General features: G+C 39.9%; 1 protein-coding gene across 1 annotated transcript; it reads right to left on the bottom strand.

Annotated features, from left to right (window-relative positions):
• Positions 1 to 109,153: 109,153 nt before the first annotated feature.
• Positions 109,154 to 109,984, bottom strand: LOC129720493 (uncharacterized). The gene has a single exon (XM_055671974.1). The coding sequence runs from the start codon at positions 109,982 to 109,984 to the stop codon at positions 109,154 to 109,156; it is 831 nt and encodes a 276-aa protein (XP_055527949.1).
• Between the last annotated feature and the right edge of the window lie 34,195 nt (positions 109,985 to 144,179).

Genomic DNA, 144,179 nt, shown 5'->3' with positions numbered 1-144,179 from the left:
CTCCCATGGTTGCATTCCGTCCCGTTTCACGTTAAACTCGCTGTGCCCTAATTAAACAGTTGTTTGGTTAAAATCATCTCTTAGTTGAAAAGCATTCCTTCCAACTAATAAAAATAATAAAAATTAGATAAGCAAAGTGATTACTAAATTCTTCATGGAATTCATTCAAAAATTGTACATTGTTACTAGTCAAGCTTCATTATTATTGATTTATCTTTTAGCACTGAGCAAAATAATAGAACAATAAATTTTATACTCGACTTTACTCAACCAGTATTTGACCTATTTTAAATAAATTTAATCCTCGCTATTACCCAAACAGTATATCCAGTGTATATGATGATCAATTAAGTTAATTTATTATATTGTTACTACTTTCAGCACTTCAAGGACCAACTGAACTCGACTTAGCCCCGATGACAACTCCGTTGCTCATCTCTGCCATGCTTCCCAGAATCGGAGAAAACCAGAAAGACTTGCTCGCCCGAATGGGCGATGAAATGTGCGCCGGTTGTCACTGCTGCTGCTGCTGCAGTTGATTGCGAATTGCCATTATCGGTGTGCGATCTATCGGGTGGAATGAGTCCGGCAGAAGAGTGCGAGTACATTTACGAGTTATTCGCGCTGCGACCAGCAGCGATAAAATCTAGGATCGCAGTCAGGTGTTATGGCTGCATAAAAGCGTACTATTAGTTATCACCGAATTCATTCCGACTGTTCCATTGACTGCAACATTGTATCGGGGTTGATATATGGCAATTGCTACTGCCTTTATTGGACATTGAATCTCCGGGCGCTGGTCGTCGCGATCAGCGGGCGCGGTTTGTTTACACTGTTTATTGCCGACATCAATCGAAGTCAGTTGCGGGTGTTGTTTTTTATCGCTCAGTCCTGGCTCGGTTTTGCGTGAGAATGTGGAGTCATGTTATTAACAGAGCCACTAATTGCTCGGAGCGAAGAAGAGGAGAAGCATAGCACAAGAGCCCTGTTCGAATTGAAGGGTGCTCAGCGGAAGTTGATGCGATAACATGGAACGAAGGCGAAGTTAATAAAAAAAAAAGGTCAAATTCACGCTCCCTGAGCAAGTGCTACGTTTCTCATTCAACCGGTTTGAACTCGAAATTATTAAAGGGAATCGAAAGGGAAATTAAAAACAAAAACACAGCTTGCACAAGTGCCTAGCCTTTTCCTGGCTTGGTAGAAAGCAGGAGGTGGTTTTGATAGCCTAGTCTCGACTAGTTGAGCTGGAAGGGAGATTGTCGAGTGACTGTTAGACAGATACTACGGCGTGGAGAGCGTGGGCTGTTCAGGTGTTCATAGAACCGCGAGTCCGTGCCGCGCTGGCAAGCAGGAAGTTTTCCTCATTGTGCTGATATTGCCACATATACCGTAATAAAGGCGTGCATAAAATGTCAGATAATTTGTGGCTGATACGCCTCGCTCTATTAATCGAGGCCTTAGCTCTGATTCAATGGCTTCGATTAATGTTGCAGTGGGGATTAAATGACTAGTTTTGAAATTGGCTGTTTACAGTTCATGTATGGAAAGGTAGCAATGAATCGGCAAGGACTTGTTTGCTTATGTTCAGCCGGACAAAAGAGGAAATCGCTCAATTCGTTGCTTATCCAATTAATATGCCACCAACGACCAGCCGAGCCATGCGACATTCCAATCAGTAAGCGACTTGTTTAAAAATAAATAAGTACAGTAATTTAAATTCACTCCCGACGCTAATATCACTTGATTAACCTTCTCCGTTCGTGCGAAAGCATTCGGTTGCATCAGTCACTCCATTCATGACTGCATACCTTCAGCTACATTTATTAAACTCGTCTCACCCTCTTCGTAACATCATTCCATTTTTTTCGTTTTCTTTTTCATGCTTAATCGAAACTTCTCTCAACCTTTTTTCCCTCGCTATTCCACCTTGTAGGGCACACAATTGACTACTTGACAATACCACGCTCACCTGAGAGTCGAGTCTAATTTAAACAAAAAAGCTTTTTTCGCTCATCGAATGTGAACTTCACTGCACGCTCACCGCTCACTTAACGCACACACAAACCACAACGCGGGTTCTTTCGTTTTTCGTGGCCCGCTCGAAACGCGCACTGCACGTGTCTGGCGCACGCAGAGAGCAAATCGTGACTTACGTGACTGTTCCAGAGCAACAGATTGCTGCTGCCGTGTTTCATCATAATTTCATAAATAATTCACTATTTGCGTTTTTACACGCGAATAATGTCTTAATTTAATGCATTTTCCTTCGGTTGACCGTGTCGACATGATCGCGCTGACAGCCAAGCAGTGGCATGACGGTGGTGGACACTGGATACGGCGACAATGCCGGCAACGCTCAAAGTGTTTCTCTTTTTTGTTTTGATTTTATCAATTTGCTACAGCAATCGGTTGAATTAGTTAGTTCGGTCGATTGGCTGAACCGAATCCGAAACCAAGCCGATCTGAGTGGGCAGCGGTATCACTTGGCGTGGAGAAAATTACCCCAATCACCAGCGGCTTTCTCTTGTAGTTTTTCCTTGGGAACGCTCCGTCCGAGATCGCGCGGAAAGTTCAGTTCCTGCCGCAAGGCTAACTCTTTTGTTGTGATTGTTGAATGAAAGAAGAAAACCGATAACCGATTGAGTTGAGAATAATTGGAAAATTGTGTACGAGTTTGTATGGCCTCACCTAACGCAAGACCGCCAGTTAATTTCTATATTATAGAAGTAAATATTGCTAATGGTATCAATATGATTAGTCTGGTTCTGGTGATTGATTATAAGACCTTGAAGCTAGAAGTATATCAGCATGTTATACATAAGGCGTATAGTGCACGGAATATTTAAGGAACAACCGAAACGATGTTATAAATTGTAATAATAGCTGTCAACCAAGTTTATATTACGACACTTCGAATATTAAGCCTTGGAGTCGGCCGTGAGGCTACGATGTATAATGCAAAGATTCTAAAGACTAAAAAACTCTTTGTCTGTATCTTTGACATTATCTTTGACCCTATCCAATAGCTTTTATGGGAAGTTTCGTTGGCAAAGTTAATAAATTCTTAATTTTCCATTAATGTTATTATCACAGTTGTGCTAGCTAAACAACAAGTTTCTTGATTTGATTGATATATTTTAATGTTCGCCTAATGAGTTCATTAGGCAGACAGTATGTGAAGTAGAGAAAGAACGAAAAATAAGCGAACTGGAAATATATAACCGATTTGGAAAAATATACAGCATTCCGACGGGACTTGAACCCGTAAAATTAAGCCGAGGAATGGGATGAATTTGACCAGTGGGTTAAAATTGATTACTTAAAATTTTGGAATACAAAGTATTGATCAAAAGATACTGATTTTACAACATTTACGATAATCATGTACCTGTTAAACTTAACTTTGGAGTCCTCGAGGTAGTTTTAAACATGTTTTAAAATTTCTCCAACTTTCTCAAAACACAATGAAACTTGTTTAAACAAATCAGGGATTCACGATTCAGGGTAAATCACGTTAAATTTTGAGAACTAAGCAAAGTTTGATGATAATAGTGCAAGTACCTACTTTCTGATCTTATTCTTGACCTCATGCAACAAACTGAATTGGAATCGGTCGAACGATGATAAAATGAGAGCAGAATTAGTAAATGTTCATTCGTGAGCCCCTATGAACTTTTTTTGTTTCAGTTTTAAAAAGGCTTGTGATTGATAGTTTTCAGTTCAAAAATCAACATTAACTATGTACGTATCGTACAATAGCACATTTCCAATAAAATGCATAGATTTCAAGAGTGATCAATTTCATCCCGATTGATTTCGTTGGAACTTAGAGAATTCTCGGATTTGTTTAATAAAGTAAACTAAAGAAATTTCACCCATAGCACTATCGGTTTCAAAGGCACATACCAGAGCTAATTTTAAATATTTTTGTTCCTCGGAAAAAATGACATAAACCAAGTTATTCCGAAAATATTTGCAAAAGTAATCAACTTCAATCAACTGAGTCGAGTGATATACGACATTTGGCGCTCTGGGGCACTTTTATACCTCTAGTTTTTGCAGTGAATTCTATGCCGTTTTACATTGAAATAAATTCACTTTTTTTAAATTTTCAGTTATTTTGAACAAATTTCAATATACTTTCCGGTTAGTTTCCTAACCCACTACTACAGGTACTAAAAGTATAGTCGCATTTTATTTTTCGCACTTTTTGACTCTTTTGGGCACAATCTTTCTTATGACACTCATAAAAAACTCTGACATTTTTGACGTGAGACTACGTCTGTGTTTTCTATACTGGTATGCATTCTGTAAAATTGGAAATCGATAAAAAGTGTCAAGGACAAATTTACACGGTCAATGAACCAATCACATGCGAGCATTCCTACCACAGACGACATGAATAGACACCAACTATTTCCTGTGATATTCTCTGTATCAATATCCAAAAAAAAAAAATGACAGAGTCTCCCCGTCCCAATAGGTCAATTCATTTTTGTTTCCTAGACCAATTTGATGTCTCGAAGGTAAAGCATTTTCGAAAAGTTTGAAACAACCCTTTTTTTTGAACAATTACTAAATGTTGTTTGAACAAAAAAAAACACCACTGGCACAACATCACCATCGTTTAAAATCTGTCAACGTGGTATGTGGATGGCCCCTATTCTATTCAACATAATTGACTTTTTTTGACATATTTTGACTTTCTGACATATTTTGACATACTCCTTGACATACATTTCTGACATTTTATGACATTTTACATGTTTTGACACTTTCTGGCATTTTAAATATTTGACAGTTTTGAATACTTGTTGACATTTTTACCCCTTATTATTGTTGACATTTTCATGACACTTTTTGACCCTTCTAGACATTGTTAGCACTTTTAGACATTTTTTCGTCCTGACATTTATGACATCCACTAAAGTTTCTGTCTTTTTAGATTCTTTTTGACATATTTAACTATTTGACATTTTGATATATCTACACTCTTTTTGACATTTTATATGCTTTTTGACATTTTTGACTTTGCTTGACAAATATGTCAATGATAAATACTTTCTGACATTTTTTTAATATTTTTGACAGTTTATGACATTTTCTAACACTTCTTAACATAGTTTACATTCTATAATTTTTTACACTTTTTCAACTTTTTGTAATTTTTACACTTTTTGATATTTTTTGTTACTGTTTTAAGGTGTAACCTCATTGAATCCAAAAATGGCCGACTTCGAGTTACCACTTCGAATTTTCGAAAGCACAAGACTCGGAAATAGTTAATGCATTCCCTGTGGAAATGCTGTTTTATGTTTGCTGTGGTGAAGCAAACATAAAATAGAATTTTCATAGGGAACGCAATGAGTATTTCCGAGTCTTGTGCTTTTGAAAATTCGAAGTGGTGACTCGAAGTCGGCCATTTTTGGATTCATTTTGAGGTTTCACCTTAACACTATTTCAAAGTTTTGGACTCCTTTGGATACTTTTGAATTCCTTTTTTGGCGCTTTTCAATATATTTTGACACTTTATAGCACATTTTGAATTTCATTATACTTATTAACATTTCTTGCATTTTTATACTGTTGTTTTCTTTTTCTGTTTTTTTGGGCACTTTGGATATTTTTAACATTTTATGACATGTTTTGACACTTCTTAACAATCTTTGACACTTTTTGACATTGCTTATATTATTGACATATTTGCCATTTTTTATGCTTTCTAACATTTTCCTACCCCTCTTTGACAGTTTTTGACACTTTTTGTCATAATTTAACACTCCTTGATATACATACATATCTTTTACGCATTTTGACACTTCCTGACATTTTTTCATTTTTTTTGACAATTTTTGAAACTTTTTTGATGCATTGACCATTTTTGACAATTCTGACATTATTGACATATTTCAACCCTTCTTGACACTTTTCGTCAGTTTTAACACTTCTTGACATTCATCAACATTTTTGACATCTGGTACATTTTTGACATTTCTACTTTTTAAACATTTTGACACTCTGAATTTTTTTACACTTTGTGGCAATTTTTGACATTTCTCACACATATGACATTTTGGACTTTTTTGACATTTTTCACACTTTTTTAAACTTTTTGGCACTTTTTGACATTTTTGACTCTTCTTGAACCTTTTTGGGTTGTTTTGACTTTTACGACACTCTTTCTGATTGATGGACGGCACTTTTCAGACGTTACAGACGTGAGGTCGTTCAGAGGACCGAACGTTAACTCGGATCACTATCTCGTAGTAGCCAAAATCCGCACCCGGCTGTCCAACGTGTTGAAATCCAAGGCAACGATGAGGATGCAGTTGAACATCCAGCGGCTATCAACTGAAGGAGTGGCTGCAGAGTACTCGCAGAAGGTTGATGGACGGATTGAGGAAAGAGTTGAAGGGAACCTGAATGAACAGTGGAGGCACATCCACAGTTCGATCAGCACTACAGCGCGAGAAGTGTTGGGTACAACTGCGGCAGCTGCATCCAATGAGTGGTTTGACGCTTAGTGCCAGCGAGTGACGGAGGAGAAGAACCGCACCAGGGGTCACATGTTGGCCACGGCTGTGACTCGTCAGAGCATGGGTAAATATCGAGTTTTTTTTTTGTATGCCTGAAGGGCATTGGGTAGAAAGCGCCACTGCGACAGGAATGTTTGTCTTTTGTGGCTGGTCCCGATTACTTTACACAGATTACAAGATGCTCGAACTCATTGATGGAGTTGAGCTAGTTGGTTGTAAGCCTGTGCCCCAATCCGGAACTACATGGTTGATGAAACCTGTGACCGTTTTGGGATTGGTGCTCCATACCTGGTATGGAGTTGAGAGGTAACTTCCAAAGAAGTTAAACCTCGATGAAGCAAGAGCCCCGCAAAAGCAAAGCAAATGCGCTGAGCTCTCATGCTCAGCGTTGCAAAAGCGACAATAGTCGGTTAGGACTTTGCCGATTTTCTTTAAATGATAAAGAGCAGGACAGTGTCCAGTGAGAAGTCCCGTGATGATGCGTAGTTCACTACGAGTTAAACTAAGTAGCCGTTTGGTAACCGTAGGGTTAGGGTAGATAAACTGTTTAGCTTGCCTGCAACCCTGCGCATGTTGCCATTGAGATGCTATCTTTAGCTTTTCCCATGTACTTAGTTCGCCATTAATGGCGGATGTGGAAGTACCCAAAGACGGTTCCGGTCCAATGAATTGCTGAGCAGATCCTTGTCTTGCGAGGCTGTCGGCATGTTCATTTCCCTCGATTCCGCAGTGACCGGGTACCCAAAGTAGCATAACTTTGTTGAGGCGGGAGAGTTGCCTGAGTGTTGCGATGCACTCCCAGACTAGTCTGGAGACACATGTAGCAGACTTTAATGTCTTTAGTGCCGCCTGACTATCCGAAAAGATTCCGATTTTCGCATGTCTATATTTGCGGTGTAGACATGTTATAGCACAGATATATATTGCAGCCTTAGTGCGCCAAGCTCTGCTTCCTTCTTCACATGGAGATGTAGAGGAAGTAAGCAAAGCAAGGGCTCCAAGGCTGCTGTCAGTGTTGTGCGCAGGGCACTGGTAACTGAGAGACAGGCCAATCATTGGACTTTGGTAAGTTTCGCCTGAGCTGTCTTTTCATTTACTTTAGGCCACCATGCGAGAGCTGCGTAGGTTATGCGTGGCCGAGCAATGGTGATGTAGGACCAGAGCGCTAATTGTGGTTTTAGCCCCCAGGTCTTGCCAAACAGTGTACTGCAAGCCCAGATGGCTGAAGTTGCCTTCTTGATAGCGTAGTCTAGGTGGGCAGTCCAGTTCAGCTTCTTATCCAGAATGATTCCAAGATATTTGGTCTCATTGCTGAAACATAGTCTTACCCCATTCAGTAGCGGAGGAATGATTGTGTGCATTCTTCGCTTGGTAAATGGTATAATGACCGTTTTTGCGGGGTTAATGTTCAGCCCTTCTTCTGAGCACCACTGAGAGGTGGTGTTAAGTGCCGTTTGCATACGACTAAATAGAGTTGCATCACATTTTCCCCGAACAATAAGGACTATATCATCAGCATATCCAATGACTTCGAAGCCCAGCTGTGATAGCTTGGTTAGGAGAACGTCTACCACCAGTGACCATAGCAGTGGAGAGAGAACTCCTCCTTGAGGACACCCTTTCACTGCCCCTACTGTGACAGACGTATCCCCCAATGCAGCTGTGATCTTCCTGCTCGAAAGCATTGCTTGGATCCAGCTCATTGTAGTATCGTCGACTCTTTTTTTTTGTAGAGCCGTGTAAATTGATGCAAAGGACGTGTTAGCGAAAGCTCCCTCAATATCAAGAAAAGCGCAGACCGCTGTCTCTTTGTATTTCAAGGACTTCTCGATCTTCGTCACTAGGCAATGCAAAGCGGTTTCAGTAGATTTACCCTGTTGATAAGCATATTGATGCTTGTGTAAGGGTAACTCCTTCAGAAACTCACTGCGGATGTAGTTGTCCGAAATTTTCTCCATCAACTTGAGAAGAGTTGACGTCAGACTTATAGGTCTGAAAGCTTTGGGCAATGTTTTGTCTTTTTTGCCCGGCTTTGGTATAAACACCACCTTAACGTTCCGCCAGTTGACCGGGATATGTCCCATAGTAAAGCCGGCTCGAAAGAGACTGATGAGTTCGGACATAACGACTCCGTCCGATTTTTGTAGAAAGATTGGTAGAATGCCATCCGGTCCTGGTGACTTCATAGGCTCAAAAGAGCTTAGTGCCCAGTTGATAGAAGTCTCCGTGAAAATTCTACGAGCGAGCGCTGCGGAGTCACGTGACGTTATGCGTCTGGATTCGAGGCTCTGTAACTCTTCGACGTTCGAACCGGAGATTGCTGTCGATCCAGGAAAGTGAATGTTCATAAGAACATCCAGCGTTTCCTTGGTGGTGACAGTCAGACTACCATCTTCTTTTTTCAACTGCCCAAGACCATTCGTGTGATCTTTGGACATCGCTTTTTGCAGTCGCGTTGCCTCAGGTAGAGTCTGAATGTCTTCACAGAATCGAATTCTAGATCTCCTTTTGGCTTTGCTTAGCTCAGCGTTGTATTTTGTAAGGGATGCTCTATAGGCTTCCCAGTTGGACGTGATTTTAGCCCTGTTGAACAAGCGTCTAGCTTCCCGACGAAGGTTGCTGAGAGTTTCATTCCACCAGGGCACATCACGGCAGACTGTTCGATTTGTTAACGGACAGTTTGACATTAAAGCTTCCGTGATCCTGTGCTGTAGGTCACTTGCTGCGATGTCCAGTTCACCTGGAGTTCGAATATTTTGGTGGCAGGATGTTCTCGAATTGACCAAATGTTCCTTAAAAGAGTTCCAGTTGGTTTTCTTAGGATTCCTGAAATGTTCTCTTCTCAGAGGAGTAGCCTCGACGTCAAATCTGATGTGTCTATGGTCTGATAAACTGGGTTCATCAGAGACATGCCAGTTCTTGACTTTCTCCGTTATCGAGGCGCTACATAGAGTGAGATCTAGGACCTCTTGTCTAATTGCATTACTGAAAGTTGGCTCGTTTCCCACATTGCATACATTACCATTGTTAGAAGTAAGGTATTCAAGTAGGTACTCACCTCGAGTGTTGACATCCGAGCTGCCCCAGACTGTGTGATGCGCGTTGGCATCGCAGCCGACGATAAGTGGCTTGTTGATGCTTCGGCAGTATCGCACATATGCTGCGACTTCGGATGGCGGTATATCGTCCTCGTCCCCCGGGAAGTAAGCGGAGGCAACAACCACTTCTTGAGTGCCGTTGGTTGTCGGGACTTCCACCGCAATGGCAACCAAATCCCGTTGGATGAACTCTGTAATGGGAACAAATTTAATGTTTCTGTTCAGCAGAATTGCAGTCCTGGGATTTGACTGTTGATTATAATAGACCAACTTACTGTTTGTGTTGGCTAAGCCAAGGATCCTGGTGTCGTGGACCCATGGTTCCTGGATCAGCGCCACAGATAGCTGATCCTTGGTGAACCTCCGGCAAAGAACACCAGAGGCGCCCTTTGCGTGATGGAGGTTCACCTGAACGCAGCGTATGCTGCTCATTTTGTTGGCAGCGCGTCCTTCGTCGGATCTGGTTGAGATCCGATTGGCGGACGGTTGCCATCAGCGGTGACGCTGGGATGGGTAGTCTGCATACCCTCAGCAACAGGCTCCCGTTGCAGCAGACAGTAGGCGACAGAAGTGCTACTCTCACGTTTAGGCGGCGGAATTTGGCCCTGAGGGTCGCGACTGTTCAGATGCTCACGCTTACTCCTCTTTCGATTTTTCGGCGGAACCTTCTTCGCTATCGCGGGAGTGCGTCGAGCAGGTGGTAGCGGTACACTCCCTGAGGGAGTCTCCGAACGTACCGTTCCTGCCTTCGCACCAGAACCTTTCGCGCCTGTGTTTGAGGACTTTCTGCCAACCTGCCGCATGCGTGCTTTGCCGTACTTGTAGTTCAGCAGGAAACTCTGTGCCGCTATGAGGTTAGCAGACTGTTGGTCCAGCTCCACCATCAATTCGACAGTCTTTCCAGTAACGTTGCGATGACATACTCGCCATGCACGTGTGGAGAAACCGTCGTTCTGATTTTGGAGAAGACGGAGAATTCTCTCATTTGTGGTGTCCACACTGTCCTGGAAGTACCCTACAAATTTTAGGGCCTTCGGCAGGTCCTTCGTGCGAAAGACACTAAGGTGTGCTCCCTCCCACGGTATGAGAGAAGACGCCGTGGTCTCCAGCCATCTAACTGTGTCGTTGTCGGCACAGTCAAGTTGTAGGGTACCGTTTTCTAGGCGGCAGCTCTTAAACTTGGGCCTGATGGCCGGTGACTCCTGGTCCGCAATGCAGTCCAGAATGGCATCTCGAACAGTTTTTAACTGTTCAGGGGTAAGTAGGGAGGCTGGATAGTCTATCGTTGTGATAGACAGGCTCGTGGCCTCCAGCATCTCCCTATATGTTACCCCTGACGTTTGTCCCGTTGACGTTGTCAATCGGCTGTGTCTCCGGATCGGGAAGACTGTCCGTCGGGCTCTCTTCTTTCCCGCTTGGCGAACCGAGGATTAGTGATGAAACTGAAGGTCCTCCGTCCAGCGATTCGCTGTCGTGGTTGAAATCCATCTCCAGTTCCATCTCCTCAGTTCTGCCTGTAGCGTGCAGCCTTGTGGGGCTGCACGCCATGGAGTGTGTTGGCTCCATTTGTTCCGACAGGTTGAGGTTGCCGGGGCCCTTTTTTGAAAATTTGTTAAACTCCAGTTTTTAGTCCCACGAGTTTGCCACGAAAGAAGGGGTCATCTGCGTGTCACGATAGCCTAACGCAGAAGGCTAGGTTACTGTGGAAGGGCGCCAGGTATTCCACAGGCTCCGTTAGCGGCTGGGAATTTATTAACTTATGGACGCACCATCTGTTCATAGACTTCAGGGCAGCGCACGATTCAGTTAAGAGAAATGAGTTATGACGGATTGTGATCGAACATGGCTTCCCAACAAAGTTGATTAGGCTGATACGTGCCACCCTTGAAGGTTCTACATCAAGCGTCAGGATAGCCGGTGAGATATCGGACTCGTTCGTGACGTTGGATGGTTTGAAGCAGGGTGACGGGCTGTCGAACTTATTGTTCAACATCGCATTGGAAGGTGCTATACGGAGGGCTGGTGTGCAGAGTAGCGGCACCATCATTATGAAGTCGCACATGCTTCTCGGTTTTGCGGACGATATCGACATCATTGGTATCAACCGTAGAGCTGTGGAAGAAGCCTTCGGACCTCTCAGGAGGAAAGCTGCGAGATTAGGGCTTGTCATAAACTCTGCCAAAACGAAATACATGGTGGCTGGCAGAGTGCGTGGTAGTCCGTCGGAGGTTGGTGCTGCGGTGGTGCTAGATGTGGAAACATTTGAAGTAGTCGACGAATTTATTTACCTGGGAGCATTAGTGACATGTAACAACGAGGTTAGGGGCGAGATAAAGAGGCGGATAGCAGCCGCAAACAGGGCCTTCTACGGACTACGTAACCAGCTAAGGTCCCGCAGTCTGCAAACCGTACTGAACTTGCACTCTATAAAACACTGATTCTTCCGGTGGCTCTCTACGGCCATGAATCATGGACGCTGAAAGAGGCTGATCGGCGAGCTCTTGGTGTTTTTGAGCGTAGGATTTTGCGTTCAATACTTGGCGGCAAACTAGAAAATGGTGTTTGGCGCAGACGCATGAACCATGAAGTGTACCAGGCATACAAATCGGCAGATATAGTCAAGCGAATAAAACACGGCAGGCTTCAGTGGGCTGGGCATGTAGCGAGAATGCCGGATGAGCGTCAAGCGAAGGCTATATTTAGCAGGAATCCCGTTAGAGGTTATCGACTTCGAGGTAGACCCCGCACTCGTTGGATATGTGCTGTCGACGAGAATGAACGCGAAATAGGTGTTAGGGGCGATTGGAGGATAACAGCCCAAGACCGAGGGACATGGCGACATATTCTGGATTCGGCACGATATCGGATCGATAATCGGTCTGTCGCCTTAAAAGTAAAGTAAGTAAGATATATATGACATTTTCGACAGTTTTTGACCAGAGCTGCGAATTTTCACTGTCAGCAACAGAATATCAGATGAAATTGAAGGCTGTGAATATCGATGTCAGCACGAAAGATCTAGAAATGAAATTACTTTTAGATTCAATCGGTTGACAGTGGTAATACTGACTACTGCGATTTCGCACGCGCTGTGTTGTTTCAGCGATGTTCATTAGGCTGGGACACGGTTATATGGGAAAAAAGCGATGGTGTTATTTTTTCGCTCCCATGCACTTTTCGTGCTCCTTATGGATCCTATAACTACTGTGTAATTTTTCAGATCGATCGGTGAAACGCCCGATTTGCGGCCGATTTTTAAAGTATCCATACGATTTTATATGGGAAAATTCACTTTTTCAAAACCTATTCTCTATAAATTCCCAGTTGGGTCCTAAAAATATATCGATACATGATAATTGTAGGAAATTTTCCTAGGAAAAACTCTTCTGAAGACCGTAAGGCGCTACGATGCTTGTAGAAACAGCTATTCACCCCAAACTGATTGAATGTCTGACGGACGGCTCACCATTGAATTTTACTAGCAATACTGCTGCAGCATGCTGGAGCATTCTATGCGCAGTTGGAGAGTGAAATGACCGCTGCCCAAAACATGATGTCAAGATCATCATCGGTGATTACAACGCTCAGGTTGGCCAGGAGGAGGAGTACAGACCGGTGATTGGACGATTCAGTGCACACCAGCTGACGAATGAAAATGGCCTCAGACTAATCGACTTCGCCACCTCCAAGAACATGGCCATACGTAGCACCTTCTTTCAGCATAGCCTCCACCATAGACTCACCTGGAGATCACCGAATAGAACAGAAGAACAAATCGACCACGTTTTGATAGATGGTCGGCACTTCTCGGACATTATCGATGTCAGATCACATCGAAGCGCTAACATCGATTCGGATCACTACCTAGTGATGGTTAAGATACGCCAAAAACTATCCGTTGTGAATAACATACGGTACCGTCGCCCGCCACGGTATAATCTCGAGCGACTGAAGCAACACGACATCGCAACACAGTACGCGTCATCGCTCGAAGCTGCACTGCCAAAAGAGGGAGAGCTTGAAGAAGCCCCTCTAGGGGATCGCTGGAATGCCGTGAAAACAGCTATCAGCAGTGCTGCGGAGGAAGTCCTGGGACACGTGCAACCGAATCGACGTAACGAGTGGTTTGACGAAGAATGTCGGCAGATTTTGGACGAGAAGAACGCAGCGCGGACAATAATGCTGCGTAGAGCCACCCGTCAGAGTGTGGAGCGATATAGACTGAAACGGAGGCAGCAAATCCAACTCTTCGAGCAAAAAAAGCGTCGCCAGGAAGAGGAGGAATGTGAAGAAATCGAGCAGCTGCACCGCACACACGAAACACGAAAGTTCTACCAAAAACTCAACGGATCTCGCGGAGGCTTTGTCCCACGAGCCGAAATGTGTAGGGATAAGAATGGAGGCATTTTGACGGATGATCGTGAGGTGATCGAGAGGTGGAAGCAGCACTACGATGAACACCTGAATGGCGTGCAAGCAGGAGACGACAACAGGAGCGGAGAAGACGTGGTCGGTGCAACGAACGACGAAGATGTGCCACCCCCCACAATAAGCGAAGTTAAGGATGCGATCCGGCAGCTCAAGAACAACAAAGCGGCCGGTAAAGACGGCATCGGAGCTGAGCTTATTAAGATGGGCCCCGACAAACTGGCTAGCTCGCTGCATCGGCTGATCGTCGAGATCTGGGAAACAGAACAGCTACCGGAGGAGTGGAAAGAAGGGGTTATCTGCCCCATATACAAAAAGGGCAACAAACTAGACTGCGAGAACTATCGAGCGATCACAGTCCTGAATGCCGCCTACAAAGTGTTTTCCCAGGTCATCTTCCAACGCCTGTCACCATTAGCCAGCAAGTTTGTAGGAAGCTATCAGGCCGGCTTCATGGAAGGACGGTCTACAACTGACCAAATCTTTACACTGCGGCAGATCCTCCAAAAGTGCCGTGAGTTTAGAGTCCCTACACACCATCTTTTCGTCGATTTTAAAGCCACATACGATTCAATAAACCGACAAGAGCTATGGAAAATTCTAGACGAAAACGGCTTCCCGGGGAAGCTGACAAGACTGATTGAGGCTACGATGGAGGATGTGAAGTGTTGTGTGAGAATTTCGGGTGGAACGTCGGACCCATTCGAGTCTCACAGGGGGCTCCGACAAGGTGATGGTCTCTCCTGCTTATTAACGTCGCGCTAGAGGGTGTTATGAGACGAGCGGGGTTTGACATGCGTGGCACGATTTTCAACAGATCAGGTCAATTTATTTGCTTTGCGGATGACGTGGATATTGTCGGCAGAAAATTTGAGACGGTGGCAGACCAGCATACCCGACTGAAACGTGAAGCACATAGGATCGGACTGAAAATTAATACGTCAAAAACTAAGTATATGCTTGCAGGTGGGTCCGAGCACGACAGGGCACGCCTAGGCAATACGGTAACAATCGACGGGGATGAGTTCGAGGCGGTCGACGAGTTTGTGTACCTCGGCTCTCTGGTAACTGAGAACTGTTCGCACCAAGTGTATCCTGTACAAAACGCTAATAAGACCGGTCGTTCTCTACGGGCATGAGACGTGGACAATGCTCGAGGAGGACTTTCGAGCACTCGGAGTTTTTGAACGTCGGGTGCTAAGAACCATCTTTGGCGGTGTGCAGGAGAACGGAGTGTGGAGTCGTAGCATAAACCACGGGCATGCGCGCCTCTACGGTGAACCCAGTATTCAGAAAGCGGCTAAAGCTGGAAGGATACGCTAGGCAGGGCATGTAGCTAGAATGCCGGATAGCTACCCTGCAAAATTGGTGTTCGCTTCAAATCCGGCGGGAACGAGAAGGCGAGGGGCGCAACGAGCGAGATGGGTGGACCAGATGGAGCACGATCTGCAAAGTACCGGGTGCCCGCGGAACTGGAGGCAGGCAGCCATGGACCGAGTGAATTGGCGGAACCACGTTATGCAGGCCATGTCTTAGGACGTACGGCCATCTAAGTAAGTAAGTAAGTAAGCATTTTGAAACTTTTAGATTTTTTTACAGTTTAGGGCACTTGTTGACACTCTATGACGCTTTTCAACCCTTTTAATATATCTGACATTTTATATTCTTTTTGACATATTTGATATTTTTTGACACCCTCTGACACTTTTGGACATATGTTATATTGTTGCCATGTTTGACATTTTTGACACTTTTTCAACCAGGCTTGGTATTCTTTTCGATATGTGAAATCAGCAAAGTTAATATTCACCGTTTACCTCTTGTCCAGTATGAGCGCTGCGTGTAACAATTTTTTGCACTACACTTATCTCGGTTTTGTGCTGTGTTTCTGCTGCTCGCAGATAAACTAACAGACTTGTTGCTACCACCACAGCTGAGTGAATCAAGAGTGGTGAATCACTCTAGTGTAATCCTGAAACATATTCGATGTCACACCTGACGGGCAGCTGGATTTATTTTGTTCAGTTCCGAGATGCAAAGGAAACAACGCAATTTACTGTCCTACCTAGGTGCTTCCCTCATTTGATATTGCTTAAGAGACACTCAGTAAAAGCACTGCAGTGAGCTCTGTTGTGTAGTTATCGAGCGTATTGTCCTTTCGTGAGAGAATGATACCAGTTTATTATATCTCTGGAGAGGCATGTCAAATTCTCTTGCGGTGTTTTTTTTGCATGTTCCTCATGTCGTTTTCGTTTTCGCGGTGTAGCTACACTTTTTCCGTGCTATACTTTGCAGCTTCGATTAAAACATTTTCAGTGTCATTGCATTGGTATACGTAATAATGGGATAGCTGTCAATTCGTTTTGTTTTGGTCATTATCGCATTCATCATTTTGTCTCGTTTCCATTTCATATGTGCATCTCGCAAATGTGCTGAGAAAAAATTACCTGACACTTTACCACGTGAAACGAAAACCAATACAAACCAGTTTTGACACATACGTGTGAATGTGTTGGTGACTTCCTACAGTACACTCTGCTTTTTTCGGGTGTCGTCAGGGACAGAAAAAGTGTAGGGAGAGACAGAAAAAGGGTAGTCCGAAAAGTCAAATGGAACATTTTCGGTGTCAAACATGTCGTTAGAGTGTAGCTACACCGCGAAAACGAAAACGACATCAGATACGCAACATTCGCTGCTCTCTTCAAGCAAGTGAATTCTCTGTAGTAGAGATGTTACGCACCCGCTAATGCGGAGCATCCGCATGAAAATTGACATCCGCATTCGCATCCGCATCCGCATCATATTATGCAGATTTTGAAAAAAAAAAAAAACAAATATCGTTTTAAAAATTTTCCTTGGTGCATTTACTGCTCGCTTAAATAACTTTTGCACTGGGGAGGGAGTCCCAAAAAAATCGATGTTGAAAAAGTCATAGTGCTCAGCCCTAAATTGAAAGATAATGTTATTTATAGCATTTTTGTAGAAAATTTCGACTTTATAAAATGTCGTTTTCAGGTTGCCCAAACGTGATTTATGAAAAAATGGCTTTTTCAAGCAATTATGTTGCAATTATTTGACTCACAGAGTCCATTGAACATCGTAAAAAAGTTATTTTTTCTCATTATTTTCAGATTTAAAACACATATAAAAAAAATTTTTGATCAAGAACTGAAGTTTTTACTGCTAAGCGGGATTCAAGACGAAAATTCACATATTAAAAGATCCTTGATATCTTATCGGGGGGCTGAGATATTGGCGTTTTTACATGTGATGGAAAACTATGCATTTTGTCAAAATACCACTATTTCCATTGCAGAGTGTTTTATTTTGCCGTTTGTGCGTATAATTTCCTAAATAGTGACTCAAATGTTGATTATAGCCATGAGGTATATTTGGAGAAGTTTCAGGATATTCAAAAATGCATCTTTTAATGTAGAAAGATGGGTGATCAATCCACCAATGAGTGAGATAGAAAAATTTACTTTTAATCAAAATGAGATAGAAGCAAGGTGTTTTCGACAAAGTTTTAGGTTATCTCAAAACAATAAACTTTATCGAAGACATTATGTTTCTATCTCCTACATATTACGAGCGACATTGAATTTCAAATAGCAACACTACAGAGATCAGTTGTCTTAAAATAATGAACACACGTCGTTGGAGTAGCCTTTTTTTTTTTGAAATACAAAATAAAAAGTTATGGTCTAATGGCTCAGATTTTTGTACAGATTTTTTTTTTCGGGAATAGTACAGATGAAAATGACTGATGAATCATAGGAGGTTCATACTTCATGTATTACTTTTGGTACGCAAATAAAATCAACATTTTGTCTGTTTCATTTGTACATAGTTCGAATACTGGTTTATGAGGTTCGCTTATTCTATTTAACATAACTTTTGACAGAAAATGATGATGAGGCAGATGAGAATACAATTTTTTTATATAAAAATAACAAAAAGGCAAAATATAATTTGCATTTCATCAATTTCATTCACCAATTTTGTTTACTTTCATGTTTTCAAGTTAAATTCAACACTATTCATCCATTCTATTACCAGCTAATTCATTTTAGAAAGCATTACTTACACTTTTATAAGAAAACAATCAAACAATCTATTTCGGTTGTGCTCTGCTTCCCTCCGATACTTGGCAAACCCTTCACCAAATCGATCCAGTACGGGTTTCACACGAAACTGCTGCGGCTGCTCGACGAACTCCCTGCTACTCCTCATTTCCTCACTTTTCTCCAGCTCAGTTCATTCCCTAAACCACACCTGCGCCATTCTACCCGTCGAGCTGCGCACTGTTATTTATATTCGGCATGAAGCGTACAAATTCCGCTCGTTATGCTCGAATTATCAAAATGTAATTGTTGCAGCAGTTGGAAAGGCAACCAACAACAGAAGCGATCAAAATGGAACAATCCACTCTTGGAGGCGCAAAATAGAGCAGTCAGACGGCCAGACGGCGTCCATAGCGCACCACACGGACGCACGGAGAAACCCGGGCGGAAAGCACCGGTGCATAATAATGGCCGCAGCGCAGTTGAGTGAAGTTTTCTTAGCATAGATCTTTGCGGTGGCCGGTCGATGGTGGCCGTAGTCGGTGTTCCGTGAGACAGACTTTGCGGGCACCGAGCGCGTGGGTAACCAAGCAAATCGCCGCTGCACGCTGCCGGTCGTTTCGTCCCGAAAGACAGCATTTTCGACCGGAAACAAAATAAATAAACTTTAATTGAGAAAAAAAAGCCAATGTCACGAGCGGTTTGCTCGTTTCGACTTCCGAAATACCCTAGCAATAATCGGTGACAAACTGAGGCGAGAACTCTGAACGCAAGACGGACGGAAGACCTCGAGCGGGGGTAATAAAAAAGGTAAACATATTCGATGACGTGTTCCTGCAATGAGTCATTCTGTCATGGATTGCAAACGAGTTCAAACGGCGTGGAACAAACGAAAATATGTCATACGGAGAAAAAGAGGAGAGAAAAGTAGCCTGCGTAGATGGATTAGTCCTACATGACTCAGGAAATTAAATCGTGGAATATTTTAAATTAACAGAATCCAGGTAGTCCAGTGCCATGCGCAGAACGTGCTTTGCGATTGTAAATTCCTACCTTCTCAATTATTTTGAGCACCAATTTCGACCGTGCGCCTAGTTAAATCGTTATCCATGTAAAATTGCCCCAACAGGAAGCGGTAATTTCCGGACCCTCGTCGAAACGTATTGTTTTAAGCAATTTGGCGCGTATTGCGCAGTCTGTCTGTTTTTTGGTTTCGTTCACCTTTAAACCTTTCCTCCTGGATCGGTAAGTCACCCTCAAGCGGCAGCCAATTCGGTGAGAATTAGCAATCGCTTTTTTGAATAAATTCGGCGAGAGATTAGCCGGACGCCGTGCCGAGCACAAAATTGCGATTGGTTTTGCGCGGTTGGCCTCTGACCGGTTGCCACATCCGTCGTTTGTCGTGCATCGTTTCATCTGATCCGTTGTCTGATGATGATGCCGTTTCGCATCGGTCGTATAGAGAGAGATTGTGGTGTGTTAATCGTTCGGAAGGTGAGTTCATTGATTTTAACTGTATCTTCTCTGATCCGGTAGATGTGGATTCGGAAGAAGTTTGCCAGATCTGCTATTGGTCGAGTGTCACAAAAGGGAGAAGAAGAATGTGGCGAGCAGAAAAGAAACTGTCGCTTTTCCCATACTCTTTTTTATGATCATTCAAGACAGGCTGCTGGTGCCAACAATGATGTTCCAACATAGAGCATTCAGATTGGCAATAACATCGGCGAAGGCGCTGGTAGTGGGGACAGTCGACATACACTCGTTTGCAATTATTCAAATCCATCTATGAAAGTACTTTCTTCTTCTGCCGGACCGGTCTCTGGCGGTCCAAATCGAGGTGCGGTACAAGCCAAGTTCGGTCACAGACGGAGCTTTTTATGGGACTTGACAAGCCGGTAAAGTGAATGTCAACGACTCGACTGCCCGGAGTGCGCCTCACAGTCACAACACGAGGTTGACGATGATGCTGATGATGATGGTATTGATGATTATGATGGCAGAGATGACGTAGCCATTTCGTGTCTGCCAGTTATGGGCGCTCGCTCCCTGGAGGTTATGAAATTTGTTATGGGATCTGGTCTGAGTGTGACGCGTTTAATGGTTTGAAAATTCACAAGGCTTCCGGTTCACAGAGAGAGCAGGCATGCGGATTGAACTATTTCACGAGTGAAATAAACGCTAGACAGCAAGAGGGGTGTTTACAAGATGTAGACACAGTTTACTGGATTATTACTGCGTTCATGTTTAAAAGCAAGATAGAATCATAAAAATAACTTGGGTTCAACGCATTTGTTATATTTGCTGTTTGTTATTTTTTATGAATTTGTACTATTCATGCTGTATTTGAAATACCAAAAATATCACCTGCAAATTTCACAGCGACAAAATTTTTTATCAAATTGAGGATGTGCACTTTACCACTGCGGGATTTTCATTTCAGTTGAGTGTACATCTTAAATATATCTTTTTCATAACGGTTTGATCATCTTTGAGAACAAACTACTAAAATACAGCAAAGCAAGACATTCTAATGATATTAACATGAAAAGTTAAAATCACTTTAGGGAAGAAAGTGCATTCAAGAAACTGAAAGTTGAATAACTCTGAGTAGATAAGCGTTGGGGCATATGCGTAGAAGAATTGTTTTCATCGAATGTAGCATCAATTTTTCAGATTCTTGAATGTCTTCCTTAAACTGGCGCTAACTTTACATGTTAACACTTAGAGCAATTCTATTGGTTTCATTTGAAAGCTTAATTCAGCGTTATCGGCTTCTCTCAACCAAGTTTTTTAATGTTCGTTTTACATAACATACTTTGGAACTTCTGAAGCAGTGAAAAGCTTGGTTCATCTTTTTTTTTCTTGATAAGAACAAAACATACCCACGTCATGGAAATCACGTTGGAGAAAAATCAGGATCTAAGTCCGGTCCATAATGGATTAAGGAATGTATTCCATAGTTTTGGGCGAAGAAAATTTGCTCGCCTAGCAGTCCTGACCTTAATGCACTGGACTATTTCTTGAGGGGCGTAGTTGAACATCACGAACAGGAACAGCCGACTGCCTACCTTCGGCCTGCAGGGAAGCTATTAATTTAGACCTGGCGTCACGGTGTACAGGGCATGACCAAACAACCTGCTCTATGTCGTGATAACCTTCACCACAGGCACAGATACCACTTTCCCCGAGCTCAACACGACGGAGATGCGCGTCAAATCTATAGTGATTGGACATAAGCCGGGACATCACGCAAATGAAATCTCGACCTACATCCAACCCTTTGAACCACAGGTTCGTCGATACTTTGGGGATTATGGAATGTAACCACCTTCCCAATTCCCCTCTGGTCCAAGCATTTTGCCAACTGATGATCGTATTCTGACGTACAAATGCGAAAAATTCATTAAAGGCAATTGGTCTTTCATAAATATCACCGTTTGTTGCGCCCACCTTAGCCAAAAAGTCCGCTTTCTCATTGCCCGGTATCGAGCAGTGAGAAGGGACCCACGCTAAGGTAATCTGAGTAGATTTTTCGGATAAAGCACTCAGATGTTCCCGTATTTTCCCCAGGAAATACGGAGAGTGCTTAACATCTTTCATCGATCGGAGAGCCTCAATGGAACTGAGACTGTCCGTAAAGATGAAATAATGGTCCGTGGGCATTTTTTCGATAATCCCTAGGGTGTACTGAATTGCAGCTAACTCTGCGACGTAAACAGAAGCAGGATTATCGAGCTTATGGGAGACGGTTAAATTGTTATTGAAGATACCGAAGCCAGTGGACCCATCAAGAAGTGATCCGTCAGTGCAGAACATATTGTTGCAGTTGATGTTTCGATATTTATTGGAAAAAATTTTGGGGATCTGCTGCACGCGTAAATGATCCGGGATTCCACGAGTTTCTTCTATCATGGATGTATCGAAAAACACAGTAGAATCAGAAGTATTTGATAAGTCGACACGATTTGGAGTATTCGAAGAAGGGTTAATATTTTGGGACATGTGATGGAAATACAATGTCATAAAACGGGTTTGAGAATTAAGTTCGATTAACCTTTCAAAATTTTCAATCACGGGACGGTTCAAGACCTCACATTTGATAAGAATACGAGAAGACAGGCTCCAGAAGCGGTTTTTCAATGGTAGTACTCCAGCTAAGACCTCCAAACTTATCGTATGGGTCGACTGCATGCAACCCAAGGCGATACGCAAACAACGATATTGTATTCGCTCCAGTTTGATCAAATGTGTGTTTGCTGCGGAGCGGAAGCAGAAACACCCGTATTCAATAACAGACAATATCGTTGTTTGGTAAAGCCTTATAAGGTCTCCTGGATGGGCTCCCCACCATTGTCCGGTTATTGTACGAAGAAAATTCACTCTTTGTTGACATTTTTTCATCAGATACCTAACGTGACAACCCCAGGTGCCTTTAGAGTCGAACCAGATACCAAGGTATTTGTGTACCAAAACCTGAGAAATCGTTTTACCCATTAATTGTGTTTGAAGCTGAGCAGGTTCATGCTTCCTAGAAAAAACTACTATCTCAGTCTTCTCCGGAGAGAATTCGATACCTAGCTGTAAAGCCCAAGCAGACAAATTGTCCAAGGTATCTTGCAATGGTCCTTGCAAATCGGCAGCTTTGGCTCCTGTAACAGAGATTACACTGTCGTCTGCAAGTTGTCTTATCGTGCATGAATTCGCCAGACATTCGTCGATGTCATTTACATAAAAGTTGTAAAGAAGGGGGCTTAAACATGAGCCCTGGGGAAGACCCATGTAGCTAATGCGAAAAGTTGCCAAATCGCCGTGCGTAAAATGCATGTGCTTTTCGGACAACAAATTGTGCAAAAAATTGTTTAAAATTGGAGAAAATCCTTGTCGGTGAAGTTTACCCGAAAGAATGTCAATAGAAACGGAATCAAAAGCCCCCTTAATGTCCAAGAACGCAGACGCCATTTGTTCTTTGCGAGCATACGCCAGCTGAATATCTGTTGAAAGCAACGCAAGACAATCATTCGTCCCTTTGGCACGGCGGAAGCCAAATTGAGTATCTGATAGTAGACCATTTGATTCGACCCAATGGTCTAAACGACGGAGTATCATTTTTTCCATCAATTTCCGGATACAGGATAGCATTGCAATCGGCCTATAAGAGTTGTGATCAGAAGCTGGTTTCCCTGGTTTTTGGATGGCGATCACCTTCACTTGCCTCCAATCCTGCGGTACAATGTTTTGCTCCAGGAACTTATTGAACAAGTTCAACAAGCGCCTCTTGGCATTGCCGGGTAGATTCTTCAACAAGTTGAATTTGATTCTATCTAACCCAGGCGCGTTATTGTTACAGGACAGGAGGGCAACTGAAAATTCTGCCATCGTAAGAGGTGATTCTATCGCGTCGTGGCCCGGAGACGCATCGCGAACAATATTTTGCTCAGGAACAGAGTCCGGACATACTTTCCTGGCAAAATCAAATATCCACCTACTTGAAGACTCCTCGCTTTCGTTGACCGTTACGCGATTCCGCATTCTTCGGGCTGTGTTCCAAAGAGTGCTCATCGATGTCTCCCTCGACGTCTCGTTCACGAACCGACGCCAATATCCGCGCTTCTTTGCTTTAGCCAGGCTTTCAAGCATGGTATTAAGCTCCGAATACTGTGTATAGTCGTCGGGTATACCTCCCTTCAGGAAGGCCAAAAACGCGTCGGATCTTTGCGTGTAGACATCGGAGCACTCTTTGTCCCACCACGGAGTTGGAGGCCGCTCTTTGATCGTTACGCCGGGATATTTCTTCGTTTGGGCTTGCAACGCGGCGTCGAGAATCAAGCCCGCGAGGAGGTTGTATTCTTCAAGTGGTGGGTGATGTTGAATTGACTCGACCGCTTTTGAAATCATTTCCTCGTATAACTTCCAATCGACATTCCGTGTGAGGTCATACGGAATGTCAATTGGTCGCATGCGAGTTGAACCGTTAGTAATTGAAATAAGAATAGGCAGATGGTCGCTACCGTGAGGATCGAGGATTACCTTCCATGTGCAATCCAACCGTAGCGACGTCGAACATAAGGATAGATCCAAAGCGCTTGGGCGCGCTGGAGGTTTCGGGATACGTGTCATTTCACCGTTGTTCAAAATAGTCATGTCGAAGTCATCGCAAAGGTTATAGATTAAAGAGGAGCGGTTATCATTGTAAGGGGAACCCCAAGCCACACCATGAGAGTTGACGTCTCCCAAAATCAAACGTGGCGAGGGAAGAAGTTCTATTAAATCAAAGAGCAGCCGTTGCCCAATCTGTGCTCTGGGAGGAATATATATTGAGGCAATACAAAGCTCTTTACCTTGTATTGTCATTTGACATGCGACAACTTCGTTGCCTGGAATCGAGGGGAGGTTAATACGATAGAAAGAATAGCACTTTTTAATCCCTAAAAGTACTCCTCCATATGGGGTGTCTCGATCAAGGCGAATAATATTAAAATCATGGAAGTTGAGATCAATATTTGAAGTAAGCCAAGTTTCACAAAGGGAAAATGCATCGCATTTGTTTCTATTTATTAAAACTTTAAATGAATCCATTTTTGGTAAAATACTTCTACAATTCCACTGTAAGACAGAGATAGAATCCTTCGTATACGCAGTTGAATTAGGCATCGAAGGATACAATCGCTGCAAGGAGGGGCCATTGGGCAGTCAACTGCTTCAAAAATGATCTAACTGTTGGGAGGAATGCTGTAAGAAAAATTTTAATTGGATCGGGTACATTGAAAGTTTCAAAAATCCAGTCCACAATGTCAGAAAATTTCACTAATCCAGAGTTTGTTTCATCAACTGGGAGTGCAAAAGGAACAACTGGGGTTTTAGATGTTCCTGGCAGAGCTGGGAACTCCTTTTGGGACTTTAAATTTGCAAGCCCAGGAGGAGTTTGCTTCGGTTTTTCCGCAGCACTGTTTGGTTTGTTTGTAACTTTCATTTCACTCTGGGAAATCTTAGGACCTTTTCGGGGAAGTTTAGGAGAGGAAATATTTTTCCTCTTTCTAGACGCCCCAGGATTGGCATAAGTTGTTCCCGCTGGTGAATCGTCAGAATCGGTTTCATCAGAGGACAACAGATCAAAGGAGTTCGATGTTATGGTAGAAGTGGTCACGGTCTTCTTCAGCATCTCAGCGTAAGATCGCTTTGAACGCTCCTTAAGTGACCGCTTGATTTTATCTCTGCGCTGCATGTACACCGGGCATGTGGAGAGCTCATGCTGATTTTCCCCGCAGTGAATACATTTTTCAGCATTTACACTGCAAGAATCGTCCGCATGAGTTTCTCCACACTTGCTACATCGTGCCTTATTGCAGCAGTAGGCGGCTGTGTGGCCTAGCTGCTTGCAATTGGTGCAATTCATAACACGGGGTACATACAATCGCACAGGCAGACGAACCCGATCGATCGAGACGTGACTAGGGAGAGCAGATCCGGCAAACGTAACACGAAACGAGTCTGACGGAGTGTACACTTTTGTGCCGTTGACAAGAGACACAGACCGCAATTGCTTGCAATCTATGCTTTTTACTTTTACGTCGTGACACAAAGCATTTTTGAAGCAGCCAAAACCGCTTGCCAAGATACACTCGACCGACAGACTCGAATCGGTTATGACACCGTCGATCTCTACGTCTCGTGCGGGTATATAAACGCGACACTCGCGTGTGAAAAGCTCGGAGCGAGCAATAGCGTTGGCCTGTTCCAGGTCGCTGACCACGACACGGAGCTTGTTGGTTCTGACCTTGGAGATTTCAGTCACGGCCTTGTACCCCTCCGTCAGGTCTTTCGAAATCTGCAGGATGTTTAACGGTTTCGATTTCGGTCCTGCTTTTGGCCGAAAGAAAACAGTAAAGCTGCCCTGAGATCCGTCCGGGTAAAGCCTGGGGCGAGGGGGGACTGGAGAATTAACAGAGGAAGAGTTGGCAGGAGGGACAGGGTCGGAGGGGTTCGGGGATGGTGGCACGGGAGGCGAGGGATCTACATCCATCGCGCTAAATCTAGCGCACTAGCGCCGACAGAACACGTACCTCTTTACTTCTCCTTTCAGCAGGGTTGGTTGTCCGAACGGTCGAAGCTGCAGCCGTTACAGCCAGCAGCACCAATACAGCAGCTCCAAACAGCCACCAGCAGCGAGCCGGGTGTGTGATCACTCAGCACAGCGACACAACTCGCTGTCAACTGTTGGCTTCTTCTTTTTCCTCCTTTGTGTTGAGATTCTCGTCCACTGCTGTAGCACAAATCACTTAGCAGCCCAATCGGCTTACGCACCAGCAAACAGCCACGATGCGAAACAGTTGCACAAAGGCGGGCGACCTTGAACCTTCACTCGACCAGGCAAACAATGCCAACACTTGCTCGCGCGTCTTTTGTTTTATATTCTATCGGAGCGATCACCAAACACGTCCGATACTGATGCGTGTTCGGCACAGAATGAGTTTATTATCTTCTCGGGTTTCAATTGAAATCCATTGAAACCCGAAAAGATTAGATTTACAGTTATTCGAACCCGGAGAACAACAGTATATAAATAGAGCTCTCCACACAACAATCACTTAACTAGACCGCGACATGCCCGGAAAATCCACACTCACCCTGTAAAAAGGAACTGAATTAAGTTAAACAGAATGATAAAATCAAATTGAATTATACTAAATAAAACTAAACTGCTTTAAACCGAGTAAAAAAATGAATCCAATTAAATTAAACGAAGTTGAAAACCATGAAATATCTGAAAAAAAATCAATAATATATTGATGTTTTCTTGTTCTCTTTGTTTTAATTATCAAACGAATAAATCAAATTGAATTGCACCAAATTGAATCAAATCTTATTGTAAAGTTTATATAGATAGAGACAAATATTTTTTTGAAGATTTAGATTCAAATTTAAATTTGATTCATTTTCGATGTGAAAATCAGGCATTTTCATTGAAAATAAAAATTTATTCTTTCGTCTGAATTGAAATCAATATCTTGCCTAATACAAGCGAAATCAAGACAAAAAAAAACTATAATAAAGGTTTTATTCATGAAAGTGTTGTAAAAATTTGCTTAATAAAGTGGAATTGAAAAAATTAATATTGGTAAGAAAAATTTAGAAAAAAAAATTTGTTGGCAGTTTCATATCTTTCGAAGCATAAGGCACCAACACCAGAAAATTTAATCGTATACCCGTAAGCATGTCCTTTAAGATAGAAGAACGATGTTATTTTTGAAAATGCTCGAGAAAAAAGAGCAAAGTTCGGAATTTTTTTAAGCGTGAAGCACCTTTTTTATTGCATAAAAAAAGTAATTCTCTGAAAGTTCAGTTATTCAACAACATCAAAACAAGTTTGTTCATAAGAAATACCAATTATTTGGGGAGTAATGGCCGTTTGTCCCAAAACGCTTTTTCTGGCAGAGGCTTGTGGTGTTTACGATAGCGACGCAGCAGATCAACTGAAATCAAAAAACTCATTTTATTTCATTAGTTCAGAAGTTTGCCGGATATCTAAACGATCGTTTTTATAAATACATATTTTATTTTCAGTGCGAAGGAAATGTTTTTCCCAGAAAAAAAACATGTTATGAGCGCTGAAAATTGCATTGAAAATTTTTTTCCGGCAAAGTTAAACTTCGTGTATCAAAAATCGATCGTCAAACAATCGGAGAATTTAATAACGAACATTAAAAAAAAAGATGAAGAAAATCAGTCCAGTAGTTTCACAGCAATCGCAAACACGGCAAAGTCATTTTTTGAAAAACACCATTCCGAAATAATCGCGTACCACAGAATGAAAGAATGGTGATGTTCGTCAAATCCCTCACGGAAGCGGCAATAAATAGTTATAATAAAAGCAATAACTTGCTAGAAGGACCAAAACAGTCTGACGTTTCACCACTGATCAGTGACATCTTAAGGGTAAACTGTAGGGATTATTTAATGCTAATCGTTTTGTGCATATTAAAATGGCTAACAACTACGGGAAGTCTAGCTAGTATGTCTTCGGAGACTTCAAAAAAGTCTCTCTTTAGGCAGACGAAGAAACAACGAGCCCGGCGAACAATTACTTTGCCGCCCTTTGATGGACTTCCGAAGCGGCTAGAGACACTGAAATTCACAGGAATGGTTGAGAAGCGATGAATTTTCATTTTTAACCTGTTGAACTCTAAGGTAATTTTTTTTCAGCTTTTATCGACCAGAGTAGTCCAATTATATCGCATCATCATATTAACGGACTCGTTCCAGCGCCTTCTAGTTGAGTAGTTATATAAAAACTGTTCTAATTTTATTATTTCTTTTTTAATGTCATTTTGTATTTGGCTGAAACTTCGCACTGAGCTAAAAATGTCATTTTGAGCTATTAGTCATTTTTTTTAATCACTACTAATTGGTGAAAAGGGTTGATGTAAAAATGGTATAGGTGATCACACATATTTTTTGCGCCAGAACGGGTTGTTTAATCAGTGTGACGTTTTTTTTTTTTTTTTTTCAGGGGGGGATTTGTTAGTAGCTTAAGTATTTATGATAAATATTAGTAAATAATGAGTATGTGTGTCCAATCACAAATGGTGACTTCTCAACACTGTTAGAAATTTGTAATTTTAATTGTTAGGATCTGTTTGCTTTCGCAATTAGGACTTATCATTCGTAGGGATTTAAACCTACTTGTCAGAAAAAGGGAAGTAAACTTATAACTAACTTAATTGCTAACTTATTGGCTATAAAGAGAGCTTATCGTAGCAATTGAGGATTGCAACGATTTTTGTCGAAAATTGTTAATAATTTTATTTGACATAGCTTCTAATGGTTCAACACCAGTAAGTCTATGTAATTCGAGTGTACCAAACCAAGGAGGACGCTTCAAAATCATTTTCAGAATTTTATTCTGAATCCTTTGGAGCGTTTTCATCCTTGTTGAACAGCAACTTGACCAGATCGGTACAGCATAAAGCATTGCTGGTCTAAAAATTTGTTTGTAAATCAAAAGTTTGTTCTTTAAACAAAGTTTAGAATTCCTGTTAATGAGAGGATATAAACATCTCGTATATTTGATGCACTTGGCTTGTATACTCTCAATGTGCTCTTTGAAAATAAGTTTTTTATCATAAATTAGTCCCAAGTACTTAACCTTGTCGGACCAACTTAAAATAACCCCATTCATCTTGACAACGTGATTATTGTTTGGCTTGAGGAAAGAAGCCCTAGGCTTATGCGGAAAAATTATCATTTGAGTTTTAGAAGCATTGGGAGAGATTTTCCACTTTTGCAAGTAGGAAGAAAAAATATCTAAACTTTTCTGCAATCGACTGCATATGACACGAAGACTTTTTCCTTTTACGGAAATGCTTGTGTCATCGCAGAACAATGACTTTGTGCATCCTGGAGGCAAATCAGGAAGATCTGAAGTGAATATGTTGTACAGGACTGGACCCAAGACTGAACCTTGAGGCACACCTGCTCTGACAGGAAATCTATCAGATTTTGAATTCTGATAGACAACCTGCAGAGTTCGATCAGTAAGATAATTTTTTAAAATTTTGATTAGGAAAATTGGAAAATTAAAAGTTTGCAATTTCGCAATCAAACCTTTATGCCAAACACTGTCGAATGCTTTTTCTATGTCTAAAAGAGCAGCTCCAGTGGAATAACCTTCAGATTTGTTAGCTCGTATCATATTAGTAACTCTGAGCAATTGATGAGTTGTGGAATGCCCATGGCGAAATCCAAACTGTTCATTTGCAAAAATTGAATTTTCGTTGATGTGTGACATCATTCTGTTAAGAATAACTCTCTCGAACAGTTTACTCATTGAAGAAAGCAAACTGATTGGTCGATAACTTGAAACATCAGCTGGGTTCTTATCCGGTTTTAAAATGGGAGTAATTTTTGCATTTTCCATAATTTGGGAAAATATGCAATTTTGAAGCAGCAATTGAAAATTTTCACTAAAAATTCCATTGTGCTCTCAGGGAGATGTTTGATTAGTATATTAAAGATTCCATCGTCACCAGGTGCTTTCATATTTTTGAAATTTTTAATAATTGATTTAATCTCATTCAAGTTAGTTTCAATTATTTCTGCAGGTAAAAAATTCTGGGAAGAAATTAAATCAAATTGACGTGTGACTTCATTTTCAATTGGACTCACAAAATTCAAATTTGAGTTATGAACACTCTCAAACTGCTGAGCAAGTCTTTGAGCCTTTTGTTCATTGGATACAAGAAAACGTTCACCATCTTTTAAAACTGGAATAGGCTTTGAAGGTTTCTTAAGAATCTTCGACAGCTTCCAAAATGGTTTTGAATATGGTTTCAATTTTTCAACTTTAGTCTCAAAATTTTGATTTCTCAGAAGAGTAAATCTATGTTTAATCTCTTTCTGTAAATCTTTATAAATAGTTTTGAAAACAGGGTCACGAGAACGTTGATATTGACGTCTGCGGACATTTTTCAAACGAATTAGTAGTTGAAGATTTTCGTCAATTATTGGTGAATCAAATTTCACTTGAGCCTTTGGAACAGAATAATTCCTGGCATCAACAATTGCACATTTTAATGCTTCCAAAGCGGAATCAATATTCACTTCGTTTTGCAAATCAAGCTCATTATTGAAATTTCTCTCAATATAATTTTTGTATCTTTCCCAATTAGCTTTGTTATCATTAAAAACAGAGCTCATAGGGTTTAAAACTGAATCATGTGATAAAGAAAAAGTTATTGGAAGATGGTCAGAATCAAAGTCAGCATGTGTGATCAAATCACTACATACATGACTTTGATCTGTCAGCAACAAATCAATTGTTGAAGGGTTTCTTACAGAAGAAAAGCATGTAGACTATTCGGAGACAAAATAGAATAGTATCCTGAAGAACAATCATTGAATAAAATTTTGCCATTGGAATTACTTTGAGAATTATTCCATGAACGATGTTCAGCGTTAAAATCGCCGATTATGAAAAATTTCGAACGATTTCTGATGAGTTTTTGTAAATCACCTTTAAAATAATTTTTGAGCTCGCGTGTGCATTGAAATGGTAAATATGCTGCGGCAATAAATAAAATCCCAAGTTCAGTTTGAACTTCAATTCCCAAAGTTTCAATAACTTTCGTCTCAAGATGGGGAAGAGCACGATGTTTGATTCGGCGATGAATAACAATTGCAACTCCACCGCCGGAACCCTGAATCCTATCATATCTATGAACCACGTAATTGGGATCATATTTTAATTTTATGTTAGGTTTCAAAAATGTTTCAGTAATAATTGCAATATGCACATTATTTACTGTTAAAAAATTAAAAAGCTCATTCTCATTGGCCTTCAATGAGCGAGCATTCCAATTTAATATTTTAATTGTTTTATTTAAAATCATTGCTAAATTTTAAATTAGAAACAATTTTAATAGTAAAATTTGTGCCTATTTGAATGGCTTCAAACATTGATTTTGCCTGCAACATGGCGTTCATAAGATCGAACATTGCCTGTTGCAAAAAAGAAAGTTTACCTGCCGTAATAGGCCCGAGGCAGTTGACATTAGAAAAAATATTTTCGGCAGCAATATTAGCTGGAGTAATAGGTGTACAATTATTTTCTAGCGTGTTTTGCTTACCCATATTAACGGTCATTTTCGAACAACCAACACTAGGCGGTATAATGTTCGAACTACCTGTAACCTGTGCATAAGTTAAACGGGTATGCAAAGGAGTAGGTAAACTATGCGTCACTGGTACGCTTGGAGAATTTTGTTTTGAAGTTGGTTTTAATTGAGAAATTGAATTTTGTTTACCTTGCCTTGCCTTAACAATTGCTAAACGGACTGGGCATTGATAAAAATTTGACATATGGTTGCCGTTACAATTCGCACAGCGAAAATTTTTACTCTCTTTCACAGGACATGTGTCCTTTTTGTGAGAAGAGTCTCCACAATTAAGACATTTTTGGTCCATGTTACAGAATTTGGAACCATGGCCATAACGTTGGCAAGTACGGCATTGGGTGATATGCTTTTCACCTCCGCCATACTTCCTATAAATTTCCCACTTTACACGCACATTATACAAAGCATGTGCTTTTTCAAAAAATTTTAAGTTGTTAACCTCATTGCGGTTAAAATGAATTAAATAATTAACAAGGGAAATTCCAGTTCTCTGACTGTTTTCGCCTCGTGATTTTTGTTTCATTAGAATTACTTGGGTAGGGGCTATGCCAAGTAATTCTGTTAAAGTAAGTTTGATCTCATCAACGGTTTGATCGTTGGTGAGACCTTTCAAGACAACCTTGAACGGCTTGGCGTTCTTGGTGTCATATGTAAAAAATTTGTACATCTTGTCAGTTAAATACTGAACAAGACGATCACGACCCTTTACTGAGTCGGCTAATAAGCGGCATTCACCTCTACGGCCAATTTGATAGGTAACTTTAACGTCAGAAACAAACGTTGAAAGTTCCTTTTTGAATATATTAAATTCAGGAGAAATAGTTACCACAATAGGTGGAACTTTCTCCTTTTTTAAAGATTTTATATTTTGTATAGTTTCATTATTGGTAACTTCCATTTCACCAGCTTCTTGCTCAGGCAAAATATCAAAAGGATTGTCACTACAGACACTCGATGTGTCAGAAAGAGATGCCTCTCTTTTCCTCCCCGCAGCGATGCGAGGTTTCTTTTTCCGTCCAGCCATTTCAGGTGATACGAAAAAAGTTAAAACAAATGTTAAATTCAAAAGTAGGTAGTCTAGAGAAAGACTGATGGGAAATAACTTTCAGGTAGTCTTTAAAAGACACACTGACAAAACACAAACTTTGAAGCTATAGGCAGTCAAAGACCAGTCCACAAGCAACCGAAAAAAACGTCTGATCTGTAGGACAGTTCAAGACGCACTCATCAGTGTGACGTTTTCGGCACAGTAGTAGATAATGATGTATGGTAACGTGTAGCGAAAACTATATACAGCGAGAAAAAACTTTTTTTAAAAGAAAAAAAAAGCAATAATTACAATTACAGGTCGGACTCGATTAACCGGAACATAAAAAAAAATTCATTTCGAATAATCGAGTTTTCTGGATAATCGAATCACAGAAAAAGTATGCAAATTTGCGATAAGCGAATATAAAATAGATATTTCTTTTTTTTTCTTTCACTTGTATGATGCAGTGGCGTAACCAGAAATTGATTCTAAGGCGAAAAGGGGTAAAATCTTGAGAAGCAAAAAAAATAAGTTGGACATTGATTATTTTCATTAATGTTCAAACATGCCGAGAGTGACATAAAAGGTCACAAATATGCCAGAAGGGATGGTAAAGGTAAAATTTCGGAATAAAAATCAAGAACTAGCACCAATAAAATAAAATTCCGGTTTATAGAGTCTAAAATTCCGGATAATTGAATTCCGGATAATCGAGTCCGACCTGTATCTCAAAAATATCATATAACATTCATTACAACCGCAGAAGGTTAGCGAAACATTGATGGCTTGATCGACTGATCATAGAGAAATTAAATTTGAACATAACTTTTTTCCGGGATTTTCTACATATTTTATGTCTTCAACAAAGTCATTAGCCATACAGAAATACATAATTATGCCAAACATTTTGCCTCACTTTATTTTAAAGTAACAGTTACTATCAGTTTGTCAATGGTTGATTGGACTTTGTGTTACTCAAGAATACGTAAAAATGCGCGGATAGCTAACTGATGTTTTGAAAAGACATCTAACCTTTAGTCTTCGAGTACTTTAGGACTTTAAGTACAAGTCGAAATACGCGTATCACCGATTTGCAGTGGTGGGCACCATTCCGCTAATTCGCTAATTCGCTAATTAGCGACGCTAAAATTCAGTTAGCGATTTAGCGATTTCGCTAATTTTTGAGCTGGTTAGCGAAACTGTTAGCGTCGCTAAAATTTTGGCCTTCGAAACGCTAATCGCTAATTCGCTAAATTTTGTGGAGAAGCGACAATAGAAATATTTAGAAAAACTGTGAATTGCTGATGGCGTACGTAAATTGCTTCGAAAGAAGAACATACTTGACTGCGAAAGTTACTTTTGTCGGTTTTTTACCCTAGAATGGAGTTCCAGTTATCGTACAAGCCACAGGAGCATTGTGAAGAACAAGCATAAGGTCTAGATTGAATTTTTGGCACACCAAGAACTTTGGTAAATTGCAATGCGCTTGAAATTATGACAACTTTGGTTCTACTTTTTCGATTCAGATAATAATTGAAATTTCATGAAAACATTCCTAAAAGTATCTATTTTCAATACAAGCTAAATAACTTTTGTTATTCTTGTTTTTACAAAATCAAATATGAATACCGTTTCGTGAACCTCTTACTGTAAATAGCTTCAAAAAGTAATTGTTTTCGTTTGTTTAACCAAAACAGATCAAAGTGGTCCAAATCTTACAAAACATGAGCAATAAATATAGCGATATGACTATTTACATATAAAAAGTTAGCGATTAGCGATTAGCGAAAGTTCCGCTAATGTGGGTTTAGCGTTTAGCGTTTAGCGATTATCGAACTAAATTTTCCGGTTAGCGACTTAGCGATTAGCGTCGCTAAATTTTCGGTTAGCGGTGCCCACCACTGCCGATTTGACCAAAATTATTTATTCTACTTCTGAATAATAGCGCTGGTCGCCAGAGCGAAAAAATGTTGTCCTAAAGCTCAAAATAGCTGCTCTAGAAAAATTATAGCGTTTCAACCGTTTCTGTGAAATTTGGTGCCTTTCGCCAGTGTAAAAAACCTAAATTAATCCACTTAGCGGTCAGACGCAGCCTTTCTCATTCAAACTTATTATTTGTAAAAATAGATTTACATGGACGCTTCAATCCAATAAAGAGGTATATTCACTCTTTGGGTTCTAAAAAATTGATGTTGTAATTGAAGTATAAAATATGAAATTTGACATAATGTTAGTGCTTAAGAAATAGCGAAATAAAAGAAATGACTTTTAATTTCGAACAATTTCATCACAAGCGATACCGGGAACGTTTAAATAGTACGAAACCACATTTAAATTGTGTTGAGGCCACATATATTGATCAAAGCAGGTATAGTTTTAAATAGTCTTTGAATTTCGTTTCGTTCCATAACTTTTGAACCACATATCAAGTTATGAAGTTAGTTATTTGTAAGTTTAAGAGATAACTCGTTCGTATGACACTAGTTATGTTCAAATAAGTCGTGCAATACTTGAGATAATAGACTTTCGTTGTTTTAAAAATTTAATACATAACGGTTGCTTAAGTTCGATTATAATCGAATGACATGGGAACGTATAGAGCAGCCGAATTATGAAACCACTTGTTCAACCATAATTCATCAGTTAACCCTTAACTAGCACGTTCATCTGATATCAATATTGTTCAAATCGGTTGTGTAGTTCCTGAGATAATGAAGTTTCGTGATTTTCACATTTCGATACATTACAGACGAAGTTATAGTCCGATTACAGTTAAATTCAATAGGGTGTTATGAGGCAGCTAGACCTCTCTTTAGACACTAATTTGGTGAAAATCGGTTCCACAAAGTCTAAAAAAAATGAGTGAGTCCAAGTAGTCTTGTGAATATTTTACTTTTCATAGCTTGATTTCACATATTTAAACATAACAGGCAAAGTATTAGTCCGATTACAAGACAAATCAATAGGGTCTTATGGGGCAACTAGACCTTCCATTTGACACCGATTTTATGAAAATCGGTTGAGCCATCTCTGAGAAACATGAGTGAGATTGAATAGTCTCTAGAACACGTTTCTTTCCATAACTTTCGAACCACATGTCTAATCTCTATGAAATTCAAAAATTAAGCGACAAGAAGTTCAAAAAGATGCTGAAGAGGAAGACCGAGGGAAAAGTGGCTAAATCGCTGCGTGCACTTGGCCGGGAGGTTGGTGCATGCGGTAAAACAGTGAAGAAGTATCTGGAGAACATGGACATTAGGGTGGGTCAAAAAATAAATATTAGCTCCCATGCACTTTTCGTGTTCCTTATGGGTCCTGTCACAACTGTGTAACTTTTCAGATCGATCGGTGGAACGCCTGATTTGCGCCCGATTTTTAAAGTTTCCATACGATTTTATATGGAGAAATCCACTTTTTCAAAACTTATCCTCTAAAAATTTCCAGTTGGCTCTTAAAAAATATCAATACATGATATTTGTAGGAAATTTTCCTGGGGATAATTCTTCTGAAGACTGTAAGGCGCTATAAAATTTGTAGAAAAAGTTATTCACCTTAAACTGATCGAATGTCTGTTTTTCACTACGTAGGGGTGTTTAGAAAGCTGATTTCTCACTTTTAGGGGTATAAATCACACAACGAATACTATCAAAATAGAGGGATTGATATTCTAAGCATTTTCTCCGAAGATACTATGAGCGAAAAATCACGCTTTCAAGCTTAATTCTACGCGAAACTGTTTCTCATCACGTTGTTGAGTTTGCAACAGCAGCATGCTGCAGCAGTGTTGCTGGAAAAATTCAATGTTGAGCCAGTCGTCAGACGTTCGATCAGTTTAAGGTGAATAACTTTTTCTACAAATTTTGCAGGGCCTTACAGTCTTCAGAAGAATTATTTCCAGGAAAATTTCCTACAAATATCATGTATTGGTATATTTTTAGGAGCCAACTGGAAATTTCTAGAGGATAAGTTTCAAAAAAGTGGATTTTTCCATATGAAATCGTATGGAAACTTTAAAAATCGGGCGCAAATCAGAGGTTCCACCGATCGATCTGAAAAGTTACACAGTTGTTACAGGACCCATAAGGAACACGAAAAGTGCATGGGAGCGAAAAAATTACACCAACGCTTTTTTCCCATACAACTGTGTCCCAGTCTAATGGACATACATGTCAGAAAGCGGCAGTCCAGTCCACTGGTCTCGGAGCTGCAGGAAATGACGCAGCGACAGCGGTTTAATAAGATGGTCAAGTCGATTTTCCCGGCGAATCGCGAAGTGGCAGTGGTGATGGACGACGAGATCTATCTCACCCTGGATAGCAACGACTGGCAGAGTACTTCGTATTTCACTTCTCCCACGAAGGAAGTGAGCTACGAGGTGAAATTTATTTCACACACCAAGTTCCCCAATAAGGTGCTGCTGTGGCTTACAATCAGCGAAAAGGAGATGTCAAAGCCGCTCTCCTTTCGCTCCGGGCAGGCCGTGAACGGGGAAATTTACAGTACGAAGTGTCTGCCAGAAGTAGCGTCGTTCATCAAGAAATATCATAAGAGTGAAGACACGGTGTTCTGGCCAGATTTGACGTCGGCCCACTACTCGAAGCGATCGTTGGAGGTGATGGAGCGGCTGAATATCGATGTGGTACCGAAGTCGGCGAATCCGCTCAACGTCCCCCAGCTGCGTCCCATCAAGAATTTCTGGGCAAACTTGAAGCGCAAGATCTACTCCAACAATTTTTTCGCGAAAACGGAGGAAGAATTAATAAAAAAAATGAAAAAAATAGCTTAAAAACATGCCTACACGCATATTTCGCGCGCTCTCAAGGGCGTAATTTTTTTTTGCAAATAAGATAATATAATAACCATTAATGGGAAATTTATCCAACTCAGTTATCTGTCTGAGTTTTGTTTTCATCACCACCTGAATAAAGTCCATTTTTTACCGCAAACGTTAGTGAGCAATTTAACAGAAATTTCGCGCTTGCTATTATGGTTGTGCCCAGCAATACTATTTATGTACAACAGTTTGTATTATTTTCACTTCACAATTTTTTCGATCGCCTGAAATACACATTTGTACGAGTTGAAATGCCTTATCTGCGACATATTTGTGAGGCAGTTGAAGTTGAAAGTCTCCCGACGTCCGGAGGCCCAGAGTGGCTCCTGATCAGTACCTTCCTCAGTTTCTAGTAAAAAAGTATCAAACCAACACTTCTCGAATCCCTTTCTCAACTGATCTACATTTGGCGTGATAAGCTACCTTATCGAGCTTGAACTTGCGTGAGCTCGACGACCGCACATTTCGTAGTTGCTCCTCCGTGATGGATCTGAACTAGTGAAATCGCACAAAGAACCACATATAAATGGCTATTATGGATTAATTTACCATTTTCAAGGTACAACAATTCAAAAGCTTTTGCTTTTTTTGTAAACATCGATAATGACGCCGGCTACGTCCTTACTCGTTGTTGCCACACACTGAATTTACTGCACTGCACTGCAAAGAAATGAATACTTCTTTACCAAGCCTCGGTAAGTTCTCCAGTCAAATATCGGTAATTATGATTACCAAGAGATGTGCATTCATTCCACTGTGTGTCGGGTCTAACTTTTTATATTTTTTGACGTGGGACACGTCTTTGTTTACTATACTGGGATGCATTCTGTAAAATTGGTAATGAAAAGGGCAAATGTTGAGTCAGATTTCAAACGCTAATAACAGCATAACCACATGATGGATAACAATAACCAATATGTTGTTGGATAGATGAAATGTATAACAATTTTGTAATGTGTTAATTATCACTCTAATTTCATTGCTAAGCGGTAAAATTTCAATAACAAATTTACGCGAATAATGAACCAATTACATGCGAGCATTCCTAGCACAGACGACGTGAATGGACACCATCCGTTCCCTGTGATATTCCCTGTATCAATTTCGAAATAAAAATTGACAGAGTCTCCCCGTCCCAATAGGTCAATTTATTTTTGCTTCCATGAGCTTAGACTAATATGATGTCTCGAAGGTAAAAGTTTTCCTAAAAGTTTGAAACAATACCCATCCTTGAACAATCTCTAAACCTGCGTGTTAGGTACTGTAGAACCTAATAAAAACTGATGTCTTGAAAGAAAACATGCCAGTAAAAGCAACAGTACCAGTGGAGTATAGAACCGCAGGTCTCTCGTCGTCTAAGATTACATTGGTACTCTTCTATTCGTACTGCAGCAGTACTATTCGTATTGCAGTGGTACACTTTTGTTCGTACATTTCTATTCGTATGCAATTGAGGAAAAACTACAATGCTGCTGTTGATGGTGATTGAAAGTTTATTTCATAAATATGATTGCCATGAATTACTCAACAAGAATTGTAAATTTTTGCAACGGATATTTTTTAAATTTTATCTTCGATATTCACTAAATAATCGTGACCGGATAGTATCGAAAGAGTAAATTCCTAAATATATACATTTATAGAAGAGTAAGAACCTGCGAATGCTTGTGATTTTTTAGTTTATTTAGTAAGATTCGTACAGAATCTCTTTTTATATTTCAAAATTGTTAGATGATATATTATTATTCCAAGCTTTACCATAATAAACGTAAGTTAAGGCGCATTTCAAGTCTCTGAAATCATCAACGTTTGCATACTCTATGATGGGGAAAATGTTGATGGCAGCTCTTGTCATATTTTTTCGCTACTCCGTATGCATACATGATATATTATTATTCTAAGCTTTACCATAATAAACGTATATTTCCTGTCTTCGTAATACAGCGAATGTAGTTGCAGGCAAATGAAAAAATTGTCAAGCAAAAAATAAAAATGTAATTGTGGATTTCTACGATTTTTTGCTGGAACTTGTTAGGAATTTTGTTCAAAATATTTTCTTATGTTTTCCAATTGATGAACCTTTGTAAGGGCTTCCATATTATTTTGAAAGTAATATCCATACTATAGATTTGATTTAGTTAGAGTTAAATAAGACAAAACCATTCATTATGATAACGTAAGCATTATTGGATTTGGTTTTTGAGGATATAGAGATAATTCTGACTTTGACGCATTATGAGAAATTCTTGGTGCTTCTTCAACAAGCACGATATGCGTGTGCCTTGTTAAATACATATATTTTTGCACAAAAAAAAAAATACTAAAGGCATAATATCGCCAAATATAAATGATATTTCTTCGAGTGTTGTTGAATATATTCCAAAAATTGATTTCCAGGGGAGGCTGAAAATAAACACATTGATTCTGTCTGCAGACTCTGTATATTTTGTAACAAAAAATCCCCTAATTACAGTGTTCAGTCCCACGTCACCATTTCATACAACCCTAGGGCTGTATACCTTGTAGTATTTAATTAGCATGAGGTAAGGGTTCGCATTGGGTGTATTTGTCACCGCGACCAATTTTTTATCTCATTATTATTAAATATAGTCGTCATAATATTAGTCCAATCCGGTTTAACACTTCACATGAAGCGCACAACTGTACTGGGAATTGTCCTTTAGACTTCAGAGTTGCCCTCCTTCAAAGAACTTATAACGCTTGTCAAAAATTTCCGGAAATCGGCATCACAGTCATAGAATGGTCATAGGCGTCATAGGCGAGTCATAGATATGTCTGGTGTGATGAACCGCTTCAACTGACTATCAATGGAAATGTTTGTCCAGTTGGAGTTCGCTGAAATCTAAGAGAGTGTTGCTGGCAGGGTTAATTATTGTGGAAATTCTCGCATGCAAAAACGGAGTTATTTCCAGTACAGCACTACTTATTATTATTAGAAAGTAAGAATTTACTCTATGCCACATAATAATAAAATATTGGAATAATTTGCTTTTCTCAAGCATTGATATTTAACACAACTATCTTTTCGGAGCCTAAAGTTGGTACTTAAGATATCAAAGTTAACGCTCGCTTAAACCATTGCATAAGCTCTGTCCAGATAGTTATAACATACATGTCTATTTATTAGCATGGCTGATTCACCTCTAAGGAAATGTTCCATACTTTCAGAATATTGGAATCGCATAACATTTTCAGTAATGTGGTAATGTAAAACTAAACGGAGATTTTTCAATATGAAAAATCATACATAAAATAATATATTTTCCTAAATTTGATTTTTGTTTCGTGAAGAACATTTGATTTACAATCCGATTTTGAACTCAGGTTATTGTAAAGCTTCATATGTATGTGTTGATATCACAATTTCAAACCCAAAATTGAGTGTATACAATCTATTGCTGATGCCAAGTTACAAATCCACAATTTTTAGCACAGCGAACTTTGCTCCATACGCCACAGCAGTTAAAACGGCACCAGTTTGTGAACTCACCGATGCGCCGTCAAGCGCAACATTGATATAATCGTAAGAGCATAAAAAGCCAATGAAAACGGTACCTCTTCGTTCACTGCCAGTGTCGGTGGGTGCTGGATCTCTCTCCACCGGCCAATCCACCGCTAGTTCGGCTAGTGTGGGCGTAAAGGATCCGTAGAAGAATGATTTATTTGAAGTTCATTTGCGGCTAGAAGCCCGTTATCTAGTGCGCTCGGTGGGAAGGTTTTCGAGCAGCTTTATTAGGAGCTCGAGCAAAAAAGCGTACTATGAACTCTAAGCGCCGCTTCGACACTATCGCTTCTTTGACAATCGGATGGAGGTGTGAGCAAAATAAAGTAACAACTGCAAAACTAACGACGACAATTGCAGGTGGACTCGAATGAGTCATGCATGCGTCAGGCTCGTGAAGCTTCACGTACGCAGTGAGAGGAACTGTGTGTGGGTGAAGTCTTTCCTCCCAATCCAGCCCAGCCCAAGCACAGATATAGCACCGTTGTGTTGCTTTATGGTTTGTTACCATTGCAAAGAGCGTTCGAACTTCGAAGGCGTCAATTGCAAGAGCTTTATGATCGCCGTCACTGCTGCTCATGGGAAGAAGATTGCTGGCTATTGATTCGGCCGTTTTGCGGTTCATATTTTTTTGGGGTTTTGGTTTTGTTTCGAGAAATTATGGCTATCGAGCCAAAACCGGATGATTTTTTTGAAGTAGAATACTTCTCTCAGGAAGTTCGGCTACATAGGGATGTGAAATGAAAATCTAGAACCGAAAAAAGTAAAAAATATGTCCAATTTCAAATGCTAATAAATCGGTTAGTATTCGATGGATTTCCTTCGTTCTTGCAGCAATAGATTGAAAAAATTTTCTAAGATTCTTCCCAAAAGAAGATAATTGTAATTTCATTATTCACACTATTGTACTATTGAAAATAGTCAAGCCTTGTCAAAACGAAAAATTCAACCTCTGATTGGTCGTTATATGCTTGCTTCCCAAGCACGGTCGACAGGATCATATACCTTGCAATTGAAAACATGCTATTTGGCCTATATAAGAGCCTGTTTCAGCCGGAGCCGCTCATGATCATTCATTCTCTGCTAGCGTGTTGAGCAGTACAGTTGTTTATTTTCGCTTCGTTCACTTTGTACGTTCGTTCGTAAGTTTTTATTTTCGCGTTGGAAACCGACGCTACGGTGAACCCTGACATGGGTAAATCGAAAACCGGTTCTAGTACGGGTAAACGGCCTCGACCTGGAAATGCCCCCGATTCGGCGGCTAAGAAGCTTTTGGCCAACAACAGATTTGCTGTCTTGGAAAACTCCACGGACCCCGAAATAGTGAAAAAAGAGAAAATTCCACCCTTCTATGTGAAAGGATTTCCAGAAGGTCTTCGTGAAGCAATTGTCTTTTACATCGAGAAAGGACTGAAATGCACTATCCGTATGTGCTCTGACGGCTACAAACTGATGGTTCCGTCATTGAATCACTACAAGGCGGTGCAAGTAATACTGCAGCAGCGTAAGGTGGAATATTTCTCCCATGACATTGAAGCAGAAAAACCGCTCAAGGTTGTTCTCCGTGGTCTTCCAGACATGGAAATTGACACTCTGTTAGAGGAACTGAAGGCAAATGGACTCAAGCCAATACAGATCCATAAGATGTCACGCCACAACAAGACTCGGAAGTACCGCGACCAATTGTACCTTATCAACCTGGAGAAAAATTCAACATGTTTGGCGGATTTGCAGTCCATTCGTGCCCTTTTCCACATCATTGTGGCCTGGGAGCGCTACAAACCAGTTCATCGAGATGTGACCCAATGTTCCAATTGCCTGTTGTTTGGACATGGGACTAAAAACTGCCATATGGCCTCCCGCTGCATCAAATGCGGACAAACGCACGCACCCGACGCCTGCCAATTGATGGAAACTGCCGATCCTGTCTGCGCAAATTGTGGAGCTGATCATAAGGCCACCAGTCGTTCCTGCCCAAAGCGGGCGGAGTTCATCGAGATCCGCAAAAGAGCCTCAACCAACAACCAACCCGGTCGGAGAAAAATCCCAGTGCCAGTGAATAACGAACAAAATTTTCCAGCCATCGCATCGCGACGTGCAATCCCAGTGCTTCCACCTCTCCCACTGAATAATCGGCTTACAACCTCATTTGCCGATGTCGCAGCATCGAGCCGTTCCTCGCCTCCCCCGGGGCTCCCAGGGCTTACAACTCCTGCCACTGGAATGAAGTTTACCCGCACAGACGCCGAAGAAAACAACGCAGATTCCCTTCTCACTACAGAAGAGTTCGTGCATCTCCTGGCCGAAGCATTCGTAGCCCTTCGCACCTGTAAAACCAGAGCTGAACAGCTGCAAGCAGCAGTTTCCATCCTCACCAAATATGGCCCGTGAATGCATTAACATCGCTAACTGGAACGCTTGCTCGTTAAAGAGCAAAGCCATCGAATTCGCTGATTTCCTCAACGAGCGGACTATCGACGTAGCTATCATCACCGAGACACATCTAAAACCTGGCGTCAACATCTACCTCCCCGACTTTCGAGTTGTTCGGCTCGATCGTACCCACTCAGCGGGTGGAGGCGTAGCCATCGCGTTGAGGAAGAACATCTGCTGTAAGCTGCTGCCCAGTTTCAACTTAAAAGTCATCGAAGCGGTTGGGGTCGAGGTTTTTACCCCTGTCGGCCCTATTATTATCATAGCCGCCTACTGTCCGTCGCAAGTCAGCTCAAGAAACGATTCATCCTCTAATCTGAAACAAGATCTCGTCAAGCTTACCAGACATCGGCAAAACTTCATCTTGGCTGGTGACCTCAATGCCAAACATCAAGCCTGGGGCAACACTCGAAGCAATCCAAATGGCAAAGTCGTCCACAATGACCTACAAGCATCTTCGTACATCATCCTGAGCCCAGACTCCCCCACCCGGTTGAGTCGCTCCGGTGTCCATTCGACTATCGATTTTTTCATCACCAACATGGCAAACCTTTCAAATCCGATCGTCTACCAGGAACTGAGCTCCGACCACTTTCCAGTGGTGGCCGAAGTGGGCTACTCAGCCAATCGATTTCGTGCTCGTCGTCGCAACTACCATCGTGCTGACTGGCCACGGTTCCAGCAGTTCATCGACGCCAACATCCGCTACAACATCGAGCTTGAATCGACGGACGACATCGATCAGTGCTTGCAGATCATCGACGAGGCTCTATCCTTAGCCCGTGACCAACACATCCCTGCTTCTGACCTGGTGAGTAACACTCTGAATCTAGACAGCCTAACTAAATCTTATATAAGACTTCGTAACACAACTAGGCGCCATTTTCAACGTACTGACCTGCCTCACTTAAAGTCTTACTGCAATCGTCTTAATAAAATCATTAAGGCCCGGTTGGTGGATCTCAGAAACAAAAGCTTTGAAAGTCATCTTCGCTCTCTCCCAGATTGTGCAAACCCCTTCTGGAAATTAACTAAACTTCTGAAAAACAAGCCGAGACCTGTCCCTCCTCTCTCCCATTCTGATCAACAAGCTGGCCAAGTTCAGCTAATAACACCAGCTGAAAAAGCTAATGCACTTGGCCAGCATTTCGTAAATTCTCACAATCTTGGTCGTTCCCTGGTGAGCCCCTTTGAGCCTGATGTGGCAGCTACAATGTCCAGAATCGCTGTGACCCCTCTAGTTGTCCCAGAGGAATCTATAATTTCTGCAGACGAGGTAATGGCAGCCATCAAATCATGTAAAAATATGAAGGCCGCGGGTGTCGATGGGGTGGTCAATCTCGAATTGAAAAATTTGAGCGTTGACTTCTTTCATCACCTCGCAAAGATCTTCAATAAGTGTTTGGAACTTGGCTACTTCCCGTCCCGTTGGAAGCTCGCCAAAGTTATCCCCATCCATAAACCTGGGAAGGATCCCACTGACGCTAAAAGCTACCGGCCCATTAGCCTCCTTTCATCTATTTCGAAATTGTTCGAAAAACTGATTCTGAGACGTATACTAGAGTTTGCTGATCAGAACAACATCTTCCTTAGAGAGCAATTTGGGTTCAGGAAGGGGCACTCCACTGTGCACCAGCTCACCCGGGTAACGAACATTATCAGGCGGAACAAGTCTGTTTCCAAAACAACTGCCATGGCGTTGTTGGACGTTGAGAAAGCGTTTGACAACGTCTGGCACGATGGTCTTGTTTATAAGCTGCATCGATGCAACTTCCCGATCTTCCTTGTGAAAATCATCAAAAATTATCTGTCGGGTAGATCATTTAGGGTCTGCTTGAACAACTCCCAGTCTGATACATTTAATGTTGATGCTGGGGTCCCCCAGGGTAGCCTCTTGGGTCCTATCCTCTTTAACATCTTTACGTCAGACGTTCCTCCCCTTCCGGATGGTGGTGTACTGTCCATGTTCGCGGACGACACTGCCATCATGTACAAAGGGCGAGTGATCCGTTCGCTGACTAGAAAACTTCAAGCAGGCCTGGATGTTCTATCCGGCTACTTCAACAACTGGAAGATTTGCATCAATGCGGCTAAAACACAGGCCATCTTATTTCCCCACTCAAACTCACGTCGACTTGTTCCGCCTGACGACGTCAGGCTAAAAATTAATAATTCACCCATCGAATGGTCGAGAGAGGTGGGATACCTCGGTCTTGTTCTGGACAGCAAGCTTATATTCAGATCACATGTGGAAAAAACATCAATCAAAGGCAACATCCTAATTAAATCTCTATACCCACTGATAAACAGAAAATCCAAACTGTCCCTGAAGAACAAGCTTGCTGTCCATAAAATGATTATCCTGCCAGTATTAGAATACGGTTTGCCAATCTGGGAGAGTTGTGCCAAGTATCACCATGATAAATTACAGGTTATCCAAAATAAGATCCTAAGGATGATCCTTAACAGTCCTCCAAGAACGCGTAATTCTGAGATCCACCAGCTAGCCGGTCTAGATACACTTTTGGTGCGCAAACAGGCAATTCTGTCTAGATTCAGGGATGCTTGCCAGAGGTCAATTCACGAGGAAATTCGATCTTTGTCAATTTAGTTTTAAGATAGTATTAGTTAGGTAGGTTATTCAATTTTATTTAAATTCATAAAATTACCGTGCCATTGAGGCAAAGATGTAAAATTAATCTTCAAGATAATTCAAAAAACCAATCTAAATGCACTACTACGAACAAAGATGACGAGCCTTAAGGGCTAACCAATTATCTTGTCATAAAATTTTCCTCTGTAAACAATATCAAAAATAAAAGACAATTCAGCAGCGGAGCCGCTCATAATAGTTCTAGACAGCGACAACAGCAGTCGTCCTTCCTTAGCAGCAGCCCTAGCCCTGTGGTTGGTCACCACGTCTCAGGAGCAGCGCGGTTTTTCTCAGCGTGTGTCGCCAGACAGCCATTACTTTTGCCGTGTGGGGCAGCATGAAGATTGCCATCAGGAAATCCAATTTCGGAAATCAAAATGCCTTTTTCAAGGCAAATAAACAAGTCATTGAAAGTTAATAATTTTTGTCAATGCAAGCAAGCATTCTGGGTTGCATCCTAGCAATTTAAATTTGTACTCGTCTAATTTACTGAATGTGAAATAGCTTCCACAGTGCATGTTGTCCGTGTATCTTAATTCCCCCAATGTTAGGGCAGCTCAAAGGTTGTAATTAGCAACCGATTTTGAACCGCAACATGCTCTTTTCAAGGTAAATAAAAAAATAATTGAAGGTTAATAATTTTCTGGCGACAACACAAGCAGACATTCTGTGCGGGATGCAATCAAAGTCTGTTGTAGTTGTCTAATTTTCACTTTATTTAGTAAACCCCCCACTGTAGGGGCAGCGCAAAGGCTGCGATCAGCATGACCAACTTTGAATAACAAACAGTTAACGTTTATTCACTAAAAAATCATCCAATTCAAAACAGGTTTTTGTCTAAGTACAATAATTTGCACAAAAAGACATTAAAAATTTTACCGCATTATCAGACGCGTTTCTCCAGTCATGCCTCGTGAACGTGAAGGTTCCCTATCACAGACATAGATTTCGTGCTCCAGCACGTTACAACTCGTGGAAATTGTCTTTTGAAGTAGAATACTTCTTTCAGGAAGTTCGGCTACATAGGGATGTGAAATGAAAATCTAAAAGTGAAAAATATGTCCAATTTTAAATGCTAATAAATCGGTTAATTTTCAATGGATTTCTTTCGTTTTTGCAGCAATCGATTAGAAAATCTTCTAAGATTTCTACCAAATGCAGGGGAAATTGCAATTTTATCATTCGAACTATTGTACTATGGAAAATTGTCAAGCCTTGTTAAAACACAAAATTCGACCACTGATTGGTACGATTGCTTTCCCAAGCACGGTCGACAGAGTTAGAGACCTAGTCAATTGGGAATGCATTATTTGGCCTATTAGAGATGGGCGATACTGACAAAAGTATCCTTACTTTGGTATCGCGGCTCTACTATGAAACTGATATACTCGCGCTATCATTTCGATTCGAACAGTTTCATTTTCACTTGATTCCTTTCGGCTACTGTCAACGAATCACTTGTTTCTTTCTTTACCTCTTTCTTCTTTCGGATCATTTCAAATGATGACTATTTCAATCGACGAAGAGAGTGATAGAGAGAAAGACTCTTTCCTTTCCTTCAGCGTCTCAATTGAAATTGGCACCGCATCGCGTCGTTTGATGGTAGTTTTCAAATACCGCAAGCCGTAGTTAGAACGGCAATGGTATCCAATAAATACGTTACGCAAGTTCCGATCAATATTTCATCCCTCTTTCCTATATATATGCGTGAAGTACTGTATGGGAACCTTCTGTCTCCGTCAGCGCTCATTGTGATTTTCAATTGTGAATAGTCATTTGAGTGATGGTGGTAATCTCCGCTTTCAATTGAAAAGCGTTTATATCAATTTCAAGCCCTTCAGTTGTCAGAATCACAGCAAGAGCTTTCGACTGGGTGTCATGTGACTCACGAAGTGCTCGAAAATGATACAAAAGCTTTTCAATTGAAAGCGACGGGTCAAAGCGTTATTATAACCTGATAATTGTCAATTGAAAATGACTTTGTCAGGCTCTGATCGCGCTACTTCAGTAAACTTCGATACTAGGTATCGGAATATCGGCTGAAGGAGTATCGATATTCAATGCTACGATAGTATCGGTATCAAACCAAGAATTTTTTTCCAAAAAGCGTCGTTTAGAAAGTATCGATACCGGTACTCATCTCTTGCCGTGAGTATCAATGCCAAAATGCTCAATACCGCGACCCCTAGTGTCGAAACCGTTGGTATCGATGCTAGTATCGCCCATCCCTATGGCCTATATAAGAGTCTTCATCAGATATTAAACAGACATTTCATCAGATATTAAATTAAACAACTGAAATTTGAAGAAACACAAATAAATATTTGAAGAGATAATATTTTCTCGTTTTGCGCTATAATCCAAAGTTAATTATCTTCATCTACATGCATACTCTGACTGTTATTACGTGTTTGCGCCGCTTAGTGTTTATCTACGGTTATGCAGTACGGAAGTGACGGTGCGATGCGATTCGGCAAGACGAAATGTGTTGAAATGTATAGCTCTACAGCTCTACTTCGCCGTAAAAAGAGCTGTACATCTCACCACGGTAAGGCGGAACGCATCGCGGCGTCATTCGCGTTCTGCATAACCGTAGCCTTTATTCCGTTCCTGTTTGCTGATGTCGTATTAAATCTGCATATTACAATTCGGTAGTACTTCAACTTCTCATTGGCGCAAAATTTTAAAAATATTTAATAAACTTCATTCGAAATATTAAACAAAGAGAAATTACAATACTGCCAATGAACGGTCAAAGTTTATTTACTAGAAATAATGACTAATACGCAAGCAGCGGGGTTATCTTTCTTGTAAAAGTATTCTACTTCAACCTTGCGGTCGTGGCTTTGCACACAACCCTCCTGTGATTTTTTTTTTTTGCTTAAATATTTTAATTTATCATTGATATTTTTTCTGGTAAAGTTCTCTAGGGAAAATACGATTGCGGTTGATCATTGGCCGCACGACCACAGTTGCGCGCTCCGCGTTCCGGTGATGCGAATTTTGTGATATATTCAAATAAAAAAAACTAACGGCGCTGATTACGTATTTGATTGTTTTTTACGGTCCCTGGATGCAAATTAGACCTAACTGCCACGGTGTTTCGGTATTCATAAACCGTCGTAGCTTGTTTTTTTTTTCATTGCTATTTACTTTTTACGTGCAGCAAAACGGATTGCGAATAAAGCACCTGCAAATGCTTCACTGAAATAACGTAACATGCAGATGATCAGCGGTGCGGAAAAATGCTAACATTTTAGGCCAGCTTTGTCCCGGTAAGTTCATTGTTCTGGGCTTTTACCAACCCGTTTTAGATTGACCAATTGATAAGCGCAAGGGAGGTTTATCAGCACAAAGCGAGTGTGGCGATTGTTTGAATGCATAATGACGATATTTTCGAGTTAATGCAAAAGCTTCATTCAATCAGGCCGGGAGGACATCACCCGTTTATCGTCAATCGTTTATTGTTGTCCGATTGTATGTTGTTCGATTTCAACTCTTGATCATCGTTTCTTGACTCCCAATTATCGCCATTATCATATCTTGATTGTTTGACTGGATATAATATTCCCGTATTTATTTATTTTTTTCATAGTAAAATTCTCAGTCTAGACATACAAATAGATTAATTTCAGTATCCTTATATTATAGTGCAATTTTCAACCTAGGCAAAACACAACATTCTCATAAACGCTTACACACACATTTTCACGCAAAACTTCGACAAGTATTAAATTTGATAATTAAATTGCTGAACTTCCCTTCCGAAGCTACCGCCACACCGCCGTTCTACGTTGGATACCGGAAGCAACCTCAGCACATCAATTTTAAACCGACTCTCGTTTGCGATGTGCTGTTTAGTGCGGTGTGGTTTACCAATTTTCGTTCGTATGTGTGCCCGCGTGTGTGTGTGTGTTTGCGTCTGTATGCAAGTTTCAACGCTACCGTTCGGCACTCGAAAGGGAAAAGATCCCGGTTGCAGGAGCATTATGCACGATTCCGGAAGAAATCAAAGTGCAATCTCTCATGGAGGACTTCTCAATCCGGTTCGGCTGCCTGTTGCTAAGCTGGTTCCATTAGAGCAAGCAAACGTCATAGAGGAAGAAATTAGAGCGATTGAGTGTTCGGATGTTCACTGAATCTTTCTGGTTACGTGGTTTATGGGGCTCGACCCGTGTGCTGAAGTTTTCGAAAGGTTAAAATTAAACCCGCACGGCAATAAATTAAATTGCTCGGGAAAGTTGCAATTTGTTGTAAAGATGCTATTTGTATAACTACATTTTAGTTTCCAAATTAAATTCAATAACGGTTCTTGTGGAAATCTAGCGACCAGAGATTTAAATTCTTAACGTCTATTCGAGCATTTGCTTACCCGTCAGCTATTTTCATTCACCTCGTTTTCATCGATCTAAATTATAATTATTATTATTGCAAAAGTTAAGTTGAATAAAATTTAAAAAAAAAGTAGGAGGGTGGTATCCAAGACACGACCGCAAAGTTGACGTAGGACTGCAATAGCTTTATATTTTCTTTTGAGGCTCTGTTCGATTTGAGCTTGTTTTATTTCTTCACATGTGCCCAATTACATTTTTTAGTTTTCTTGGTTTTTAACCAATTAGAGCTCAACATACTCCAAAAGAATGGCACATATCTTAATGTTGCCGAAGCGGATCGGAATCGGTAAAACGGTTCGCGAGATATAACCGGAACATGTCCCGGTAATATAATGGTCTTGATCAAAGAAGTACTATGCCTCTAACTACTCGGGTGGTAATAACCTAGATACTGGTCGTCAGCCTAAATTCATCAAGCGACACCTCAAACGACTTGGAAGTGAAACTAGTTCATTGGTGGCCATTTCTACTGTTAAGTTCGTGTTTAGCCTCCTAAAAAGTAAAAAAAGCCATGTAAACAAAACCGTTCATTTTTGGTATGGTTCGATTTTGGCAACAGAAAATCTTCTAGCGTGTTGCCAAAATCGCACGGGGACTGTATTTTGATTATTTATTTGCAGCACTCTAGTTTAGAAGAAAATATATTCTCTTCAACATTGATGAATACCTTTCATTCTGATACATGAGCATGAGCATGAGCATGATTGACCGCCCGCGGTTGCTACTCCGTTATTGCCAGATCAGCTGTAATTACACAGAGAACCAACAGATGATGCTCGGGACCAACATGCATCCTCAATGTGTAAAACTGGAGATCTTTATGTAAGGCAATACCAGCGCCAGCCGCATCCGAATGCAGGTCAAAGAAGGAGTTTGTATGGGAATATGTTGACGTGATACTCGCTTTATTGGAAGCCGAGAACACCTCTGCACTTCCACGAGAAATCCCTGGGATGTTGGAGAAAGGGCAGGGTATACAACAGGGTTCGTTTTGGTGAACGATTCACTGATTTCGAGTGTCGGGTTCTTTAGACCAAATGTCGCGCCGAGTCGAGTTCATTACATCTGCCACGAAATTCATAATGTGTTCCGAACTTTTTCAGTTTGATGAAATAACACCGCAATAATGAGCATACGCAAAGATACTGGACTTAATCGAACATCTCCTTGTAAGGTGATCCTCTTTATACCGAAAACTATTGCTCGTTTTTGATTTATCTATAGAATCAAAAGTGTAGATAATACGACCTCATGGTATGTATCGACGCGGAGTCTTTTGTGGTTTGGTTAACCGGACATTTAGTTTTCTACCTTAAAGATCGAGTAGCGACGTCTCTCGTATAGACTTCGTGGGTTCTAAAAGAAAAAACGCTACGATACCGCGAAAAAAACCCACATGAAAAACCTGATGTCACGAATATTTGGTGAAAAAAAAAGGTGGCCAGAGTTAATTAAATGAAGAAAGTATAAATGAGTGGGACAAAGTTTGCCGGATAGCTAGCCTCGAGCTAGCTATATACGATTTCAACACGACGTACCGATATGGAAGCTATCAATCTCGTGAATTCTATGCGCGCCGTACACACGGGTTACAACGAAACGTTATTTTCGCGTAGATTGATGAATGGATAATCCGACAGTTTTTCGTGTAGACAATAGGTTAGTCTGTCAAAAGTTTGTTTCACTGTTAATCATAATCAATATTATCATTCACACTACGCCAACCGGCGTAAGGACAAATAAGAAGTAAAGACGCGATTATAGTTTTCGTAGACGCACGAGAGAATATTCCTATTTAATTTGAAACTTGGCAACACTCATGCATCCAAAGCTCGAAAAATATAAAAAAGCATGTGAGCATAAGTAACAATACTACATTCCTAATAAATTTGCAAAATGCCAATGTTGTCATTATTGGTTTTATGGTTTCGAACCCGTGTCATCTTTCGAAGCTAAAAAAAAATATTCAAAAGCTAAAGAAATCCAAAATAGAAATAAGAGAACGGAGTAACAAATCAAAACAATAGAGAAAATGCAATACAGTCATTAACAATTCTATAGTGAATATTTTCAACTTGTGTGCATACCGTATCTTTCAAAAGCTAAAGAAATCATAAAAAGGGTATAAAAAAGCCATCAAACCAGTCTTCAAAGAAAGTTCTTACCCAAACCCAACAACAATTATGAAATAATGGATATTCGAAAAAAATATTCGAAGTTGAAAATATGGGTCAGCTTAGGCATAAGTCTCTCAATGCACTGCGTCTATCAAAACGCAGAATAGTTGATTCCAAAACGGCCCATTGGGCTACACTGGGTTTATAAATATAGAATATACTTCAGTTTAATTGGTAAATCCATATTTTCATACCGGTGGTAGCCCTCGAATAAAAATAAAATCAAAAGCTGTACAAAATGATACCGTAATGAACAAAATTTGCTTATTTATATAGTTAAAAATTATCATGTCAGGAAAAGTTAGGTTACGTCAATATCGTCGAAGTACACCAATCTATGAAACACTTATACAAAACAACTTCCAAATCGCGTATCTGGTATCCCTGCAGTTGAGTGACTATGTGGTTTTGAGAGAAATACATATTCATGTACCGGCCACACAATTACTCATTGGCGCATTATCGTGTACAATCAATCAGATGAACACAAAGTCTTTGTCTACCAAGCAACTTGATGTAGTGCAGTTCGAAAACCAACACATATGCAAAATCTGTCAAATGGAATTAAAAAAAAACAGTATGTGGTGTAGTCCCGCTGTAGCCCGCTACATAAACGAATTTGACATAATAAAATCCCTCACTAAATGCAGCTTCTCCATTACAGAAACAAAATGGTTTGATTATGGAACTTGCTGTACTCATCTTAACGATTGCAGACCACTATTTTTTTCCACTATCAACATTCACGAATCATTGCATCGCACCATGCCTAGTAAATATACACACGCACACAAATCGAATACGGCTACAGCAAATAATCGGGGCGTAGCGCCTCGCCAATTTTCCACAAAAAGCACGTTGCCGAATACTGTGTGGCATCACTAGAATCACTTTATTACACGATCATCGACATATCTTCCTGTAAACCTTTGCCCTTGAAGAAACTCATTGCAATTCAAGTTAATTTACAAAGGAGTTCACAACATTCATATTTTTACACTACACTGACTTCATTGTACTACGTCGGCAAACAAGATTCCATTGATTTTATTATATATCACGCCTTTTAAGAAATATTCAATGGAGCACACGCGATTAGTGAATTTTACTCCTAACGCCAGCCGCAAACTTTCCTGTTAACTTTTTCAATATTTCAATATTTATAAAAACTGAACGCGGAAAAACGTGGACGCGAGAAAAAAGACGTCTGTTCGCGAAGCATGGTTTGCTTCGATTTTCTACCTTTCATTCTGATACAGTCAATTTTCTTCAATACGCGAAAAGGCAACCTTCAACAGATATAAATTGAGTACGATTTACTAGAAGTTAAGATTCCTTCTATATTTATTTGTCTTTTGAAAGATAGGTAAGTTTAGGCTTCAAATGCGTCAAAACTAACAGACTACTGTTTACAAAACTAAAGGATGTTTCTTAGCATCTCTTAAAGCGAAACGTAATATACCGCATCCCGTGTATTGGTTGCGATAGCTCATACATCGGCATGACCACGCAACAACTGAAAAACCGTCTCTCCGCACACCACTCCCTTATGAAGCGCTACGAAGAGTTTAAAGCTTCAAATACTGAGCGGGACGTGAGAAATGACGAAAAAATCCCACCACTTGACAAAAACCTGTTGTAATTGTTTGTAAGTGTTTAAATACTGAAATAATTTAGGTAACTAATTATTGTGATCGGTACACTGTAAACCGTAGTTTTACCGTGCTTCATCGATACGTCGGATGGAAGAATAGACATACACAGTAACCTTTTTGGGAAATAGAATTTGAAAGAAGACAATTCAAATGCAAACATGCCAGGTTCTTCCATCAGTAAACAAGATATTTTATTAGAGAAAAAAAAAGTTTTCTCATGAGATCAACAGTATTGTTCGAACGCAACAAATCGGAATCTCTTCGTCTGTTAGTACTTTGATGTCTTGAAAGAAAAGCTTTTAATTCTTTGAACAAAAGGGTATCTGATTGAACTTTCACTGAAACGATGACTACCATAAGTAACAGCTCAACAGGAGGTAGGTATGCAAAGATGTTCTAATTTCTAGTACAAAAGTTTCTCAAATTACTAATTTACTAAAGAAATGTCTTCATGACAACATTTTTAACAATTTTTTGTTTTTTACTGATAAAAGAAAGATTTGTGTGGAAAACTTTGTAAAATTACATATTTACTAAAATTTCACTCTCGACTATTTTACACTAAAGTATTTTTAATCGCGGGGGATACGAAGCGTGTAAGAAAACACGTAAACAACCGCAAAAAAAAAATTATACCGTGCTGGATCGAAACCCGTACAGTATCGAAATCTGTACACCTTGATGTTTTTCGTCAGTTTTAGGCATAATATAAATGAAAATTCATATGATAGTTACATGTACAAACATGTAACTATCATATGAATTTTCATTTTTATAATGCTTAAAACTGACGAAAAATATCAAGGTGTACGGATTTCGATGCTGTACGGGTTTCGATCCAGCACGGTAAATCAATTCAATCAATTCAATCTTAACACTGATTGATCGACCCGCTAGATAGGATTCCATCCAGCTCAAAAGACTGCCGCTGAAGCCATAGTATTCCAACTGTGGGACAGTAATGCGATGATGAATTTTATCGTAAGCAACGGAAAGATCGGTGTTCAGTGGCAAGTAATCCACTGGAGAAGACAGAAGAAAATTCGATCGCAAGTGAGTTACAATAGTTGCAATAAGTTATGGATCTGGCGAAAGTGGTCACGTAAATGTAGTGAACAACATTTAGAAAATTTCCTGAATCGGAGTTTTTAGCACTTTTTATCGATGCAACTCCGGGGTTTGCCAAGCTAGTTTATTTGTATGGTTGCGGACCGGTTTTGGGATAAATTGTTCAATTAATCTTGAGATTATGCTGATGGCGTACGTATATTGCTTCGAAAGATGAACATACTTTAATGCGAAAGTTACTATTGTCAGTTTTTTACCCTAGAATGAGTACCAGTTATCGTACAAGCCACAGAAGCATTTTGTAGAACAAGCACAAGGTCTAGATTGAATTTTCGGCACACCAAGAACTTTGGTAAATTGCAATGCGCTTGAAATTATGACAACTTTGGTTCTACTTTTTCGATTCAAATAATAATTGGATTTTTATGAAAACATTCCTAGGAGTATCTATTTTCAATGCAAGCTAAATAACTTTTGTTATTCTTGTTTTTACAAAATCAAATATGAATACCGTTTCGTGAACCTCTTACTGTAAATAGCTTTAAAAAGTAATTGTTTTCGTTTGTTTAACCAAAAGTGGTCCAAATCTTACAAAACACGAGCAACAAATATAGCGATATGACTATTTACATATTAAGAAGTTAGCGATTAGCGATTAACGAAAGCTCCGATAATGTTGGTTTAACGTTTAGCGTTTACGATTATCGAGCTAAAATTTCCGGTTAGCGACTTAGCGATTAGCGTCGCTAAATTTGCGATTAGCGGTGCCCACCACTGGAAATGATACTCCAATCAAAGTTATCAAGAGCTTAAATCATCTCACTGTAATTTGATTTTCGAAAACAGTAGCGGCTTACACAAGATACTTCCTGATATTCACTGCTGAGTTTCAAGAGCGAGAGTCAGGGCCGGATGATGTGGGACAATTTTAACTAGAGGTACTGAGGCGTAGGTTAATAGAACAGCGATGATCGCCTTACTCCTTCTATTTGATGTTCAGAGTTTCGTAGTAAAGGCCCGAATACACACACGGCGTGACAACGCCTTTCTGACGAAAATTGTCAGTACCTTCTTGAAACCTTCTAATGTGCCTTCTAGCATCTGCCACCTTCCACTCGTCTACACGGAAGACGCAATCACGCCGTCTCGAACTCCACCGTGTGCTAACCTTCTTGTTGTCATGCCACCCAATTCATGTTTGCTTATGTTTGTTGGAAGAAAAAATAAGGCAACGCACTTCTAGAATCACCAGCAAATGGAAAATGATACAACACGGCGTTGCCAGTGCAGGGTTGTTACAGAAACCTTAATTTTGAATCCGCAAAATCCGCGCCACGGGTTTTTGGATCCGCGCCGTGAAAACTAAATCCTCGCCGAAAAAAAAAAACTAATAAAAACTTATGATTCAACATGGTAAAATTAATACCATCTTTAAAATGTCATGCTGATTTGTATAACTTGTTTATATTTAGCTTCAAACGCAGGACAGTTGACTTACTGCGGCCATGTTAAGGAATGATGCTGATTAAAAATGTTGTTTGGAAATTCTTATATACAAATGTAAAATGCCCGTAGCACTGATTTTTTCTCTCGCGATTTTCTCTCGTTGAAAAGAGTATAATTATGAGGAGTTACATTCCTGTGAGACATAAAAAGTGAGAATTGAATGATGAGATTTGGAAAGTGATGGATAACCATTTGAACCCGTATATTGTCGGAACATTCAATAAGTAATTAATAATCTACGTGAGCTGCAAACGATAGCAAGTTTTACTTAAATTTGCAAAATATCTTGTTGAAAATAATTCAAAAGGACGAGATAGGTTTTAGCTAGAAAAAAAAGGTTAATAATACGATTAAGTATATGTAACTCACGTATAGCGCCAAACTCGAAAAAGAGAAACAATCGAAAAAGTAGAAAAATCCCTCAACTCAAATTCAGGTCTAACATTCAAACATATGTTGAATGTCATTAAACATGTTTTCGGAAAGTCTGAACAACATCCTCTGTAGAAACATGGAATAGTCTCAAGTAAAAGTTTTTTAATGCAGGTTGAACACTCAAAATCAATTTTAGATTTCCTGCTTTTTCCCGGTTTTCCTGATGATAGGTTTTAAATTTTCTCGGTGCTTGATTTTTAAAAAATATGTGAAAAACGTCAATTTTACATGTTTATATATATCCTTGCGAGAATAATGATAATGAAACTGAAAAATATTTCTCCTTCAAAAATTTCTCTTCCTTCAACTGTTTATCGACTTTAGCGAGTACCTTCACGGAAACCTGAACAATTTGCGCCCTTTTTATCTAAAAATCGTTGACAATCTTCCTTCTGCTTTTACTCTCTGTCAACCTGCACTTGAATGCCAATGGAATGTATGGAAAAAAAATTAAACATCGATCGTTTTAAATTATAGCTTAGAAGTTTTGTCTTCTCATGCAAAATTTGTTCTCAAGCGAACATTGATCGGGAAGAAAAGCCTCAAAGTGACCAATGAAAAATACTACAAGGTATACAGCCCTAGGGTTGTATGAAATGGTGACGTGGGACTAAACAGTGTAATTGGGGGTTTTTTGTTACAAATTATACAGAGTCTGCAGACAGAATCAATGTGTTTATTTTCAGCCTCCCCTGGAAATCAATTTTTGGAATATATTCAACAACACTCGAAGAAATATCATTTATATTTGGCGATATTATGCCTTTAGTATTTTTTTTTTTTTGCAAAAAAATATGTATTTAACAAGGCACAAGCATATCGTGCTTGTTGAAGAAGCACCAAGAATTTCTCATAATGCGTCAAAGTCAGAATTATCGCTATATCCTCAAAAACCAAATCCAATAATGCTTACGTTATCATAATGAATGGTTTTGTCTTATTTAACTCCAACTAAATCAAATCTATAGTATGGATATTACTTTCAAAATAATATGGAAGCCCTTACAAAGGTTCATCAATTGGAAAACATAAGAAAATATTTTGAACAAAATTCCTAACAAGTTCCAGCAATAAATCGTAGAAATTCACAATTACATTTTTATTTTTTGCTTGACAATTTTTTCATTTGCCTGCAACTACATTCGCTGTATTACGAAGACAGGAAATATACGTTTATTATGGTAAAGCTTAGAATAATAATATATCATCTAACAATTCTGAAATATAAAAAGAGATTCTGTACGAATCTTACTAAATAAACTAAAAAATCACAAGCCCTCGCAGGTTCTTACTCTTCTAAAAATGTATTTATTTAGGAATTTACTATTTCGATACTATCCGGTCACGATTATTTAGTGAATATCGAAGATAAAATTTAAAAAATATCCGTTGCAAAAATTTACAATTCTTGTTGAGTAATTCATGGCAATCATATTTATGAAATAATAACAGGAGGGTTGTGTGCAAAGCCACGACCGCAAGGTTGAAGTAGAATACTTTTACAAAAAAGATAACCTTGCGTGTCAGTCATTTTTTCTAGTAAATAAACGTTGACTAATCAGATCAATCAAATTTTGCGCTTCAACAAGGATTGACAATTTTCAATAGTATAGTAAGTTGCTTGTCATGGTTGGGGCTTGACAATTTTTAAGTTTTGAGATGAAATTTTTTCGGATGTCGTGCTCATGACTGAAGAAAAAGATTATTCAGTACGTTCTGAGACACGGAAATAAAGTAAAATTTATAACTTTTACAAATTTAAAAATGTAAATTAACTCATTATAAAATATTAGCTCTTCAATCATGTTTTTATCTCATCCTGAAAAGGACAGTTTGTTGTTCATTTTAGTATCGGATGAGATACCGATCACATCTTTGCGTTATCATTGACAGTGCGAATGAAGTGTTCCTTGTGATAAAACAAACAGTGAAAAGCTGATTTAACACTCAAAACTAGACGGCTCACGTGTTGTCAAAATGAGTCAACTTTTCATTGAATGCATTTACTAGTGCCCACTATCGCTCAGAGACTGCATTTCACTAAAGTGCCTCACTGCATCAGCCGCTATCATTGCTGGAATCTGCTGCAACTAGTGCGCTATCCACTGCTACGCCCAGACTTCCTGTGCACGTGCTTTTTTTTTTCAAGCGACGAGAGAAATCTTTCTCTCGCTCGTAGAATTTCCATGTATGTGCGACGAGACGAGACACGTCACATGCAATTTGCAGGGTGCTTTTTCGCTTCTCTTTCGCACTACGAACTGAGAGAGACGCCCGTACTGTACATACTTGATACAGCTTGTGCGCTACAGCTCGTGACTCGTGAGACTTTCTTGTGTACACAGACTTCCTGTACACGCGCTTTTTACTCAAGCGACGAGAGTTTTCTTTTCTTTTTTTTCGGTAAGAGACTGCGGCGCACCAGACGATGTCTCATAGCTTTACGAACTGAGCGAGACGCCCGTACTGTACCTTAGTGAACTTGTATATTAGAGAAATGACAAAGCATTCACCGTTAAGGAAACTGTCAACATCAAAACGGGGGAGCTGTATAATTTTGCATTGCCGTTATCCGTTTTGATGTTGACAGTTGCCTTAACGGAGAGTGTCTCTGCGTCTCTCTGGTGTATAGGCTGCCTAACGTACCTACATAAGATATATGCCGTCAGACCCTTCTGTAGGTGTATTAATCAGAAGAATTCACAAAACTATATAACTACGATCAGATTATCACGAACCTTCAGAACCTGATTTGCAATATCTATACACTAAGGTCACTTTTTACGCGGCTTTTTTACGCGGATTCCGGAATTTATTCGGTGTTTTTTTGTTTTGAATTTAAGCGGTATTTTTTTTTGTGCGGATTTCGGTTCCTCTTCACTCGGATTGCAGAATTTACGCGGTTTTTTTTACGTGGATTCCGGAATTTACGCGGCATGTATTTCCCGCATAAAAAGCGACTTTAGTGTACTCAATTCGAAAATTCTATCCAACATCAACATGTACTAGAAAATATAAACAATTCTAATGGTTTTACTATTTCTAACTCCGGAAAACTTATGTTGTAATTTCAAACCACATTTTTTATTCTTAGAACTACAAAACAGAGTTCTATCATAAGATAGTCAATGACATCTAAACCGACGAAAGAAACACTTCTGTTAACCAACGTAACACACTCTGCATCCGGTGAAAAGAAAAATATTACTCATTTTCGTACCGTTAGCATAATAAGTATAGTAACAAAACGTTCTTAATTCATGTTAACAAAAGTCGAATGAATTAATCATAGAATTTTGAATTGATAAATAAATGAACTAGGTTATATCATTGATAATTCTAACAGTGTTTTGATGCATGCTGCTATAACACCGTAAATAAAAAAACATAAAATCCCCTGCCTGTATCCTTCTGCGCAAAATTAATTTCCTTCTCGCACCATTTGCGCGAAGCAACATGCGAGGCAAGCTCGCGAGACGAGCTCACGAGATTTTGCACGCAAGCTGTCTCAAGTCGCCCATGCACCGCACTCGTTTAGTTGAGAGACGAGGTATCTTCGTGTACGTCGCAAAAAATTCCCAAGTTTTCTCGCTCGCACGCTGCACACAGCACGTAGCGACTGAATGAGAAACGTGACTTGTAGCGCAAAGCACACTGTCTCTTCTTTGTGCGAGCGAGATTTCAGGAAGTCTGGCTACGCCACAGCTGTGTCCGCTTTCCGCCATCGCTGGTATCCACTGCCCTGCTACTGCTGCTGCTAAGGAATGACTGCAGTTGTCGCTGTCTAGAACTATTATGAGCGGCTTCGCCTGAAACAGGCTCTTTTATAGGCCAAATAGCATGTTTAAAATTGCAAGCTATATGATTCTGTCGACCGTGCTTGGGAAGCAATCATATAACGACCAATCAGAGGTCGAATTTTTTGTTTTGACAAGGCTTGACTATTTTCAATAGTACAATAGTGTGAATGATAAAATTACAATTATCTTCTTTTGGGAAGAATCTTAGAAGATTTTTCAATCTATTGCTGCAAGAACGAAGGAAATCCATCGAATACTAACCGATTTATTAGCATTTGAAATTGGACATATTTTTCACTTTTTTCGGTTTTAGTTTTTCATTTCACATCCCTATGTAGCCGAACTTCCTGAAAGAAGTATTCTACTTCAAAATTTCAATCACCATCAACAGCAGCATTGTAGTTTTTCCTCAATTGCATACGAATAGAAATGTACGAACAAAAGTGTACCACTGCAATACGAATAGTACTGCTGCAGTACGAATAGAAGAGTACCAATGCAATCATAGACGACGAGAGACCTGCGGTTCTATACTCCACTGGTACTGTTGCTTTTACTGGCATGTTTTCTTTCAAGACATCAGTTTTTATTAGGTTCTACAGTACCTAACACGCAGGTTTAGAGATTGTTCAAGGATGGGTATTATTTCAAACTTTTAGGAAAACTTTTACCTTCGAGACATCATATTAGTCTAAGCTCATGGAAGCAAAAATAAATTGACCTATTGGGACGGGGAGACTCTGTCAATTTTTATTTCGAAATTGATACAGGGAATATCACAGGGAACGGATGGTGTCCATTCACGTCGTCTGTGCTAGGAATGCTCGCATGTAATTGGTTCATTATTCGCGTAAATTTGTTATTGAAATTATTATCAATTTTACCGCTTAGCAATGAAATTAGAGTGATAATTAACACATTACAGAATTGTTATACATTTTATCTATCCAACAACATATTGGTTATTGTTATCCATCATGTGGTTATGCTGTTATTAGCGTTTGAAATCTGACGCAACATTTGCCCGTTTCATATCCAATTTTACAGAATGCATCCCAGTATAGTAAACAAAGACGTGTCCCACGTCAAAACCACAAGGAACTGTTAAAATTATTTTTCTATAGTGGATGTGTTGGAAATTAATAAAACGTTGAAATCTGTCATCTCGAAATATTTTTTTTTTTTTTTTTGAAAAGTTTCGACCTTGGGACCAATTAAATATTTGAGAAATTCTCTAAAATCCGTTAAAAAATACAACCGACACTCTAAATAAGCAATTTGAAAAGAACATTATTTGAAACAATCGGTGTAAAACGCGACTTTTCCTGGAAATCCGCATGTTAAACCACGGAAATTTCGGAATTCGCATTAAAAAAAGACGTGAAAAACCAAGCCAAAAACTGCGTAAAAAGCAATTTTAATACATTTCTAAACGAAAGCTTGACAGTTTTTCAGGAATTCGATAAATTTGAGCTCCTTTTTTAAAACAGTATACAACACATTCTAACGAAATTCTCTTGAAAATTCTAAGATATATCAAAAAATTGTAATGCCAAAATAGTTTTTCAATGACATCAATTTTAGATCGTTATAATTTGGAAAAAAAAGAATAATAATTAAAAAAGAAATAATTTTCTTTTTTATTCCAGTGTATATATTTTACAGATCTAGGAATTCTACAACTCGTTCATTGGCAACATTAGTAGAAGACATGCAGGACGATGATTTTCCTGATGCTAATTTTCCGCTTTTCCCGTCTTTTGAAGTTGAATACTTCTCTCAGGAAGTTCGGCTACATAGGGATGTGAAATGAAAATCTAAAACCGAAAAAAATGAAAAATATGTCCAATTTCAAATGCTAATAAATCGGTTAGTATTCGATGGATTTCCTTCGTTCTTGCAGCAATAGATTGCAAAATCTTCTAAGATCCTTCCCAATGAAGATAACTGTAATTTTATTATTCAAACTATAGTACTATTGAAAAAAGTCAAGCCTTGTCAAAACGAAAAATTCGACCACTGACTGGTCGTTATATGATTGCTTCCCAAGCACAGTCGACAGAATCATATACCTTGCAATTTAAAACATGCTATTTGGCCTATATAAGAGTCTGTTTTAGCCGAAGCGGCTTATAATAGTTCTAGACAGCGACAACAGCAGTCATCCGTTAGCAGCAGCAGTAGCAATGCAGTGGATGCCAGCGATAGCGAAAAGCGGCCACAGCTGTGGCATAGCAATGGGTAGCGCTTAGCGGGTTATCTTTCTTGTAAAAGTATTCTACTTCAACCTTGCGGTCGTGGCTTTGCACACAACCTTCCTGTGATTTTTTTCCGGTGATTTGAAATTCCCGTCTTTGTCCCGCTTTTCCCAGTAGAGTGGCCACCCTGATTATTAATGTACGTAAACATTTTTGTAAACAAAGCTTCAAACGACGATTTGATGCAACTGCTAAGTAGGAGTCTCAATGTATGATGCTGGCCTAACAAGCCAGTTGTCGTAGGCTCGAGTCTCGGCACGGGAAAGACTGTTAGTATCAGTAGGATCGTAACGCTAGCTCCGCAATTGTCCTGTACACTTAACAGTCGGCTGCGAAGTCTGTGTATAATAAACAGAAGGTCAAGTTCCGAATCGGATTGTAGCACCAAGGCTTTGCTTTGCTTTGCGTTGGTAGCTTTGTTTATTTTTTGTACCTAAACAAACAGTTTGAATTAAGAAAAAATAAAACATCAACAATATTGAATATTTGCATTTTGAACAAATTTGAGATTTTCAAATAGAGAAGTTTTTGAGCATGAGCATGAGCATGATTGACCGCCCGCGGTTGCTACTCCGTTATTGCCAGATCAGCTGTAATTACACAGAGAACCAACGGATGATGCTCGGGACCAGCATGTATCCTCAATGTGTAAAAACTGGAGATCTTAATCTTTATGTAAGGCAACACCAGCGCCGGCCGCATCCGAATGCAGGTCAAAGAAGGAGTTTGTATGGGAATATGTTGACGTGATACTCGCTTTATTGGAAGCCGAGAACACCTCTGCACTTCCACGAGAAATCACTGGGATGTTGGAGAAAGGGCAGGGTATACAGCAGGGTTCGTTTTGGTAAACGATTCACTAATTACGAGTGTCGGGTTATTTAAACCAAATGTCGCGCCTGCAAGTTCATTACATCCGCCACGAAATTCATAATGTGCTCCGAACTCTTTCAGTTTGATGAAGTAACACCGCAATGATAAGCATACGCAAGATACTGGACTTAATCGGACATCTCCTCGTAAGGTGACCCTCTTTATACCGAAAACTATTACGCGTTGTTGATTTATCTGTAGATAATACGACCTCATGGAATGTATCGACACGGAGTCTTTGGAGGTTTGGTCAACCGGACATTTAGTTTTCTACCTTACAGATCGAGTAGCGACGTCTCTCGTATAGACTTCGTCTGTCCTAAAAGAAAAAAACGCTACGATACCGCGAAAAACACACCTGAAGTCACGAATATTCGGTAAAAAAAACGAGTGAAGCTGTCGATAATGGCCAGAGTTAAGATGAAGAAAGTATAAATGAGCGGGACAAAGTTTGTCGGATATCTAGCCTCTAGCAAGTTATATACGATTTCAACACGACGTACCGATATGGAAGCTATCAACCGCGTAAATACTATGCGCGCCGTATACACGGGGAACAGCGAAACGTTATTTTCACGTAGATTGATGGATGGAAAATCCGACAGTTTGTCGTGTAGGCAATAGGTTAGTCTGTCAATAGTCTGTTTCCCCGCTAATCACAATCAATATTATCATTCACACTACCGGCGTAAGGACAAATAAGTAGTAACAACGCGATTATCGTTTTCGTAGACGTACGAGAGAATATTCCTATTAAATTTTAAATTTGGCAACACTCATGCATCCAAAGCTCGAAAAATATAAAAAGGCATGTATGCATAATAAACAATACTGCATTCCTAATGAATTTGCAAAATGCCAATGTTGTCATTATTGGTTTTATGGTTTCGAACCCGTGTCATCTTTAAAAAAATTTACCTTAATTTGCGTGGAGGCTAGAAAAAAATATTCAAAAGCTAAATAAATCCAAAATAGAAGTGAGAGAACATATCTAACAAAATAAAACCATCGCATTGTTTTATTTGGAATTTTCAAGTATTTCGAAATTCAAATACACTTTCTTAGGCGATGCAAATAAAATTCAAACGCAGCTCGCAACCAGAAACTAACAACTCTTGTGGAAAAGTGCTTCACCGAATTCTACATTAAATGACGCACGAACCCACCGCCATAGGAATCGTGAGGCATAACCGGTATTACACCTAAAACGATAAATCTGTGCGCGTAAAAAGTCGAATCATGCGAACGGCAAAAAGAAAATAGTATTACATTCTAACGAGAACGGATTAGCATTGGCCAAAATTTGCAAAAGTATCGATGCTTGAGCATCGATAATTCTTTCCTTGTTGGTTTCGATACCATGCTGATATCGAGAGCGGAGCATCGATACCAGCTGTATCGATACTCTGCCTGCTACCTGAAACAGGTCTATGAAAAGCTACCATTTTTTCTTGATCTTTAATACGGGCAATCAGAGATGCCAGGAGTTTTTGAAAAATATATGTAACTACTCGAAAAACCGACAAAATCTTTCAAAGTCTGAAAAAATTTTGACTGTGATTTGAAAAAATTGCAGTCGCGCAGGCAAAAGTCTGCAAAAATTTGCACAGATGTTGAGAAAGTCTGCGCAAATATAAAGAAACTCTGACAAAAATCTGCAGAAACTATGGAAAAAATATAGTTATCTGCGAATCAATAAAAATCTGCACACTGACTCTGAAAATCTGCGTTTTGAAGACAAATCTGCACATTTTGTATCACTGCAGTTAATATACCTAATGGGACCATGGTTGGACAGAATTGTATGTCACACACACAAATCAGTGCGATAGCGCGTCTGCGGCCTAATTTAAAATATAGTGCAGCGCGAAAATTCTGGCTTCTTATTCTTTATTGTCTGTCTTTTGCAAAAACTCGGCGCTTCCGATGTTGCTCTGCACAGACAGTTTTATCAAATGCGGGAGAATTTTTCTCGTCAGAGGCATGCAAAACTGCCTCAGAAGCGGGTATATTCAATCTTGTTGGTGTCTTTTACAAGAAGAGCGCAAATAAAATTTCTCCACTGTTTATCAGCTTCGTGACATTAACGCAATGGATCGTATCCGCGCACTTCTACAAGGATTTTCCGTAAGACAATTTGTAGCAATTAACAATATTTTTCGATTTTATTGTTTCCTTTCAGTTTTAAAAAAATATCCAGGCGAAAGTATTGATCCAGCCTGATATCAACACTCAAAATTCTTTTCACGTTTTCGTTACGTGAAATTTCCTGTACTTATTCATTTTCTGTCAGTTTTCATGATTTATGTGACAAACATAACATCTACGTGAAATGCATACTATGTTTTATCACGTAGTATCTACGTGAACTTGGCAACGTCAAACAGAATGAACTCTCCGTGCGAAAATATACAAGAATCAAAATGGCAAAGCTGTTGTGTAATTCGGTCTCTGAACATAAAATTGATTTCATCGATGGCTTACCAATGGGTGAGATTTAGAAAAACCATTAGCTTACAGATTTTGTACGGATTCAGTTCAAAGATCCAGGAGTTACCTGAACATAAACAGTAGCAGCTATCAGTAATTATCGACGGTGAATGTCTTAATATTTATGTCGTGCAATCCATTTTCGAATTGGAAATTTTGCATGCCTGTGCGATTTATCTAGCAACATATTTCAAGAAATTCTGAAATCTAATTTCTCTCTTAAGAATTTGGGGAACCACAATCGAAATTAATACGTTTTAAAAAACGTAGAAGCTATCCGTTAATCAAATGCTTTTCACTTTGCCGGTAGTTAAATTCTACGTGAAAATCACATGAAACGCATATGTCTACTGAATAATATTCACAGGATAAATCATCTCACCAGATCATGATGAACTCAAATGACAATCACGTAAAATCTACGTGAAAATGACAGTGGAAAATATTCACATAACTTCCGATAATAATGACGTGAAAAATATTTTGAGTGATGTCGCTTGCATCGATAAAAAATAACGATATTCAGACCTCCAGGTATCGATATCGTATGTATCGATATGATATCGGCCAATGCTAGAACAGATACATTCAAATTGCCTGTCATCTTTCTTATACAACAGCAGTTCACACAATCTGCTCAAAAACACCTGTACCAAAATCTGGTGACAAAATATGAAAATTATTCACCATTGCAGACAGCAACCATTGCGAAATCAGAATCACGAACACTTCTTCGGTTCCTACAAATAATGGAATAAATCATATCAACTCCTGCCAATACTCATACTTTGATGCCACGTTTTCACACGATCACCAAGTGTGAAAGAGAGGAAAACAATTTAGTCGAGAATATAGCAGTGGGACAGTTAACCGTTTCCAATTGGAAAACGGTAGTACTTGCTTTTTGTCTACTTTACTCGTGCATCAATGATCGGAAACTATGTAATGAGATCAGGTTTCAGTAAAATTTTAACTATGAAATACAAAATTACTTTACATGCAACCTGTTGGAATAGTTCAAGCAAATTTCTACTTATCTTTTATTGCTATGCTTTGGCGATGTGGAGAGCAATATGCCCTCAAGTTGACACACACGAGTCTTCTCCATCTCCTTCACACGAACACGAAACTCATACACACAACAAAACGGCCTCTCTTGATTCAGCCATTACTTTTTCACAAATCACAAATCTTCTAAGTAAATTTTCACCCTATATCTAACTTTTACCGAATATATTTCACTACTGGCACACACGATAGTACAAAAAGGAAAAAAATTGCTAACTTTCATGGACCCATCTTGTTGAATAACATAGAAAAAAAGAAAATAATCGGAGCGAGTAAAAACGCGGGTTTGTTCCAATGGCTGTGTTGCTAGTTTTTTCCATTTTCAAATAGAGAAGTTTTTGTTAGAAAAACTTTTTTTTCTTAAGAGTAACCATTAGGGTGGGACAAAAAATAAATGTTAGCTCTCATGCACTTTTCGTATTCCTTATGGGTCCCATAACAACTGTGTAACTTTTCAGATCGATCGGTGAAACGCCCGATTTGCGCCCGATTTTTTAAGTTTCCATACGATTTTATATGGCAAAAACCACTTTTTCAATACTTATTCTCTAGAGATGTAAAGTTGGCTCTTAAAAAAATATCAATACATGAAATTAGTAGGAAATTTTCCTGGGAAAAACTGTTCTGAAGACCGTAAGGCGCTACGTAGCTTTTAGAAACAGCTATTCACCCCAAACTGATTGAATGTCTGACGGACGGCTCACCATTGAAATTTTCCAGCAACACTGCTACAGCATGTGCATGGGAGCGAGAAAAAAACACCATCTCTTTCTTCCCATATAACCGTGTCCCAGTCTAGTGACCATGTTGAAATATTCAGAAGAATTTCAATAAATAATCAATGAATTTTAGACGGCTTTCTATATGCCAGCACTTGACAACTTTTCTCTAATTCTTGCCATTACTGACGTCGATGAGACGCATGTGATTTCAGAACTCGTTAAATTAAAAAGTAATATATATAATTATGGGTATTTCCGAAATCAGGATGACCTGGAATCGACCCTAAACGTCGTTTTGAAATCCAAGGTGGCAACTTTCAGTTCATGAAAATCAGCCAAAAATGGCCAAATACCAGCCAACATGAGTATTCTCTGAGCCGGGATGACATTCATAGGCCGTAAATCGACCACAGTTTCCATTTTGAATCTATTCAGTACCACCACATAACATTCAGAGATATGTTATTAGTGAAGCCCCAGTAGAATTTGTTTCGGGAAGGACCATTTTGGGGGCACGTAAGGGTGTTTCATTGTCGAGCACATAACGGTTACGATAAAATTTTGTTTTTGTAGTATTTCAATTATTTATTTTTCTCAATATTTTAAATGGAAATTCAGACAACCTTCTCAGAGACATTCCTTGACGACTTTTTTTCTTTTGTCATTATTCAGATATATCGATTTACAAAAAAACTTCAGTTCTCTTTGATCTAGATAATCTAGATAATTAAAAAAAATATTATATGCAAAGTTGCTCAGTTTAGTAAAGTCTACATAGGGACCATACTTAAATGACGTAGCATAACGGGGGGTGGGGGGATATCGTCGTTTTGTGACAATATGTGACAAGGGGGTGAAGGGTTTTGGATTGAAATCGACGTAGCATTTATTTAGAAAGACCGTTTTTTTTCGCAGGAAAAATGCATACAAAAAATACACTACATCATTACACAAAGTTTTGCAGCTAGAGCTGTCGAAATCTTTCTATCTGTGGCATATTGAAATTTTGTGTAAACACACAATCTGTTTTAAAAGCAAAAATCGTTGGTTCTTTGTGGTTTTTAATAGTTAAAATTACAAGATACTCATTTCTGCTCAAAGCTGGTAAGTGCAGTGATGAGTTTTTATTGCGAATTTCGGAATATTTTCTGTGTTTTTACAGACATAGATCATACGAAGATGTATAAACATTTTTCCTCCTCGTACCAAAACACAATCTCTTCGAACCAGAAAACATTAATCCATAGCGAAGTTAATATCCAAAGGAATGCTGTTTCCAGTGTATAAGTGATAAATAAATTGAATTAGACGCGGTGATTTTTTGTCACTTGTATTTTTGTATGTTTTTCTCAAAACCGGGGGGGGGGTCTAATCGAATGCAACGTTTTTTTTTTCAAGGGGGAGTTGAAATCTTGTGACCAAATGCTACTAGGGGGGAGGGGAGGTCATGAAAATCATGAAAAAATGCTACGTCATTTAGGTATGTTCCCATACTAGAATGCCAACCAAAATGGTAATTTCAAGAAACCATATACAAAAATTTCACCTGCCCGAAAAAACACCTAGTGAAAAATCGAAAGAGCGATTGAAGTTTGGTCTTTAAAAATCCAATAATTCACCCAAAGGGGGTGGCTCATGAAATTTCGGTTTTCGAAAAAAATTTTGGTGTCCGATAGCCTAAAAATGCATGAAACGTCGAGATCTGGTATCATCTGAAAAAAAATCATGATTTTTGTGATTTGTCCGATTTCCAAAGGTCTAACTTCGTTTTGCGCCACCCCATTTTGAATCCAACTGAGCTGAAATTTTGCACAGGGTGTTTTTCGGGCAGGTAAACATTTTGTATAGGGTTTTTTCCCAAAATTTTTTGATTACTTTTTTCTCATAGAAGTGATTGGCACCCTACTACATATCCTGATTTTTAGGTAACTGAAAGCAGGGTTGCAAGGCTTTCCGCAAAATCCGCGCCATGGAGTAGTAAAAACGCGCCAAATCCGCAAAAAACGCGAAATCCGAGCCGACTGTAACAACCCTGCCAATGCCTTCGCCAAAAGAAGGCGACACAAGTCCGTGTGGAAGGCACGATGCGTCTACACGGAAGCCAGTCAAGTACGCAGCCGAAGGCGGCGAACGACTACCTTCTTCACTAGAAGGCAAAGCTAGAAGGTTCTGGTTTTGAGGCGTCCCAACGGGAGGCGCGATTACGCCTTCTAATTTGCAAAGAGAAGGCGTCATTACGCCGTGTGTGTATTCGGGCCTTAATGTTTATTCACACGCCCCCACCGCTGACTGCACGATTACGAAAAAAACGAAATCGTTAAAAATCTGTCCACGTGGTATGTGGATGGCCCCTAGGGAAAAAAATTTAATACAAAGGCACAGTACGATTATGACGACGTAGCGCGTATCATCGTGGGTACGAAAATATCCATATTGTATGGTATCGAAGTTAAAGCTACTCCGTTTTGCCGAAAGGGGCAAAGAATTTTTATGTGATTATACTTTTTTGTAGAGAAAGCAGAGTGATAGCAATAACGTTTGCATTGAAAAAATGAACAGAAACTGTCAGTTTTTCATGGGTTTACCGCCACGCACACTGACATAACTACCCTTGCAACATCAATCAAAGTAGCCCATGAGTCAGTAGAAAAAATTGACAGCTCTATCTGTCGAACTCTAACCATGATGGCGAAAACAATCAGGCTACTCTGTTCAGAACTGTACCGTGTCGAAACTGGACATCGTGCGGCGCTTTTTGGACGCCGGATACGCCCGTTCTGGCATCCAAAACATATTGGCACTTTTGAACAGAGCATCAACAGAAAGCCCGGTTCCAGACGCCCAACGACCCTGAGCAACAAAAAAACACCAAAGAAGAAGACCAAGGGAAAAGTAGCAACATCGCTGCGTGCGCTTGGTCAGAAGGTCGGTGTAACCGGTCAAGTAATAAAAAGTGCCTGCCATACATGTCAGGAAGCGACAGTCCGTCCTGGTCTCGGAGCTGCACGCAATGACGCAGTGATAGCGGCTGAATAAGTTGGTTAAGTCGATTTTCACGGCGGATCGCGACATAGCGGTGGTGATGGACGATGAGACCTATCTCACCCTGGATGGCAACGACTGGCAGGGCACTTCGTATTTCACTTCTCCACGAAGAAAGTGAGCTCCGAGGTGAAGTTCATTTCCCACAATCACCGAGAAGGGGATGTCAAAGTCGCCCTATTTTCGCGCTGGACAGGCCGCGAATGGAAAATTTTTTAGTACGAAGTGCCTGCCGCGGAGACGTGGTGTTCTGGCTGGATCTGGCGTCGGCCCATTACTCGATGTGATTGTTGGAGGAGATATTTAGAACGACTGAATATCGATGTTGTACTTGGGTCGGCGAACCCACCTAATGTCTCCCAGCTGCGTCTCATTGTGACAGCCTAAGTTATACTTTAACAATTTTGTCGCGAAAACTGAGCAGTAATTCGTGAATAAAACGGAGAAAGAACTTAATAACATGTCTACACATGTTGCATGATACGTACGCCATGGCGAATGTTCCGGTTAACTGCCGGAAGTGATGACACCCCGTTAAGCATACAGGCGCGAGGCCGAATGAACCCTAGACCGAATGGACGCGAGGCCGAAAGGACACATGGACGAGGGTGAACAAGGCCGAATACGTTATTATCGTCATCATCATCACATCCCTCTTAACATGTAACATGTATTTCGCTTCAAAGTGTCATTTGGAAAGCAACACACTCGCAGCCTTCGGCCGACTCGCTGTTCGAGTGAATGCTGTTTTTACTCGCTATGCTCGTTCGGACTCAAGTAAGGGAAAGAAACTCTGTTTGAATAGACCTTGCGAACCAGTAGATCAGTCGTTTGTGTGCGAGAGGCCGCCGCTTCCGACGGCGGGTTGGCGACTGGCTCGGACTGTGGAAATCACAGCGGCTCAGTGCCGCCCCGTTTTCTTGCCCTCGATTATGCGTCTTCGCCGCATGATTAAAAAAAATAGTATACCCAACATAAACTCTAGGAATACATTTGTTTTTGAACTACATACGCAGAGTAAAAAATATCAGTGTTTAATATATAATTCATTGAATGACGCTTTGTGTCAATCATCAAGCGTAAAATATGTGTTTCGATAGACATTCTGATGCGAAATGGATATTGCAAATCTGGGACACATAGTCACGATAATTGGCCTCGCGTCTATTCGTCCCCGTGGCTCTGTGGTTAGCGATGTCGGTCGGCAAGCTCTCCCACATGGTTGTGATGTCGGGTTCGATTCCCGATCAGGTCAAGGATCTTTTCGAGCTGGAAATTTTCTCGACTTAGCACTGGGGCACGGTGTATCGTTGTACTTATCCTACACATGCAAAATGTGCCAAAAACAATATCGATAACGAATTCTCTCAACTAATAATCGAGTTGATCGAGACCGCATTAGCCCCACAGGCTAGCGTGCGATATTGTTTTGTTGTCTATTCGGCCTCACGTTCATAAGCCTTACATTTGGTCGGTGTTAAGTCAGACCGGACCAAGTCGCAAAATTGGAAAAAACGAGTTAACGATAGTATTGGATAAAGATTGGAATCAGATTTTATCTATCTCTGAAACAGCAGAAATAACAGCACGATTTTTGTCTGCATGACCAACGAAAAGCGACTACAGTGTTCAGTCAGAATGGACCAAGTGTTTATTTTCAAGGAGACTGCCTTCGGTCAGCAATTGATAAAGGCGAACGAACGGAAGAATTTTCAAGCGTTTTTCCGGATTTCTTTGTATCAGAGAACTCTTTCACTCATCCCCCATCGGAATCTGTAAAGTTTCACGCACTGCCGTGGTTTTTAAATTTGTTTTTGGACCGTTTATTGCTGTCACTAACATGACCTGATATCATGCCTTAGAGTGTGCAGACAAAGTGAACCATGTGTTAAGCAGAAAAAAGTTGAAATTATCGGAATTTACAGCATCGGTTTGAAGTCAACATAAATGAATTTCAACACTATCAGGCAACTTATTGGAATGCTTCTTTGCCCGTTAGTCAAAAAAGTATACTTTACCAGTAAATGAGGAAACTGTACATGGTCCACTCTGATTGAACACGTAAATGAGAAACGTTAGTCATTTGTGTGGGTGACACAACATTCCACAATTTCAGAAAGAAGTTCATGTTACAGTAGTAATACTGACTTAAAACTTGATGATTTTACCAATGAATTATATCCTCAGGAGGTTGAAATAAATGGTAAGCGTATGTTTGGTACTGTTTTATGCAAGCTTATTAGATTTATGCCCGTAATGAAATTACGAAGCTAAAGGCAACAAAAGCGATTGTTTGGAGAAGACCTTTCATATTAATAGGGTAAATATGTATAAAACGCCCCCCCGGGGCATAACGCCCCAGTCCATTTATTCGGAAACACACAAAAAATAAGACATGAGACTATTGGGAATCCGTAGCGGGTCATAGGAGCAACCTTCTGTGCAAGTTTGATAATTGTCACTAGCAGCAAAACATAAACAAAAATCAATTTTGGTTTGAGCTGCTTCGGATCTAATTTCTTGCAGCGTTTCCGTAACGTTTTTTCACTAGCGTATAAAGTTTATTACCTGGTATTTGCACTTATATATCTCAAATAAACCTCTAATCAGCTGTATCTAGTGAAGAAACGATAAAAATTGTATAATTTGCTTAAGTATTCAATGCTTTCTGCTACATTACAGCTCCGGGCAATATGCCAATATATGATTTGTTCATTGCTTTAGCATTTGCTTCTGAGACTTCAAGCGCTGTTTCACTTCACGTGCTGAGCTGCCATATGAAGCTACTGCATGGGGCATATTATACTGCATCTGGGGCGTTTTGCCCCGGTAGATTGGGAAGCTTGCAATTTTGTCATATTTTTTAATAAAATTATGGCGTTTTTGTGTAACAGTAATTACAAAACAAAATAATAGCAGTGCATTACCAACTAAATAGTGTAGCCAACTGCGTGAAAGATTTGTTGTTTGTGATAAACATAGCTACAATATTGACGAGGTTCCTTAGGGGGGGGGGGGGCGTATTATACCTGTTTACCCTACAAGAAGAAGCTGACTTGATTGACATTTAAGTGTGTAAAGCATGTTGTCAATATCTATTCAATATTATTTTCTAATCAATGATTGAAAATCTGTGCCAACTTTTCATGAAGCTGTCCTTGAAGCATTACATCCAAACGTGACAGAAATTACAGAACCAAAACACGAGGAAACCATCCAGTCCATTATCAGTTCTACGGCAATTTTGACCAAAGTTGCAGAGAAAGTGGATGATTACGAATAACTTAATTGAGTGAATTAACCATATTTTTGTTCCATTAAAACATTCCGCTCCTACCATTGATTTGTTGAAACAAACACAGTTTAAAGTTTATTCAAACTATTTTCAATAATTGTTCATGTCGCAGAAGCTAACCATGTAGATTAAAAACTTTTTGACTGTTCGACGATCAATGAATTAAAATTATTTGTTCAATTGTTCAGTCATAATGGACCAAGTCATTATGATTCTTCTTTGATTCAATCAGAGTGGACCAAGTACATTTAATCAGTTACAAACGTGTCCTTTTTGAGCTCACGGCACTCCTTTTTCTCAATTGTCACATTGCATGATACAGTTAGAGAATTACTCCGATTTATAACATCAAAACTGCGCAAAAATATTGAAAACTTCGAAATTCCCAGAGCAACAAACTTCAAACTCGTTTTACTCGAAATGATCAAAATGTCACTTGGTCCGGTCTGACTTAACACCGACCATTTGTATCCGTAACGTAATATCATCCATAATTTAGTCTAAAAAATGAAAATTACCGAAAAGAAAATAATCTTGAATTTGGTTAAAATTAATAAAGTAATTCTAACAATTGGAAAAAAGCAAAAAGAAAATATTTCAAATTCAGTCTAATGGATGGAAGACGTTTTGAATTGAAAAAAGGCCAGAGCAAAAATTAATTCCAAATTTAGCTGCAAGTGGAATGGCGAAACTGATTTCAAATTTAGCACACAGCTTAGTTAAAATGCTTTCAAGAGCAGAAACAAAGTGTACAAAAATGGTTTTGAATTAGCATAAAAATCTTAAAAATACCTGTGCTCTTCTCCTTGTTTCGTGTAAGAGCTATTTGTGATAACGATATCGAGGACCAAACACTAGCACTTATCACTCTTACTAAAACTACGATTAAACAAATTAAAATTCATCTGTACCGTCGACGGTTCTCAACATGTCTAAAGAATCTTTCCTGTAGGCGGAGAAGGCACAGAAGATACGATTCCAAGTTTACGTTAACTGTAGGCGACGATTCAAAACCTGTAAAATTTTTATTTTAATTTTTTTTTTTATTGGAAAAAATATACAGTCGAATCCCTTTATAACGACATTACAAGGGACTGTCGCTATAGCGAAATATCGCAATAATACGAAGAATTTTTGTATATATTTGTAGAACAGAAGGTACCGTTGAGAATGTCGTTATAGATTTGGCAATGTCGTTATTCTAGAAAATCTATAACGAGCGTCTTAGCAGAGTGATTGAGATCAATCAAAGAAATAGGAAAAATAAAAAGTATCTGATTACTAAAACTTGAGATTTTATTCACAAAACTACGTAAAACAAGCAAATATAAGACTTTTTATGCTGAATTTGCCTCTAAATCAAAATTTAAAGCGATGACATGTGATTTTTTTTACATTAAAATGTTTGTTAACGTTCAGGAAAGACATGTGAGGAAAAATATTAAGTATCTGATTACTAAAACTTGATATTTTATTCCCAAAACCACGTAAAACTTGCAAAATCATGACTTTTTATGCTGAATTTGCCTCTAAATTTAATTTCAAAGCGATGACATTTGATTATTTTTTCATTAAAATGTTTGTTAACGTTCAGGAAAGACATGTGAGGGAGAATAATTAGTATCTGATTACTAAAACTTGAGATATTATTCACAAAACTACGTGAAACATGCAAATTTATGACTTTTTATGCTGAACTCGCCTCTAAATTAATATTTAAAGCGATGACACGCGATTCTTTTTTCATTAAAATGTTTGTTAACGTTCAGGAGAGACATGTGAGGAAAAATTAAAAGTATATGATTACTAAAACTTGAGACATTATTCATAAAACTACGTGAAACATGCAAATTTATGACTTTTTATGCTGAATTTGCCTCTAAATCAAAATTTAAAACGATGACATGTGATTCGTTATCGATATTGTTTTTAGCACATTTTGCATGTTGTAGGATGAGTACAACGGTACACCGTGCCCCAGAACTGAGTCGAAAAAAATTCCAGTTCGAAAAGATTCTCGACCTGATCGGGGATCGAACCCGATATCACAACCGTGTGGGAGACAATCGACATCGCTAACCACAGAGCCACGAGGACCATATACAGCATACAGAATACAGAAAAACACCTGAAAATACTTTTTTTAAATTTATACGTATTATACGTATACATGCGAAATCTTGACTTTTTATGCGCAATCAAAATTCAATTAATTGTGTTTTTTTTTTTCAATACAATGTTCGTTGTTCTGTCACCATTCACATTTTTTTTTGCAGAATAACCCATGTCTCAAGCATAAACATTTTACATATCTGATGTTTTCGTAGTTTTGTGAATAGTTACATATTACGGCATTCGATTTACTTTTGTACTTTTGAATTTGAATTTGATTTTTATTAGAGAGCTTTTAACAAGAAGGTCATTCAGCTCTTAACCTTAGGCGTCGTACACAAATTACGTAACGCTAATGATCTAGATTTCAGACTCCCTTCCCCCCTATGTAACGATAGGTAACGTTCGACATGACTCCCCCCCCTGAAATTACGCATCGATGATCAAATTTTCAATTTCGAGCAAACATCACAGTTACGTAACTGTCTCTACTACCCCCCGTCCCCCCTACGTAACAATAAGTAATGCAGACTCAACCCCCCTCCTCCCCTTCATGCGTTACGTAATTTGTGTAAGACGCCTTACTGTTTTACTTTTTCTACGTTAATCCAAACTAGAACTCTTGGGACATTTAGCTGGAGGAGAGGTTAAGATTCTTTGGTTTGAATATCGATAAAGAGGCAGCTTAAGCATTAAAAATCTTTCATTTTCTTATTTTCTACGAAGTTTTGTGGATTAAAAAAAGGCGACTTCCGGTTTCAGGAAAATAACCTAAAGTGATATTTGGCCAACAATTCCAATACTTCCGAAAGTGGAACTCCATACGTCGTTTTATAGCGATGACACGTGTTTTTTTTTAATTGGTTAACATTTTTGTTAACGTTCAGAAAAGAGATCTGAAGAAAAATAACAAGTATCTGATTACTAAATTTGAGATATTATTCACAAAACTACGTGAAACATGCAAATTTATGACTTCTAAAATGATATTTGGCCAACAATTTCAATACTTTCGAAAGTTGAACTCCATACGTCATTTTTAAATCCAAAATGGTGACTTCCAGTTTCTGTAAATCAGCCCAAAATCACAAAAAAACAATCCAATACGGGTATTTCCGTAAGTACTTAAAGTGATGATGGAAGTATAAGATGTAAATTATATTTTTGAAGTGAGTTGAGCTAATGCAGCAATGAAATATAAAAAAATACTATCTTTGACACCTTTGATCCCGAGCATCGCCGGGAACGTTCAACTAGTAGCAAATAAACTGCAAATTATCGTCAATTATAATTTGTGTATCTGACATGGTCTTGGTCATCAGTTTATGATTCATTAACTAGTTAATTCGGTGCATTTCGCTCCTCATTTTTGGTGGATTACGTTTCATTTTTTTATTCTTTAGACCTACTCAATCATGTTTATATTTTGATCAATGTTCTCAGTTGTCTTTTTAATAATTTCATAATTATTCTGTTGATTTCTTCCTTTCGCCTTATTTTTGACTACCATCCATGTCAATCATCATTCGACTTGTTTACTTACATCACACCAAACTCCAAATAATAGAAACATAAATCTCTCCTAACACCCCTAATCACAACGTTTTCCTGAAAACATCAATCTCATTAGTGGATTCGCGCTTTGTCACAGCTCAATTCAGCGTGAGCCGACGCACTCTCCGTCGCCCAGCCATGAACTGTGCTTATAATAAATTTCCGCCGTCAATTTCTAAATCGATGAAATTATTTTCCCAGCACAGCTCATAATTTGTCCTGCTTTTAGCTCGCCACGGCAGCAGCCCGAACCGAACCGGAGCTTGATTATATCGTTCGATCTAAAATGTCAGAACAAATGGCCAAACCAGGCAGATAATTACCCCCCACCTCCAACAGAATTTCCACTAAATTCGAGAGGTATGTGGCTTACTCGGTGACCGGATGTCCTGCTTTCCAGTTGCGTGTGGCAGTGCGATAGTCCAGCCATTTTGGTATGCAACCGGTGGTGGCTTTGACGGTTTATCCTGTTGCCACATTCCCCTGTCTGAGCCACCGAATCAAATCGAATCGAGCCTAACCAGCATGTTTAAACTGATTAACATTAATTAATTATGAATGCATGTTTTAATTCGATTCAGTTATTTCCGCTGATCCTGGGGCCTCCGGAATCACGGGCATCGAAAACGATGACGATGGCCGATAGTGCTCACAGTAGCTTTGTATCGGGGATTTAAACCAGCAGCATGATACCTAGCAGGGTGCAACCGTTTAATTCCAAACTACAGCAGGATTTTGCCGCCATGGCTGTGTTGTGTTCTGCCCGATTGCGTCAGTGTTGAGCGACTTTAAATAGTTCGCTGCTCTCGCAGTTGTGTGTCCCTGGTTGCGAGTTAACAACTAAAAGTGAGTTCACTAACTATATTCGACACACATACGCACGCACTCACGCGAGCCTACGTAAAGTTGGGTACACGGTTTCAAGGGATCGCAATCGATTTAGCTTAATCACACGGTCGTTTGTTTTACGCGACGCACGTTCTGCACTGCAGGTTCGAAAATACCACCACACCGGGTCGGCAAGCTACCAATCATGCTCTCCAGCTGGCTGGAAGCTGAATCGACCGGGATGCTCGGGTAGGCACGGGTTGGGTTTTGGAATTTTACGGAATGCTGAGTTGGTACACAAAGTGGTTCTCGGGTAAGGGCACTAGAATGAACACACGTTTCGACCGAAAGCGGCTATTGCGAACCGATGGAGCGTTAAATAATCGGCGGTTACTGTTTTTTTGGTACACATGAAAAAAATCGAGTGGAATCGTAGAAGAATCGAGGGAAATGAGAACATGTAAATTAATGTTGATGTGATATACTAGCAAATTATGTTCACTCTAACCATTACCGCTTAATTGAATCGTACGCTACCTTGAAGTCTTTTAACAAATAGTGAGTTTCTTAGAAGGTACCTTGATATTTGTTGGTAAAACGTCGTTTGTTTGAAAAAAATCAATCTAATTTTCCAATCCTAATTTTAAAATATCTCATTACGGATGCATTTAGAAAGTAAGGCGCCAAGAGCTTAGGGGCCATTTTAACGATTTTGACCCCCCCCCTACCCCTCCGTGGACAACTGCCCATATAAATTTTGAAACATTAGCCACCCCCCCCCCCCCCAAGCTGTCCACGTGGTATGTGGATGGCCCCTTATAGTTTGAAAGTATTTTTATAATCATATTGCATCACTGGAATTTGATTATTCTCAAAAAGATGAAAATATTACCGTAATTTTTACCACTCATGGAACATCTCCCTAGTTGAATGCATCCCAACCGGCAGCGTGAGTCTTGTTCGGTTTGCGAAAAGCTGCCAAATTCACAGCTATTACGTTCAGCCGATATTGCCAATCCGAAGCGACGGTGCATTGGATTGCAATGCAGTCAATACAAACCCTGCCGAACACACAATCCGAAGGATGCCATCCAGTGAATCCTGTGAATGCTTTGAAAGGGCATACATACACACACGCAAATGCTTGCAGCCCTAGTTGAACCTGCGGACCGGCCGACCGAATCTCTAGCCGGAGCCTTTTCGAACAATGAATTTTATCATTTCACACGGACATCGGAAAAAGTGCAGTGCATCCTCATGCTGCAGGCCTCGAAGAATGCCGATCGGCCGGACTCGACACCGGGAAACTCCGTTTCAATCAGATCAGACGTGACAGCGTAGAGTCTGAAAACATGGACTATTAATTATGGATTTCTAGCCCGTAAGGCTTGGCGCGACTGAAAGCGGGTGTAAATTTCTGGTGCCGTACCGCAGCACTTGTCAGTCAGAAAAAGTGGTGCTGTTTTTTGTTCTTCCGTCGATTTCTATCCGTCAGAAGCTTGTTGTACTCCTTCTTCTCTTTTCTAAGCTCTTGTTGGTTGCCGTATTGGAAAACTACCAACCCGTAGCGAGGAAGTATAAACGATTTTACATCGACTGTTCGGTTCCGAAAGTCCGCGGAAAAACCGTTTCTATTCAGGTTTTGTGATGGAATAGTTTGTATGAACTGAACATTCGAATTGATTCGTTTTACTGAAAAAAAAAAGACTGAAAATCTTACCCAAGTTTGATAGCTTCATCGATCCTTGGACTTGAAGTTGACCGTAAATCACATCGTGCTGACGGGCGCTAAGTACATCAGTCAACCTTTGATCACCTTTTGATCCTTTCTTTTCGGCCCCGTTTGCACCCGGCTGCCACCCACTGAACACAAAGCGAAACTTGTCGGCTGTAATTAAATTTGTATATAAATGATTACTATGCAAATTTTCGCTGACGAGAATTATACCGTTATCGGTCGGTTTCCAGCATCCTCGAGGGTGAAGAAGCTTAGGAAGGGAAGCAGTCGATTCGCCCATTCGGTCGATCGGGTGTCCAACTCCGGCATCAATGGACACCGCTCTCAATGATTTGATGATAAAGTCAACCTATGTGAACGGTGGTCATGTTCCGAGTGTGTAGTATCATTTGTCGTTCAGAAACATATGTACTTCAGGCTGAAATGAATGAATATATTTTGAATACACTTATCGGTTGTCCACTTCATGCGTTGGCGATCGAAGAATCCGATTGCGAGTAGAGGCGGCAATTTCGAATGGTCAAACGGAACCTTGCAAAAGACAGTCTTGTACAAACATTCCGTTTTCCGGAGGGCTGGCATACGAGCGCACTTTCCCCCCTCTCGTTGGAAGTTTAACTCGAAGTGGACATTTGCGATACTACTGGCTGCCGTTGCTATGATTTACAGCAAATTTATGCGACAACTGAGCCGAGCTGAAACTGGCAAGTTAACATCGGAAGATGAGTAGGGTATGTAAAATATATGCTTTAGCATCAGTCTGTGTATTTTTCACATTTACAATATTTTTCCAAGAATTTGTGTCTTTAATTTTTGATCAGGGCTTTTTTAAAATACTCTGTCTTCGGTCAACCCTATCGTAACCAAAAAGCTGGCCACATCCCAAACATTCTGATGGAAAGGAATCACATCCATGCACACATACACACCAACACCCAAACGCTCACCTGCCTGCCGATCACAATTCCTATCCTGCCCTGAAGTAACGGCGGCTCTCATAGCCGTTCACAGGATTTTCGGTTAGGGGAGAAAGTTATTCTTTAACAATTATCATTGGTACGGAGCAAATTCCATGGTTTATTTTTTTCTAACTGACTGATACGCGAGACAAAATGACTAATGAATTCCATAAGAACCACTTATGGCTTTTGGCCACAAGTATCTCCTTTAGAAATCATAAATTTGGCTAAAGGGTGAATTGATTATCGAATCACATAAATATTTTATAATTTGTGCTCCGGTTTACCATTCTATCAAGTCAATAATTATTATCATGAGGCGTCTCACACAATTTACGTAATGAATGAAAGCTAAGGGGGGGGGGGCGAGTTTACGCTCCTTAAAGTTACGAATAACGGACAGTTTTCTATTACAGAGTACGTTATTTAAAATTGGAGATGAAACTGGCAAATTTTCCGTCAGATTTCAAACGATAATAACAGCGTGATGGATAACAATAACTAATATGTTGCTGAATAGATAAAATTTTGGACAATTTTGTAATACGCTAGTTATCATTATTATTTCAATGCTCAGCGGTAAAAATTGATAATTGCCCAAAATCTCTCGATGATCAGGAGCTGCGGGCAGTTGGGTGGACTTATGTTTTTATCGACGAAATCTACGTTATTATCGTAGTACCACTGTATGACTTCCCGGCTGTAGTGGCAACTCGTCAATTTGGCCAAAACTTCATGGGATCTTCATGGGTTTTAACAAAAGGTAGTACATGATTTTTAAGGCAATTAGAGGATGGTAACCTTCTGCGCTATAATTTGCCACGCAGCACAGGAGGAACAGGAATTAATTAATGGTAATAGTGTTTAACAAGGGGTTTCATCTTAATAATAAAAACAAATTGGAGTCCTTAAATAACGATTTAACTTAAGCGAACGAGGAAGGTTGTTATGCTGGTTTGAGACCCCTTCCTTCTCTGAAAGTCACATGCACATGACACACAGACCAAAATATTCGAATACCACTCAATATAAGTTTTTCTGGAACCAGAATGACAGCCAGAGATTAGTAATTAAGTCCGCATACTATTTTGAAATCCAAATTGGCGACTTCGAATACCACTCAATTTGAGTATTTCCGTAATCGGGATGATGCACAGAAGCCTACAATCGACCCCATAGAAGAAAATGTTAACCTCAGATGAGCGGTGATGAAATCGAGATAATTGACAAGTGCGTGTACCTCGACTACCGAGAACGACATTAGCAGAGTCATTCGTCGAGGTCCTATGGCAGGAAATCGTTCCTTTCTGGACTCTGAAGGACGCTTCGTTCGAATAAAATCCGCCGCCCAACTACAAAACATTGATCAAACTGTTGTCCTCTAAGGCCACGAAGCTTGTTCCATGCTCGTGAACGGCTCAAGTGTCCTTGTGATTTTCGCAGATGGACAATGACTGAGGCCACGAGTACTATTGTAATCAGCTATTTATTGGGTACGTATATAACGACACGTTTCTACAACAAAGCAACGTTGATAACATAACTTCAGTTAGTAAACCTTTTTCCATAAATCATACGTTCGGCAATATTTGGAACCATATTAAAGCATTATATACAAACTTGATTGTTGAAATTCGTCCTAACGCTTTTTATACATACGTTTCCAGAAAAAGCTTCATACTGAAAATTTTACTCGCTGGCGTATGCGTCAGTCTGCGAGATTACGGCAATATTGTAGGTACTATTGAAAATTGTCAAGCCTTGTCAAAACGCAAAATTCGACCTCTGTTTGGTCTCATATGATTGCTTCCAAAACACAGTCGACGGAATTATAGAACTAGTAATTTGGAACGTGCTGTTTGGGTTATATAAAAGTCTGTTTCAGCCGAAAGCAGTGCAGCGGATACCAATGGCAGCGGATAGCGGCCAAAGCTGTGGCACGACAACGGCTAGCGCAGCAGTTGCGATGGGTATCAGCATCAATGGTAGCAGGACCAGCTAATGCAGCGGGGCACTTCCTTTAAGGAAATGATGTCTCTGTGAGATAGCAAGGAGTATTAAATAGATCCAATGGAAAGTTGTCTCATTTAACAACACATCAACGTTCTGGAAAGCTGGCGTTCAAAATACATGAGCCGTCTAGTATTGAGTGTAACAGGTTTTCACTGTGTTATCTATCACAAGAACTACCTTATCCGCACTGTCAGTGATAACGCAAAGATGTGATCGGCATCTAATCCGATATTAAGATTAACAGCGATTGTCCTTTTCAGAATAAAATAAATACCAAATTGAAGAGTTAATATTTTCTCACAAATTAATTTACACCTTATAATATTGGAACAGTTATAAATTTGTCCTAATCTCCATATCTCAGAATATACTGCATTACCTTTTCCTTCAGTAATAAGCACAACACGCGAACAGCCTATATTATCTGCATAAAAATTAAGTTATCGCATAATCAAACCTTAAAAATTGTCAAGCCCAATATGACAAGCAACCACATTATTGAAAATAGTCAATCCTTGTTGGAACGCAAATATTAAATGATCTGCTTGATCGTAATATGATTACTTTCCCAAGCACGTTTGACAGAATTGTAGACCTAGTAAAAACCGCCCATATTTGAAGGTGAATGACTCCTATGTCAAAACATCAATAAAATAAATACAACAACAATCGCTCATATTAGTTCTAAACAGCAACTATAACAATCCTTACCTAGCAGTGGCAGCAGAGTGCAATGGCAGCGGATAGCAGCAGCAGAGATAGGGGCAGGGCCAGCTGGTGTAGCAACACTTCATCTAGTAAAAAACTGCCTTTGTGCAGTAGCGGGCAGGGCCGGTGGTTGATGTTGGTAGTATGGGTAGTAAAACCCACTCGGAAAATATCCCTGTGGGTACTTACCCACAGGGATGTTTTTAGACAAAACCAAAAAATGTAATTTTTTTATATTCGAAACTTAAATTGCGAGTAACCACTTTTTAATAGATACCGTTCAGCGAGAGTTTATAAAGCTACAGTTTTCGGGGATTTCTAAACGATTTTCTATAAAAAAAATTCTATTTCAAAAACTTCAAGAGCTACTCTTGAGCAGTTTTTTCATTGATAAAAAAAATTGAGACTTTCACTGCAGTCAAAGAAGCCTTACCAAAAGTCCGCTTAAGTTTAAATTTGGGATGGAGACTTTTTTTGAGGAGGCAAAACTGTTAAGCCTTAACGTTTGCATTGCACCTTTACACGCACTAACGAAACAACCCATGCAGCATCAATCATAGTAACCCATGAGTCAGCAGAAAAAAATTAACTTGAACCCTAACCGTGATGACGAAAACAGTGAAACTACTTCATTCAGAAGTATACGCGTTTGAAAAACGGTACCCCGCCGCGTCAAAAACGGATATCGTGCGACACTTTGTGGATCCCGCACATGTCCATTTTGCATCTACAATTTCTTGGCACTATTGGACAAGAAACGTAAGAAAAACCCGGTTTCGAATGGCCAACGATCCTGAACGATAAGAAGCTCCAAAAGATGCTGAAAAGGAAGACCGAGTGAAAAGTGGCCACATCGCTGCATGCGCTTGGTCGGGAGGTTGGTGCCACCGGCCAAAAGGTGACGAACATGAATGGCAACGACTGGCAGAGCATTTCGTATTTTACTTCCTTCACGAAGGGAGTTAGCTTCGAGGTAAAGTTTATTTGACACACCAAGTTCCCCAAAAAGGTGCCGCTGTGGCTGACAATCAGCGAGAAGGGGATATCAAAGCCGCTCTTCTTCCACTCCAGACTGGCCTTGAACGGGGAAATTTATAGTAAGAAGTGCCTGCCGAAAGTTGCGTCGTTCATCAAAAATAACATAAGGGCGAAAATGCAGAAAATTCACATTAGCCGGCACTTGCTCTAATGAAAAGTTGCCGTATTTTGACAACACACAAACGTTCTGGGATGCTGCATTGGCACAGTAGGTGTTTCGAAGTTTCAACTTCAAAATTACAGAAGCGACATATGTCATTTGTCAGTTTACCTATTTCTTTAAGGTGATACCTACTCGGACAGTGTCCAGTCAGTAGGGCAGTCAACGTACTCAGATCAGCTTTATTTGTACTGAGGAGGTTGCGGGTGATTCTATTACAAGGTGAAATGAAGAGTTTAGATTGTCTTGCATTGAAGGTAGCCCTCCAGTTGGCACCAATAATCATTACTTCCGAGCCTCTGAGCTCTGATTTCAGGCAGATGTAGAAACCCCACAGAATAGCTCCGGTCCGACGAATGTGGTTGAAAACCCAATTCTTGCTAAGAGATTGGCTTTTTCATTTCCTGCTATACCACAGTGATCAGGCACCCAGTATAAATTTACATCGTTTGTTACAGTCAGTTGTCGTAGGGATAAAAAACAATCCCAAACTAAGTTCGACTGTCATAACAACAATATCACACGCTTAACCTTGGGGCTAATAGCGGTCTCGATCAACTAGATTAGCTGAGAAAATTCGTTATCGATATTGTTTTTGGCACATTTTGCATGTGTAGGATAAGTACAACGATACACCGTGCTCCAATGCTGAGTCGAGAAAATTTCCAGCTCGAAAAGATCCTTGACTCGATCGGGAGTCGAACCCGATATCACTTCATAACTTCGACTGTCATGTGTAGGCTTTAAGTGCATTAAGAGCTGCTTGACTATCAGAGAAAATAAAAATATCGGCATATCTATATTTTCTAGACAAACAAATATTTGTGCATTTATTTCAGCTTGGAAGACTGTGGGCCACTGTCTCATTGCAATTGATATATTAATTCCTTTTTAGAGGAATATGTAAAAAACAAGAGTGACCCTGGACGAGTTTTAGGACCTCCTTCTTCACACTCGCTGCGAGAGGATTCAATATTGAAGTTAGTCTTGGATTCCATACAGTCTTCATACATTGTTACTAAGTTGTTCAGTTGGAAATCTTTGAGGATTCGTAAGTGTACTTTTAGATCCCCTACCTGAAGAAGTTTGACGCGTTTGAGCCTGAGAGCACCGTTTTCCGCCTTATGTTGCACATATTGATGCAAGGGTAGAAGATACAAGAAAGCTTCTAAGGCTTTGGATGGTGCGCTGGCCATCGTTTCAGTTATTGATAGGCATGCCAGACGTTTGTGTGGCTGATGTTTGTGTAGTTTTTGGCCGCCACACTGATGATGGCATAAGTTATTCTGGGTCTCACTATAGCCAAGTAAATCCAATGAATCATCCTTGGTTTGAGTCCCCACTTTTTACCAAATATATTGCAGCAAGCCCAAAGAGCATTGTTGGCTTTTGAGATTGCGTACTCCAGATGGTCGTTCCAGTTAAGCTTGTGGGCAAACATGACAACCAACTGTGTTTCTCCCAACTTAAGAGTTGCAATATTATATTTTCGAAAAATTTTATGTCATGTTTATGGTTTAATTGTTAGGGGTAGATAGGCCGGAATTTTCCTCTAGCTGTGATAAAATGGTGCTGAATTTGGTCTCGGCGGGTTTGTTTTGGTCAGCAGCCATCGCGGGATAGTCAGTTTAGCCTCGATCACGATACGAATGACACGCGTCGTTTGTTTTCGTTATAAAAAGAGCGCATTTGAACTGTTTTAATTTTACAGTTTGTGTCCCGTAGGAGCAAAGATTATTCCGCTTTGGTAAGACCAACGAAGGTTGTCCCGTTGACCCGTGAGTGGAGTGCTGCGCTCTTTGTTTGCTTGCCGGAGAGGGTAAGCAAAGTCATTAGCTACCCCCGGCTAAATGTCAAGGAGCAGTTTTAAACACTACCCTACCGAAGATCGTTACTGCAGGAGCTTTTAGAAACCGCCATACTGACAACGAGCAGCAACGTCTCCGCAGCTACCCCAACACTGACAGCCAGAGAAAAAATTACAATTCCCTGAAGCGAACTATTATACTTTACTCAGATCAGTTTTATTATAAGAGGGACTAATTTTTGCTAGGATGATAGTCAACAGGGGTACTATGGAATTCAACTTGAAGGAAGGGTATGAAGTGGAGAGTCTGAAAATAAACCCATGTTAAAATCCTTTGACAACTAAATGGCCTGATTCTACTAAGATTCGAACCCACGACCACCCGCTTATCAAAGCAGACTCTGTAACCTTGCAGCTATGAAGCTCCCAAGGGAGTTTTTATGAGGAAAAAAATTGTCAGAAATTAGTTTGAGTAAACTCATAAAATTACCACAAGAAAAGAAGAAATTCAGACAAATTTTATACAAACTCGTAGATCTCTGAAACGTGAAGCGTTAGAAATTTTGTGCAATGTGTAAAGTTTCTTAGAATTTAGAGATCTACAACTTTGTCGAAAATTGCAAAGCTCTAGCGTGTAAGAGAAAGAAGTTGGCATCGCAACGCAACCTTCACGGCTAAATTCCAAACTAATTCAAACATCCAACTTGAAGCCCCAACTATGCCAAGAAACATGCTAGTAGATCAGAAACCGATTGGTCAAGCACTGAGAGCGCCAGTATGCATTGTATTTTACACCGATAGTTCGAAAATAAATGAAAATGCTGGAACAGGGCTGTTCGGCCCTGGAATCAGTAAACTGATACCGATGTGGCGTAGTCCTACGGTCGGTAATTAGTGCTGTTATTTATTTGCTATAATTTGAATATTTTCCGATAGTCAAGCAGATAGAAGCTAGTGTGAAAATACATTCTTTCATTAAACCAATTGGTTAGCAGGAATGGAATAAATCTTTACTGGGTGTCTGGCATTTGTGGTATTGATGGGAACGGAAAAGTCGACAGTATAGCGAGAAAGGATTTTTTGGACTGAGACCATTTTGAGGTGTCCCGGAATGTGTTCTGTGGTCTGAAGTGAAAACTTGGGATATGTCCATAGTAAAGTCGAACTGGAATGCTATTGATACATTCTGACAAGCCGACTTACAAGATCAAGTGCAATAAAAGCCCGGAGCATATCAAATCTTGGGAAAGATGATCTTCTGTTAGTAACAGATCTTGTAGCTGGTCTCTATCCGAGTAAGTACCATCCAAATAAAATAGGAAGAACTCATTCAATATAATGCCGTTCTTGCCAGTTTCAAACTAAAACTGATAAAGTTTTATGGAACACTGTACAATAGGTTGAGACAAAGTGATTGATTTAAAAACCAAGTTTTTTGGTCCCATTCAGGGTCCCAAACAAAGAGAAACAAAATATGTAACAACTTCGTAAAAGAAAGTTTTTCTCTAGAATATTGCTATCGAATTCTAGATCTAAATTTTCCAAATTCCAAAAAAATCGGTTTTTTAACCGTTGTGGAAAAGAAAGGAGGTTTAAAACCAAGTTTAAGGCATTCAATGAGTTTTCATTTAATGGTTGTCCAGCAGTCTAGCTACTCAAAACGTGTCATTGCGGACAACGCAGCGATTTATTTTTGTTTTGCTTCAGTGGTCGAAAAAACCAAAAAAGAGCTTAAATTGGAGAAAAAATGTGGCTTTATCACCATTTCGGAGAAAACGGAGAAACGACGAACCCGACGAGCAGTTGCTCTGTGACCTTACAACGCACTATCGAGGCACAACCTGTGTTGACCAGTCTATAGGCGTAGGGAGGTTAGAGAATTTTTCTGAGGGGGATAAAAGTTTTTTCGCGCGCAGTGGATACGAACAAAACGTTGTCTCATGACAGTTCGTTAAATTGGAATGTTTTTAGATTGATTCTCTTTAACATTTTTAATAAATGTTATGAATATTTTGTTCAGTTCATGCGCTCTTCTTTTGTTTAGCTTTTGGACAAATATTGATAAATAAGCATTTTTAAAAGTATTAGGTAGAAGCATAGGATAGGGGCTGGCAAAGCCCTTTTTCAAACTATGAAATTCCCACCCAACTTCAAGTCCTTAAGCTTAATTGTAATTCGAAAAGATCACTCCATAATAGATCTAAAGTTTACTACGCAACAAATTCTAGATAAGTTCTGAAAAATCAACTTGCAAATTCGTGGTTTGCTCACATATTTTAAAGCGACGTATGAATAAGTCAAGTGAAACGATATATGGCGCATAAGGCTTCAAAATAGTTCTCCGAAGAAACTAACGAAACAATTTAACATTGCCCTTGAAGGTGTGGTACGAAGAAAATATGAGCAAAGAAATCGCACCATCATAAAAAAATCTCACATACTTCTGAGCTTTGCGGATGACACCGATATTATCGGTGGAAGAAAGATTTACGTCTTTAAGAAAAAAGCGGCCAGGTTAGGGCTAGCAGAAAACACGATGCATAATAACTGGCAGGGAGAGCGGAAGCTCTAATGGACGCTGATTCACCCGCTGGCCCTTCAAGAACATGAACCATGGACGCTGCTTGATGCTGTTTCCTTAGTGCTCTGAGTTATAGAACATGACATGTCTGTTCACCCCACTGTTTAGTGTTTTTTTTCTCAATTTTCTTGTATTTTGATCGCTTATATTCATATTTTTTTTCAAATTTTCATCTGTTGTTTTTAAACATCTTTATTTTACTTCTTTTTAACATTTACCATTTACCATTTTTTCACTGCCAATTATAAGTACAGTATTTTAAACATTTTTTTTTTGGATTTGGAAAACGAGCTCTCTAAATAATTTTTCAGATTCAACATGTTAACGAAATATTAACTGTTTCAGCAGCTTAACCTAAACCCCCCAAAACACGTCCCGTGCGCACGATTATGTCGGCACTAACAGCACCAAAAGCAAAAGGGAGTCAAAGTTCAGGTGCAACAGAGAGACAGCAGTGCAGTCACGTGGCCTTGTGCTACTGCTGCTGCTGCTGGACCGGTCGAGTCCTTCCGAGAGTGACATTTATGTGCTGAATATTTATGGAGCAATGCTCTGCTGCTCTTTTGCCTCTCACCCGCTCGGTCGGAAAATCCGATTTGGAAATAATAATCACATAATCACATTTGACATGTCCAATATGGAATTACGGTATAATGTCCGGTGCGTGTCTCTGCACTGCACTGGCACTCTGCAGTTATGCATATTAAATGTTCATCTCATTGTCGTTGCCATCGTCGTCGTCGTCGTCATCGATAAAGTTGATACGATGATGAAGTGACTGACTCAGCCGATATGCAGCCGAAACGCGCAATGATGTCACGCTGCTGCCGAAATAAACTTCAAATTGAGTCGAGTATTCGCTCCACTATCGAGTTCGCCGCGCAATATGGTGGGGTAAAAATGCTGACACTTCAATTAGGGGTCAATTTCGAGGGGTGTCCTTATGGTGTGGAGCTACGACACTAGCGAAGTATTCCATTCGTCACAGGTTCGCGCTTGAGTCTATGGTTGCCGTGCAGCGCTTCATATGCAAACCATTCAGCGGACAGTCAGCTCTGAAGGAGCTGCTATCGGAACAACAGCCACGACACAGCGTGTATTCCCGGGGAAAGCTGAACGGGCAAATCAAAATCAAATTAACCCACTGAACCATATAATTAATTTTCACCGATCGTGAATTGTTTTTATCGCGTGGAATCGATTTTTCCCTATTGTAGGGTGAACAAGGGTAAAAAAAACTAGAGCTTAACTTATTTTCACACAATCGAATCATAAAAGATTATGGATCTTACTCAATTGATGTCAGAAACAATATTTCAACCGGTTTTTTTTTTTTTAAGAAATATCATGACTATTTCTCGATAACTTGATAACTCTTTTCATTACACTTTTCCTAGACACTTTGTGGCTTCTCCCTTAAAACCCGACTGCTTCTCGATTGATTATGATAAATGAATCGAGCAAGAATGCGCGAGAGATCGAGCATAAAGTCGGAAAATTTTCACAGCGAAGCTGAAACAAAAAGAGTGAGAGGCAGCGGACGAGAAAAAAACGCTTCGCCAGCGCATATTGTAGTGAAATTAAGTTAGCTGACCTGTCAGTACAGCAAGGTGAATCGGAAGCAGCGAGATACAGGTTGTGCGCTCGTTCGATCACAATCCAGGCCTGCATCCTGATGTCAATGATTCATAATTGACGGAGAAGCGAATTAAAGCTAAATCAAATCAACACAAAATTGTTTTAGTTTGTCTACACCTTTTAGATTTTTTGAAATACTATAACTTTAACTTAATTAGGTTCCAGTTAGGTTTATTTTCCACAATTCCCAAAATTACTGATACTTTCAGGTGAATTTCTCGAAAGCCAGTTTTTATCGTGTTCAAATTTAAATTCACAGACATTGTTAAAGGAATAAAATCCTTTTTTAAAGTCAAAATTATTCTGTTGAAAACCGAAGCAAAGCACTGAACCGCAATAATATCACATTCGGTCGAAAAAATTGCAACCCCCTGCACACCTCAGCACAAAAACAGAGTACCCAAAGCATGCAACGAGTGTCGGATGGATTTGCTACGGAAGTGACATCAATTTTCGAGCGCTATCAAAAAATAGAGATATTCGAATCAACACAGAAGCGTCGTCGTAACCAAGACGGATAAAATTCTCCCACCCCTGCGAGGGCTTCTTCAATCTCATCTCGACACCCATTCCTCCCACTCTCATGTGTGTTAGAAGACTTGCTACAACAGTGCACGAAAAACGCACAACCATCGAATATTCAAATCGCATCCTCCCTCTCTTTTGGGGCCACGAAAAACGTTTTCACATTCAAACATGTCGATTGTCAACATTTCCCATTCATTCATTCATTCATTCGGTCGCATTTTCACAGCATACTTTATTGTAGCACCCGCTTGCTGCTTGTGTCGCCTACTAGATTTGGGTAGTTCACACTGAATGGAACGACGACACTTTTTTGTGTCCTGTTCCCTCGTTTCCCCCCTCGTGTATGTATGTGTCCCAAATGGCTAGGCCATATTCTGCATAATATTTTCCCATGGCTTCTGGCAACCTTTCCTTATCGCCGTCGCCTTCTCGCTTCATCTGCCGGAGCAAATCGAAGCTGCAACCAGCAGCTGCTGCCGGTGAAAAATGAAGGAAAATCTACATTTATATGTTTTAATATTGAACCTTAAATACATTTCTCTTCAATTTTCAATTTTATCTCTCCAGGTTTTCCAGCGTTTTTTTCTGTCGTGTGCTCACCCTTAGCCATGGAAAAGGGATTGCTTCCACACTGTCTACCAGAAGAACTACACTTCTGGATATTGAAAATGCTTCCCATCGGCAAGAAAGGTGGCTTTTCTTCCTACCGATCCTGAATCATCCAGAAGCAGCAGAGAAGAGGAAGACAGCCGATAGCTATTCTCCTGCATCGTCGAGTCGGATTAAACGACCACGATTCCGATGGCGCGCATCGGGTGGATTCTGCGACTGCGAGGACCCGCAATTGGGCGAAGTGATGGAAGGAACGAAAAAAAAAAACGGTTCAGAAGTGTGTCGCTGTCGTGCACCGTATTGTGGATTTAATGTATGAGCTGCCATCCATAACAATTTATACACTGCCGGGACAGGAGTTGTTGGACTGTCCCGCCAGGCCCGCTTCCGACAGCGCTAGCGTACGAACACGCTTCCGGTGAAATTCATATCTGGGAAAAACGTTTAATCTATCGAGTGAGGGTCGGTTTGTGGAACCAAATTTAAATAAGAATCTGCCTGCTCAGCTGATTTTTTTCTGCTTTGCCCAGTGCGTCACAGACTGGAGATGTGAGGGACACTGGGAAGTACAACTTTATTTGACATCTCCGCTGAACCTTCGCAGAACCATCCCGAGCGGGACTACGAGTGCCAGTGCTGTTGCTTTGGATTGTCTGAAGTACATGCACGTGTAGAATTCGAGTCTGTAGTGGCCTCGATCATCTACTTTGGATTAGTAATAATGTTTTACATTTTTTGGGAGGGTCAGAAAGAAAGTCAGTTGCTCTTAGCAATCTAATCATACGAGCAAATTCTGTAATTTACAGTTGAACTTTAAAACAGTGTTTCGTTAGCTTAAAAAGCTAATATTACTACGGCAGAGAAAAGCATTTTATCACTCGTTACTGCGGCATAGCATTTACAATTAAATTATGAGTGGATATACCACAAACAGCAGTCCATGTTCATTGCTCTCTATTTGCGGTTTTTGAGCATTTATATGAAGCTGCTAATAGAACTCTGCAACCAGTTTTTATCGAGGAAAAAAATCAAACTCAAGTAATTTTATTGGACGACGCAACAAATTAGGTGAAATAAAGAGCTTGCACTGCCGAAAAAATCATAAACTTAGTTAAAAGCTATTTACGATCACTAGTAATGGAAAATAAGTTACGATTTATTAGCGCGCAACATTTTTCAAAAGCTATTAAAATTAATCCTCTAGTACCCAGTGCCACCTTTAGACGGTCTTCAGTTGAACCTTTATATAGCTTATTTCATCATCGAATTTCAAAAACCGACCATGTACATTTTGTCCATTAGCCCAAAAAAAATGATCTATGCAAAATTTCAGCTCAAGCGGACTTAATTTAGGGAAGCCTTAAAGTGCTCAAAGTTGTGATTCTTCGACCTTCGACGAACCAAAATCGAGTTTGAAATACCTAATGAACATTCAAACAATTTACATCTCGTATGGAACGAGCTGTGAGTCATTTAAGAAACCCTTTTTGAAATATTCCATATTAAGCCTTCGATTGCTCAGGAAAGGCTAAATTCCAGATGGTCGATTTTAATTCAAAAACATTTTTTTGGGATAACACCAGATCTCGACGTTTGACACATTTTTAAGACATTTGACATCGAAAAGAAAATTTCGATTTTCCCAATTTCCTGTACCCCCCCCCCCCCCCTTGGTAGTTTTTTAAAGGTCGAAAATCGCAACTTTGGAGGCTTCGAGGCTGCCCTAAATTATGTCCACTTGAGCTGAAATTTTGCACAGATCATTTTTTTTTTGTGCCAATGAACAAAATGTACACGGTCCGTTTTAGAAATTTGACATGGCCCTTTTCGCTGCCACCCTAATAACCATTATACACTCCAACTTGATCGCTGAGTTAATGGGATACTTAAATGACAGAAATTTGGATATGCGATAAGGATAGGCGCAATGATAAGCGAAATACCTGGTCAACACAGGTTTTGCCCCAGGACTCAAACTATAAAAATATGGATGATTTTTGCTTTTTAACCATTCCTGTAAACTTTGGTGCCCCTTACCAACTCGGAAGAGTGTCAAACGGCCGCAGAATAATGGCTCGCCGGGTATGTCGCTTCTAAGTTTGCTTACGGGATAAAACTTTTTATAAGTCTCTGGAAACTTTATGCATTTCCAACCTAGTTAGGAGCATTAAAATTCACAAGAAGAAACTATAAACTTTCATTTTTTCGTCTTTTCGATTCTAGTTTTTTTTTCTAACTCTAAGATAAAATAAGATAGCTTAGCTTAGCTTAGTTCTGACTGTACATATCAATGGTTGCTACTCCGTGATGGGTCCGAGCCACTCAAGATGCACAATGAATCAACTGAAAGAACGACTGGGAGTGGTAATTCCTTCTCACTGTGCATCATTCAATGACCCGATTTTTTATAGACCAATAACGGCGCCGGCCACGTCCTTACAGTCAGATGGGGATATCGTCGGTTTCATGCAATACCGGCACAACTTAAAAGTTTTCCATGTTGCAATTAAATGATACCAAATATTAATAAATTTTATTTCACAAAGACTTGTTTCAAAATCCACAAAAAAAAACTGAGTTATCAGTTGATGTGTCTTTGAAAGTTTTTAACTTGCTCGTAGATTTCTTGGAGACGATAAAGGTAATTTTAAACGCAAACTTTTCAATCCCGTTTCTCTTCGAACTCTGAATTTCGAGTTATGCCAGTACCGCACGAAGCCTTCAATAAGGAAGGAGTGTTAGAATGTAGTCTTTGTTTTGTTAGAGATCGAGTATACCTCTGCATCCCTACAAAGACCACGGAAGGGAGTTTTTGTTAGTGGGGTAGGTTTTTGATCAGGATTCACTTTGATAAGTGATATGACCATGATTTAATTGGATTGATGTAACAATATAAATATGATCATATACAAATAATGTGAGATTAATGAAGATGAATTCTAAAAAAAAAAGAAGTAATATGGCATGTAAAGAAGATCTCGGTTGGCTGCCTTGCATAGCTGAAATATCCAAATTTTTAACGCAGAAAACGCAAAAAAATATTTAAAAGAGATTCGAAAAACATATGAAAATGATCCGTCATGTTGTGCTAAAATAGAATAGATGAACTTATATTAGACTAATTCATGAAAATTCTATAGTAGTTATTGTGCTGCTTTCGGCGGCTGAACATATTGATAGAAATAAATTATTACAACAACATTGCATCGCAACTATTCACCGTATAATGTCATCTGAACATTGTCGATATGATCATATATAATGTGAGATTCTTAAAAATGAATTATAAAATACAACAAGAAGCATGTGAAGAAAATCTCGGTTGACTGCCTTCCATAGCTGAAATTTTCATATTGTTAAAGTGGAAAACGCGAATAATAAAACGGATTCGAAAAACATATGAAAAGTGTCCGTTATATTGTGTTCCCAAAAAGAGTGAAGGTCTAAAAAAGACTCTTTCATGACACATCAATAGTTTTTGTTTTGCTCCTTCCAGTGACTGAAAACTTGAATTGAAATAGGTTATTATTAAAACGCTGCCGCGCTTGCATAGATGTCTCGCTCTTTTCTACGACTATTCATCACGTAAAATCATCTAAACAAATCATCCACACGTTCACGCATTTATCACAACCACGAACGTTATCAGCAAAAAGTGGAAAAAATGGAGTACCGCGATGCGACGATTCACAGTTTGAGCGCAATAGAAACGACCTTACACGGCTATAGACTATTTTACGAGACGTTTCAGAACTCAATTCATGGAAAATATTCTCATAGAAAACATGGAACAGCAAATACCGTGTATCCTACTCTAGCAGTTCGTAAAATGGTAAAATGAAATTGCCTAACGCGCACGCAATAATATGAGTGGAAAATATGCAGGTCGCAACTTTTTCATGTACACCTCTCGCTTTTCTATCCGCTAACAGGAGGCGCTGTGAGCGTACTTTATTCGTCAGTGTTTTTTGTGCGTCTCGAATAACCGACTGCAAAACACACCACATATTTACAAAATAAAATGTTACTTAGCTTGCTTAGAATTTCCCGGTGACTCCTTTTTTCACTGGTCCGGTAGCCAACAGAACTTAATTTATAAAATTCACTGAACATACTAATATTATTTGGGGGGAAACAGCTTAAATTAGCTAAATTTCACGTAGAGATAAAACACGCACGACACTTAGCGGGCCTTGTTGCCAGTCCTCTCTCTAACTCTAAGATAAAATAGGATAAAATAAAAAAAAAAAAAACAATATGTCATGCTGTTTTTTAATATTAAAGTCGGCAAACAATGGAAGAAAATGCGGTTCACAAGGCGTAAACATTTGTTTGGTTTTGGTTTTAATGACTCGAAGCTGGAGTCTATGTCATCGAATCACGATAAACACTTTCGCTGTCGAACAGATTTACCTACGGGTGTCTTTCCCGTTTGGTGTGCTTACTTTACTTTACTTTTAGGGCGACAGACCGATTATCGATCCAGTGCCGAATCCAGAATACGTCGCCATATTCGCTTGCATCCTCGTCGACAGCACACGTCCAACGAGTGCGGGGTCTACCCCGGAGTTGACGACCTCTATCGGGATTCCTGCTAAATATAGCCTTCGCTTGACGCTCATCTGGCATTCTAGCTACATGTTCAGCCCACTGAAGCCTGCCGTGTTTTATCCGCTTGACTATATCCGCCGATTTGTATGCATGGTACACTTCATGGTTCATGCATCTGCGCCAAACACCATTTTCTAGTTTGCCGCCAAGGATTGAACGAAAAATCCTACGCTCAAAAACACCAAGAGCTCGCCGATCAGCCTCTTTCAGCGTCCATGATTCATGGCCGTAGAGGGCCACCGGAAGAATCAGTGTTTCATAGAGTGCAAGTTTAGTACGGATATGCAGACTTCGGGACCTTAGCTGGTTACGTAGTCCGTAAAAGGCCCTGTTTGCGGCTGCTCTCCGCCTCTTTTTCTCACTACCCAGGTAAATAAATTCGTCGACTACTTCAAATGTTTCCCCATCTAGCACCACCGCAGCACCAACCTCCGACGGACTACCACGTACTCTGCCAGCCACCATGTATTTCGTTTTGGCAGAGTTTATGACAAGCCCTAATCTCGCAGCTTCCCTCATGAGTGGTCCGAAGGCCTCTTCCACAGCTCTACGGTTGATACCAATGATGTCGATATCGTCCGCAAAACCGAGAAGCATGTGCGACTTCGTAATGATGGTGCCGCTTCTCTGCACACCAGCCCTCCGTATAGCACCTTCTAATGCGATGTTGAACGATAAGCTCGACAGCCCTGACGCTTGATGTAGAACCTTCAAGGGTGGCACGTATCAGCCTAATCAGCTTTGTTGAGAAGCCATGTTTGATCATAATCTGGCATAACTTATTTCTCTTAACTGAATCGTACGCTGCCCTGAAGTCTATGAACAGATGGTGCGTCTGCAAGTTGAATTCTCGAAATTTATTGAGGATTTGTCGCAAGGTAAACATTTGGTCCGTCGTGGAGCGTCCCTCTCGAAAACCGCATTGGTACTCGCCAACAAAGGTCTCCTGCAACGGCCGCAGTCTGTGGAACAGGATGCGGGAGAGAATTTTGTACAATTTTGTAGTTTTGCCCCGATAATTGCTACAGTCCAGGCGATGACCTGTTTATTCAGGTTCCCTTCAACTCTTTCCTCAATCCGTTCATCAACCTTCTGCGAGTACTCTGCAGCCACTCCTTCAGTTGATAGCCGCTGGATGTTCAACTGCATCCTCCTCGTTGCCTTGGATTTCAACACGTTGGACAGCCGGGCGCGGATTTTGGCTACTACAAGATAGTGATCCGAGTCAACGTTCGGTCCTCTGAACGACCCCACGTCTGTAACGTCTGAAAAGTGCCGTCCATCAATCAGAACATGGTCAATTTGAGAGCAAAGCTCTCCATTCGGGTGCATCCAGGTGTGCTTACGTATGTTCCGGCGTGCAAAATAAGTGCTACAGATAGCCATTCCCCTAGCTGCAGCGAAATTAACAAGCCTCAGGCCATTGTCGTTCGTAGTAGAGTGGAAGCTTTCCCTACCAGTTACGGGGCGAAAGAAGTCTTCCTGACCGACCTGTGCATTAGCATCTCCGATGACAATCTTTATATTGTGTCCTGGGCACTCATGGAACTCCTCCTTTTCGTCATCGGGTTTCCATGGGGAAACAGCCGCGCACGTTCCCCCTACCCAGTCAGCATACGACCAAAGTTTCCACCGGGGTTGGTTACCCGATCTCCGCTAAGGTTACTCGTATCCCGGTCGGCACCAAGTGGAGGTTGGAATAGGAGTTGCTGGACAGAGGTGAATGACCACAATAGGATCTCAAGTGACACGTGTCCAACCATTCGCCAACCCGTCTGGTGTTTGTCGCGTTATTTCAAATGAAACTGATGGCTGTCGCAATTGACGGATATACTGACGCATACTATGCCACTTTCCTTTCCTTCAGCGTGTTATTTGAAATTATCACCGTATCATGTCAATTGATGATAGTTTTCTCACACCGCAAGATGCAGTTGGAACGGCAATGGCAACCAATAAATACGTTACGCGAGTTCCGATCAATATGTCGGAGATTTTTTTGCTGTTGATCAATGGCGCCCCGTAGCCACTTTGGATTGTAAACCTGGTGTTGACGTCCTCCCTTTCATATCGTAAAAAATTCCTTTCTGGAAAGGAATATTTATATGCGTGAAGTACTGTATGGAAGCCTCCTGTCTCCGTCAGCGCTCATTGTCATTTTCACTTGAGAATCGTCAGGTGAGAGTGACGCTGTTAATTTTCATTTTCAATTGAATATTATTTCTTTCCTTTTCAAGCCCTTCAGCTGTCAAAATCAAAGCAAGAGAGTTGAATGAGAGTTTTATTTAACTCACAAAATGCTGAAAAATGAGTCAAATGTTTTTCAATTGAAAGCGAAGGATCACAGCGTCACTGTAACCTGTTAATCGTCAATTGAAAATCACTTTGTCAGTCACTGCTCAAGACTAACTTCCTAGAAGGGTGTATGCATTTTGGCACATGTTATCAAAGTATTCAAAGCATTGTAGATCAGAGATCTTTGAATGTACAGATTAACTTAAGTTTGTAAATTTATAGTTTTTTGAAAAAATACGCTTTTTTGTGAGTTATTAGTAAGTGTCAACCACCTCTATTTAAAATCCGATTCACTACTTTTGGTTCCTAAAAAGCAGTGTAAAACTCTTTAATGTTCAAATACTCCCCAGTCACTACACTTTTCACTTTTTATTCACTTTCACTATTTAATTCTATCACTTTTCACTTTTCACTTGCAAATACGTATTTCGGCACTGACATAGCCTAGCCTAACAAGCCAGTCGTCGTTTGTTCGAGTCCCAGCTCGGGAGAGACTGTTAGTGTCAGTAGGATCGTAGCGCTAGCCTGCAATTGTCCTGTACAGTTAACTGCGAAGATTGTGTATAGTAAAACAGATGGTCGAATTCCGATACGGAATGTAGCACCAAGGCTTTGCTTTTTTTTCGTTTTTCGAAAAAGTTTTTCAGACATATTGAGATCTTTCAAGAATTTCAGGCAAAATTGGATCTTTTTCGAACAGTTTCGAGGAAATGTTATAACTTTTTTTCATTATTATTTTTTCTTGCCCCCGATACGTTTTTAGATTTATCACTTTTCCCTTAACATGTCACTTTAAAACATCATTTGAAGTTCTATTCAATATGTATTATTTTCTTGTCGACTTCTTCTGAATTTCTGACATGTTTTTCGGTATAAGCTTTTGTATGCTTTCTTTCTACCTTCAGGAAGCTTTAGTTTTTCGAGGGTTATTCGGAATAAATTTTTGGTAATAGCTTTCGGCCTTGTTCCTGACGCTCAATTTTCGAAAATTTCCTGCAGCATTCGACATTATTTTGTTTTCAATCTCTTTAAATTCCATAACCAATTGCAGCTTCGCCCTTTTCTGATATTTTTGTGTGTATCTCACCCATTTTAGGTTGAATTTTGATGGGATTCTTTTCGAGATGAAAATCGGAGAGTAAAAAAGTGATCAAGTCGAATAAGTGAATACAGTGATCACCCGATTTTAGAAATATTTCTATTGTTTGTTTGACACCCCTTCCTATACTGGAAAGGAAAACTTCCATACAAATGAAACACAACGACTTCCCTGTTGCTGTTTGTTCGTGATGCCTATCGTGCTGGCAGTCCGATACTTATATTGAGAACGTATTGGCAACAGAGCATTACAAAAGGAAACGAAACATGTTCACTAAGGTTGCTTTTTACGCGGTTTTTTTACGCGGATTCTGGAATTTACGCGGTTTTTTTACGCAGATTCCTTTAGTGTACTCCGTGTTTCGATTCGGCATTATTTGAAGGATGTCTTCGGGATTGCGAATGTGGAAAAAAGAAAAAGCTGTTTTTATACAGACGGTCGTGTCCGCACTATACAAACAGCGCGTGTTGGTAATAGCCCGAATCCGCCGAAGACATTTTCCCTCCCTTTTTTATTAGCCTATGAGGCTGTGGGAAGAAGAAGCGTAAGGACTGTTCGGCACCTTGCCGACAGCCTTCGTGCAAAGGAAAGTAAACTCGGCAATCGAGCGTCTGTGCACTGAAGCACTGTTGCCAACTGTACAGATTTATCTGGAAACGTACAGATTTTCTCGGCTTTTTCGGTACAGATTCTGTACCGTACAGATTACAGATTTTTGTGAAAAAGTACAGATAAGTACAGATTTTTTAAATTGGTTGCAAAAGATTGAACAAAACATTGTGACAGATTCCACGACGATGCAATGAATGCGTTGTTGCAGCCCATACACGTAGAATATACTGCCCAAACTCCGGAATTTATTGTCGAGAAGGGTAACACTGAGAGGTTGGTTGAAAAAATGGCAGCTGTCGCCAAAACTGTATTAACAGTTGAAGTAGAAGCTCAAAACTTATATTAACAGAGTCAATGCCACGTCGTCACAGGTTCATGAAAAATAAACAAAAAATTTTGATGTTGTTTCTTCAAAAAATACAAAATAGAAACCATGGTCCAATGGTACAGATTTTGGTACAGATTCATTCCGAAAATAGTAGATTTTTGCAGCTTTCAGTACAGATGAAAATGTGGTAACACTGCACTGAAGGATGTGGGCATCGCATACCGAATGTTATATGCAACCATACATGCTATCGTCGACATGGGAATAAGGTGAACAGCAAAGAAAAAAACATTCGTGTATGGGGAACTAGACGGCAACGTTATAGTCGCAAAATATTTTATCTGTCGGCTATTTTTATTTTGTCAAAATCAACACTGTCAGAGAGGGACGCTCTCGGATGTCATTAGGAAAATGTCATCGCTCGGTACATTTTTTCCCCTGGTCGTGGGTTCGAATCTTAGTAGAATCAGGCCATTTGGTTGTCAAAAGACTTTAACATGGCTTTATTCTCAGGCTGTCCACTTTCATCTTAACAAAATTTAGTCCCTCTTATAATAAAACTGGTCTGAGTAACGTATAATAGTTCTCTTCAGGGAATTGTAATTATGACGCAGTCTTGGCTGGAGGAACGAGGTTTCGGTAGGACTCCGTCCTCTTGACAAAATATAATTCCTACTTATAATATAACTGACCAGAGGTGAAGCATTAAGTGCCTCTACAAGGAATTGTGATTGTGACGCGGTGCTGGTAGGAGGAAAGAGGTTTCGATAAGACTCCTTCCTCTTGACAAAATAAGTCCTTCTGATAATAAAACTGATCTCAGGAATATTCAAACTCTCCAGGCAATTGTAACTGGCGATATTGGCACGAAGAACGAGGTTTCGATAAGACTCCTTCTTCTTGACATAATAAGTCTTTCTTAAAAGAGAAACCAGAGAGAAACGTTAAATGTAGTCTCACTCCAGGGAATTATAACTTGGCGATATTGGTAGGATAGAAAGAGGCTCGCCTCAGTAGAGCAGTAAGCTTGAAATGAAAGGATAAACTCTCACACACAAGCACAGATATAAATGAAAAAGCGTATCATTTACTTCAATAGTGATACTGCCAATAATATGAAGTCCGGGGTACAGAAAACACCTGGGCAATTTCACAATAGATCAAATGTCTCTGGTCGCAGTGATGAATCCTCACAGAGAAGAAAAGGAGAATTTTCATTCTCTAATTTTAACAAAATATAAGCCCGGAACAGAGCATTTCTTATTAATATAAGCGATTTTTTGCGAGGTTCTAACTCTGACATCGGATTCAGTAACCATCACAGAGAAGCTCTCACATTTTTTTCTTTGCTATTTTTTAAAAAAATTATTTGCAATCCAGTTTTTTCAGTTTTTTATTCAAAATTCATTCAGTTGAGTTAATTTTTTTTTTTGGAAAACTCTGTATCCAGCACTTGTTTTAAAAGAGGTGGTTTACAAACTCTTTCAAAAAAAAGTTTACACCTTCCATAAACAGTCTAAAAATAATTAATTATTCGTATGGAACTGCCACTTGTGAAAATTTGCGAGATTTGGAGATGGTCAACGTGAAAGTACCCTCGAAAATTTTAAAATATGTTCGAAAAATTTCAATTTATATAAAAAATAACAAAGTTCTGAAAAATACGCATTTTTGAATGCCTGATAACTTTGTAGAAGATTAAAAAAATCTGAAAAATTGGAAAACAAAGTGTGGACGAAGATTGTGGTTTCTAGAGCTGTGATTCCTGTGATTCTGTTAGAGATAGAAATATGCTGTCTTCAGCAAAGTTTTGTGTTTTAGGATTACCTGAAACTTTGCTGAAAACACTACGTGTCAAAATGCGTTTTCGAATATTTCGAAAGTTTCCCGAACATGCGTTATGGTAATTGATCAAATTAAAATGGCTATATAAAGCACTGTGAAATGGTTGAATTTTAATGTAAACTATATTTAGAATGATGTTATTCAACACAGAGTTGTGTAAAAGTACTAAAATATTGAACCTAAAAAAAATCAGTTTACCCTGACATTTTTTGGTGATAAAATCGAGGGCAGACAAAATCGGGGCATGAAATTATCGGGTGAATACTGAATTGAGCAATTGAATAATGTAAGCTCATCGGACCATCTAAATAAACAATTTAAAAATGAAAAACTACGTACGCCATGTACAAAACAACTTTTCTAGGAAATCCGCGTTAAAAAAGTGCGGGAACTCCTGAATCCGTGTAAAAAAATCGCGTTTTCTATGCAAGGTTTTATTTATCTATTACTACTCAAAAACGAAACACATGTTCATAGTATACGTATCATTCCATCGATTCCTGTATTTTATGTGATTTGTAGTTAGCATCAATAGTACGTAGTTATAATTTCAAAAAACAATAAACAAGTGCCGATTTAAATGAAAATCAAAACAAATCACTCTTAATCTCGTATAAACTTCCCACACACAGGTATCGCAAAACTATACCAATTAATGACATTTCACCATGTATTTTCATCATTAGCACGTGATCGGCCGTTCCTCTAATTACCCAACTATTTCCCTGCTGGGACATGCTATTAAAGAACATACAACATGAAGAGAAGCTTCTTCTCTAGTCGAGAACATCGGCTTTTCTTCAATCTTAGTTAGGCTCCACCAGTGGTAAACCTGTTCGGATATAGTTATTGGAATACAGTCCGTAACTGAGAGACTGGAACTGGTAGTCTGGGAAGCTTCCGCCATTTAGGCATAGAGCAAGATTCGAAGCGCTGCATACTAGACCATGTTACGAATTCCGTTCAAACCGGAAGACATAGAATCCGTTTGGCTACTGGCACTAGTAAGTCGTGTAGGTACTGTGTGTTTATAGCGGTTAACCAAATAGGAAAGATGACTTTAAATTATTTACGACGAGAAACAACGAAGCTGTGGCACATTCGTTATTCTTGATGTAGATCGATTCATGGCGTCGAAAAGCAATGGAAGCGGTTCAAAACGGTGAATATAAAATCTCGACGACTGCTGTATCATAACCTTATATTGCAAAACCTGATTAGTATATCAAAAAATGAATCTAACTCTCTGAATACCAGACTATGGACAATGGTCCATTGGTGATACTGACAGTGAAAAACAACACGAAGGTTATAGTTGTGGCATTAAGTTCGTGTATTTGGTCTATTCACCAACAGGCGAGCAAGTGCCCCAATGGTGTAACTTAAACCTAACAATAAAAAAAAATATCTTTAGAGAGTCAATACATATAAAGAAACGGGAATACAACAATATGACATTACAACTAGTCAGATCTTATAAACTATAAACGATATCGCCGACGAAGAAGCGTTCGAGATAAATTGAAGTCGAATAGAGCGGATACTCTATTAAACAATCTTTGGAGACCAACTATTGCGCCAAAAATGCTGTAGTTAGTTCGTTGAGCAGGTAATCGCAGCATCGAGTTGTTTCGCAGAGCACGAGGTTGCACGTTTATATTCACTTGTTCCAAAAGAGCGGGGCAGTCTATGCGGCCTTGCAAAAGGTCTGTGGTAAACAACGCCCTGGCCGTGTCTCTACGGACAGACAAAGGCTCCAAACGTATTAGTAAGCAGCGACTTTCATAGCTTGGTAGGCGGAAACGATCCGTCCATGGCAGTTTACGAAGAGCAAATCTCAAAAAGCGCCGTTGAACTGATTCTATTCTTTCCGCGCCATTGTTGTAATGAGGGATCCAGACAACCGAGCAGTACTCTAATATAGAGCGAGATATTGCGCAATACAACGATTTGAGGCAGTAAATATCTGTAAATTCCTTAGCGGTCCTGAAGATGAATCCCAGAACTCTAGAGGCTTTGTCGATGGTAAACGAAATGTGAGGCTTGAATGTTAGCTGGGAATCCATAATAACCCCCAAGTCATTAACTTGGTTTACGCGCTCGATTTCAGTTCCTAGCAAAGCGTATTTGTAATGTAAGGTCTGTTTTTTCCTCGAAAATGATACAATCGAGCATTTAGATGGATTAACGTCCATACGGTTCTGATGGCACCAATCGGCAAAAATATCTAGCTGACGTTGAAGGAAGTGGCAGTCTTCAATTGTGTGAACTTCAAGATAGAGTTTGAGATCATCCGCGTAAGACAACCGTGGTCCTTTAATAACTAGGTTCACGTCATTAAAATAGAGCAGGAAGATAAGTGGTCCTAGGTGACTTCCCTGCGGTATTCCAGACGTAGCGTCAAAATAAGAGGATTGGCAATCCCCAATAGCAACGGTTAGACGGCGACCGGTAAGGTACGATTGGAACCATAGTAACAGATTCCCATTGATTCCAAGATTGTCAAGTTTTGCGACGGCTATGCGATGGTTCAGTTTATCGAAGGCAGCTGTCAAGTCAGTGTAAATGACATCCGTCTGAGCACGTTTCACCATACTGTCACTAATGTACGAAGTGAGACAAAGCAAATTAGTAGCGGTGGAGCGACCGGCTGTGAATCCATGTTGGTCAGTGCTTATGAAAGCTTTACAGTGAGTGAGCAAAGGCTCCATGATGACAAGTTCGAACAGTTTTGCGACAGCACAGAGTGAGGTGATGCCACGATAATTGCTCACATCGTGTTTGTTTCCCTTCTTGTGTACTGGAAACATGTAAGCCAATTTCCAGCATGACGGGAAAATTCCGGAAGTGACAGATAGCTGGAAGACATGCTGAAGCGGAGAAATCAGGTTAGCAATCTGCGTTTTCAGAAACTTCGACGGAATCCTGTCAGGACCCGGGCTTAGGGATGATTTAAGTTTGCTGCAGGCTCTGGAAATCATTGTCGCGTCTAAATGAATGGTGCTCAAAGCTTGACCGGATCGTGGGGTATTACTGGCGGCACGTTCAACGTGATGATCGCTTAGTGTCTCATCAGTGAACACACTGGCGAATTTCTTTGAGAAAAGCTGACAGATGTCTTGCGAGGTGGTTGCCTCCTTACCGTTAAAAGTCATAGAGGATGGTATTCCTTCTTCATGTCGCTGTTGATTGACGAACTTCCAAAACTGCTTGGGATGAGACTTGAGCTTCCTCTGTAGATCTTGTTGATAACGAAGAAAGCATCGTTTCGCAACACTTTTGTATGTGTGGTTGATTCTCACATAATGGCGTTTTAGGGACAGTGAACGGTGCTTAGTGAATTTCTTCAAGGCAGCTCTCTTCTCAGATTTCAGCTGTCGAAGTTCTCTCGTTAGCCACGGCTGTCGGGGCGCGGGATGTTGGATCTTCTTTGGAACGTATCGGTCGATGGCATAGGCCAATACGTTGGGGAGAGTTTGAGCGGCGTTTCCGGCATTGACAGAGTCTAGAATAGAGTTCCAGTCGAGCTCGGAGAAAAACTCGGCGATACTCTGGTGGTCGGCATTGCGGAAGTCGTAAGATACGGTAGCGGATGCAGTGTCAAGATCACGTTTCAGATCGGCATTAATGGTTACTAATAAAGGTGGGTGGTGGGGGACTATTTTTACTAATGGAGCAGGGGCTTCGCACAAATATGGGGCCGTATCCTGGGCGCTCACAAAGCAGAGGTCTAAGATGCGGTTGTTCTGGTTAGTAATATGGTTGATTTGGGTGAGTGTGGCTGAGCTATAACAATCCAAAAGTGAAGCAGCGTTTGGATGGATACTCGAGTGATCCAAGCCCGGAAAGAAAAACCCGTCTCGATATTCTCTCCATGAAATCCGAGGAAGGTTAAAATCGCCGAACACCATAACTTCGTCTGTTGCATTTGCGGTTTCCAGTACTGAGAAGACTGAACGGCAGTGGGCAACGATCAATTCACGCTCGTGGACTCGATCCGGAGGTATGTATAAAGCGCAGAGAAATAGCTTACGATCGCTCAATTTGATCGCTGTCCAAACCTGTTCCAGGCTCAAAGAGGCGTCATCCTCTAATGTTCTAGCTTGAAATTTAGAATTGACAGCCACGAGAACGCCCCCACCAGTACATTTACGACTATTTTCGGCGTTCCTATTACAACGGAAAACCTCGTAGCTATTTCCGAACACCTGACGAGAAAGTGTGCGCGAATCCAGCCAAGTCTCCGTAAGAACTATGATATCATAGCAAAGATCCGAGACAGCAACGCGGAAATCATCGACAACGCTGTTCATACCGCCGATGTTCTGGTAGTACACGTTGACCTCCTGGTGGCGGGTAGAGAGCAGGCAGCTTGTTGATCGTATTGTTGATGTGCAGCTCGAAGTGCTGGGAGTGCAGCTAGAATGCGAAGCGGTATCAGGCATCGAGTGTGATGAATCAAAGTTAAACTCGCCCGCTGAAGTCGGTTGGAAGACCCCCAATCCACGTCTGCCGTCAGGACCGAGACGACTGTGATGAGCGCTGGCTGCAATAGGCGCGACTGGGGCAGAGGAACCGGGGGCTTCCATGTTGCTTTCCACAGTGCGTCCCGGTTGCAGCTGCATTCCAAGATTAGAGGGCTCGGTTTCAGCGCTGTAATTTAAAATAACATCGGAAAGCAAAAAGCAATCGAAACACGCTTGTGTCGAATACTTGCCATAGATAACAGACTGGAAGATCCCCTCTATTCCACTGAGTTCGGTACCGGGACGGCTCTGTTGGCAGGAACTTTGATGAAAAACGGAGAGATTGTCAATTCTTGGAGAAGGTAGAACCGAAACAGAGTCAGAGGGGACTTCCATTGAACCTTGTTGCGTGCATCCCGGTATATCCAAGTAAGTTGATACCTGGACATCGAAGATGGTGGATCGGTTCCTGTGGCATCTGCGGGTTGGATAGGTGAATTCAGTGGTTCCTTCGGAGTAATCTGTTGTTGTCTCATTCGGTAGAGCGGTTGTGAGGGAGTGTTCCGAGTTTAGCACAGATTCGTCATGGGCGTTGCTAGAGACGAAACTTGGGATAGCAAGAGCGGTGTCGTTGTTTTTTTGGTTTTCAGCGGTGCGCGAAATTTTGGTGCTTTAAAATCCTCGAATTCGCGAAAGAGAGTACCCTCCGGCCATGTTTCTGGATCCAGTTCCTTGGCCTTTAGGGAAGGATCAACTCCAATTTTGAAGGACACGAACGTAAGGGTGCTAATGTCCTTGTCCTTCGGGACGAGTTTGACAACGACAGGGTCGTCGTCGGTCTCGAGATAGGCCTTCGCTATGGTTAACATAGCTTCCGAAGAGAAATCAGGCCGAATCCTAGATATATACAGCCAGAATTTATCTTCGATGTTATTGGTAGCGGGTGCTACAACAAAGCTGTTCAGAGTCGGCTTACTACCGACAGTGCAGTTGTCCGTGGATCGTGGGGCCGCATCTGATTCACGGGGTCGCTTGAAAGCCCTATGTTGATCTACTGCAGGCCAACGATTGCGTAGTGACGGTGAGAATGGGGCAGTCGGTTTGGTATGTAGTAGTTTGATTTCGCCACGTAGCTCAGTAATCGCGTTGGTTAGCGAGTTCAGCTGTGGCAGTGGACTAGCATTGGATGACAGCATGCGAAAATGAGAATTCTCGAACAACTCGGCACAATTGTCACACATCCAGAAGGGGTTCTTTTTGTGCGAAGTAAAGTACCCTAGCAGCGCGCGTGACACGCCAGCACATGTACTCATGTGGAATGTCGCTCCGCAATAACCACGACAGGTAACAAAATCAATGCCCGAAATAGCATCGGAGCACTTTGCACACGTTTTAGCCATAGTAATATATAAAGTTCCAACACCCACCACTAGCAGCACTTAATCGGTGAAGTGGACAGTCTGGGAATAAATTATCTTCGCAATACGTTGTGATGACTCAATCGGAGGGTTTGAGGATATGCTTATTGTATATTTGACGGAAAGATGGCGCTGTTGAAAAAAAATCGAGCAGGACAACAGTGCGAGAAAGCAAGCTGATTGCAAACACAAAAACACTGCACTTAGCACGTCGAAAAATTCACTAAATAAGCACTTTGCAGCGGTTATTCTCACAAAACTTCACTTGCCCGGTACAAAAATGAGAACAAATAAGAGTTCGATCGGTGTACAATAGCCGAAAAGTGTGAAAGCACTACAGAAAAACGGTATAAATAAATCGTCGTAAACAAACTCGACTGAACAAACAAGCTAGTGATGCCAGAATGCATGAAAAGCATGTATGTAATTCATAATACTGAAATTCATGCCTCCTCTAGATGCTGTTGCGAAACAACAAAACATTCAAAATCTGATAATCTAAAGTTTATTCATAAATCAAAAGCATTATTGCTATCCTGATATTATTACTAGCCAATCAAAGTATGCTTGCAACTAATGAGCATACCATTTTGATGTCTGTGTTAGGAAAATAACGTGTCAATAAGAAGGAAGCTGAACGAAACTTGCTGCACCTCTAGCATTTTTGCGACAGGTTGTGTTCGATATCATACATTGAATCATTTCATCTACCTACTTGATGTCTGTGTTAGGGAAAAAAGCCAATCGTTTGGAAATTGTATGCGGATATTTGACCTTGAAACACTTCCTCGATTTTCACCGCTTAACTAGAAGATGACGGGAAGAATTATCAAATCATAATGATGCTGTCTATGTTCACTATCTAACGACATATTTTTATTGCATTCTCTTTTCTCTGGTTCGTACATAACATTAGACATTGGGGACGAAAATGTACATTCATTGTACATTCAGTTGAAAATATCTAATGATAAGCATAGGTGTTGTTTTCCTAGAAATGGTAACCATGAAACGAAACAGTTACCGCTCAATTCTCTCATTGAAAACGATCGCCCTCCGGAAAATATTAAAACGACAATTTTTCGATAATATAATCCCATTGCAAAACAAAAAAACGGTCAAAGAGCTGACCCGTACGTAACCTCACCAGTAGAATATAAAACGCCAGCATTTCCAACCAGCTCGGTGCTGCGGGGAAAGGGAAGTGCATGAGAAAAGTGAATTTTCTTTCAATTTTGCTCGATCTTAGCCGTCCGCACCGTCATTCGGTTTGCCCCATAAGAGCAGTACAATTTGTGCCCGCTATTGAATCACCCTTTCATGTTGTTCCAATGCGGTGCTTTGTGGGAGGAATAGGAAAAACATACTTTCAGGTTCCGTGTTTTATTACACCGGAGGAAACTATTTTCAAACCGACCAATCGAGAATAGAAAACAGGACAGAATCTAGAGCCATCCCAAACATCCCCAAACGAAACCAATAAAGCCTAAGTAATGGAGGGAAATTGGAAAGAAAATTCGACTGTGTGTTTTTGGTCAGCATGCGGGAGAAAAATGATCTGGAATAAAATTTAATTCCGAAAAAAGAAGACGCAAAAAACCCGTTCCGTATTTTGATGCCGAGACATAAGCAGCCAGATCTCGATTTGCCATCCGGGCTGGCGACGACGCTGGCTAGTGACATAAAAGTGGAAAATGTGAAAGAAAATTGCCTTTACGGTTGCTTTGATGCACGCCACATTATGCAGATGGCAGCACAGCTTAGCACGGAGTAAGAGGAATAAAGGGCACATCAAAACGGTCAAATGGGGGATGATGGCTTTCTGAAATGTGAGTAATCAAAGTTTACTACCGGAGGGCACCATTTCGGTAGATAAGCTAATTGCGTTACTACTTGTGAGAAAGTAGTTCAAAACGGTTATTCTGGGCTAATTGGAGTGAGTTCACTATGATTACAGAAAGCTTCTTCTCTTTGAACGATGGATATTTGTTCTTCCATCTATTCAATCTGTGTGAAGTAAACACATCGGAGAAAAGTTGATCGCATTGGTAAAAACGTCGTTTGGATGCACAGGAAAAAAATTAACTTTCGGTATCGAGAAAAATCAGCAGTTTTACCGCAAGTTTTACCTGCCGCCTGCCATGAACGGTAAAGTTTTGCTACGCGGAGTCAGATGAAAGCGAACCATTTTTCTATTAGACTAGTAGTAGATACCACGAGCGAAAATTCCAATAAACTTTGAAAGCAAAGGCAAGCAAAAAGAATTACACTTCTCTTTCTTACCGAAAATCCTCCCAAGCTTCACTTTCAGAATAGCAATCTCAGCATCCAGACACTGCGTCACTTTTCAATCTTTCGACTGGCATACCGTCTGTGTGTTTCTTCTTTCGCGCTTTCCACATTTCCACAACCTCTCATCGCCTACTTTGTAAACTAACAAAACATAAAAAGTCCCCCAAATGCAAGGCTTTTCCCTGCCGCCCCACTCGCTCGCAATCCAGCAATAGGTATAATGTTATGAAATCAAATAATAAAATAGACTTTCATTCGGAGACCTCTTCATCTCGGGCAAGATAAATCTTGCTCGTCTTCTCTCCGGGGCTTGCGGCAGTTGGATCGAGGACGAAACGATTCTCGTTCAGATTTTCGACAGCTTTTTGGTGTGCGCCCGCCACCCAGTTGTCTAGCCTCCGAAAAATGACGAAAAATCCATTTCTACTTTTGCAAATGTCTGCTGAATTGAATGGAACTTTTCTGCTTAATTGTTTGACAAAAAGTCACACAGCAATAGTTTTTTGTAACTGAGAAGAATTCAAATGCGAAAGTTTCGTACAAAGACTATTAGAGCAAGTACATAAAATATTTTTGAAGCCATTTTCAAACCATCAAGCTAAGGTTGCATTTTTAGACGTTATTCATTCAATAACCTCAGAAATCTGAAATAGCTAAACCACACTGCATAACAATCTATTAGGTATAAGTGTTTACAAGTGAGCGGGGGCCTAGTGGGGTTGGTAACGTCTCCGCCAACCACGCTTGACGCCTGGGTTCGAATCCCACCGCCGACATAGGTGTCGATGTTTGTGAGGTGGCGTAATCCACTCACAACCAACCCAACTGGTCTGGATTCAATCCTAGCCAACACCGGGAGATTTTCTGAGGCGAAAAATCTCTGGGATCACGCCTTCCATCGCATGAGGAAGTAAAGCCGTTGGGGCCGGTCCGTTAATAAACGGGTCGTGAGTTAGGGTCCTGGGTGTGGAGTCGCCTTCCTGGGCGTCGGTGATTGGCCACAACAGTGGCGGAACTAGACCGACGGAAAATAAGCGAGAATAAAAAAAAGTGTTCACAAGATGCTACTACCATTCTGTGCCGAACACGCATCAGTATAGGACGTGTTTGGTGATCGCTCCGATAGAATATAAAACAAAAGACGCGCGAGCAAGTGTTGGCATTGTTTGCCTGGTCGAGTGAAGGTTCAAGGTCGCCCGCCTTTGTGCAACTGTTTCGCGCATCGTGGCTGTTTGCTGGTGCGTAAGCCGATTTGGCTGCTAAGTGATTTGTGCTACAGCAGTGAACGAGAATCTCAACACAAAGGAGGAAAGAGAAGAAGCCAACAGTTGACAGCGAGTTGTGTCGCTGTGCTGAGTGATCACACACCCGGCTTGCTGCTGGTGGCTGTTTGGAGCTGCTGTATTGGTGCTGCTGGCTGTAACGGCTGCAGCTTCGACCGTTCGGACAACCAACCCTGCTGAAAGGAGAAGTAAAGAGGTACGTGTTCTGTCGGCGCTAGTGCGCTAGATTTAGCGCGATGGATGTAGATCCCTCGCCTCCCGTGCCACCATCCCCGAACCCCTCCAACCCTGTCCCTCCTGCCAACCCTTCCTCTGTTAATTCTCCAGTCCCCCCTCGCCCCAGGCTTTACCCGGACGGATCTCAGGGCAGCTTTACTGTTTTCTTTCGGCCAAAAGCAGGACCGAAATCGAAACCGTTAAACATCCTGCATATTTCGAAAGACCTGACGGAGGGGTACAAGGCCGTGACCGAAATCTCCAAGGTCAGACCCAACAAGCTCCGTGTCGTGGTCAGCGACCTGGAACAGGCCAACGCTATTGCTCGCTCCGAGCTTTTCACACGCGAGTATCGCGTTTATATACCCGCACGAGACGTGGAGATCGACGGTGTCATAACCGATTCGAGTCTGTCGGTCGAGTGTATCTTGGCAAGCGGTTTTGGCTGCTTCAAAAATGCTTTGTGTCACGACGTAAAAGTAAAGATCATAGATTGCAAGCAATTGCGGTCTGTGTCTCTTGTCAACGGCACAAAAGTGTACACTCCGTCAGACTCGTTTCGTGTTACGTTTGCCGGATCTGCTCTCCCTAGCCACGTCTCGATCGATCGGGTTCGTCTGCCTGTGCGATTGTATGTACCCCGTGTTATGAATTGCACCAATTGCAAGCAGTTAGGCCACACAGCCGCCCACTGCTGCAATAAGGCACGATGTAGCAAGTGTGGAGAAACTCATGCGGACGATTCTTGCAGTGTAAATGCTGAAAAATGTATTCACTGCGGGGAAAATCAGCATGAGCTCTCCACATGCCCGGTGTACATGCAGCGCAGAGATAAAATCAAGCGGTCACTTAAGGAGCGTTCAAAGCGATCTTACGCTGAGATGCTGAAGAAGACCGTGACCACTTCTACCATAACATCGAACCCCTTTGATCTGTTGTCCTCTGATGAAACCGATTCTGACGATTCACCAGCGGGAACAACTTATGCCAATCCTGGGTCGTCTAGAAAGAGAAAAAATATTTCCTCTCCTAAACTTCCCCGAAAAGGTCCTAAGATTTCCCAAAGTGAAATGAAAGTTACAAACAAACCAAACAGTGCTGCAGAAAAACCGAAGCAAACTCCTCCTGGGCTTGCAAATTTAAAGTCCTAAAAGAAGTTCCCAGCACTGCCAGGAACATCTAAAACCCCAGTTGTTCCTTTTGCACTCCCAGTTGATGAAACAAACTCTGGATTAGTGAAATTTTCTGACATTGTGAACTGGATTTTTGAAAATTTCAATGTACCCGATTCAATTAAAATTTTTCTTACAGCATTCCTCCCAACAGTTAGATCATTTTTGAAGCAGTTGACTGCCCAATGGCCCCTCCTTGCAGCGATTGTATCCTTCGATGCCTAATTCAACTGCGTATACGAAGGATTCTATCTCTGTCTTACAGTGGAATTGTAGAAGTATTTTACCAAAAATGGATTCATTTGAAGTTTTAATAAATAGAAACAAATGCGATGCATTTTCCCTTTGTGAAACTTGGCTTACTTCAAAGATTGATCTTAACTTCCATGATTTTAATATTACTCGCCTTGATCGAGACACCCCATATGGAGGAGTACTTTTAGGGATTAAAAAGTGCTATTCTTTCTATCGTATTAACCTCCCCTCGATTCCAGGCATCGAAGTTGTCGCATGTCAAATGACAATACAAGGTAAAGAGCTTTGTATTGCCTCAATATATATTCCTCCCAGAGCACAGGTTGGGCAACGGCTGCTCTTTGATTTAATAGAACTTCTTCCCTCGCCACGTTTGATTTTGGGAGACTTCAACTCTCATGGCGAGGCTTGGGGTTCCCCATACAATGATAACCGCTCCTCTTTAATCTATAACCTTTGCGATGACTTTGACATGACTATTTTGAACAACGGTGAAATGACACGTATCCCGAAACCTCCAGCGCGCCCAAGCGCTTTGGATCTATCCTTATGTTCGACGTCGCTACGGTTGGATTGCCCATGGAAGGTAATCCTCGATCCTCACGGAAGCGACCATCTGCCTATTCTTATTCCAATTACAAACGGGTCAACTCGCATGCGACCAATTGACATTCCGTATGACCTCACACGGAATGTCGATTGGAAGTTATACGAGGACATGATTTCAAAAGCGGTCGAGTCGATTCAACATCACCCACCACTTGAAGAATACAACCTCCTCGCGGGCTTAATCCTCGACGCCGCGTTGCAAGCCCAAACGAAGAAATATCCCGGCGTAACGATCAAAGAGCGGCCTCCAACTCCGTGGTGGGACAAAGAGTGCTCCGATGTCTACACGCAAAGATCCGACGACTATATACGGTATTCGGAGCTTAATACCAAGCTGAAAAGTCTGGCTAAAGCAAAGAAACGCGGATATTGGCGTCGGTTCGTGAACGAGACGTCGAGGGAGACATCGATGAGCACTCTTTGGAACACAGCCCGAAGAATGCGGAATCACGTAACGGTCAACGAAAGCGAGGAGTCTTCAATTCGGTGGATATTTGATTTTGCCAGGAAAGTATGTCCGGACTCTGTTCCTAATCGAAACATTGTTCGCGATACGTCTCCGGGCCACGACGCGATAGAATCACCTTTTACGATGGCAGAATTTTCAGTTGCCCTCCTGTCCTGTAACGCCAAGAGGCGCTTGTTGAACTTGTTCAATAAGTTCCTGGAGCAAAACATTGTACCGCAGGGTTGGAGGCAAGTGAAGGTGATCGCCATCCAAAAACCAGGGAAAACAGCTTCTGATCACAACTCTTATAGGCCGATTGCAATGCTATCCTGTATCCGGAAATTGATGGAAAAAATGATACTCCGTCGTTTAGACCATTGGGTCGAATCAAATGGTCTACTATCAGATACTCAATTTGGCTTCCGCCGTGCCAAAGGGACGAATGATTGTCTTGCGTTGCTTTCAACAGATATTCAGCTGGCGTATGCTCGCAAAGAACAAATGGCGTCTGCGTTCTTGGACATAAAGGGGGCTTTTGATTCCGTTTCTATTGGCATTCTTTCGGGTAAACTTCACCGACAAGGATTTTCTCCAATTTTAAACAATTTTTTCACAATTTGCTGTCCGAAAAGCACATGCATTTTACGCACGGCGATTTGGCAACTTTTCGCATTAGCTACATGGGTCTTCCCCAGGGCTCATGTTTACGCCCCCTTCTTTACAACTTTTATGTAAATGACATCGACGAATGTCTGGCAAATTCATGCACGATAAGACAACTTGCAGACGACAGTGTAATCTCTGTTACAGGAGCCATGCTGCCGATTTGCAAAAAACCATTGCAAGATACCTTGGACAATTTGTCTGCTTGGGCTTTACAGCTAGGTATCGAATTCTCTCCGGAGAAGACTGAGATAGTAGTTTTTTTCTAGGAAGCATGAACCTGCTCAGCTTCAAACACAATTAATGGGTAAAACGATTTCTCAGGTTTTGGTACACAAATATCTTGGTGTCTGGTTCGACTCTAAAGGCACCTGGGGTTGTCACGTTAGGTATCTGATGAAAAAATGTCAACAAAGAGTGAATTTTCTTCGTACAATAACCGGACAATGGTGGGGAGCCCACCCAGGAGACCTTATATGGCTTTACCAAACAACGATATTGTCTGTCATTGAGTACGGGTGCTTCTGCTTCCGCTCCGCAGCAAACACACATTTGATCAAACTGGAGCGAATACAATATCGTTGTTTGCGTATCGCCTTGGGTTGCATGCAGGCGACCCATACGATGAGTTTGGAGGTCTTAGCTGGAGTACTACCATTGAAAAACCGCTTCTGGAGCCTGTCTTCTCGCATTCTTATCAAATGTGAGGTCTTGAACCGTCCTGTGATTGAAAATTTTGAAAGGTTAATCGAACTTTATTATCAAACCCGTTTTATGACATTGTATTTCAATCACATGTCCCAAAATATTAACCCTTCTTCGAATATTCCAAATCGTGTCGACTTATCAAATACTTCTGATTCTACTGTGTTTTTCGATACATCCATGATAGAAGAAACTCGTGGAATCCCGGATCATTTACGCGTGCAGCAGATCCCCAAAAATTTTTCCAATAAATATCGAAACATCAACTGCGACAATATGTTCTACACTGACGGATCACTTCTTGATGGGTCCACTGGCTTCGGTATTTTCAATAACAATTAAACCGTCTCCCACAAGCTTGATAATCCTGCTTCTGTTAACGTCGCAGAATTGGCTGCAATTCAGTACACCCTAGGGATTATCGAAAAAATGCCCACGGACCATTATTTCATCTTTACGGACAGTCTCTGTTCCATTGAGGCTCTCCGATCGATGAAAGATGTTAAGCAATCTCCGTATTTCCTGGGGAAAATACGGGAACATCTGAGTGCTTTATCCGAAAAATCGTATCAGATTACCTTAGCGTGGGTCCCTTCTCACTGCTCGATACCGGGCAATGAGAAAGCGGACTCTTTGGCTAAGGTGGGCGCAACAAACGGTGGAATTTATGAAAGACCAATTGCCTTTAATGAATTTTTCTCATTTGTACGTCAGAATACGATCATCAGTTGGCAAAATGCTTGGTCCAGAGGGGAACTGGGAAGGTGGTTACATTCCATAATCCCCAAGGTGTCGACGAACCCGTGGGTCAAGGGGTTGAATGTAGGTCGGGATTTCATTTGCGTGATGTCCCGGCTTATGGCCAATCACTATAGATTTGACGCGCATCTCCGTCGTGTTGGGCTCGGGGAAAGTGGTATCTGTGCCTGTGGTGAGGGTTATCACGACATAGAGCATGTGGTTTGGTCATGCCCTGTACACCGTGACGCCAGGTCTAAATTAATAGCTTCCCTGCAGGCCGAAAGTAGGCAGCCGGCTGTTCCTGTTCGTGATGTCTTGGCGAGCCGTGACCTATCCTACATGTCCCTTATATACGTTTTCCTGAAATCCATCCACGCCCCAGTTTAATCCTATTCCCTTCCGCCTACATCCAACCAAACGACAAAAACACGACCCCGGATCCGGAAACAGCAACTAGACCCGCACGATACTCTCAGGTCCCGAGGGAGACAACCCAATATGCCAGTCCGTAATATCTTGGCCCAGCAGCGGAATATATTCAATATGCTGCTTACCTATGGCGATGGAAAACCATCAAACAACAAATCAGTGCTTTTAATGCAAAACATTCTAGCTTTAAGTTACATTTAGTTTCAGCTCGTAGTCGGCAGCGAGGAAAAAAAATTTGCTTTTAGTTATTAAGATACTTTAGAAAGTAAGCTACCAGATATAATTGGCGCCGTTAAACATTAAATTGTATTTGTGCCGTGTCAAATAAATTATAGATGAACAAAAAAAAAGATGCTACTAGCAACAATTGAACAATCAGTCTTTCAAAGCACTGTGAGAAACTTGTTCAATGTTACTAAACGTAACTGACTCATGATCGAAATTATACTGAGATAAGTTATGACAAAAAATGTTTTTAACCATAGAGCTCTATTTCTAGCATCTACTAATATGGGCAGATTTATATAACTCTATCTCAGATACTGACAACCTAAAGAGTTGTGGTCTTCAGAAAAGTTGTTCAGCAAAGCCTGAACTGCAACATGTTGCAGTTTTTTTTTTTTTGGTGGTAGTGGGCCATGCAGTTTTGAGCATTTTAAATTTTGTTCACCTCGTGAATCTGACTAATAATTGAATTAAAATTGAAAAGCACACATTATTATTAATTGTGCTAGAGGCCATCCACATTCCACGTGGGTAAGTTCCTGATTCATCCTGGCATTGACCACGGTAATGCAACAAAATCGTTATATTTTTTAAGCAACTAGGCTTTTTCGATCTTCCAATGAGCACCAACGGTGATTTATGAGTAATGAATACGTTCGAGCATGGCATCAAGTTACTAGATTATTGTCAATTCTAATTTCTAGAATTTCTAGTTTTTGTATTCCGAAAGAGGTAATTTTTCACGGGGAGTCATTTCAAAAAACAAGCCCGATTCGTCACAATTATAAATGTGGTCGGCAGTCAAGCCATACTTCATCAGGTAATTAAAAACTCGTCCTTAAATGTAGCGATTATCGGAAGTTTGCTGACAATGTTTCGCCGCTAGATCGCACCACTAGTTGAATTAATTCGTGTTTTCATAATATTTTTAAAAATCTCAGAAACGTGATAATATGTTTACGTGATAAATTCAATAGTGATAAGAATAAAACGTGAAAAAACAAAAGTTGAAAAGTTCATTGAATTCTTTGAGAATGCTGCCAGCCCCTCATTCGAGTTGGCCCAAAATGTGTCATATATTGTTTGTATTTACACTTGTAGAGTCCGGCAATCAGTAAAAGAATAGAAACAGTTGCCAAAATCGGAATGTGCCAAAAACGGAACTTACCTGTACAATTATTCTGAAAAATGACGAAATTGATATTTTTTTAAACTTATACTTCAATAAAAAAACTGGTTTTCATTTTTTTATTTGTTTCCTGGGCGTTTCACCAAATTTTTCTTAAAACTTCTGTTTTTTTTTAATGTAGAAAAATTCGTTTTTTTTAATTAAAAATTAATTGTTCATTTAAAATTTTGCGCACCAGAAAAAATTGTTCCTATCGTGTATATTTTTTATATAAGATTACAATTTTTGTTTTCTACAATTCCCTCTCAGGCAGTTTTTCTGAGTTTCAATGCTATAAAATGATAACGTATACTAAAATTCATACGCCCTTTAGTCTTGAATCTAAAAATTTTTCCACTTGTGAAAAATACGTAATGTGGTAAGCCAAATATGTGTGCAAAGTTTCATTCAAATTAAAAATGGTCGATTGAATTTTTGCGAATTTTCAAAACATTTGGCATGGGAACGCTCTATACATACATATGAAAAAACAATTAATTTTGTGTCCTCAGTCTCAGTGGCTTGAAATACTGTTTCAATTTAAACCAGGACATCGTAAAGTCAATGGCTTTGCAGTGTTCATTAAAAGAGTAGGTCCATCGTTTTGCATATTCCGTTCGATGATTAAGTGCAAATAAACTACGGTTTCGAAGTTGCCGAATGGACAACACGCTGCGAAACGATATCATTTCATTTTTCACTGTCGTTTTACGCGAATAGAGAAGCCTTACGTGCTAGCGGAACTCAATAATCATAGAAACAATTGTTTTCGGCAGGTCAATATCATTTATCATTCAATTAACTAGCTGAATTTTCAGTTACTTAGTTCGTGATTCAGCTCCGAAATCCCTTGAATGAAGTGCGAAAATCTTATTCTCTACTCTTCTTCAAAGAGGCTGCTTCTTCTAAAAGGAGTCGCGATAGACACAAAAGGGAAAGTGCAAGCATGATAACAACTACAAAACACTACCAAAACAAATTCTACTCTCCACAACAATCACTGGATCTACAAGCCATGAAGTCAAATAGCATAAACAACGATGAAAAAAAATATCCTTCGTGAATCTCGCTTTCACGGAGAAAAGTTTCAACAAGCCAAAGAAACATCTGAATATCTTAACTGTTGCTGATCCACCTACCGGAATGGAAGACGATTCAAGAAGATACTTGAACTCAATCTATTGTGAACTGTGTTTTAAACGATTGTGTGGCTTCTGCTTTCTAAGAAAGATATACTAGCAAAGCAGTTTTTGCGAAGTATAAACAATATTAATTGCTTCCTATTTTATTTACATTATCCCGTGTTCGTACTTCCGCGGCTAAATGGATTATATTAAATACTTTATTATCAAAGTTTTTACATTAATTCCTCCTAGTTCGCACATTCCCTGATTCTTGCGCTCTTCGGTTCATTATCCTTGATTTTCGTTTCGGTTCCTCCGTGCGGCTTCCGGCTGGCCGCCTCTCCTTGCACTCAACCGTGCGTCAAATTCAAATTAAAAAGAAAAGCTTCTCAATTCCGTTTTGGCTTCGCTTTTTTTTATTGGCTCAACGGAAAATCGCACATCCACTCAAGGGGAACGGAACTAATGAAAATGGCACGAACTTATCGAGGTATTCCGACACCCTCGCTAGTTCTCTAGGAAAGAATGAGGCAGCGAAAAAATCTCTCACAAAAGCACTAGTGACAGAATGGAAGCAAGTCGGAAAAGCGAAAAAAAGTATCCTTTCATTTTAATTTTAAATGCTAATTCTTCATTTCGTTCTTGGAAAGAGTTATTTGCTAATCATCCTGCTGCCTCGACGGGTTCTCAAGCACCTTCACCCGCGCTCACATCCCGCACCACCCACTAGCATCGGCGTAGCCGGAAAGCTTCCGAACGGAAAGACAATGTGATTACGGATTAAAAGTTTTTAATATAGAAAATATTATCTTTCGCTTTTCCGCGATCGTAACCTGCCGCGTCACAGCTCTCTTTCTTCGATTCGGAAACGACTTCGGCGGTTGTTGAAGCGTTTACCGAAGGTAATCCATATTAACGCAGTCGGAACTTGTGACAACCGGAACCAGACTGTTAGCGGTTGATTTAATGGGGAACAGTCTGCTGAAAATGCATTGATTTGTTAGATTATTGTACCAAGTTTTTTTTTTCCGAAGAAAGTTCTACCGTTCGAACGTCGTAAAATCAAATGAACGGAAGGACACTTTCCATGCATGGGATAATGATTCGGAGCGAATTAAAACTCGTAGCATATAATTGGAATCAGAATTTGTTTCAGAGTTGTTTTCGCTTACCCTCCCCCACGGTAAAGCGGGTCCCGTAGCGAAGAAAAACACGCTAGTAACGACTTCATTATTTAATCTGCTGATGGGAATCTTTTGTCGGATTTGCTCCTTTCGAGAAAGAAGAAGACGGTCGGTGGTTCGACCGCGGCTGTCAACAAAAAGGGTGGTTGCAAAGTGACACAGCAGAGCACAGCCACGACACGACAACGTAATTGCTGATGGGGCTGGTGAAAACTGTCACCCTTGTCGGGTGATGTATTTGTGGTCTTATCTGCGGTAGACCGGATGCACGATGGTTTGAATAATTAAGCGTTTCTAGGCGTTAAGGATTTAATCGCTTGTCTGTACAGGCCGGTTGTATTGGACTATTGGAACTGTGACGGGATGTAGTTTTTTTTCGTAACTTGGATGCATTTCCGCTTTCCGACACGTTGTACCGTGTTCTCGAATACACAATCCACTGAACTAATCTTTACGAATAATCTAAATTTTTGCGATTTTTCCTAAAATGTAACAGTAACCGTTTGCTTACATAAATATTATATTTGATTCACTTCAAATTGTAAAGTTACCGCGAAAAGTATGTGAAGCGCGGTGTCCATACCTGAGGTCAATTTTCTAGCGAAACTGTAAGTTTTGAAATATTTGTTGAATATCGAAACCTTCAAAAAAATGTGTCTATTAATCTTAAAAATAATTCGCAGAATTCATTTTGAGATGGCGTTCGTAATTTTTTTAGTGTACATCAAAATGTTATTTTATAAAAAAGAATCTTGATATTCCGTCGAACAGTAAAATAATCACACCATCCGGTTTGCATCGCATGTTTGGACCATCTATTTCGAGGAAAACTCACCCCAATTGTACGGAATTACGATAGCGTTGCTGCGAGCCCATAATTTGGCCATAAAGCCCTGTAAAAATCCTCCTAACGACACAGTCTGCGAAACCTTGAGGAAAAAAATGTACCTACTCCTCTAAGGAGGCACTCGTTCGCCCTTTATCATCGGAGATGCAAGACTTGTGTAATAGGATTAAAATTTTGTACCCTTGTGTTCGTAGGTGAACAAACCGTTTGTCGTTCCATTGGAATTTGTCCCGGCTTGGTGACTGACTGTGCACGAACCCGAAAAAAACAAGAGTGAGCAATTAGGCATTGGCCTTTGGAACGTTGAAGTTGAAGTCTCCTAAGTCTTATTACTCCTGCTATTACTGAACCGACGATTCCCGTCTACTTATAGTACGTATGTAAGGATGATAATGGTATTTCAATTTTCTACGTCTCTGCCCTGCGAGGTTACGTATGTTGGTTCTGATTTCCCAAGGGACGGTTGGCTTTTTTTGTGCCGTACCTTTACTGACGACTGTGGCTGGAAGTCAACACAGTGTTGGGCTTAGTTGGTGGGAAAACGCTTGCGGAAAACGATTATCCTAGCTCACAGCATCGTCCCGTTGCTTGGAGAGATTTTGCTTTCATTCGAGAGTCACAATCGGTAGGATTGTTTTCTGATTATGGAGAACTAGGGAAGGGAAAAAAGACGTTTATTTTGGTTTAATTACCGGTAATTTCGAGTGTTTATGTTAGCTGTCTATCAGAAGGGTACTTGTACTTCAGCTGCAATTTGCCAGTAATTGACAGAGGTCCAAACAAGATTGCTTGCATTGATTGCACTGTGCCATGTTGAATAAAAGTTTTCGAAAAAAATCCTGACTTGTTCTTCAACCCAGCAGCAGTCAAAAATCAGCTCCATGCTGCACGTTTAATTAAGGCCATGTCATTTTCTGCAATCAATCGAAACATTATCAATATTAATAAAATGGACTGCTTTCTATGTGACAAAGCACGGCCGCTAGCGATTTCGAAAAGAGGAAAATCCAATCGAATTATTGCCAGCTGTTTCCAGCAGGATAAAATGTAGAAACATTATCTTATTGGATTCGCTGCTGGTATGAACATTGAAAGTTTCTTCAAGCTGTGCTGCTGTTAGTGGTGATTTTTTTTTCATCGGAACATTCGATTATTGAAGTCATCTGCTACTCGTGTTCGTGAATCAGGCAACGAGATGACAAGGTACGGAAAGTTAAACGTTGCTTTTCATCGGAATCGAATAGGCTCGACAAGAATTTATTAGTTATTTGTTGGTTGAGTAGATCCAGTTTAAAAGTTCAAGGGAATTTTTTATCAGCAAATTCGTTAGGAATTTTGGGAGAAATTAAATTAGCATTCTTGCAATAAAATGACCTCTGATACAAACTTCTCGCAATATTATTGATAAGTTTACTTATGCAGACATTTTTTTAGCGCAATCTTTCCCAAGCTATTGTAAAAATTAATAATTGACAATTTTGTCATTTTTGACAAATTTCACTTTTCTAACATCTTTTACATATTGACGTTTTTACATTTGTATGTGGTCAACAATTATGAAATTTTTAACATTTTTGAAATTTTTATTTGAGATTTCGTACATATTTGATATTTTTTGATTTTTTTAACATGTTTGACATTTTTGACATCTTTGACATCTTTGACATCTTTGACATCTTTGATATTTTTGACATTTTTGACATTTTTGACATTTTTGACATATTTGACATTATTGACATATTCGGCATTTTTGGCATTTTTGAATTTTCGACATATTTGACATTATTTTTGTGACATTTTCGACATTTTTGACATATTTGACATTTTTGGCATTTTTGAATTTTTGACATAATTGACATTTTTGACATATTCGACATTTTTGGCCTTTTCTACATTTTTGACCTTTTTGACATTTTTGACATTTTTGTCATTTTTGACATTTTTGACATTTTTGACATTTTTGACATTTTTGACATTTTTGACATTTTGGACATTTTTGACATTTTGGACATTTTTGGCCTTTTCTACATTTTTGACCTTTTTGACATTTTGGACATTTTTGACATTTTGGACATTTTGGACATTTTGGACATTTTTGACATTTTTGACATTTTTGACATTTTTGACATTTTTGACATTTTTGACATTTTTGACATTTTTGACATTTTTGACATTTTTGACATTTTGGACATTTTTGACATTTTGGACATTTTGGACATTTTTAACATTTTTGACATTTTTGGCCTTTTCTACATTTTTGACCTTTTTGACATTTTTGACATTTTTGACATTTTTGACATTTTTGACATTTTTGACATTTTTGACATTTTTGACATTTTTGACATTTTTGACATTTGGCGTTTTTGAAATTTTTGACATTTTTGACATTTTTGACATTTTTGACATTTATGACATTTTTGACATTTTTGACATTTTTGACATTTTTGACATTTTAGACATTTTAGACATTTTTGACATTTTTGACATTTTTGACATTTTTGACATTTTTGACATTTTTGACATTTTTGACATTTTTGACATTTTTGACATTTTTGACATTTTTGACCTTTTTGACATTTTTGACATTTTGGACATTTTGGACATTTTGGAAATTTTGGACATTTTTGACATTTTGGACATTTTGGACATTTTTAACATTTTTGACACTTTTGGCCTTTTCTACATTTTTGACCTTTTTGACATTTTGACATTTTTGACATTTTTGACATTTTTGACATTTTTGACATTTTTGACAATTTTGACATTTTTGACATTTTTGACATTTTTGACTTTTTTGACATTTTTGACATTTCTCGCCAAACATGTGAAAAGGGCCCATGTGCCATATGTAAACAAGCCACAATTTCACGTTTTTTGACGAATACAAGCTTAATCTGCCCATACAAATAAGATTTGGTGATTAAAAAAAACTTCTTTTATCAACAAGTCTCACTTGTAGGGATAGAATACGCTTGTATCAATCACAAAATGAGAAAATTCGGCTTGTTTACAAATGGCACATGGGCCCTTTTCACATGTTTGGCGAGATTTTCGACATTTTCGGCATTTCTGACATTTTTTAAATAAAAAATAAAAAACGTGAAAATGTAGAAAATGCGAATTTTGAGAATGCTGGTAAGAGAGTAGCCTAAATCGATGACTATCATGCAGCAAACTGCGATTAGAAAAACAGTGGTTGCACGCGCTCACATCATTCACTATCAATACGAGTTGCGTTGATGAAGTGTTTCCTTGCTATCTTGAGTGATCCCGCTTATCGTGCAACGCGCATGCTGCTTGAATAAACTGTTGCGTAGTTTAATTCGTTGCGTGGTCAATTCGAGAACATCATTCGAATTGTTGTTTATCGCATGACAAACAGTAAAGGCCAATCGAAATCGATTTTACGAATTTCGTTTGGCGGCACGTATTAATAGTTTTGTCTACTCGAAAAATTGAAGATTCCAGCTCATTCATGCGGCAGCCTCAGAACCAGTCAAAAATTTTCATTCCCACAGACAAACAGACATTCGAAGCAGCCTTCTGAAGCGTAGTCCACAATAGTAAACTTTCTCGATATTCCTTCGTTGCAATAAACTGCTGATACTAGACACCTTGTTTCCCGTGGGAGGAACAACGACGGCCGCTTGGTAGCGAAATAAAAAGGCGAGTAGTTTCCTTACTCATTAACTATATGTGACAGAAACAAAGTCAATCTAGTAACAGACTCATCTGCGCGCGGTCGTTATTTTCTCCGCATGTACGGGACAAAGGTCTGGCAAAGGTCTTGAAGATAGCCTTTGTATTCAGACTTCCGAGACTTTACAAGAAGGCTTTTTTTCGAGATTTTTTTGAGACAACACCAGATCTCGAAGTTTCAAGCATTTCTATGACACTTGGTTTTAAAATAAAGTCGATTTCAACAATTTCTGTAAATTTTTTTATCGGTCAAACTGGACCGCTTTGAGGCTTCACAGCCCGAAGTCCCGAACTGAGCTGAAATTTTTCATGAGAACTTTTTTCGAGAAGAAGAAGCTTTTGAACCCTACTGCTAACAGAAAACTCAGGAAGAAAAATAAAAACGTTAGGTCAAATCAGTAGTTGGATTACGTTAGAACACACTAAATAATCGATTTAAAACTTAAAATGCAAAAGTTCGGTAACCCACGCGAAACTAAAACGCGTAAATTACGAAATACGCGTAACAACAAATCGCAGAAAAAAGACTATGTTTTGATTGTGGACATTCTAAATTATGCTTTTCGAAGAAAATTATCCATTTAAATTCAGAAGATATAATTTTTAATCGGAAATGTTGGCAGTTGCTATGATACCTTTAAAAATAGTTTTAATTTTTTTTCTTTAATTTTCAGGTGTTAACTTCAAGAAAGATTTTTTTATTAATAAATACATTTTTAGGAAAATATTCTCGTTTATGAAATACTTTTTTATTTCACCACAGATTATAATAAAATATTCTGTTGAAGAACTTTATTATCCATCTAGCATAAAATAACAACTGAAAGCACTGCCTCTAAAAAATATATAATCGTTAGAAACATACTCCAACTCATTTAAATCTTAAGCACTTTTGGAAATAGAACCAAGAGAAAACTTAGAAGTTTCCCGAAGTAAAGAAATTTAAAATTGTTTGCTGACAATAGTGTATTTCTAGTGTAAAAACAATTGGGAGGTGAGTGTCTACACCCAACGCAAACGGGGAACATTTTAATACTTTAGGGCAATTTTTTATTACTTATTGTGTCTTATGACTGCGCATTATACACAAAAAGTAACAAACAAAAAGTAATAAAAATTATGACGGCCACACGCTTGTATTCGTTTCTGGAGGAGAACATACAGCCAAGCACCGCAATGCATGTGTTAGCAAGACTTCACTCGCTGCATTTGTATTGATGCAACGATCAGGTTCATTTTTGTCCCCTTCATCCACACATAATCAGAATCTCAACCTCAAATGTCTAATTAGAAACACTTTTGTTTCGTCCCCCAGTGTTAACTTGAAATGGAAATATGTAATACTGTCTGACCAGAGTTGCCTAAGTTGCGAATATTGTTCTGGATGGGTACGAGTTTTATATTTTCAAACAGGTGCAAATGAGTTTCCATGAACCAATGAGTATGTGTTTTACATAGCTTGCAAGAAAGCGAATGTTTTTGTTTTTCTCTAACGCAGTTTACAGATCGTGATGTCATTTCAAGACGCATTTCAAATCTTTGAAATCATCACCGTTTACATACTCTATGACGGGGAAAATGCAGCTCTTGTCATATTCTTTCTCTACTCCGTATGCGAACTAATACACGCACACCGGATGAATTGGAGATTGAAAAAAATTGTAACATGTGCAACATATGCGACGGTGTGTGATTTTTTTTAGATGGAAAGGGAACAGTTTTCGACAGAAAAAAATCTTGCATGTGGTTGAAACGACCATTATTAGATAGTCGTACTCCCGTAACACGTGCTAAATATATGTCAGTATGTGTTGTTACTTGACTGGGGAAAAATTTAATTGCCTTTTAATTAATAGGTTTGTTACCCAAAAGGTAATAAGGAAAAGTTTTGCGTGTACATTGGAAAATTGATAACTTTCTGGTTTGTAAAGTCATTTTAGAGTAAATTGAACAATAAAAATATCTTCGTTATAGTTAGAACTTAAAAATTTCAAATTAATTCAAAAACTGTTTATTATGACTAATTAAGCATCTGGCAACTATTTTTTTTTAAATTGCATCATACGGAATGCCCACAATCAAAACCACTCTATGTATAACAAGTCTCTGGCAAAGTTTTTGAAGACAGCCTTTGTATTCGGATATTGGCAGAATAGGAATAGAAATAGTAAGCATATCTGAGTAAATTTTACGCTATTTATTAGAAACTGCTGTAACTCAAGTTTTACTCATAATACCTCTGAGTGATAAGTTTTTACATGTAAATTTTTTTTAGAAATACAACAAAATTATCAAATTCAAAATTTAAATACATTCATTTGCCGAAAAACGCATTAAGTTCTAACTATATGTCTGTAAACTACAACCTACCAAAGAATTACTTCTTAAATTCTTGGCTTCAAACTTTTAATAGACACACAAACGCACACCTTAACCAGCCCTGACTTTGTAATCAGATTCAGGTAATCTAGCGCGGTGCGGCATGCAGCCTAGCACGAACAATCTGCGGGATGCGAATGGTAACTAGAACCTCCGAAAATCATGATTTCCGACGAACGAAAATCACCGACCCGAATCATCCCCTCGAGAATCACCTTGATGCTGCGGATAAGCAGTTTCAATGGCTCGGTCATTTCAACTTTATCCTCTTGACTGATGGTACCAGCACAGCACAGCAGCAGAAGCACCATCACCAGGAACGAACAAGTAAAATAATACCCGGTCATCGTCGACCCAACAAAGATGCATTGTTTTTCGAGGGTACACTCTACCTGTGCCACCATAGACAGGCCGAAAGGAGTGCAAAGTGCCACCACCATTTGGGGGTCGTGATCGCACTCATCGGGTGAAGAGAATGGCCAATTTTAAGTATGTATCACCATGCTCGCAACGCAACTGGCCGCATCTCCGTTTATGCTGCTGCTGCCTTAGTCAAACGGTCGGAGCGCTTGTGAAATCATTAGAGTGAGGCTGCAATCTGCTAAAGGTAGTTAAAGCCTTACCTGCACGTGAAAGAGCGCCACACGGATGATACTGATTGCAACCGGCACGAGTCTGAGGACCGGGGTTAATGGGTGAACTGGAAAACAGTAAACTGCTTATCGAGAACGATGGTAAGGTCGATGGTAATGCTACCCTCGACGGATGCTCCACATAACTGTGCTGCCAGCGTCGCGCCGTCGGTCCATGTTTCGAGCGTCCGCTTCCGATGGCTCAGCCGAATGAAGTCTTCTCAAGTGAATGGCTACATTATGTCGAGCTTGTTTACTCTGTAATAAATCTGGGATATTTGACACTTGACGTACTACAAACAGTTACAAGTTTCTTGCCGTGTTATTACATACCGCTTGTATGCCCTTCCGTGCACATATGAATACACGGATGGACCTTCTTGGTGGACAGTTCATGAACGACGGTACTCGAATTCGGTGTTTCTTCGCAAGGTTGAACGATTTTGTTTTAATTTTTTATTACTTCCATTGAGCGTTAGTTCTACAATGATAGTGATTCACTACGGGAGGAGCGCGATTGGTGTCCGCTCCCTTCCACGAGTTTGTGCTTGAACATTTTCCCCCAGCCAACTTTGGTTGCTGTAGAGGAATTTCACGCCAAAGAAACCTTGCCGATTCTCAAAATTCGAAAAATTGGTAATAGTAAAACACGTTTTCCTAGTAAAGTGCTCATCTCACAATTAATGAACGAGTTTTAAAATATTACATATGCGATTTGGCTTGAAATCTGCCTTTGTTCGAATGCATATCGATTAGACAGCAACGCTTAACAGAAGGTCGCAGATATAAACGCGTCTGGCAGAGCAGAGCGATTTATAAACCCACCCGGAGGGATACTTTACCTTTACTGGATAACAAGTGAGGCTTAAGCCTCGACATTGGGAACTACTACGGAAATGGAACGGTCGGCAGCGATCAGTCTAAACGAGGGTTAGATGACATCCTATCACCCGGCGCCGAGTGGTGCCCTACACCGATGTAATCCTCGGCTTCTCTACACGTACGCTTGAATGTTCATTGATTTGTTGTAAGTGTCTCCCAAGTAGGAGGTTTGTGCCACTCGCCACGGAACTTACCATTCGAATCTATTCCGGCTCGTGGTTCTTTGTTAGTGCAAATCAATCACTGGCACCGGAAATGCAGAATTGTTCGCTTCGTTTCGAGATTTGCCTTTGATGAAGATGATTTTTTTTCCTATTCCGCAACAGGCAAAAACGGAGCAGTACGAGCGTCGTCAGCTGCCCGCATTTCTGTTCAAATTCAATCTAATTCACTCGACCGTACCGAAATGGGTGCGAACGGGACAGGGAAATACTGCGGCTGAAGATATCGCACTTCGTCGTGTCAGGACATATGCAGCCGCTCTAATCTTCTGCAGAACGACATCTCAGCCACTCCTTCGAAGCTTTTTGCATCTCCTATATGTTTTTTTTCTTTTCCCAATCGAATCGTCCTCGTTGCGGGTGAGTTTTTTTTTTTTTTTTGTATTCGGCTTCCGCTGGTTTCCAATGGTCTGCAAGTCAGTCACTGCACAACCAATTTCCAATCCATAAATGGTTCGGAAAGTTTCTCGCAGTTATCAGTCCTTCTTAGCATCCGGGACTGACTCTCCCGGTGCATACGTGGCACACGACTGCTGCAGAAGATTTCTGGATGCACTACAATAATAATGCTCTTACGGCCAATATATTTCACTCGATGGTCGTCGAATCGTTGCCTCGTCCCGGCTGCTGCAGGAAACTTGATTTATGGCATATTAACTTTTTTCATTCTTGCTACTTTTCCCCCATATCCTGCTGGCCAATTACAGACGATGCGGAGATTTGTCCGTCCAAGTCGTGCTTACAGGTGGCAGCAACGGCCAACGAAAAAGGATCTGGCGCTAAGATTGTGTCTCGTTTTTTTTTTCGTTCGAGTGCGAACCGAGTGCCTGCATTGTTGTTGATTCAATTTTCGCACTCACCCGAACAGTTTGCGTTTTTCGAACTTTAAAGTATGGTTTACAGTTCAAAGCGCAATAGAAATTGATGTAAGTTGAAAGTATAACGAACGTCAATTTTTTCACTAGGTGGTGATGATGATGATGATGATGATGATGGTCCCGCCACATACCCCTACAAAGGTTTGAGCTGGACGATTTATCTATAGATAATTAATGTGATCACATTTTAATCAGTTATACAAAACAAAAAAAAACGAACTGATTTTACCTCCACACGCAAAAGTTGAAGTCTTGTACAATCATTGTGTCTTCCCGATTCGCACAAATGTTGCACAGAAATCGCACAATAAATGTGTGAAACGCATAACGCAACAGTTGTACTGCGAATACATTGACATAAAATGAAATCAGAAAATGTATCATACACCGACACTTTATTTCTCACGTCGAGTGTATTAGTGACTGCACGCGCCTCTTTCTCAAGCGACGAGCGAAATTTCTCTCTCGCTTGTAGAATTTCCATGTATGTGCGACAAGACTATGCGACGCGAAAGGCGATATCTCGTTGCTTCACGAAATGAGCGAGACATCCGTGCTGTACATACTTGATACCAGTGTTGTTAGTCTCTCACTCATACTGTCGGTGCGTTCTTGCTGCTATTCAGAGGAATGCATGAAGAAGAAAACGTATCTCGAAAGCGTGTGTGCAAAAGACATATGTCTCGTCCTCAAGCAGAAAGGAGGAGAAAGGTTTTGCTTCTCGCTCGCTTTGCAATGCTGCTTGATACCAGTTGAAACTGTTTGGGTGTAGTAGTTTGGAGCTGCCAAATACATTTATGAAACGCTAGAGTATTAATTGCGTTATGCCCAACACGCAATCATTGTACTGGTTCCGAATTACATCAACAATTGCGCTAAGAACGCACAATTATGAACTGGTTTTGCACCATCCAACTTTTGCGTGCAGATATAAACTTCTTCAAAAACTGTATACTTGATTCATAGAGCACACAAAACTAGTACAGGGTTTTCATGACCTTCAGCCAGACCAACCACAACTATTTCATGATTTTCTCTAAGCAATCAAATAACAATTTGCTAAAAGAAATCATTTATATCTGAGAACCGCGCGCGAGGCTCAAGCTTTTGTAGTCTCTTTCTATTATTTTTAAAGCTACAACAACAATAATGAAAAGAAAAAAAATCCATCATCATCACCGTGACGAACACAGTAGTTTTGTTGTTATAAATTTAGAAAAGTCCAATTTAATATAAACATATAAATAAAATTTTACAACACAATCAGATCCGTTCGTATAAAACTTCGTCATTTACAAGCTTCAATAAAACAATCAATATATGAATAGAAACCAAAACAAATAGTTCATCTAAAATAAATCCGTTTGTTAAAACTTCGTCATTTAAGATCCGTTTGTTCAAACTTCGTCAGGTAAACTCTACATCATGAGCATGAGTATGAGCATGATTGACCGCCCGCGGTTGCTACTCCGTTATTGCCAGATCAGCTGTAATTACACAGAGAACCAATAGATGATGTTTGGGATTAACATTCATCCTCAATGTGTAAAAACTGGTGACCTTAATCTTTATATTAGGCAATACCAGCGCCGGCCGCATCCGAATGCAGGTCAAAGAAGGAATTTGTATAGGAAAATGTTGACGTGATACTCGCTTATTGGAAGCCGAGAACACCTCTGCACTTCCACGAGATATCACTGGGATGTTGGAGAAAGGGCAAGGTACACAGCAGGGTTCGTTTTGGTAAACGATGCGCTGATTTCGAGTGTCGGGTTCTTTAGAACAAGTATCGCGCGAACAAGTTCATTATATCCGTCACGATATTCATAATGCGATTCGAAGTCATTCAGTTTGACAATGTAACACCGCAACAATAAATCGTACGCAAGGATACTGGACCTTTGATCAAATTAGGACAACTTCAAATGATATGATATCTTCTCGTAAGGTGATCCTCTTTACACCGAAATCAGTTGCGCGTTGTTGATCTATATGTAGATAATTCGACCTCATGGAGGTACCGACGCGGAGTCTCTAGGGGTTCGGTCAACCGGACATTTTCTACCTAATAGATAGACCAACGACGTTTCTCGTATACACTTTGTCTGCTCTAAAAAAACGATAAGATACCGCGAAAAACGCTTATTACGAAAACTAACCATGAGTATATTTCTAGCCAAACGTCGCGATCCTCTGCGTACGACGCACGCGATGTAGCCCATGCTACTCGTAGCAATCAGCTATTTGTCGATCCCGAGTCAATCCCAATCCCGAGAAGAAACGAACACACGTCGGCCGTCGCGATTCTTGGGAAGGTATACATCGCGTTTTCGTTAATCGCGATACTTATCGACCGGACGAAATCTTCGGTTAAACAGTCACAGTGAGGCATGAACAAGTATCTGGGTATACCCCTCGAAATCATTATATTCCGAAAACGTTAATATAAGTAAAATTCTCCCGAGCCGGAAACGCGGTTTACATCGAAGCACTACGACATTTCACGCCGATTCTCTCTTAGTTGTCGATGCGAATGTTGCCTATTAAATAGAAAAATTGGCAAAGTTTCATGCATACAAAGCCTTAATAATTTAAAAATGAAAATTTCCATATTGACCATCCATCGAGCTAATATAGTCTTAAGTTTGTTAGCAAAATGCCGACCCAGTCATTATTGGAACATAAAATAAAAGCTAGAAAAATCGAAAAAGTGAAGCATAAGATTTCATGTATTATCTACAACCATTGCTTTCGAGGTGAACACATGTTTGGCTGATAGAACCCTACTTGAAGCCTGACCGTGCAAAAACGTGATAGATGACGGATTCGAGGCATACTATGCGTCATGTTGGCTTATTACTAAGTTGAGCTACTCATTACCTTGGGTGTGATCCTGTTGGAAAGATAGAAAAATGGCAAAGCTTGGTGTATCTAAAACATTAAGTGCAAACATCAGGTGTAGATGTACATACTAATCCAAAGTCTTAAAATTATTGATAAGACCAAACCAATCATGATTATTTCAGGCTGACTAAATAGTCATCAGATGTCAAACTCAACTTTATTGAATTTTCTATTACCTGTCATGCGAGAGTCAGTGCGTTCAAAAATTCATTGCACACGACATATCAGTGAATACATATCAATTAATCTATTCCACCATAAATTGTAATAAACAATACTATTACACAAAACTACACGAGAAAAAGGCTCCAGAAAAACACCTTAATTGCACTCTGTTTTCAATTTGGACATTCAAAACTGTAACAGTTAAACATTCATGACGAGCACAATCAAAACGGCGTGCTACGTCGTTCCACAAACTGGCAACTACGTGGTATTCGGTGGATCATCACATGATGTGAACCATATTCGAACGCGGACCATTTAGGAAAATAAATATAATACCAAACGCAAATCGTGTATGTCGTATCGAGCCCATTGATAAGTTAACTCACCTGACAATTCTTAGTGCTTTTACTTGTAAGAGAAAAAAGTAAAACAGTAAAACATCATCGCACAATCTGGTTTGCAAACAAAAAAAAACTACTCGCAGCCGAAAAGCTACCACACCTCGTGCACCCAACAGATCACACATTCACACTTCTGCCAAAGTCCAAAGCCCGCTAAAAACCACTACACACAGAGCCTATGCATTCTTGATAGAAAAAAAAAAACATATACTCATCTGTTTTATTTTGGTTATGCCTATGCCAGCGAAACAAACGCCGACTAGCACAGCGCAATGCTACTCTCTCCGCTCTTCAGGTAGTGCAATTCTCTTCGATCACACCACCATGCACTCCATTTTCGCACGTTAATAATGAACCGCTAGTTAGCGCGACGCACGAAGTTGGCACTCACACTCACGCAACCTAACTTGCCTTACAATTTTCAATTTGATTTCGTGGATAAATTATAACTTCCACTCAAGAAACACTGTGTTTTTCACAAAACCTTCACTTTTCTCACTTAGACGAAGCATCACAGATCACAACTTTACACTTTTCAACAAGTTTGGCCACTAAAATCACTTATAAATCAATGACTTTAACGGATAGCTTTCGGGGCACGTATTATCAGTTAGCCTTGTTGCCAGCCTCTCCAATATGAAAAGATGATGAATAATATGTAGACGAAATTGAGCAAACCAATACTTCACGATTGAATTAACTAGAACAGATGTTCCTTAAAACTTAACAAGCCATTTATTCATATGTACTTTTTCCCTTAAATGCTTAATCAAAACACATATTCCACTATTTTTCATGGTAACCGAAATGTGTCAGACAAAAGACTTTTCATTCCATACGTTATCTTCTCAAATGATGTTGTGAGCTCTGTTTAAATATATTTAAAAGTAAGTTGCGCTTCGTTCACTTCACTTTGGAAAACTTAATGTCAACTTGTCAGCTTAGCTTTGCGAATATTTGCTATCCAGCTCGTAACATATGCGTTGTATGTACATTACTTTCACCGAACAGACAGTGCAAGAGCAAACACAACCGTATGACAACTTTACTGTCTTCGTCAGGTAAACTCTACATCATTTTGAAAAACTTAGTATCGTTCTATACAATAGAAACTTTCACCTGTGAAATACATTGTCTCTTGAACTCCGCAAGTGTTGGTGCACGTTTAACATGTCTTGGCATCGAATTGAAAAAATTTATACTTTTATAAAACAATGAATTTTGTGAAGCTCTCGTTAGAAAGAAAGGTGTTCTTATTTCATCCGCGTTTTTAGTGTTATTTCTATGAAAATCTATTCCTCTTTCAATTCGATCACTCAAATATTGAGGTAGCAAACCATTAATTATTTTAAAAATGAACACCATAGACAAATAAACAATTCGCTGCTTCACAGATAGCCATTGCAAAGCGTCCAACATGAAAACAGAGGAAGTTAATCTATCACAATTTAAAATCAAACGCATTATTCTATTCTGCAAACGCTGTAACCTCAATAGTTGTGTGTTATTGGCTAAGTATAAAAAAGTAGGGCAAAAATCCAAATGTGGAGAGATGATTGACTTGTATAGCTGTATTTTACTACTAATCGTTAATTCGTTTTTCAGACGGCATAGAATTCCATACTTTTTGGCAATTTTCTTGACGACATTGTCAATGTGAGCGACCAATTGCCTCATCATCAATCAAAACAGAGACATCATCATTTACAACGGTGCGCGAGAAAATCATAAATTTAGTTTTATCAATGTTCAATTTCAATTGCTTATACTTCAACCATCTGCTTAGAGAACGTAAATCTTCGTTCAAGTGTGAAACGGCTTCTTCTACATTCTTAGCTGCAATGAATAATACGGTGTCATCGGCAAAAAAATTAATATCACAAAAACGTAAAACTCGTCGCATGTCATTTATACATAATAAACAAAAGGGGCCCTAATACACTTCCCTGTGGAACTCCAAGATCATTCTCCACGGGACTAGAAACAGAATCATTAAAAACAGTTCGTTGAGTTCTGTCAGACAAGTAGCTTTCAAACCATCTGAATGCAGTACTCGAAATTCCAAAGCGCTTGATTGTGTTCAACAATAAGGGCCTAGAAATTGTCTCAAAAGCGCGTTTTAGATCCAAAAAAACAGCAAATACTGCCTGATTGTTCCGGAATTAGCCTGATTGTTCCGGAATTAGCAACGAGTTACTATTTAAATATTCTAGAAGCTGGCCTTTAACAACTAGTTCTATTATCTTTTCTAATGTGTGTAACATGTTGATGGGACGAAACTCTTCGGCTTTAATCGTTCCAGCAACCTTTTGAATCGGAACAACCAACGATTCTTTCCACACCAAAGGCACGTGCCCTGTTTGCAACGATTCATTAATGAGGTCCAGCAAAGTGTGACCAATGACATTGAAGCAATCTTGAATAACTCTAGCATTTACATTATCTACTCCAGACGTTTTACCTAATGAAAAACAAATTTTTCTCAGTTCATCTAACGTGATTGGGTGAAAACCATCAAATGTACAACTACTGTTAATCGGCTGTTTTATTTCGTCGGGTTCCTCGACCAATTCAATGGATTGATTGATCAATGAAGCACTATTGACAAAATAATCATTAAATCTAGATGCAATAATTTGTTCTGAATGTTCTAATGTGCCTTCAAAAGTTATGGACCGCGGTTTACAATTACTAGGTTTCAACAAAGATTTCAAAATTTTCCATAACTCTTTGCTGTTATTTTGATGTTGAACAATCTTTCTCTGGATATATTCACAACGCTTCTTTTTAATCGCTTGTGAATATTTATTACGCGCGAACGTGTACTCAATCCAATGATTCTGATTGTTTGATCTACAAAACTTTTTGTACAGTTTATCTCTCTTGCGCTTTAGGCGCAAAAGATTCAAACTATACCAGCTGTTCGAGTTTTTCAGCGAAACAAATTTATGTTCAACTAATTGATTCGTACACGTCTTCAAAATGTTAGTAAGAACAACTGCAGATTCATCTAAACTACCGGTCGCGATTGGAAAACCCAAGCTTCTCTCAACAAGGTTCGAAACAGCCTGTTTCGAATATTTTCTCCAGCATTTCAATTTTATTGAATCATTATTATCATTCAAGTTTTCTAGAGCATTAATTACTAATGTCTCATGATCGGTTATTTTCATATCAGAATTCGTAACTGAACGAATCGAATCAAAATTGCAATAAACATGGTCAATCAAAGTTCTACTCCGCTGGGAAATACGCGTATATTCATCTACACTTTGCTTTAAATTGAAAGACTCAACTAAACGCTTCAAATGATTCGAATTTGCATCATCTCGCCAGTTAATATTAAAATCGCCCGTCACTATATTTATTTTACTCAAATCAAGAAATTCATCAAGCCAGTTTTCCAATATTTCAAGAAAACGGCGGTCACTAGCATTAGGAGAATGATACAAAACACCATAATTGCCCACCTTCATGCCACCAACTACTGTAATGCCCAAGAACCAGTTACCATCCTTAGCTTCGTTGTGACAAAGCTGGAATTGAACTGATTCTCTGACATAAATAGCAACACCGCCAGTTTGCCTAGAATGTGATAAACAAGCAGCAACATTGTATCCCGGAATACTATATTGTTCAAATGCTTCATCATCGACAATGTGAGTCTCTGATAAAAACACCAAAAGTGGACGTTTATCTTCAACAATCTGACGTAATGCAACGTAGTTTGTTGTCAACCCCGCAATATTAAAATACAAAAAATCAAACTCATTCACATTCTCGTTGGAACTTGTTTGCTATTTATTGAAACGCAGGCTGCTTTTCTTTTGCTCGAATAGTCTTTTATAAATCAAACACTCTGAACTAAAAGCGGCATGGTTGACGTCCAAATTAGTTTTACGCTCTTTATTCGTTTTTACACAATTGACGCATTTCAATACAGTAGATGTACACTCAGATGTTTTATGGTTTTGGCTACACCTAGAGCATGCATCACAATTTTTGCAATTCATTCTCTTGTGTCCAAATTCTCCACATTTGAAGCATCTTAGCACATTTATCGCGGGCAATACTAAGCACCGATCAAACTCTACATTTACTTGCTTAGCAGATAACAAACTATTATACGTTTCTAAATCAACTTCAATTACCGCGCTATACTTGTTATAGGTGTAGCGTGGATTTTCGTACATATTAACTACTTTTACCTCATTGATTGTGATGCAATCATTTTGACTCTTTAAATAGTCAATGAAAACATCAGGAGAAAGATTCTCACTCATGCCCACTACTTTCAATCTTGGCACCGACGTGGGAACAACAGCACTGTATTTTTCACCCAGATTGCTTTGAATGCCATTTTTCACTAAATCAATATTTTCGACAATAATGGAACCATCTTTACCGTTCCTGAAATTACTAACTTTGTGTGTTTTAGGATCTAAGTTAGTTTTCAAAAACTTCCGAGTTTCCTCGCAAGGTTGTTTGGACTCTTTCGGTTTAATCACAATAACCGGGCGAGTCTTAGGTTTAACCGGTTTAAATCCGATATTAGTATTACTTTTGTTACTTGAGTTAGATTTATTGTTTTTACCGCGACTTTTAACAACTTGCGCAAAAGTTGCACCGTCGTCGAAAACATCGTCATAATTTTCGTATTCGATTCTACGCTTTTTGCCGATTTGGTCCGATTCAGAAGGAATCGTCCCAATCCGCGCGCGAGCATTATTAATAGCAGCTATATTCTGATTCGTATTTAATTGCAAAACCGAAAGATTCAATTTTTCAAATTTCTCACATAATAATTTTTCAAGAGACTCCTTTACATTTGATCTCAACTGTTCCATACCGATATTTATCGCGCTGTTTATCTGGGTCGCAATTTGATCCCGCATTTGAATGACCGAGTCAGAGAGAGAAGATAATTTCTGCATCTCTTCTTCGATACGCTTCATGTCCGGAGTCAAATGTTGCCCACCACAACACTGGTTTGATAAACACTCATCACACTTGAAGCAAAGATTATCGTTGTCTGTAATCATCTTTGCCGTCGCCTTGGTGAGCCCGGTGCACTTGTAGTGAAACAAACGTGCACAGTTAAAGCCCACACATTTCAACGGCAAATCTGATAATACAATTGCCGAACTACAGCCGGAGCAAATCATGACACAATACAGGTTAAACGCGGGACGCTACACCAACAAGCATGCAGAGAAGAGAGATAGAGGCAAGGAAAAAAAACGATCGCCACCACCGCTGCTGTGAAAGCGTCGGGGGGGATTTTATTTTATCAAACTTTAATGCGAACTTGCTGCTTAAAGCAACTGTTCTTGTACTTAGCCTTGTGTAGATTCACTACCCAAACACGTTAGAATATATCTATCGTGAATCACTTCACTATTTCACACGCAAATTAACAATTTTATATCACCACACAATAACACGACTACTGTGTTCGCCATCAAAAGCGAGGTGGTGCGTTAAAAAAAGAATCAATTACAGTTTCAAGGGAATAGAAATTGAAATAATGATCGCTGTCAATGTATTTTCAATACATCTTTAAAACAGAACTTCAGTTATCACCTTGAGCCACCACGGAAGCCTCCCCATGGGAGGCCGGATAATACCTGGCACTGGTGTTGTTACTTTACTTTTGAAACGTGATTCTAGTCCTAGTGGTTTTTCTCTGCTTATGAATGAATATAAAAATATTCAAAAGCAAACGCGAAAGTCCAAACCAGACCGTCGCGTCGTCGTCGTCATCGTGAACCAGCACCGATTTCCAGCACAGGAAGAAAAGTTTCACCGTCATGAGATCAGTTTTTCAAGCGCATCATCGCCGTTTTTTCTTGTCTGATATCACCAGAGTGGGTTTCCCCCCGGAGGGAAAACTCTGTCGCGACATCTTCGTTAGTTGACTTTTCGCGGCGAAAGGGAAAAAATGATGCAGGATGATAGCAGCCACAGCGGAAATAAGCAATATTGATATGAAGTCAAATAGTATCGATTGCCAATGTGAAATGTTGAGCGCTGGGGTTTGCCCCCGTTGATAGTCTCTTTGTGCTTTTTTGTGTCCAATTCAGTATCCAACGACGTGAATTCTGAAAGAACACACTTTTATATTCAAATTACGATTTTTTTTCCTTACTCTAGAAAGCACACCCTTTTAAATATGTGAATTGTTCAAGCTGGACATACAAACTTAGAAATATAAGTTTATTATTTGATTTATTTGCTAATAACATAGCACCATTACTTTTATGCAACTTTGTTAAATTTTCGATAAGCAAGCAAAAACGTTAAATCAACAATAAAAGATAATAGTTTAATTCTATCATTCGTACAAAGTTTGTTTAAAAAAAAGAAATCGCCTTTTGTCAAGAGTTAATTATTTTAAAAAGTGATGTTGGCTATGATGCTACCTAAATTTAAATAAAATCATATGATCTGTATCCTCAATAATCCGGATACCTTCAAATCAGTGTAACTCTTGCAATATTGAAACTATTCGCGACTACGAAAGTGCTGATATTTGTTTGGTTTTTGCATGAGAAACAGAAGAAAAGAAATATTTCTACTTTTGTCATCACACACATTTTGACAATTGCGTATGAGAACTCGCCTAGCTGCGAACAGCCTTTAAAATCTCTTTTAACTTTGTAGTCGCGAATAGGGAACCTATACATTAGAGAAATGACAAGACACTCACCGTTAAGGCAACTGTCAACATCAAAACGGATAACGGCAATGCAAAATGATACAACTCGCCCGTTTTGATGTTGACAGTTGCCTTAACGGTGAGTGTCTTGTCATTTCTCTAATGTATAGGTTCCCTAGTCGCGAATTAGCGACTCATTTCACTCAGCTATTTAGGGGTCTATACTTTCGCCCACTCTGATTTGTTTTGACATCTCGTAAACAGTACTCAAAATGTCGACGAATGAAAAATACGTTCACGGACGGAACTTGTACAGCCGTACCGAAAATTCTCAACTCTCGAGACATGAACTCGCAAAAAAGCCTAATTTGCTCAAACTACAGTCGACGATGTGCTTAGAAGGTTTTCTGAACGTTTGAGTGTCGAACTAAAACCAAGAAGTTACAAAAATATTGGTAGGGCGGATAATTTTAGGGATCCGAACTGTGGCTCGAAAAGTAAGGATGTCTCCAAGATTCTTCAAGGAACTTTCAGGATTGGCTTATTACAATGGCAATGGCCAGAACTAATACCGAAGAGTATTTCAGGACAAAACAGATGGCTAAAATTTCCCAAAAAAAAAAATTCTTGTTTTGCAAGCAGCTTTTACCTATGGCAGAAAAAAACTCATCTTTTATCATCACAGGCAAAATCAACATAGAAATTTACCAGAAAGAGTTTCTCCAAAAACGATTACTACCTTTCATGAAAAGACATAATGGCCTGATTATGGCATCATGGATGAATGGAGTGATACAAAGTCAATAATGTTAATTTTGTCCCAAAAAACACCACCTGCTCCGAGCTGCGCCCAATTTGAATATAATGGGCTCAAGTGAAGCAGACGTTTTCCGGAAAGAAGTAGGCTGTCAAAGATGAGAAACATTTTCATTAAATCATGACCAGAGCTGCCAGCAAGATCACCGAGGAAACTGTACAAAACCTAATGGATCAAGTGAAGCGCAAATTACGAAATTTTTACATCAATGGGAAATAATGCTTTGAACCCGTGTATTTGTAAACCATACCCAATAAATAATTGAGCTGCATAAAACAGCTAATAATTTAAAAATAACTGAATAAAGTCTGCATACAGGTGAAACGGATTACTCAGGTTGATTTATTAGCTAAACAAGCAATACATTTAAGTTTAAAAAAACTTGTGAAACACTCTACGCCATTATTTAATTGTTGGTTTGTTAAGCGCCATTTCAATTTAGAAAATAGCTATTCGCCATGGAATTGTTATATTGGTGCTTATTTAGACTATAAGCCAGCTACTGTTGGCTGTAAAAGAGTTTTTCTACAAGCTGTACAAAGAATGAATAATCACTTCTACAGAATCGATCAGCATGTATAAAAGTTCTTCAAATGGCTGAGTTATTTCTTACTAAGCCCTTGTTTATCTCACAATAGATCTACGATTCTGGTCGCAGTGAGGAAGTCCATACAGGAAAAAAGCCCTTGTTTGGCTTTTTAGAAAGCCGAATGTAACAAGTAGCTGATTTAGTTCACCAATACCGACTGATTAAACACTTAGAAATACATTATTCGACCTATGTTCAGCCGTCAGCAGAATAAGATTAGTTACAAAAGCGCTTATTTAGCGAAAAATGTATCTTGAGTATCCCATAGTTATGAAATAAATAGTCTTGGTAAACAGAACAGTGCCCTGTAATTGTTTTATTACATTATTTGGGTGTCTGGATTTTTTTGCGAATACAAGCCTTAGGTCTGAAAAACAACAATAAACTTATTATAAACTAACTTAATAATCTCGTTTGGGGTAAGTCAACTCAATGGTGTGTAGCAGTAAATAGTAGTAATATATCTCTTTCAAATCTTTCTTTAAATAAAATAGTAGTGACCCTTAAAAGTAGTGTTGTTTAATTTACTTCAAATCATTCGAAAATAATGTTGAAAATTTCTGGAACATAGTTATCGGTAGAGCAAAT

Source organism: Wyeomyia smithii, chromosome 2 (genome assembly GCF_029784165.1).
Source record: "Wyeomyia smithii strain HCP4-BCI-WySm-NY-G18 chromosome 2, ASM2978416v1, whole genome shotgun sequence".
NCBI classification, from domain to species: Eukaryota; Metazoa; Arthropoda; class Insecta; order Diptera; family Culicidae; genus Wyeomyia; species Wyeomyia smithii.
This window is presented reverse-complemented; position numbering and strand designations above follow the sequence as displayed.

Coding starts and splice junctions, on each gene's coding strand:
- LOC129720493 (XM_055671974.1), bottom strand. CDS start 109,984: ATGGCTAAAACGTGTGCAAAGTGCTCCGATGCTATTTCGGGCATTGAT.